We start from the raw sequence: 143,544 nt of genomic DNA, 5'->3' as shown, positions 1-143,544 counted from the left end.
TCCTGAGGAAGCGGTGAATACCGCGAAACCGGTCGAGAATCCAAGTCATTGTTACAATCTCTGTTACCACTGGATGCAATTCATGCGGTTGTATATATTGCCTTGTCCTGTATTGCAACTGTATATGTCATTGCATTATTGTGTTATATACATTCTTTTAAAATGGATTTCTATTAAAAATATAGTTTTTATCCTATTATCTCCTCTTCACCCTTTTGTACTAATACCCTACTACCTTCAGTACCGAAATAGTCCCCTGTGTTTTTCCCTGTGTGTGGGGGGTTGGGACACCTGCCGACAGAAGCAGCGAACTGCGGCACTCCCTACTCCCTGCCTTCTTTTGTATGTCTTGCTGGAAGCCAGACAATAGCATGGAGGAGTTCTTTTGTTTTGAGATGAAAAGAATATGCAAGCACTGTGGGTGGGATGGCCTAGCTTTCTAGGATGGCTGTTTGTATTTCTGTGAAAGCTGATGCCCGAAGAAGTATTGAACTTTGTTTGAGAAAAGAGGGTATGTTTGAGCTGTTATATTGTGGTTTATGTGGCGTTGTTGTTTTCATTGGATAGCATGTGTTGCTAAGTGTGCATTCTCAATTGTGCGGCGAGATTACATACTTTTCAGTGGAACTGTTCCTGAACTGTGTGCCTATGGTTAAGCGTGCATTTTCAAATGTGTAGTCAGTCTTTGTGGAGAAGGATTCTAGTGAAGAAGTCTGATTTAGCAAGATCAACAATTGCATTTCATGTGTTGGTGTTTTAGTGTGCCCTTTTTCTCATCGGCCATTTTGTGGTTGCCGTGAGACTGTGGCTCGATGTTCATATGTTGCAACTACCATTTTATGTTTTATGTAACTTTTGGCTTTTTCGGATGTGTTGTTTGGTTGGAGAGCCTGTGTTTGAGGCCTGCCAAGGTCCCTAGTGGTATGCAGAATGAAATGTTTGTAAGTGTTCACTTAGTATCTCAAATGTGTGATTTTGTGGGGAGAAATTTTGGTTTTGGCCGGAAAATGCGCCATTTTGTCATGGCCTGGCTTTCGCCTGCCATTCCCTTTTGTTGTTACCATGTGACTGTGCTGTGGTTTTCGTCGGCCATCTTGCTGTAGTCTACCATGTGGTTGTGGCCTAGCTTTCGTTTGTGCTGTTTGGCCTGTGGGTCATCCTATAGGGGAAGTATAGAACATTGGATAATGACAAGGACTTTACAATAGAAAATTTTCCTCTTAAATGGGATTTTAAAGGGCGGAGGTCTCAAAGAATATATCAAAAGGTATGCAAAAATATATTAGTTTTATTTTGTCAAAAAGTTAAAAACATGACACATAATAATGAAAGCAAAAAATGAAAACAAAATGGATGCCAAAGTTACAAATGATGGTGATACAACAAAGGTATAAAGGACAAATCAACAAAACTACACTTAACCCCACAAGAGCTGTTTCAGCAAACAAAGCAAGTATACAGTGCAAGCCTGACGCGTTTCGAGGTTTTATAATGGTTACGACCTCTTCTTCAGGGGCTGGTGGTGAGGTATATGTCTGTCTAGAGAACATTATATAGAAAAAGACAAAAAGGGACACACAGTAAAACATATTGTATATCGTATATCAAAAATGATGCAGTATATAAATCTATTTGCATAGTGTAGGTATCATGGTATATTTACGAAAAGTATTCTAACCATGAATGTTGCAAGATCAGCATCAAATGACATCCAGTTTAAGAGGGAGGAGGGGAAGAAATGATCAGCCACCGGGGTCCAGACCTGAATATCAATGCTGCCGCCACAAGACCGAACCCGTCCAGCAGATCAGGACCGGACACAAAGGGCGTCACGTCCGTCAGCTGGTGACACCTCAGGTGTTTGTAGTTATAAATTGTCTTGTCAGCTAAGGGCCAAAGAAGGCATATAGTGAAAAGCTGTCCCAAAAAAGTAATCTTATAATTTGGTCTTATTGAACAAACACCTACTAGTGGTTAAAAAAGGGGGGCTCTAATGGGTGCTTTATATATGTACCTATTGGCGCATGAAGAATAGAATTATCTCTATGCTGGCTCCAGGAGCGGATATCACCAAGCACGTTCGTGGCCAAGGTCAAGAACACAAAAAGTGTCTCATCCGTGGTAGCGCCCCAGGTGTTTGAGATTATAAAGGGTATTATCAACTACAAACAAAGAAAAAGAGAAGGCAACGTGGTAAAGAGTGTTGCTAAAGTGAATACTTATCTCTTATAAGCAAGCACCTGCTGAGGTCAAGTGAACATACCTAATAACACATAGGGGGTAATCGAGATCATATAGAGATGCTGTCTATGACGGCTGTTTGATCTCAAATGCCGTGATACAAGAGGAAGTGGCAATGGGACACCTATGGTCAGTAGCTACAATGACAGAGAAAACATAGATAATCAATAATAAATAAGGGCTCTTGAGTGCATTAAAAAGCACAAAGAGTAGTAATGTCATTGACTGCAATTGTGACAGAATACCATATGAAATGTCTTCCACACGTATCAATCACAGTACTGGTGCTCAGTATGTATGTGCATACTGAAGCTCCAAAAGACATTCTGAACGCACCTTAAGTGTAAAGAAGGGGCTACAAAGTTTACCTTGAAAGATCACAGCAGCTGCATATTCAGTCCAGGACCCATACCAGCATGGGAATTGACAGTCTTGCGTGTGGCTTAAATAGTACTGCTCACTAAGAGCACGTACTGAACAGCTGACTCCACTCAGAGCAGCGTCTTCGCTGGCAGGCCAGCCCCCCCGCCCCACACACGGGTCCAATCCAGGAGCGGGTGACGTCACATCCTGGAGAGAGTAAAGGACCCGTGCTGGGAGGGAACTGACGTCCGCGTCAGGCACCCGCGGCGCGCTGATCGCTATGGCGACGGGATAAACACATTCCGGCCATCGGCGATCATGTGAAGGGAGGCCAAACATTGCCAAACTGAAAGTGGCATCTTTGGCCCCCGTGCGCCGAGTGTCAAATATGACCGCCGACAGGGACAGTCCCACAGGGCCGCACCGCTCCCGGATCCAAAACCCCGATGGCACAACCATTCAATGCCAGGAATGGATAGGAACGATGCACGATATTTATACATAAAAAGCCATATGGGAGGGAAAAGAAGAGAGAAAGGCAGACAATCAATTAACTGGAACCAGATACTGCAGAAAAAAGGGGGAGGAAAATGTATGAAAATGGATGAACACGTATGCATGTTAATGAAAACAATCTATATGAAAAAAAAAAAAAGGAAAACGCCTATAATAGCATAAAGGGAAATTTTTATCACTTCTAATATCAACATCCCTGTCTCACTACAGATGGCTAATGACAATCCGGATCCATCCGAATCCTAATGGTTCTACAGGAAATGGGGCGTATTCACACCGGGGGGGTCCCACTCGGACCCCCCTGAAGTAAAGCCCTCTAGGAAAGGTCTAAAGGACGTGGTGTCATTTAGGCCAGGTGCCCTGGTGGCCTGGAGACGATAAATCCACTTCTGTTCCTTTTGTAGCAAGATTTTGTTCCAGTCCCCCCCCACGTAACCCTGGATGAACACAGTCCAGAATAAGGAAGGACAACTTAGGAAATATACCAGCGTGGAAGGTGGAAACATGTCTGCCCAATGGTCAACTAGGGTTGCACATTTTCATTGAAATTATGTGGCGGTAAGCTCTCCGCCAGAATTCCTGATTTGTCTTACCGACATAATAACATGCGCAGTCACACATGAGTAAGTATACCACACCAATTGTTTTGCAGTTAGCAAAATGTTTTGGTGTGTATTTATGACCATCAGGTAGTTTAATGTTTGATTTAGTGTTCATAAACTGGCAGTATGGGCACCCGCCACACCGAAAGGTTCCCGAACGTTTACATGGGTCCCGTTTCCCTGCACCTCCCCCTACGTATTCACTGGATACCAAGTCGTCCCTAATGGATCTGGCCCGCTTGAAAGTAAAGGACGGTTTGTCCTGTACAAATGGACCAATAGTGGGGTCTAATTTTAAGACGTGCCAATAACGTTCAATAATGTTTTTAACAGTTGTGTGTTGGTTTGAAAACTTATTGATTACTATACGAATGGGATTCGTTTTCTTCTTATTTGATTCCGTGCTGAAAATAAGTTCATGTCTGGTCTTCAAACATGCACGTTTAAAAGCCCTCTTCAAGCACCTTCTGGAGTACCCACGTGTCAGGAATCTCTCCATCAGCAAATCTGCCTCTCGTTTGAAGACTTCATCACTGGTGCAGTTGCGCCTGATGCGCAGGTACTGGCTATAAGGATTCGACTGAATCAGGGGTTGAGGATGGAAACTGGTGGCATGCAAAATGGAGTTGCCAGAAGTTGGTTTGCGGTATAGTGAACTAAAGAGTGAGCCATCTTGTTGTTTATGGATTGTTACATCCAAAAAGGTAATATTCCATTCGTGGAACGTCATGGTAAAAGTAAGGTTAAAGGGGTTGTTATTGAGTTCATGCAAGAATCTCTGAAGGTTGTCAGGGGTACCATCCCAAACAATCAGCACGTCGTCGATGTATCGACGCCAAATAACTACATTGTCCATGTACGGGCGTGTAGAATCGGATTGCTTCAACATACTCTCCCATTCCCCCAGGTACAGGTTGGCATACGATGGGGCACAAGAAGTCCCCATCGCAACCCCCTGTACCTGGAGGAAAAAACTGCCGTTGAATGCAAAGTAGTTATGATTTAGGACAAAGTCCAGAGCATCAATCAAAAAATACTTTTTCCTTGCATCAAGGCGGCTATCACGTGACAGCACAGGCCGGATGCAGGCGAGCCCCTTGTCGTGGGGTATCGAACTATAAAGAGCTTCCACATCCAATTCTACCAATAGCGACTCGGGTGGAACTTTAATGTTATCTATGGTTTGCAAAAGATGCAGGGTATCCTTAACATAACTAGGTATGTTGAGTACATATGGTCGCAAATGGCCATCTATAAACTGGCTTAGATTCTCAGTTAGAGAGCCGTTGCCAGAAATGATTGGTCGTCCCGTTGGTTTACATAAGTCTTTATGCAATTTTGGGAGAGCATAAAATGTTGGAATGCGGGGCAGATTGGTCCTAACATAGTCATGTTCTGATTTGGTAAGTATGCCAACAGCATATGCTTCATCTACCAATTTATAGAATTTATTAAACTTATCAATTTTGTTAGATGAGATTTTGGAGTACCATTGTTGATTGGATAGTATTTTGTTGCAAATTGCAACATATTGATCGTTATCCAAAATGACTGTGTTGCCCCCCTTGTCCGAAGGTTTTATAGTAATGTTTGAATTAGAGGCTAGTGATTTAAGGGCTTTGCGTTCATTTAGGCTAAGATTAGGTTGTTTTTTGGAGCCAATATTGATCTTCCGAATTTCGTCGCATGTTAATTTAACGAATTCCAGTACATTAGAGTTAGTGCTGAGAGCAGGGAATTTGTCCGATTTTTTCTTAAATGGCTGAATGGGGGGTTGGGAGGTGCTCTAGGTCGATCTGGTCAATCAGATCCGGTGGCTCATTTTCGTCCAACAGTGATATCAGATTGTCCAGTGCAGTCAACTCCTGTGACTTGAAATTAGGTTCCTTAGGTGCTTCCTTTGAGTATAATTGTTTTAGGATAAGTTTACGTGCAAATAACTGGATATCTTTTGTCACCTCAAATTTGTCCAGGTCCTGGTCGGGGCAAAAGCTCAGACCACGGGCCAGAACAGACAATTCAACCTCATTAAATGTGTATGAAGAAAGATTCACCACGTTGAGGTCATGACTCTCAGTCGGTGAGAGTACCCCCGTCTGAGAGGTAGAGGTGTTCACATTGCTGTGTTGTATGTTGGATTGACTAAAAAACTATCCTGTAATGTACGGGACTGTTGAATTCCCCTGACTGATCGATCAGTCTGGAGAGTGTCTGTCTCTGTAGGTACTGGTGCAGAAGACCCATCACCACTTGTTTTACCTGGCACCACGTGCGAAATGGGGATACCGGTGCTTGTGTGTGAATCGGTGATGCGTTTTTGTTGGTTTCTTTTCGTGTGAACCATTGCCTTGGGAGTTCCTCTTAGTTTTTCGTGATGACTTCCGTCTGAAAGAACCCTTGGAGGAAAAGGAAGACATAGAAGAGGTCTCAGAAAGCATATCAATATTGTTAATACGATGATTTATATTTCTATTGGTTGTTGCAGTTTTCCAGTTATATGCCTTGGACTTGGCCATCCTATCTCTAAGAAACTTTTTGTCCTTCTTAATTAGGATCTCTTTGTTATAGTGTTCAAGATGCTCATTCAGGTTTTTATCATATTGTTCAAACAAAGCATGATCTTTAAAACGTAATAATTGTTTGTTCAAAAGTTCCAGTTCTTTCTCTATGTCAATCAGTTTACGTTGGTATTCGTCCATTAATAAGGACATCATACCTGTTGAGCATTTTGAGAGATTTTTTTCCCATTCTTGTTTAAAGTTGACACTCATATCTTCAAGAGTGGGAAAAATTTGAATACGTAGCCCAAGAGGGTTCATCTCATTCCTAATGTATTGTTTGAAAGAGTGAATATGCCAATGATAAGAGGATTTTTTCTCTAAAACCTTTCTGAGATTCGAGAACACTGATGACAATTCAGTGTCTCTCTGCTCCTTTTGTACAAAATTCCTATACAGTCCTGACATCATAGAGTCCCAGTTAGAACTAGCGTAATTTGTCATGATTGAAAAAGAATAAAGATAAACAAATCTATCTACAGCGTTCCAAAAATATTAAATATTATGGTTATTTTTTCCGGAAAGTACCTGTCACATGGGGCGAGGAAAAGGGTATCTACTACCCATGAGTTACATAGAACATTGGATAGTGACAAGGACTTTATGGAAAGAGACAACTAGCCCGCATCCCTATATCCATATACAATAAAAAATTTTCCTCTTAAATGGGATTTTAAAGGGGCGGAGGTCTCAAAGAATATATCAAAAGGTATACAAAAATATATTAGTTTTATTTTGTCAAAAAGTTAAAAGCATGACACAATAGTGAAAGCAAAAAATGAAAACAAAATGGATGCCAAAGTTACAAATGATGGTGATACAACAAAGGTATAAAGGACAAATTAAAAAAACTACACTTAACCCCACAAGAGCTGTTTCAGCAAACAAAGCTGGTATACAGTGCAAGACCGACGCGTTTCAAGGTTTTTTTTTTAACCACTAGTAGGTGTTTGTTCAATAAGACCAAATTATAAGATTACTTTTTATGGACAGCTTTTTACTATATGCCTTCTTTGGCCCTTAACTGACAAGACAATTTATAACTACAAACACCTGAGGTGTCACCAGCTGACGGACGTGACGCCCTTTGTGTCCGGTCCTGATCTGCTGGACGGGTTCGGTCTCGTGGCGGCAGCATTGATATTCGGGTCTGGACCTCGGTGGCTGAAAATTTCTTCCCCTCCTCCCTCTTAAACTGGATGTCATTTGATGCTGATCTGGCAACATTCATGGTTAGAATACTTTTCGTAAATATACCATGATACCTACACTATGCAAATAGATTTATATACTGCATCATTTTTGATATACGATATGCAATATGTTTTACTGTGTGTCCCTTTTTGTCTTTTTCTATATAATGTTCTCTAGACAGACATATACCTCACCACCAGCCCCTGAAGAAGAGGTCATAACCATTTTAAAACCTTGAAATGCGTCGGACTTGCACTGTATACCAGCTTTGTTTGCTGAAACAGCTCTTGTGGGTTAAGTGTAGTTTTGTTGATTTGTCCTTTATACCTTTGTTGTATCACCATCATTTGTAACTTTGGCATCCATTTTGTTTTCATTTTTGGCTTTCACTATTATGTGTCATGTTTTTAACTTTTTGACAAAATAAAACTAATATATTTTTGTATACCTTTTGATCTATTCTTTGAGACCTCCACCCTTTAAAATCCCATTTAAGAGGAAAATTTCTATTGTATATCCTATAGGGGAAGGTGCAGCCACCATTCCTTTGTGTGTGAAACCATGTGACATGAGCCACCATCTTGTTTCTAGGCATCATTTCTGTTTTCCTTTAAGTGAATGTAAGCTATTGTAGGTTAGCTGTGTTTGTACTCTTTGTCAACGTTTCAGTAGAACAGTGGCAATTTTTGTATTGGATTTGGGTTTTGGGGGGAAAATGCGCCATTTTGTTGTGGCCTGGCTTTTGTTGTAGTCACCATGAGGCCATGGTCGGCGGCCATTTTGAGAGGTGCAGTTTATGGATTTTGTGTTTAGCCTGTAAATCATCCCAGAGGGGAAGCTTCTCCAATTCCAATGTGTGTAGCCATGCGGTCTACTTTGCATTGAATTTGATAGCTTTAACTGAGTTTTTTGTACTTTTAGCAGTGCGTGTTTTTAAATATTTTTGGAGTTCTTCAGAGGGCAATTCATTGTTTTGAGGCTTGTATTGTGTATCCTGCAAGAGGAGGAGGGGGGCTTTGGTTGGCCTCCTTGAACCATCTCTCTTTTTACAGGAGTTTCAGTTTTGGCTTTTGTTGCACTGTTGTTTGGCATTTCGGTCTCAAAACTTGTGGTTTGATTTCCCAGGGGATACGGGAGTCAAGGGGGATTCCCTCCTATTTGCAATATGGGGGTGTATTCCACCCTCTCTTGGTCAAAAGGTTTCTGTTAATTGTTGAAATATATGATGTTTAGCCACAAATTTTTTGTATACTGTATAGACAACAGAAGGCTATCTCCATTTTATTTTTATTTATTTTTTTGTGATTATGGTAAACCAGCAGGGTATACAGAAAGTGGTTTCAGTCCGGAAGAACCGCATTATATACACCTGGCCTGAGGGGATAGCAGTGACTGGTGATCCAATGCTGGAAGCGAAAGAGGCTCTTTTTGGGCTAACTCTGCTGAGGCAGGCTGGGTCCACCAACACTGGATCTGTTGTAGTTTCCTCTGATGCTTCTGCCATCACCAATGTAACCAACTCTCTCTACCAACACATTATTTTGGCGGGATCAACAACTGCATTAAATTTAATTCCAGTTGTTTTGTGAAATTTTTATACTGTAATACAGTTTTGGGTAGAGAGCAAACAGGAGGCATCCAAGTAATTGTTGTAATATCTAGGTACAGATAGAAGCCATAATATTGTTGGGTGCCAGTACTGTAAAAATAGTCACTAGGCAGCACTGCTCTGAAAGTTAGTGCAAGGGTGACACCAGTCAGACAGCTGCACTGCACATGAAATCTGGGTATGGGGCTAAGGCCATGAGACCCCTTAACCCTTAAAGTTTGGCATATACGGTCAGAGGGTACAGTAAGGTGTATTCCTCTGGAAGGTACTTTTGATGTCTGGTGGTACGAGACCCCAGAATAAAAATACCTTGGAAGTAGTTCAGCTGTGGCTTCAGAAATCTGTAATGAGTGAGTTGATGGATGTGTAGTACACGTTTGTGTGTTTGATGGAATTTGAATCAGCGGTCTGTCTGCTCTAATCATTCTTGAGATAACAGGAGTAATAGTCTTTTGTTAAGCATTTCTTCTAGAATACTTCAGAAAAGTCCATGGGGGGGATTGAACTATTATTTAGTTTGGGAAATCTCCAGGATAATTTTTTGAAGGACTATAGTCAGGACAGGGAAAATATTGTTCTGGCAAGTAGTGAAAAAAAAGCAGCAACGTTGACAGGGGCGGGGCCTGTCACCCCAATTCTTGGCTAGAGAGTAGCTACCTCTGGAGTAAAGGCAACCTGTAAAAAGGTTGGCGAATCAGTTCAAGGTCCATTGTAAATATGGGCCTTGGGTGGTATCTTCAAGATTGGGATCGCTGGACTGGAAAGAGGTATTCTAAGAGAGGTACTTTTAAGCCAAAAGCTTGGGAACAAATGAAAGAAATACTTGGAGGACATGGATGGTAGAATAATAAAAAAAAACACCCCAAATGATGCTAAGGAATAGGGACAAGCAGGGACAGCCACTAGACCAACATCCCCAGAGTAGTGACAGTGATGAACAGGGGGACGATGAGGAATTGTCAGGATTGGGGCCTTATACAATTGCCCAGTTCTTGTTGGCAAGATACCCAGAAGCTGATAGGAATTGTCATCTATCAGCAGATGACAAAAAGGGGAAGTCACAACTTACTGCCAAATTTAACACCTCATTTAAAACCCTAAATGAATCATGCATATATTCTCTTTTGGTATCCAAGTCTGCTGTAATCATTCTTTAGATAGCAAAAATAATAAGCCCTACTTTAAGCCATTTTTTTTAGAATGCTTCTGAAAAGTTTACGGGGGGAGATTGAACAAAATCTCCAGGCTGACTTGAAGGACTATCGTCACGAACAGGGAAAATATTGTTCTGACAAGTAATGAAAAGCAGCAACGGTGACAGGGGCGGTACCCGTCAACCCAATCGCGGTCCAGAGGGTCGCTACCTCTGGAGGATGCAGGGTCCAAATATGGGCCCTAGGCATGATTGGAATTGTTGGACTGGGAAAAGTTTTCTAGGAAAGGTTAAAGTATAGGAAGATCTGTACCATGCTCATCACACTAAGATGAAGAAAATATTACAGCGCACACATGCAAAAAAGACATTTACCTCCAGCAAGGCTAGTTTAAAACACCTAAACATTTTCAAAAAAACATTATCAAAAAATATGGGGATTTGGTCACACCATATTGCTATATGGTGCTAAGCCCACTTACTGCGACAAAGTACCCCATGATTAGTGGGTCCTACACTATCCATAGATTGGGAGATCCTGCTTCTCTAAACCATGAGATCAATACACTCTTCTAAAATGGGAGAATCTTGAGGTCTCCACCTATGACACAAGTGGACACTAATGAAAGGTACTTAATGAGGGAGTGGGTGCTCCTCACCCAAAGGGATTTGGTCAGAATCCATACAATAGACAAACAAAATATTTGGGGGGCACACCCTAAAAGATGCATTAAAGATGGTGCAGCCATAAGACCGTACAGTAGAAGAAAATATTACAGCGCACACATGCAAAAAAGACATTTACCTCCAGCAAGGCTAGTTTAAAACACCTAAACATTTTCAAAAAAAACATTATCAAAAAATATGGGGATTTGGTCACACCATGTTGAGCCCATTGAATATTTATTTTTTTTTGTCCCAAGTGATTGAATAATGACAAAAAAAAAAAAATTACAAAAAGTTGTCACTAAATGATATATTGCTCACACAGGCCATGGGCATATATGGAATTGCACCTCAAAATACATTCAGCTGCTTCTCCTGAGTATGGGGGTACCACATGTGTGGGACTTTTTGGGAGCCTAGCCGCGTACAGGGCCCCGAAAACCAATCACTGCCTTCAGATTTCTAAGGGCGTAAATTTTTGATTTCACTCCTCACTACCTATCACAGTTTTGAAGGCCATAATATGCCCAGATGGCACAAACCCCCCCCCAAATGACCCCATTTTGGAAAGTAAACACCCCAAGCTATTTGCTGAGAGGCATGTTGAGTCCATGGAATATTTTATTTTTTGACACAAGTTGCGGGAAAGTGACAAATTTTTTTTTGCACAAAGTTGTCACTAAATGATATATTGCTCAAACATGCCATGGGCATATGTGGAATTACACCCCAAAATACATTCTGCTGCTTCTCCTGAGTACGGGGATACCACATGTGTGGGACTTTTTGGGAGCCTAGCCACGTACGGGGCCCCGAAATCCAACCACTGCCTTCAGGATTTCTAAGGGCGTAAAGTTTTGATTTCACTCCTCACTACCTATCACAGTTTTGAAGGCCATAAAATGCCCAGATGGCACAAAACCCCCCCAAATGACCCCATTTTGGAAAGTAGACACCCCAAGCTATTTGCTGAGAGGCATGTTGAGTCCATGGAATATTTTATATTTTGACACGGTTGCAAGGTTGCGGGAATGTGACAATTTTTTTTTTTTTTTGCACAAAGTTGTCACTAAATGATATATTGCTCAAACATGCCATGGGCATATGTGGAATTACACCCCAAAATACATTCTGCTGCTTCTCCTGAGTACGGGGATACCACATGTGTGGGACTTTTTGGGAGCCTAGCTTCATACGGGACCCCGAAATCCAACCACTGCCTTCAGGATTTCTAAGGGCGTAAATTTTTGATTTTACTCCTCACTACCAATCACAGTTTCGAAGGCCATAATATGCCAAGATAGCACAAAACCCCCCAAAATGACCCCATTTTGGAAAGTAGACACCCCAAGCTATTTGCTGAGAGGCATGGTGAGTATTTTGCAGGTCTCATTTGTTTTTGAAAATGAAGAAAGACAAGAAAAATGTATTTTTTTTTCTTTTTTCAATTTTCAAAAGTTTGTGACAAAAAGTGAGGTCTGCAAAATACTCACTATACCTCTCAGCAAATAGCTTGGGGTGTCTATTTTCCAAAATGGGGTCATTTGGGGGGTGTTTGTGCCTTCTGGGCATTCCATGGCCTCCGAAACTGTGATAGGCAGTGAAGAGTGAAATCAAAAATTTACGCCCTTAGAAAGCATGAAGGCGGTGCTTGGTTTTCGGGGTCCCATACGCGGCTAGGCTCCCAAAAAGTCCTAAACATGTGGTATCTCCGTACTCAGGAGAAGCAACAGAATGTATTTTGGGGTGTAATTTCACATATTCCCATGGCATGTTTGAGCAATATATCATTTAGTGACAACTTTGTGCAAAAAAAAAAAAAATTGTCTTTTTCTTGTGTCACAATATAAAATATTCCATGGACTCGACATGCCTCTCAGCAAATAGCTTGGGGTGTCTACTTTCCAAAATGGGGTCATTTGGGGAGGGTTTGAACTGTCCTGGCATTTTATGCACAACATTTAGAAGCTTATGTCACACATCACCCACTCTTCTAACCACTTGAAGACAGAGCCCTTTCTGACACTTTTTGTTTACATGAAAAAATTATTTTTTTTTGCAAGAAAATTACTTTGAACCCCCAAACATATATTTTTTTAAAGCAAATGCCCTACAGATTAAAATGGTGGGTGTTTCATTTTTTTTTCACACAGTATTTGCGCAGCGATTTTTCAAACGCATTTTTTTGGGAAAAAACACACTTTTTTAAATTTTAATGCACTAAAACACACTATATTGCCCAAATGTTTGATGAAATAAAAAAGATGATCTTAGGCCGAGTACATGGATACCAAACATGACATGCTTTAAAATTGCACACAAACGTGCAGTGGTGACAAACTAAATACATTTTTAAAAGCCTTTATAGGTTACCACTTTAGATTTACAGAGGAGGTCTACTGCTAAAATTACTGCCCTCGATCTGACCTTCGTGGTGATACCTCACATGCATGGTGCAATTGCTGTTTACATTTGACGCCAGACCAACGCTTGCGTTCGCCTTTGCGCGAGAGCAGGGGGGGACAGGGGTACTTTTTTTTTTTTTTTTTTTTCTTTATTTTTTTTTGCTTTTTTATCTTATTTTTAAACTGTTCCTTTCATTTTTATTTTTTGTAATCATTTTTATTGTTATCTCAGGGAATGTAAATATCCCCTATGATAGCAATAGGTAGTGACAGGTACTTTTTTGAAAAAATTGGGGTCTATTAGACCCTAGATCTCTCCTCTGCCCTCAAAGCATCTGAGCACACCAAGATCAGTGTGGTAAAATGCTTTCCCAATTTCCCAATGGCGCTGTTTACATCCGGCAAAATCTATGTCATGAAATGCTCGTAGCTTCCGGTTTCTTAGACCATAGAGATGTTTGGAGCCATTCTGGTCTCTGATCAGCTCTATGGTCAGCTGGCTGAATCACCGGCTGCATTCTCAGGTTCCCTGTTGGGACAGGAGAGCCAGAGAAAAACATGGAAGACGGTGGGGGGGGGCATTCCCTCCCACTGTTTGTAAAAGCAGTCTAGAGGCTAATTAGCTGCTAGGATTGCTTTTACATGAAAGCCGACCGCTGGCTGAAAAGAATGATACCAAGATGATACCTAAACCTGCAGGCATCATTCTGGTATAACCACTCAAAGTCCAGCAACATACCAGTACGTTGCTGGTCCTTGTTGGGCATATATTGTAAACTTTTTTTTCATGCAATCGGTGGGTATGCCCACCATTAGAATACCTCCCTTCATCCACCCACTTCTAATGATGGGCATACATGCACCGTTTATATATGCCGAAGCATGGGGGCATCCTCCCGCAAAAGGCAGGAGCAAATCACTCCTCCACCCACTGCTGCCCCCACGCTTCGGCATATATGCTAAAGTATGTAACTGTGGTGGTGAAATCACCTCTGACAGCGCTGGAGTCACGGCTTTATGTATCGTGGGAGCAAACGCTGTTGCTGTCAAGATAAATAAATCCGCGCTGCAACTGAATGGCGTACCTACTAAGCAAATGATGGTTAACAAAAAACAAAGTAACATTACAGTATAACAGTAATACTTACCATACCTGCAAAGCAAATGCAAAAAAAAACATAGTAAAAAATAAAACATTTAACGCAATCTGTGCCTACCTAAAATATATATATGCCGAAGCATGGGGGCATCCTCCCACAAAAGGCAGGAGCAAATCGCTCCTCCACCCACTGCTGCCCCCACGCTTCGGCATATATGCTGAAGTATGTAACTGTGATGGTGAAATCACCTCCGACAGCGCTGGAGTCACGGCTTTATGTATCGTGGGAGCAAACGCTGTTGCTGTCAAGATAAATAAATCCACGCTGCAACTGAATGGCGTACCTGCTAAGCAAATGATGGTTAACAAAAAACAAAGTAACATTACAGTATAACAGTAATACTTACCATACCTGCAAAGCAAATGCAAAAAAAAACATAGTTAAAAAATAAAACATTTAACGCAACCTGTGCCTACCTAAAATATATATATGCCGAAGCATGAGGGCATCCTCCCACAAAAGGCAGGAGCAAATCGCTCCTCCACCCACTGCTGCCCCTACGCTTCGGCATATATGCTGAAGTATGTAACTGTGGTGGTGAAATCACCTCCGACAGCGCTGGAGTCACGGCTTTATGTATCGTGGGAGCAAACGCTGTTGCTGTCAAGATAAATAAATCCGCGCTGCAGCTGAATGGCGTACCTGAAAACAAAAAAATGGTTAAAACACAGTAAACTATAAAAAAATTACATACCTGAAAAGCAAACATGATAAAACATAACAATAAAACATTGCAGAATAGAATACAGTAAAAAAGAGCAGAACAATAGAGAGAAAATAGAGAGAGAGAGAGAACAATAAAACGACAACTATTTTTGTTTTTTTTTATATTTTTTTTGTGTATTTTTTTTTTTTTTTTTACTTTTTTTTTACATTTTTTTTTTATAACTGTAACTTTTAAGACTGTAACGGTTCCAGGTTTGGGTCCATCAAAATGCGATGGCATCTTGGGAGACCCTGTGAAAGTGTGTCCTAGTCTGTGCAATGCTGTACCCTACACAAAACTCAACTAGTGTATGGTAGCGCTCAAAACATTCACCAATGCAAAGACCAGGATTGCCAGGACAGGAGGGACAATAATTCCGGGTGTCACACCTAAATCCGCGCTTTCTGCAGACACAACATTTTCTTTGGGGGGGCTCGTTGGGTAGGGGTACTCTGGAGGACATAAGGAAAATGCCTCTCATGCAGCCGGGTTACTGCATTTGGTTGGGGAAGGTGAGGTGGAGCACCGTCTGGATACAGAAGGGCTCTGACGATCTCTTCCTGGAATTTAAGGAAGGATCCAGTCTGTCCTGAAGCTCTGTATAGCACATGAGCGTTCAGCAAAGCCAAAAGAAATAAATAAACAGACACTTTTTTGTACCAGCGTCTGGCCTTACGGGCAATTAGGTACGGCGCCAACAACTGGTCGTTGAGGTCCACCCCTCCCATATTTTGGTTATATTCGTGGACACAGAGGGGTTTCTCCACAACACCAGTCGCCATAGTAATTTGGACCGTCGTGTCTGCATGAAGGGAGGTAAGAACGAAAATATTCTTATTGTCCCTCCACTTCATAGCGAGCAAATTATTGCACTGCAAGCAGGCTCTCTCCCCCAGCCTAAGACGGGAATCTACAAGCAGCTGGGGAAAGCCCCAGCGATTAGGTCGCATGGTGCCACATGCTCCAATTTGATGATCAAAAAGGTGACTAAAAAGTGGCACGCTCGTGTAATAATTGTCTACATATAAATGGTACCCCTTTCCGAATAAGGGTGACACCAAGTCCCACACTATCTTGCCAGCGCTTCCTATGTAGTCAGGGCAGTTTGTCGGCTCTACGTGACTATCTTTGCCCTCGTAAACCATAAAACTACATGTATAGCCTGTGGCCCTGTCACAGAGCTTATACATCTTGACCCCATATCTGGCACGCTTGCTGGGAAGGTACTGTTTGAATGACAAGCGGCCAGAAAATTTAATCAGGGACTCATCAACGCAGACAACTTGATGGGGAGTAAACAAGTCTGCAAAACGTTGGTTGAAGTGGTTTACGAGGGGCCGAATTTTGTATAGCCAATCGTATTCAGGGTCTCCACGAGGACGACAGAGTTCATTGTCGTTGAAGTGCATGAACCGCAAAATCTGCTCGTATTGTGCCCTGGCCATGGAAGCAGAGAACACGGGCATATGGTAAATTGGGTCAGTGGACCAATATGACCGCAACTCACTCTTTTTATTTATGCCCATGTTGAGGGAAAGGCCCAGAAAGAGCTTAAATTCGGAAACCGTAATTGGTTTCCAATCTCTGGCAAGGGAGGACTGGGGATTAGCGGCGATGTGTTGACCATCGTATAAATTGCTTTGGTCCACAATAGATCTATAGAGATCTTCGGTGAAAAACAGTGAATAAAAATCCAGTGGCATAAAATCAACTGTTCCCACCTGAGTTCCGGGTTGGCCAGTGAATGGGGGCAGTACGGGTGCTGCAGAAGTGGTGGGTACCCTATTCGGATTGGCGAATGCAGCAGGAAGGGCACGACGGGCCTGTGTTCGTCTTCTTGGTGGCAGCGGGACACTACTAGTGCTTGCCACCTCACTAGCTTGAACTGCACTTATGGGACTCGCCACGTCACCACGTGATACTGCAGTGCTGGATGTACGACCAGGGTGTACTAGGCCGCTGGTGCTTGCCAGTTCACCAGAAGGAATAGCGGCGCTAGTACTTCTCTGCTCCATATGAGGGACCTGCGGTTCTTGCACGGTCTTGGGGTCTTGGGGTCTGGTACGCCTGACCTTAGCAGGGACCACAACTCAGTCGTCAGAGCTATCTGTCATGGAGCCGCTGTCCTCTACAGGATCGTATTCTGAGCCTGAATCTGACAGATGAGTGACTTCCTCTTCACTATCTGTCATGCTCAGAAACGTGTAGGCCTCTTCACTAGTGTACCTTCGATTTGCCATTTTGGGCTCTAAATTTAGGGGTACACTAGTGAGACTCACAGGCAAAAAAGCTCCTAACTTTCAGTGACTGATTCAAAACACTACCAAAAAACTGTTAGCGATCGCAGGGATTGGGCCTGACTCTGCGAACGCTGCAGTTATGTGTGCTTAGTGTTTTGTAAGTGACAGTTATCGATCGATACTGCACTTGGGTGGGCTGGGCTGGGCCGAGGGGCAAAACGCAGGTGCTAGCAGGTATCTTGGCTGATCCCGCTAACACTGCGTTTTTTTGGGGGACCCTAAACTGCTGGGGAGTATAGATCTGATCGGATCAGATATCGATCCGTTCAGATACTATAGCACTAAGGGAGGTGTATGCTGCGTGCGTGGGTGTTAGCGGTACTGGCGTTAACCTGACACTGCCTGGGGCGACGCAGACCTTATCTGACCCTAAAAACGTAACTTATATCACCGCCGAGCGATCAGGGGGTTAAACCTTTATAACGTAATAAACGGCGGGTGCCCTAAAACTATAATAAACTATAATAAACAAACCAACTAACCAGCGTCACCCGTAGCAATTATATGTTGATCACTGGTGAAAGGGTTAACTAGGGGGCAATCAAGGGGTTAAAACCTTTAGTAGGTAGTATATAGGGGTCCCTGTCGCTATAAAACACTGACGGCGAACCTATATACTTACCTCCCTAACTAGCGTCACCTGTGTCACTAATACAGTGATCAGAAAAACGATCGCTTAGTGACACTGGCGACGGGGGGTGATCACGAGGTTAAAACTTTATTAGGGGGGGTTAGGGGGGTACCCTCGACCTAAAGGGGGGTACCCCAGACCCTAACTGCCCTAACACATATAACTGTCACAAACTGACACCAATGCAATAATCAGAAAAAAAAAAAAAAACTGCTTTTGGTGTCAGTGTGACAGGGGGTACAGGGGGGTGATCAGGGGGTGACTGGGGGGTGATAAGTGTGCCTGCGTGTTCTACTGTTAGTGTAGTGTTGGTGCAAACTTACTTGGATGTCTTCTCTCCTCGGCGCCGGAACGAAAAGACCGGCTCGAGGAGAGTGACATCACTTCCTCCGCTTCTGTTTACATTCACAGAAGCCGAGGAAGCCCGTCATTGGCCAGGAGCGATCGCGAGGGGGGAGCCACGAATGAGTGGCCTCCCCTCACCTTTGATCGCCCCTGACCTGAATCTGACCTCCGCAGGCACCGATTGGACCCCCCACCCGCGGGCAGGCAAGGACGTACCTGTAAGTCCTTTTGCCTGCCCGTGGCATTCTCCTGATGTACATAATCGTGCGGCGGTCGGCAACTGGTTAAACACGTAAACATCTAAAATCCAAAACGAGGCTGGTCCTTAAGTGGTTAATCCCCTCTGCTGTTATTGTAATTAGTTACACGCCCAGCCATGCCTGGCTGTTCCAGCTCTGCTCTTTGCCTTAGGCTAAGGTATGTTAATGTCCCTAGCAATCTGTGTGTCCCCAAGTGTATTTGAAACCTGCTTCCTGCCCAGTGTCACTGTTTTTACATGGCTATTTGTTACCAATTGTCTAATGTATCTGTGGTGTATCTGTAACTAATATCTGGGGGTTTCAAGGCACACTGGTCGGCTCGTGTACCAGCTACTGTTCAGTGATCCCGGCGCCTCAGTGCTGCAAGGGATTTTTCTTTGCTCTTTGGCCAGTTGTGTTTGGTAGCAGCAGTTCCTCGAGCTGGATACACATTATGCAATTTTTGTTGTTTGGTTTCCTTTAGATTTACCTTCAGATCTGTAGTATGAGGGCCTGCCTGATGGAATACAAGTTGAGAGTGTATAGGTCTGGCCTCGTATTGTATTGTTTTGAGTGAGTCTGGAGAAGAGTTGTGCAGGAAGATGGTGTGGGGTGTTACCAGCTCGTGGCTATTCCAAGGGCCCTCACTTTGGTTATATGTGTGGGCATGCTGTATTCTCCTCAGTTAATACCCATAGGTGTCCTTCCTGTCCTAGACTCCTTGCATACCTTAACTAGTGGTCTGTGTCCTGCATGCCAGGAAGACCAGTGCCCCAGTGTTGCACTATGCCCCTGTCATTCATGTGAGTCCTATCTGAATAGTGTAGACAGTTTATTTTGTAGAGGTGAAGGATAAAATGGTCTGACTATTTCCCATCCTTAGGAAAGAGAGGCTTAATGGAGACTGTCTTTGGAGCTGGAAGTGGGGCACTGGGTACCTTAAAACACTATGGAGCTAGAGATACTCAGGATCAGATTAGTGGGGTCTTGTGCTACATATCAGGGAAGGGGTTAGGAAAGCTAACTTGCTCTGTCCAGCATCACTTTGCAAGGACAGGCAGGTGGGGGTAGTATCCAGGTTGCCTATGAGTCATAATAGATTGGTGGATGACTCAGTTCCAGGATCGTCAAAAATCTAACTTGCACTATTCTCATCCCTAATGGCAGGGATGGAACATTGTGCAGATATCATGGTCAATCTGGGTAGTATCCTATCAGACTCTACTGTGTTACACCCTGGAGTCCATCTTGTTCTGATGGTTTGAGTCTGGACAGCCTCAGATGACTGGTACTGATGAGTGCTGGAGAAAGGAAGGTGTTGTGCTATGGGAAAAGGCAGCAATGCTGGCACAGAGGGGGTCATGTCTAGTGGATGCCGGGGTAGTGTCCCAACTGGTCCTAAATAAAGTTAAAAATACTTGAGACCTGAGACCAGGGTACTGGTGCTGGTATCAAACATCCAGTGATGCCCTATATTCTGTATACGGGTTGAACTGTACTCAGCGTGGTACACTACCTCAGGGAGTCTACTGCACATCTTCCCCTGTCCTTGGAATAGATATAGCAGGGACAATAGATATAACAGGGACCCCTATTACCCCAGAGAAAAGGCTTGATATCAAACTTGATACCCCCATACATTTACAGAAACTTCCTCTGGGATTTGGGGCTGAGTTAAAAGATTAGCTGATGGATTTCAGACAACAGGATGAAATATTAAATGTGCTAAGAGATGATGAGAAACAAGCCACCATACGACTAACCTATGATCAAAATAGATTGATCCAAGTATCCCACGATTTAGACGCAGACGCTAAGGTTTCCTGGTGGGAAAGTTTATTTGGGTACAGTCCTAACGCTACAGCTTTCCTAAACATTTTGCTCCACCCTGTTGCCCTAATCTGTGCAGCCTTACTGCTTTTCCTGATGCAAGTAATAAGGTGCATTACTATCAGGAGAATGAACGCCAAATCTTGAGAATATGTACCTCAACGAGGTATCTTCTCTCAAGGAACAGAAAGGCCACTAACTCAGAAACAAAGCTCTGAAGAAGCCTGATCCAATCCAGACCAGTACAAAGAAGTTGCGCATTTAAGAGAGGACCCTAGAACTATATTTTTCTTGTTTTTTTGTTGTTCTAGGGATAAGTCTCTTCAATTTGTAGTAATAAAGTGCAGTCAGAGGGGGGCATGGCCGGATGGTGAAGAGAACAGTCGCATAGACACACGGCTCCGGCTCTCAACAACCATCCTACACTTATCCTTGGTCCTAACTCCTCATGGAAGGTATCGTTTTGCTCCCCACGGCTGTGGGCACCTACCAGGCTGGCAGACATGGTGAAATACGGGCCGCCGCGGCCCTCACACACGGCGGAACAGTTGGCGCGGTTCCGGAGGCAAAATGGCGCTGGGACACATGCAGAGTGCACAGACGCGCTGCAGGCATCCTCCTCTGCTATCCAGGACTCTGTAACAGGGGTGAGTGCATCAGTTCCTGCTATATTCCTCTCACATACAGAACCCCTGAAGACACAGGAATCGCAGCAATCTGCATACGAGATACTACTAGCGAGATGGCGGCACTGCGCGCCAAAATCGATGATTTGGAAAATCGCTCTTGCAGGAACAATCTCAGATTTGTGGGATTTCCGGAACGTGCGGAAGGCTCCCATCCTGAAAAGTTTCTTTATTCATGGCTGTGGGACATTTTTGGTAAAGACGCACCCTCATTCTCACATGTTATAGAGCGTGCACACCGCACTCCTCCTCGTCCTCCTCCAGTGGGTGCCCCACCACGTTCCATCATTGCACGCATCCTCAATTTTCAGGATAAAGTGGCTATCTTACGCCTTGCACGAGAAAAAGGCCCGCTTACATTTAATGGCAATAATATTTCTGTTTATCCGGACTTTTCTGCTGAAGTTCAACGCCAACGGATCTCCTTCTCGGCAGTGAAATCTCGATTGCGCACGGAAGGCCTCTCCTACGCTATGCTCTTCCCTGCCATTTCTATACCAACCCCAGGGAGGCCATGAAGTGGCTTGACAGGAAAGAGGCAAATACCAATCTTGCCAATATCGCTGCCTTCCTTCACACATGCGCGGTAGAGCGGCACTCCGGCGCATCCCTGGGCACAATACAGCTAAACGGCTAATGCGCGTGCGCAATTTGGCTAAACGGCTAATGTTTGTGTGCAATTCGGCGAAACGGCTAATGCGTGTGCGCGATTCAGCGCAACGGCAAACGCGCGTACGCAATAGCGTGCACAACATGAGCATCCCACTGGCCTATAAAAGCCACTCTGTGCCATGACCAGATTGCTGGTTTGTCTTTCAGCTCCCCGTGTGTTTCCTGCTTTGTATCCTGATTCTTGATTACCTGTTGTGACCCGGATTGACCTTGACCTGCTCTGATCTCTACCTGCATCTGACCCTTGGCTTGCCTAACGGACTTCACCACTTGCTGACTGTGTTTGACCCTCGGCCTGTCTATGGATATTGCTTCCTGTCTCCAGTGATTGACCCTCAGCCTGCTCTTGGACTTTGCTATTGTCTTCAGTGCTCGGCCCTTGGCTTGCTCACAGACTTTGCTTCCAGTCACCTGTGTTTGACCCTCGGCCTGCCTACGGACTTTTACTATCAATCTTCAGTACTAGTCATCAGCTGCTGACAGACCTGCTAACAGTCTTTGCACTAGACTGTTTTTGCCTATCCAGAGACTTTTACTAGTCAACGGTGTTTAACCCCCGGCCTGTTGTTGGATCAGCTGTTCATCCTCCTTCCTGAGCTTCAGCATCTTCCAGTCCTGCACAGCTCTATCCCTGCCGGTGACCTTCACGCAAGACCTGCCCAGCCTGCTGGTGACTCGTGCCTCTTTGTGCCCTTCACCCCCTGTACCATCTCCAGGAGTGGAGTGCGCTTAGTCGCAAGAGGTTACCGCTCTCAGCAGCTCGGCCTCGGTGAGTACCCTTATCTGACATGGCTGAATGATCATTATGGAGCAGCACACAGAAGCAGAGGAGATTGAAGTCGCCATCAACCTGCAATGAGAGATTTACACCCTGCTATGCAAGATACAGTGTCAATACTCTGCATGCTTCTTCATTTTCCCTTGACCTTCATCTCTACGTTCTCTCCTGCACTGGTACTGTTTACAACCCATGGTAACTTGCATACCAGAGTAATCACCGGGACAATCTCTTCCACACGAACAAACAGCTCATGCATCCTTCATCAGGACACGATCACTGGGGAATTTTTGTTTTTTTTTCTCTGTCATTAGTTGGGAGCCTCACCAGACCCCACGTTACCCCCTTACCAGCTTGTGGCGAGGCCACGGTATAGTTTTTGACTTCCGCAGTTTTCTAGTTAGGAAGGACTTTCAGTTTAGGGGTCCAAAGCTTGCTATGTTTGGGATGGCTGAGCAGGGTGGGGGGGCAAAAAGGTTTAAAGGGAGCTGTTGATGGTTTTTTTTTTTTCATGTTTTTTTCTTTTTTTCTTTTTTTACTTTTCATCTCTTTTTCAACACATCTCTACCATTTGTCAATAGAGAGTCATATAGTGGTTTGTTAATGCCTCTGTTTTTATCTATATTTTTTATTTTTTTTTGGTCCATATCACCATACAAGCAGATCCACGCACTTTTTTGTCATGTGCTTGTATGTGCTTAAGGTGGCACGGCCTATCCGCTTATATTGGTACTAATTCAAAGGTTTACCCATGCTTCTTTATTACTACATGTTCTAATATGGCACAGTCCCTTAGGATAGTCTCCTGGAACACTAGAGGCCTGAATGCACCTCAGAAGAGATCCTTGGTTTTTTCTGTATTAAAAAAATGTCACCCTCACATTATTTGCTTCCAGGAGACTCACCTCACGGGCTCTAAGACAAGGACTCTAAAGCGCCCACGGTTATCTAAGCTATTCCATGCTACTCACACTAACTACTAACTACTAACAAGGGGAGTATCTATCCTTCTGGCTAAATCTCTCCCAGCTGAGATGATCAGCGTTAAAACAGACCCAGAAGGGAGGTTTATTGTTCTTACTTTACAAATTTCCACCATAACCTTCACGCTGGTGAATATTTATATTCCCCCCCCCCATTTTCAGTTGAAGTACTCTCTAAATTATCCCTCCAACTACTGAATAGGCCCCCCCGGCCCTTTGCTTTATGTAGGGGATTTTAACGCGGTCCTGGATCCAACAATGGACCGCCTGTCTTTCCCCTCTTTTGTAGATTGGGCCCAGGTCCATGGTCTGACAGAGGTGTGGCGCTGGAAGCATCCGGATGAACGCCAATTTTCCTGTCATTCGGATTCTTTCCATACTATGTCTAGACTGGACATGGCATTTGCGCCGGCGGAGACCCTTCCTGTTGTCTCCGCCGTTTCATACCTGCCCAAGGGAGTTTCAGATCATGCCCCTCGGTCTGTGTCCCTCCTCCTCCTCCCAGGCTCGGGACCTGCTCTATGGCGCCTAAACTCGTACTGGCTGGAGGACGAGGTGGTACAGGGAGAGTGTAGGATGAGCATTTCTAACTACTGGAAACATAATTTAGATAAAGTGGACCCCTCCACGGAGTGGGACGCATTCAAGTCTACATTGAGAGGTACCTTTATGTCTATTACGGGGATTTTACGAAAAAATAATCAGATGCTCACTGAGGAATTAGAAATTGCTATGGTACGCGCAGAGTCTGATTATTCCTCTAACCCTGCCTCTGACACTAGGGAGACATGGTTACAGAGCCGTAGGGAATATGAACTCCGTCTGCTAGATCTCACACAAAAACGCATGTTGCATGTATCCCAAAAGTCGTTTGAATATGGTAATAAAGCAGGACGTCTCTTGGCATACCTGACTAGACCTGACCATTCCCCCATCTCTATACCACGTATCATTACTGCTCAAGGTACTATTAGTGATAACCCGGGAGATATCCTAGATTCTTTTCTGTGCTTTTACAGAAAGCTGTATACTTCCAAGGTTGATTATGATGACTCCCAGCTGTCTGACTATTTGGCTGACATATCTCTTCCCTCCTTGTCGGATGAGGGACGAGACATATTGGAGGCGCCTATTTCAGTTGAGGAGATTGCTGCAGCAATCTCCCAAATGCCCGCACATAAGACCCCTGGACCTGATGGTTTCCCGACTGAATGATATGTTAAGTTTAAAGACCTTCTATCCCCTTTCCTTCTGCGGACTTATAACAAAGCCCTAGAGACTGGGATCCTCCCCCCAATGATGCGGGAGGCTTTGATAGTACTCCTATTAAAGCCCCGAAAGGACCCACTTACCTGTGAATCTTATCGTCCAATTTCTCTCATAAATGTGGACGTTAAGATTCTGGCCAAAATATTAGCAAATCGAATGAATACTGTGGTCACATCCTTGGTTAATAGTGACCAGGGTGGTTTTATCCCTGGTAGGTCTACTAGAATGAACATTCGCAGATTGTTTCACAACCTGCAATATCCACATGACTGCCCTCCTACACGCGTCATTGTGTCCTTAGACACCTGTAAAGCATTTGACAGTGTGGAATGGCCGTACCTTTTTCAGGTGTTACAGAAATATGGCTTTGGCCCCTGTGTGGTAGCATGAATAAAACTTCTGTACACTTCCCCAATAGCTCGGATACGGGTTAACTCATCTATCACTGATCCCTTCCCAATCACCAGGGGCACTCGACAGGGGTGCCCACTGTCGCCCCTGTTGTTTGCCCTGGCAATGGAGCCGCTTGCAGTTCGCATTCGCTCCTCTCCCACAATTAAAGGACTCCCAATTGCAAATATAGAGGAGCGCATTTCCCTTTATGCAGATGACACATTGGTGTACCTGGCAGATGCAAATGAGTCTTTGTAGGCTTTGCTGGAGGAGATCAATACCTTTGGGGACAACTCTGGATTCCAGGTTAATTGGGACAAATCCAGCCTTTTCCCCTTAGATGTGAATGACCCTCCTCAGATACACCTGGCCTCCAAGCTCCAGGTGGTGTCCTCCTTTAGATACCTTGGAGTATTGGTTCAGGCTCCCTTATCTCTATATGCCACTAATAATCTCAACCCTTTGCTGGTCCGCCTTCAGGAACAAACTAAACAGTGGATGGATTTACCTTTAGACCTCATGGGGAGGGCCAATATTCTTAAAATGATTTATTTATCTAGATTGCTTTATATCCTTACTAATTCCCCATGTAAAATACCAAAAGCTACCTTTAAACGCATAGATATGATATGTACTACTTTCCTGTGGAAGGGTGGATCCCCCAAAGTGGCACTTGAGATACTGAGACTGCCAGCTCATCTGGTGGGTCTAGCATTCCCTAACTTCTTCCTTTACTATATGGCATCCCAACTGGTGCACATACATGACTGGATGAATCCAGATCCAGCCAATGCCTGTACAACCACGGAGGGGGCTATTGCATCTTTCCTTGAAACTCTGCATAACATAATATATAGAGGCCGGGTCTCTGACCGCCCTGGAACCTCTCTACTCTCCACCTCCCTTTCACTGTTTAAATATATTACCATGAAAATATCAAAACATTCTTGGCTGAAATCCCCTAATAACCCCTTGTGGTTTAATCCCAATCTGCAAGAATTGTACTCTCTTCCAGATGCCAACCGATGGTATTCCAAGGGGGTTAAATATCTATGTCATTTATATACTACACAGGGCTTTAAAACTTTCTCTCAGTTACGCAGGGACTTTGACTTACCAAGATAACACTTATTTTATTATTATCAACTCAGGCATGCCATACATGCCCAATTTGGTACCTTAGATGATATCACTGATCTACCCCCACTGGAAAGACTACTCAGGCAACCAGAACCCTCTAAATTAGTATCCACCTTCTATGCAGCCTTAATGACTGAATTTAACCCTAGGTTTCACAAAGCGCAAGAGAAGTGGGATTCAATGGATATCTCTATGGTAAATGAGGATTGGTCAGAATTTAGTGACACATATAAAACTTCTGTCATTTCCTCCCGAGACCGCATCATACAAGTTAAAATCTTTCATCAGACCCACCTCACCCCGGCCAGACTGCATAAAATGGGTCTTTTACCATCAGCTGTCTGTTTCCGAGGCTGCGGCCAAGAGGCAGACTTCTTACATTGCTTTTGGTCATGCCCGATAGTGACTTCTGGGAGGAAGTGGGTGCCTTTATATCGGCAGTGCTGGGCCTTCCTAACATAGTACACCCTAAGAATTGCCTGTTGGGAGTATTTGGTGACTTACACATATCATCACATGCCAAGAGATTGCTCCGTATACTTTATTTTTATGTTAAAAAATCTATTCTACTGTCCTGGAAAGGTGCACAGACCTCTTTGAAATCCCTCTGGTTAAAACTTATCAATGACTCTATTCTATTATATAAATTAACCTTTGAAATTCGAAAAAAGAATAAAACCTTTCATAAAATTTGGGGTAAATGGTTGGCTAGTCCGTTAACTCTCTCTCAACATTGAACACAATTGATCATTGATGGTCCGTGCCACAGAGACCTTCAATACAAGGTCCTTTAATATGGTTATGTCACACAAATGTGCCTATATCTGATATTCTTATTATTACCAATATCTCAGACCTTTTGCAATGATTTTTGTCTACAATGACTTGTGTGATCTAATTGCATGTTGGATACTACTTCTATATGATTAGTGGATCAGATACTCGTGTGTGTTTTTTTTTCTTTTCTTCTCTTTATTTGTGATTGTTTTGTGTTTGTTGGTTTGTGTTGAACCTATAACCAATAAAAATATCTTTAAAAAAATAAAAAAATAAAGTGCAGTCAGGTTTACCTAAATTCTAAAAGTTTTAATCATTTGTTATTATTTTTTTTATTTTTTATTTTCTCCCTCTCGTTGTTAATATCTGTGTACCTGACCTGCAAAAATACTGCTAATTACTAGTATGGGAGAGGAGTTTTTTTTTTTTTAAGGAACTACATTTGTTTTTTTATTTATCTACTTTACTTTTTTTTTTTAATCTTTTTTTTTTTTTTTCAACCGATGTATTCGTTTTTTTAATACAGATTCAAGGCTCTTTAACAGTCCTGGTTGGAGCAGCATTAAATCTGTAGTTTTTCTTGTTTTTTGTTTCTTATTATTTTTTCATTATTATTTCCACTATTTTTCCTGTTCATTTTCATTACTCACCTCTCTTCCGTTCCTTTTCCTTCTTTAATATTATGTTCTCTAGGTTTTTTCTTTGGTTTCTATCATCTATCTTCTCAAGATAATGTAACTGAGACATCAGTCATATGATTTTTGTTTAAAAAAGACTTTTCCTGTCCACCAGTACCATATTTTAACCAAAGTATCCCTGGACATCCAGTTTGTATGTCTTAATGTAATTCTACCTCCCCTAGTCTACCCACTGCCTTAACCTGAGCCCCGTGAGCAGGTGTGGTGAACCCAGGAACCTGGCAATAGCAGGCAGTGTTGACTATCCCTATCATCAAGGGCCATGGATGATACTGGCTGTTGCTCGGACTCTGTACCCTGTGGGGATCCCACTCTACTTGTCCACATTACACCCCTTATAAGTATTTAGCCTTAATGGCCACACCGCTGCTCCTGTCTGGCATTCCTCCAATACCTGTACACTGACATTCCCCTTCTTCTTTTTCGTATTCATGCACGACTGTCCGGAGGCCCGCCCAACCACCACCGGAAGTGGACAACCAAGTCATCTCTTGAGACAAATGTGCAACAAATAAGACTCTCCTGAACTGTCCTTCACAATGCTGAAAAGTGCTGTCTCGTGGTCCAATCCAGTCGTTACAATCATTACATCATATTCCCAAGTTACAGGACTAGACATGCCAGGATCCCACCATCAATGTTGGAGTTCCGCTCTTCCAAGGCAGAGGGGCGATGAAGCATTGCAGTACAGACACTCATGTATTGGATGTGAAGTCTCAAAGGAACCAGGATTTCTTTGCTGTCTCAAGTCTACCTTGAAGAGTTCCGGTGTGTTCAAGAAAGGATGAGGAGGCCGCAGTGGTGGTGGTGGGGAAGGGTTGGGGCTTTTGGCGGTTGTGGGTGGGTACAAAATCATTGACGGAGGACATAAGTTCAAAAATGAACTTCAGGGGGGACTGTGGTGGAGATTTTGAATATTTATATTTATATCAAGGGAACCATCGTGAGGACTTTCTAATTAGATTACCATGCCACATTTTATATGTGTGTATATATAGGTGTGTATATATATATATCTATATCTATATATATAGATATAGATATATATATCTATATCTATATATATATAGATATAGATATATTTATTAAGGTATATGGGTATATATATATATATATATATATATATATATATATATATATATATATATATATATATATACACCCAATCTACAAGGTGGTGGTGGAATCACATAATGGTGGAATTTAGCTGCGCAATTAAGGAATAAAGCTGCAGGAGTTGGTTGAGCACTTACTGAGGCTATTCACTTGGAATTTATTTTCTATGGGAACTGTTTAACACAGGACTTTTTTTTTTTTTCATTGAACAAATCTATTAATAATTTTCACATTTTCTCATCTTTATAGTAGTAACTATTTATATTTGAAATTGTTTGTTTTCATTTTGTCATTTGATGTATGGTTTGAATTTTAGGCCCACCAGCACACTCATTTTTCATTTATATTATATATATTTTTGATTTTTTCTTTATTGGTCGGATTGGTGTACAAGCACACATATCCACACTATTTTTGGTTTGCAAGGCACAGACCACAGTAACTGTGGGTACACTAAATTGTTGCACATTAGTTGCATTAAATAATACACAGGTGAGGATACTTTATCACTAATAATATTTAGGCATATGATCATAAACATAAGTGGTGGTAAATATATTTATTCACTTTTATAATAGTTGGCGCAGTTCACACACACATATTTCTTCATTATAGTCTACTCACAGAGTGTTTTTTTCTGACTGCAGCAGACTTATAAGTATAGCATAATTTTATATTTTATTTTTATTTGTGCCGGTACCTTGTATACACCCTTAAGTCAATATTTACCCAAATTATATAGATCAAATTGTTCACGATTTTAAGTCAGAAATAAAAAATGTTTGTCTTGTAATTGTACTTGTGGCAATGTTACATCACTTTAAAACATACATAACAAAACACAAAACAAATCATCATGCAACCAATATTCAGTCTGTGTTATCAACTGTTTTGTTGATACAGCACTTTAGGCATATTAATGCAACTAACACGGCATGACATAATCCATGGATCTCACACACCTCTACACAACAAACATAACTCTCACACTTAGCCAACTACAACCTGTAGACAAAAATATGAGCACATTTCTCTAATAAAACTGCACTTTCCATGCCTACCTATACATAGACCATATCTATTTCAATATAGGTCTCATTTTGTTTTGTGTATGGTGGAGGGTTGAATGGGAGGGGAGGGGCAGTTGGGTCTGGTCTCTTCTTATCTGCCTCATCAATATGTTTCTTATCAGTATCCTCTCTATTTAGATATTTAGAGGGCTTCTTTTGTTTCTTACTATTTCTCTGAAACCAATAGGGGGCATATTTTAACCAGTTCTCCCCCTCTTTTCTCATGTATTCCATGTCCCACTGAGGGTCACCAGAATACCATGGGAAGGCTTTCTTGTCTCCCTGACATAAGCCCTTCACCATATCTATGTGAAATTCATTATTAACGCCTTCTCAAGGGAATGGGTCACTACTGTGCATACTTTCTGTCCACCCAGCTAAGTTATATACCCAGGGGTTAATGAACTCATAATCATTTCCACATACTCTGGCTACATAATTTTTACAATTTTCCCTGGGGTTTAGAGGAGGTGGGAGATCCTTCCCCTGCAATTGACACATTATCAGAATCACAGTGAAAGACTGCCTTACTTGCAGCTTCAGTTCACACATCAAATTATCTTATACTTCTATGCTATAGATAAGAAAAGCAAGACAGAGATGTGTGCCCCGGTGGTAATTGCTTTATTAACACCAACACATTTCCTCCTTCCCAAAAGGACTGTAGTACTACTGACATCCGACCCACTGCTTTGGTTTGGCCTGTCCCTTCTCCCCACTCTGGATGGCCGTCCCACCCCGGATGTGTCACCAGAATTGTTCCCCACTCAGTGCAGGGGGGCCGCCTGGTGCAATTATGCTGCCACAGGCGGCGTTCCCGTAACTGGAGGATCCCGGATCGTACGCGCGGTCCGGTTTCTTCCGACTCCTGCGCTGTGGGCCTTCGGCGCGGGTCTCGGTCCCGCCCCGTGCGGCACACGTCATCACGCCGGGGATTACGTCACCGTGCCCGGAGGCTCAGACACACTCCAGCAGTGGAACAATCGCGAGCACGGCCTTATTATTTCAATGGGCAGTGCTCACCCTACCTTTTCATGGCGTCCCCCACCACGGCACGCCGAACTCAATCCTTGAACCTAGACTGCACCAGGTAAGATAGCCACATGCATGGCCCTGAATCGCCCTATGGCTGACACTTAGTTTTCCTGCTTCACCCACCATCTACTGTCTTTCAGACCGAACCCCCCAAGCCTCCCCTGGCCTGGACCCTTGGTTGGGTACTTATCGTCTAGTGCCCTGGATAATCCCCCTGCCAGCACCACACTATCTCCCTGCTTGCTGCACCAGGGACCTCCCGACCTGGGGGGTCACCCGGCTGGGGTGCCACATCCTACCACACAGGACCGTGCTTAGGCTCATCCATGCAACTCTCCCTGCACACCTCTCAGATACCCGCCAGCACTACACTGACGGGCTCACCCAGGTACTTTTATTTTTATTTTTTTATTATTACTCTCATTCTGATGGGTTGCATTACTTATGGGGTTCCACTACTAACCCTCCCTTTTTTGAGGTACACCCACTGCCTCTCCCTAACAGCCTCCCCCTTTACCTCCTTTGCTCCTCTACAGATTGGAGCCCCCCCAGGACCATCTCTTTCATTGGTGGCTTTTTGACGCCCTCTGTTGGGGAATATCTCCCTGGTGGCCCCGCCAGGATTGGACACACAAGCCTTGCTGGATGTGGACTGAGAGCAGGCCATACCTTCATGTTCAGTGATGTCATGTCCCCCCAACACTTCTCTCTCTTTGAGAGTTTTTAATGGATGCAGTACCAGACACATGCCCCCCCCAAGCAATATTATATGGTCAGTACCTCATTATATGCATACTACATACCTGTATTACAAAGTAATTTTCTTTATATGTCTATGCATATACTTGATTACATGATGTTTTTCACAATTGGTTTATAATTGTATTTTTAATTTCTAGACATATCTTTTGTTTGCTGATTCCAATCAGATACCCCTGAGGAAGAGTATATCTCGAAACGCGTTGGGTACTCCCCGCATATGTGTTCCATGTGCACTGGAGTTTTATGATTGTGGATTTCTGCATATTGTATTGCTATTTTTTGTATATGTCATGCATACTGTATCCTGTATATATTTACCCTATGTACTATAGACCTATTCAGATCTATACCATAATAAACACCTAAATTCATTCCAACAAATCCCATATTTCTTATACTCTTATACTCTTTCACTACTCGTGAGTGGGTGTCCCCTTTAAAGTCCCGCAAGAGGATCTAATTTCCATTCAGCTAGTACTACTTTTTTAAACTTTCAAAGTCCTTCCTGAAGACAGGTCTACCAAAGACCTCTTTAATTTACAAAGTCCTTCCAGAGGACAGATCTACCAAAGACCTTTTTAATTTAAAGAAGTCCTTCCAGAGGACAGGTCTACCAAAGACCGTTTTACAAAGTCCTTCCTAAGGACAGGTCTACCTAAGACCGTTTTAACACTTATAAGGCATGGTCCGTCTCCTTTCTAATAAATTTAAGGGACTAAAGTTTTATCAGAGCCGAGGCAAGAAAACAATTAGTCAAAATAAGACAAAATATACTTACCACGGATGATTACTTTATCCCGGAATGAGCCCTCATTTGAAAAGAATTCTGGTTCTGGACGACCACCCTTTGGTTAAATTCAGCAAGCCACCTGTGGACCCTCGGTACCATGAGACACTCAATGAAAACACATGAAGCAGGAAGTGAATTCATAAGATGTCTGTTTTTAATGAGAAGGGATACAGCTTATATGGAATACAGATCAAAGGACGGGGGGTGGTTAGAGGAGTGCATAGTGACAAGAAGGAGAAACCAGTTTGTTACTTTGATGTGTATCTATAAACAGTTAGATGGACACCTGTTCATTCAGTCATAAATCAAAGCTGATTGCCTAAGGATAAACAGGATATACATACTTGAATAGGCTTGACCACAATTAAACACAATAGGGGGTCTGTTGCTGTACAAACATTCCAACACACTCAAAAAACCTACACACAGCAACTTCACATAAGATGGCAGGGGAAAGACAAAATTGAGTCCTGATGGTTCATTCATATTGTTACACAAGCTAGCTCACTAACACAGTTTCCTGCAGCTACCAGGGTAATCTGATGCTTTGACATCAGTCCTTCTTACATACGTCGCTGCCTTGCAGGATACAGGTGCAGTGAAAGACAGAGGGTGGGTCGCAACCAACGTGGCAGCCGCCAACTAAGTTAGTGACATGCTGAATTTGTTATACACAGTGAGAATTGATGTGAATAACTTGGCTGGCTGGCCTGTGGTGGAATTACCTGGGCCAACAGGTAAGAGTGACATTACCAGGAATGACTGATAGAAATGAAAGACCCAGGACCAGTTACATTTTTTTTAACGTATTAAAGTGTTACTAAACCCAGGACCCTACATTCACTATATCTGGTCTCCCACAGTACACAGAGCATATAAATGAAATAATTTTAGTAAATATAAACTGCTAAATACCTGTTCTCATTAGCAGTATATAGTAGTCTTGTGACTTCTATCAGTGCCTGGTTAAAGCTTGTAGGAGGAGTTTTCATACTGCAGTGGCTGTCCTATCAGGATGCAGGACACCTGACCCTCTTTCTGGACAGTGCTGATTGGCCCTGTGCTGATCACATGCACTCTCCCAAGAAAAAAAAAACTCTATAGCAATACACACCAAACTGAGCATGTGCAGACTGATTCCACTAACGCTGTCTTATCCAGACATGTTTTGGGGACAATGCAAGAAGTGAAGGATCTGTGCATACAGGATCAAACCACCTTTTTACACAATGCAGAGGATTAACCCCTTAGGTTTTACAGTGAGTATAACAAGCATACTCTACTGCATTAAAGTTTACTGTTGCTGAAAGGGGAAGAAAGCCACAGAAAAGAAAAACTACGTAAAGGAAACACAGATTAGGGAGGGAGAAAAGAAAAGCAGGAAAGGTGAGAGGACAAACTATGCTGCCAGGGAGACACAAAAGAGTTAAACTTACAAGGATAGTGTCTTATCTCCTTGACATTCTCTCCTTTCTCCCTCATTTGCAGCCTGTGAACTTCAGCACTGTAAAGTTTCTGTCAGCCTTGGCCAAGACATACAATCAAGGCTAGAGATGTAACTGAGGAAAGTGAAGAAAATGACATATACTGTTGTTTTTGAGACCAAGGTGAGGGGGAGTGTTTCCGATAAGGAAGTGACTGCTCTGGACTTCATGAAAATGGTGGCCTCCAGCAAGAAGAAACAGGAGCAAATCTGAAGGCAATTTACAGCACACACTAATTTTGGTATCATAATTATTGTGGAATGTATGTTCTTTCATTAACCACTAGAAGACCAGGCCTTTTTTTGACACTTTTTGTTTACAAGTAAAAATCAGTGGGGGGTGTGGCTAGTGGTGGAGATGTGAGCAGCGCAGCTCCAAAGCTTCGTTAGCACTGAGAGATCCTGCAACCAATCCGCCAGTGATCCTGCCTATTTAAAACACCAGATAGCTCGGGCACACCTCCAGTACCACTTAGGTACCTGGCACGATGGTAAAGATTGGCCCCACCAGCCCCAAATCTTCAGGAGATCGCTCCTGAAGCTCCAAAGATGGCACCGGCTCTCCTCCCTGGTGTCCCCTGCCGCCCAGGAACAAGTTGAAGCAGCCTGCAATGGGTGAGTCCTGGATCCCGGCTCCTTAACAGCAGCCCGGAACTGCTAAATATAGATACCCTGCCACAATTAGGGAACATTTTGCTGAATCCATGATAGGATGGGAGGGGAGATCATCAAAAAACTGGCACAATCCCCTACAACAAATAGAATATATTGATAAAAAGTCCCCACATCTCCCCTAATGTCGAGATTGTGGAAAGTTGTGCCGTGCTATTGCTTCTTAATCTTAATAAATTTGAAGTGTATGTTGATATTCAGAAATATACAAGGAGATTAAATATAAAAAAATACATGCTAAACAAGACCCCAAATATTCAAAATGGAAGATCAGATATATCAGAAAAAATTGTGCATAGCCAACTGAGAAATAAATTGCTATTCAACCCGCCGGTTCATAATAATCAGCATATAGAAGTTTTTAACAGGATGGTCATACAAGACCTCGAGAAACTGAAAATTAAAAAAATACATGAGCCTCAAGCTATCAAAAGAGGAATTAGGGAATTGGAGCAAAACAAACAAGTCGTGATTAGACCCGCTGATAAAGGGGGAGCAATTGTTGTTTTGTCAAAAGATTATTATAATAAGGAGTTAATAGACCAATTAAGTGATACTAGTACCTACATAAAATTGAAGTGTAATCCAACAAGGCAATATAAAGAAGAGTTATGTGAACTTATATTAAAAGGAAGTATGAAGAATATTCTAACAAAGAAGGAAGAGAAATATTTGGTACCTAAGGTGTGCAGGGTGCCCATTATATATACAGTACCAAAGATCCACAAGAATCCACTAAATCCTCCAGGAAGGCCTATAATTAATGGAATACAATCTATAAACTCTAGACTGGGAGAATATGTAGATAAATTTATACAGCCTTCAGTGCCACAAACATGTGTGTACTTGAGAGATACAAAACACCTTATTCAGATACTAAATGAAACAGATTTGGTACCCCAACATAAGTATTTAATAGCCACAGCAGATGTATCATCGCTGTATACGATAATAGATCATGATGAAGCCATTCAATCTACTAAATGGGCTCTAGATAAGTTTACTAATTTAATCTCGAAACAAAAGAGATTTATTCTGAGGTGTTTGGCTTTTGGCTTGCAACACAATTATTTTTGGAATAATAATGAATATTATAGGCAATTGCATGGCATTGGGATGGGTGCTAAGTATGCACCAAGTGTTGCAAATATATTTATGGCGAAGTGGGTGGAACAGGCCATATACGCTGACCTTCCTGAAGATTTGATCCTTTACAGAAGGTTTATAGATGACTGTATAGTCATATGGAAGGGGGATGAAAATAGTTTGGTACAATTTTTTGAAAAATTAAATAATAATCAGAAAAATATTAAACTTACTTATGAAATTAGTAATGAAAAGGTTCACTTCCTTGATCTGGAAATATGTCAAGAAGAGGGAATACTAACTACAAAAACTTTCTTAAAACCTGTGGAAAGGAACAGTTATATACCGGTAGACAGTTGCCACCATGAACCCTGGCTTATTAACATACCTAAAGACCAGCTGATACGTCTGAGAAGGAACTGTTCCAGCCAAAATGATTATTTGGAACAAGCAAAAATTATAGGAAATAAATTTACAAGTAAAGGATATAATGAAAACTTTATAGAAGATAAAATACAGGAAGTATATTCCACGGGAGAAACTTATACAGGATAAAGTAAAGGAGTCTAAACAATATCAAAAAATTCCCTTAATTATGAATTTTAATACACAACATAAACAAATTGAACAGATTATCAAAAGGCATTGGTCACTTCTTTTAGCTGACAGACAATTGCAATCGATTTTACCGGAGAAACCACGTATTACTTACCGGAGGGCTCCAACTCTGAGGGACTTAGTTGCAAAAAATGTCCCAGATCCACCTAAGAGGTCTAATGACCTAACTTTTTTTCAAGGAAAAGGTTTTTATCCCTGCAGAAGGTGTTACGCATGCAGGAATACAAACCTTAATGGCCAAAAATGCACAAATTTTATTTCCACAAGTACCAACAAAGAGTATGTAGTCAAGGATTTTATTTCTTACAGGACGGAAGGGGTGGTGTATGTGTTGCAGTGTACATGTTTACTGCAGTATATAGGACGAATTAAACATCCCTTATGGAAACGCATACGGGAACATATACAAAATATTAGAAGTGGCTACCCCAAACATAGTGTATCCCGCCATTTTGCACTACATCATAATAAAGATCCTGCTCACATAAAATTCTGGGCTATTGATAAGTACAAACCCCACTGGAGGGGTAGTAATAAGATCAGTGAGTTAAGTAAAAGTGAATCCAGATGGATCTTTGAAATGTGCACTTTATCGCCGAGGGGCTTGAATATTGATTTTGACTTGAATTGTTTTATTTCAGATTTTTAGTTTTTAAATTTTATCTCTTTTGGTTTTTAAATATATTTATTTTAAGTGTTTTTTCCCATGGCTCATTACAGGAGGGAATGGTATTAAGGGTCCTATATTATAAAGATTATATAACCATAATATGGAGGCTGTAATGTGTGTATTTTAATCATTTTAAATTCATTTGTGGTTGAATTATACTTATCTACGAATGCTTCTCGCTCGTGATGTTATACTTAATACTCACCACTGGAGGGCATAGCACTATGGATTAATGTCATCTATAATTTACTTTGAATATAGATACCAAGTTTGACCATGGGGGGAGCCTGAAGTCTGTGTTCAATAGATCTTTTTAGTGAATAATGTTTCTTTTAGTGAATAATGTTTCTTAATTCCAAATTTGATTTTAACTTGTGTCTTTTAAAAGTTGTACTATTAAAAGTTATATTGTGTAATCTATTACTAAAAATAAGTATTGCTGTAATGCAGACTTAATGGAATGATGACTTGCTTATTTACCAATATCACTATGGCAACTAATATGCCATCCATAGCTTAAATAGGAAGCTTTGCCGGTCACATGACTACCCTTGAGAAAGTCACGTGACATGTGATGATACGCGTGGGGAGAAGGAGTCAGTGTTGTTTTCGCATAGTGTTCGGCAAACACAGCGATAGCTGTATGAGCGGTGAAGCTGTCTGACCATTATAACAAAAGCGATTCAGCTACTGCAAATGTGTGAGTGGATTACATTGTTTGCCCAGTCTTGTAGCATTTAAAAACACTGCGCAATGATGGTTTTTCTTTTATCTTTATGTGAATCATCACCTTGCAAATGTAATTCTTCATGCAACTGTGATCTGTGAGAATTGAAATACAAGCAAGTTCATCAGAGGCAATTGTTTGGACATTTAGACCTCAGCTGGATTAACACAGACACTATTTATTGTTTTTTTTTCTTTTTCATCTACATATATCTAGGGATGTGTGTTCCCTTATATGTTTTTTGATGCATCTATTTGCATTCATTCATTTTATTGATTGATATATTTATTTGCACCTATTCACTTTACTGATTGTGATAGAAGGGTATATGTTTTTTGATGCTTTTTTGCATTTATTCACTTTATTGATTGATTATTTATTTGCACTTATTCACTTTACTGATTATGATATCAGGGTATTTTTTATGGTTTAGGATTTTATATATAAGCACCACTCCAACAGACGGGGATAGGTTGATAAGCGCACAAACATATTTTAAATAGGTTTTTATCAGAGCCTCTGATGGTGAGAAAGCCAAACTTCGTCTCCCGGCTGTAGAGAAGGCAGCTTACGCCTGCAATGGTCGGCCAAAACCTTTGAATTTGTCAGCAGCTGCCTGGAGGGAATCATTAACGTCAGACCAAATAGAATTAAAAGATTACTGAACCATAGCCAAAGCTGGAATGTCCGGAGAACAGGTCATAGCAAGAGGGAGCTGAGGGTGTCTTCCATAAACTGTGAGAAAGGGTGTCTTCTAAGAACTGATGTTAACATGATTATTGTGAGAGAATTCTGCCCACGGGAGTAGAGAGAACCAATCATCACGATGAGCTGAGACTAAAGTGCGGAGAAAGACTTCTTACTCCCGATTAACCCTCTCAGTCTGTCCATTGGATTGAGGGTGGTAAGAAGAGGAAAAATCCAAGATAATATTGAGGGATTTGCAAAAGGCTCTACAAAAGCGAGATGTAAATTGAATACCCCTGTCAGAAACAATATGGGAATGAACCCCATGGAGGCGGAAGATTTCTCTAACAAAAATGGGAACGAAAGCAGGAGCAAAAGGGAGGCCAGGAAGAGGAACAAAATAAGCCATCTTGGAGAACCGATCGATTACCACCCAAATGACCGTATTGTTCTCAGACAGTGGAAGATCAGTGATAAAGTCCATGGCAATGTGAGACCAGGGCTCCTTAGGAATGAGCAAGGGCATGAGTAGATCTGCAGGAGCTTGCGTGGAGGATTAGACTGGTCACAGACATGACAAGCCTTAACGTAGTCTTTTGTATAAACTCTATTTTATAATTTTTTCCATTTTAAACAACATACATAAAAGAAATTTCATAAAGGAAAAAAAAAAATGTACAGTATATTCTATACCGGTGTTTCTCAACTCCAGTCCTCAAGGCGCCCCAACAGGTCATGTTTTCAGGATTACCCTCGGATGAAACGGCTGTGGTAATTACTAAGGCAGTGAAACTGATCAAATCACCTGTGCCAAAAAGTGGAATGCCTGAAAACATGGCCTGTTGGGGCGCCTTGAGGATTGGAGTTGAGAAACACTGTTCTATACAATAAACATCTTATATTAGAGGTATCCCTTTCCATTCCCCATTTTACATTACCATGTTGAAATGTTATAACAGATCAATTTCTCCAAGTTCAGTAGGTTTCAAAATAGTACTATAACTTCATAAAAATTCAGTATAAAAAAATTCAAACTTTCAAGTTTGTTTAAATGTAAACCATAAAGCTTACATCTCTTTTTACACCTCCTACCTAAATAGGGTATATCTAGCACTTTTCAATATCAATAGTTGACACCTATATTCCGAATACTAACTATTAGAATTGTCTTTTCCCTAACCTCCATTATTATTATTATCCATTTCTAAAAAAAAAAAAATACCAAGATGGCCGCCGCACCGTCCTGCAGTGTCCCCGCTCCACATGGTGAGTCAGCTGCAGCTATCCCATCTGCTGGTCTCTCCCCCCTGGAGTGCATCCCTAGTCTCTTACAGCCGACCCCACAACCCGGGACTGAGTCACCAGGCAGGGAGTCCCTTTCGTCAGGATCCTCTATGGACCAGGCTATGGGAGAAATTATATCCAGCCAAGGGAACCTGTTTGCTAGCTCACAACTCCCTGATATACCCTCCCAGCCTCCCCGACCTGAGTATTCTGGGGACCTTATCCTTTTGGCCCATTTTTCTACTCTCTTGGAACAGGGTCTAGTGAAAGCTAGCAGGCAGATCACCTCTGATCTTAAACAAGAATTTAAAGAGCTGGGCACCCAAATTAACACCATTGAGACTAAGCTTGATGACACAGTCATTAGAACCAATCAGAATTCAGACCAGATAAACCTGCTCTATCAACAGCTAGAGGGCGCTCTGTCCAAGATTGAAGATCTGGAAAATCGATCCAGGCAATACAGTTTTAGGATTCGGGGCCTGCCAGAATCTTATACCGAAACCCAGACGGCGGTTACAGATTTGATGCAAACTCTTTTACCTGATGATCCAGATCATAAATTGGAAGTGGATCAGGTGCACAGGGCTCTGATGGCTCCCCGTCCTAATGGTCCCCCAAGAGACATTATTGTGAAGCCTCATTACTATGGAACAAAAAAAAGACTATGCAAAAAGCCCGTCCTGCTACTGACATCCAAATCGCAGGCCACAGTGTTCAATTTTTTGTGGTCCCCTGCTACAAGCCAGAAGCGGAGAACCTTTAAACCATTACTGCAACCCTACAGCTCAAGGGCATCAGATATCGTTGGCAGTTTCCCTTCCGCTTGGAATTTACCTATCGCAGCAAAACACATTCCTTCTCTACTTTTTCTGATGGGGAATCACTTCTGCATTGCCTGGGCCTGATCTCCCATGCTCCTAACTCGTCACCACCTCAATGATCCAGCAACCAGGGAGGGAAGGGTCCCTTGAGGAAGCTCCTTTGTCCCCGCTCTGGCGGACCACCAGAAGCAGCTCTCGTCAACAGACCAGACCTCCATGATGACCTCAGATGTGTCTTCCTTTGTCTGCTTTACTAAACAGCCATGCTATTGGGTTCCCGACTATTAGCATCCTGGGACTTTCCTCAGGCATGAATGACTTAGTGCCATTTGTGCTCTTAGATTATTCTGCAAGGTTATATTGTTTCTAATGTTTAGTGCCTTGTTCTGGACTCTTCCAGTTAAAAATGTTGCAGTTACTTTATGTCTTTTGTGCTTAGCGCAGGCCGCGTGCGTGTGGCTTGCGCCCCATTCTGACTCCACTCTGGCCAGTGTATTATTTGACTGGTATGGACTCAGAACCACCTCTGCATCTTGCAAGAGGTGATTTTCTTGCGACACTGTTGTGCTTCGGCACGCCATTGTTTTTTCACATTTCTGTGTTATTGTTTCTATACCTAAAGTGCTAGTCTTGATTCAATCTGCTGATTTACAACGTATGTTTTCTCCTGTTTTAGATTGTTGCCCTTCTACACCATTTCAGGGTAGCATGTCTGTCTTCTTTCATCTTCCTTTTTCCCTTCTGTCTTGTCCGGATGTACACTCCTGCCAGCAACTCCTCTCCTACACCCATTAAAGGTAACACCACTGATGGTTGGGGTAAGTCAGCTCCCTCTCCGCTCCGAATATTACAGCTTAAGCCCATTGCTTTAGTGTCTCACAATGTTCAGGGCCTGAACTCACCTGTTAAGCGCCGGAAGACATTTAATTATTACCATTCAGGGGGGGCTGATGTGGTATTCTTACAGAAGACCCACTTCCCTTCCTCAAAACAATATCCCCAGTTTTTTTTTGGCCAAAGCCCAGGATAAGACACGGGGAGTGGCTATTTGTATATCTAGGAGGCTCTCCTTTTCCCCGTTTCCACTCTTCAAAAATTTTAGAAGTGCTGTAGTCAGACCACTCCCCAGTCTTAGCGAAGATTTCAAGCCTCCATACATCTGGTATGCCCTTCTCCTGGCGACTCAGTGAAGCTCTACTCAGTAACCCTGCAGTCTGCTTTGATGTAGAGTTGTAGTTGAAGGAGTTTTTTGCCAATAATGACCCCCACCAGACTTCCCCTCAAATAAATTGGGCAGCTCACAAGGCCTCTGTGAGAAGTATCCTCATCCAGTTGGCGTTTCATTACAAAAAACATTCTGAAGCCCTTATCCGCCAGAAAGAGTCTGAATTGACGGCTCTTCTTAAAGACCACAAACAGAACCCCTCCCTAGATCTCAGAGGAAAAATTGACACAGCGAGATTAGAACTTAATATTTGCTTGACTACAAAAGCGGAGAAGCAGTTGCGCTGGACTAAGGCAAAATTTTATCACCAGACAGATCGCCCAGGCAATCTGTTAGCTAGAAAGTTGACCCCTAGGAGCTTGGTGATGTCGGTTCCTAAAATCAGGAAATCTGTTGGCATGCTTACTCAGAATCCACTGGCGGTCCTCGTGAGTTCCAGGAGTTTTATCAAAAACTATCAGGGACCTCAGCTTTCTGGCTCACAGGATTTTGATAGCTTTGTATCCAACCTACCTCTTCCATCTCTTTCGGATGCTCATCGGGAGTTATTGGATGGGGAGATAACTCTTTCAGAGGTACTCCAGGCAATCAAACAGGCCAAGCCAGCTAAGGCTCCGGGCCCGGATTGGTTTTCTGCCCTCTATTTTAAAAAATTTGCTCATATTTTAGCTCCCCATTTAGTTACTTACTATAATGCCTTGCAAGAGGGCGGCTCCATAGATGCAGATTCTTCATTTGTTTGGTCCCTAAACCTCATAAAGACCTCAGTGAGGTGGACAATTATAGGCCTATCTCACTAATTAATTGTGACCTCAAATTAATGGCAAAAATGTATGCTACTCGATTGAACCAGTTTATAGCTAACTATATTCATGTAGATCAGGCTGGTTTTTTACCAGTCCGTCAAGGCTCAGATCAAATGCGGCGTGTCATAGACTTGATCTCGGTACTTCATAGCTCCTGGGATAGGAGGGATGCGAGAAAGGGTATGCTGCTTTCCCTTGATATACGGAAGGCATTCGATAGTATTTCATGGGACTATCTATGTAGGATCCTACATAGGTGGAACTTTGGCTCTCAATTCTTGTTATTTTTGTAGACACTTTATAGCAACCCCTCGGCCTGAATACGCCTACAGGGTTACCTCTCAGATCCAATCTCTATCCGGTCAGGTACTAGGCAGGGATGCCCTCTCTCCCGTATTCTTTTTGTAATTGCCATTGAGACACAGGCTATTGCAATTCATGCTCACCCAGATATATTAGGCATTAACAGTGGGGGGTAGACAACAAAAATGTGCACTGTTTGCAGATGATCTACTCCTGTTTCTGTCTCCCCCCGTACTTCCCTGCCGTCAGTTCTGGATCTGCTTTGGCGCTTTGGAAATATCTCTGACTTAGCTGTCAATTGGGAGAAGTCAGTAGCCCTGAATGTAAACCTGGATGAGGATGTAATACGGAGTCTCCGGGGGCATTATAATTTTGCGTGGCAATCTAATTCTATTCCCTACCTTGGCATTAAATTGACCCCTTCTTTGGCAACACTCTACCGCTCTATTCATGTCTTTTTACTCAGTTGCTTCAGGAGTTGGAGCAATGGTCTTCTGGTGGTCTTTTCTGGATGGGTAGAGTAGCCTCGATCAAGATGGTAGTGCTCCCCGGGATCCTTTATTATTTTCGTGTTCTACCTATTGCAGTTCCAGCCCAGGAGTTACAGAAATTCCAAGCCCAGTTATTGAAGTTTATTTAGGGTCCTAGAGGTTGGAGATTGGCCCGGGCACACTGTGGGAACTTGGGGGGCTGGGGGCCCCAGACCTTGAACAATACTATAGAGCAGCACAGGTGACCCAGTTGGTTAAGATATATTCCTCTCCATGCAGACCGGAGTGGGTGGCACTGGAGGAGCAGGCTTGCAGGCCTCTTCCCATTGACCTTTTGATGTGGATCCCATTTTGGCAGCGTTGAATCCTGTGTTCTCCTCTGTGTCCTTCTCTCTCTCATTCTATGCAAGTCTGGGATTCATCCTGTAGGGCTGTGCCTCTTCGGTCCCCACACACTCCGGTGGCCCCTCTGTTCAACAACCCAGCATTTCCGCCTGGCCTATGCTGACAGGAATTCCAGTGGTGGATTGATAAGGGCCTGTATAGAATAGGTGATTTCTTCAACCATAAAGGAATTTGTCCAGTGTCCTACTTTGTGCAGCGGTTGAAGGTGCCTCCATCTGAGCATTTCTGTCTCCAGCAGATCTTGCACTTTCTGCGTTCATTGCAAAGATCTACATCTGATATTACTACGCGCTCTGCTTTTGAGTCCAGATGTTTCCATGGGATGCTCGGAGGGGAGCATCTCAATGTTGTACAAATTGTTTGTTTACCCATCTGCGAAATTGCCGTATATGTTGGCGTGAGAGCGAGACTTAGGGAAGGAGATTAATTTGAGTGATTGGTGGAAGTGGTCTCTTCGTACATGTAAGGGTACCATGAACATAGCCCTGGCGGAGGGAAGATATAAGGTGCTTTCTAGATGGTACCTGGTGCCTGACCGCCTCTCCAAAATGTACCAGGGAGCTTCCGCTCTGTGTTTTTGGGGATGTGGTCAACCGGGTACAATGTTTCCCGTATGGTGGACCTGTGCCAAAGTTCGCCGGTTTTGGATTAGAGTTTATTCCCTGATCTATTCTGTGACCATGGTGAATATAGTTAAAAATCCTAAGGTGGCTCTTCTTAACCACTTGCCGACCGCCGCATGTACATATACGTCGGCAGAATGGCACGGACAGGCAAATGGGCGTACAGGTATGTCCCTTTAAATTTGCCACCGTGTGGTCGCGTGCGTGCAACCCTGCCATGAGCTCCATGAGTGTGATTGCGGGTCCCGCGGACTCGATGTCCAAGGGGATACCCGCGATCGTCTCATGGAAAGGAAGAACGGGGAAATGCTGATGTAAACAAGCATTTACCCGTTCTGCCTAGTGACACTGTAATTGGGAGCGGTGATCAGTGTCGTGTCACACGTAGCCCCCCCCCCCACAGTTAGAATCACTCCCTAGGACACACTTAACCCCTGCAGCGCCCCCTCCTGGTTAACCCCTTCACTGCCAGTCACATTTACACAGTAATCAATGCATTTTAAATGGCACTGATCGCTGTATAAATGTGAATCCCAAAATGTCGCCAAAGGTGTCCGATGTTTCCGCCATAATGTCGCAGTCACGATAAAAATCGCTGATCGCCCACCATTACTAGTAAAAAAAAATTATTAATAAAAATGCCATAAAACTATCCCCTATTTTGTAGACGCTATAACTTTTGCGCAAACCAATCAATAAACGCTTTTTGAGATTTTTTTTACCAAAAATATGTAGAATACGTATCGGCCTAAACTGAGGAAAAAAAAAAAAAAATTTATACATTTTAGGGGGATATTTAATATAGCAAAAAGTAAAAAATAATGCATTTTTTTCAAAATTGTCACTCTTTTTTTGTTTATAGTGCAAAAAATAAAAACCGCAGAGGTGATCAAATACCACCAAAAGAAAGCTCTATTTATGGGGAAAGAAGGACGTCAATTTTGTTTGGGAGCCACGTAGCACGACCGCGCAATTGTCAGTTAAAGCGACACAGTGCGGAATCGCAAAAAGTGCTCTGGTCTTTGGCCAGCCAAATAGTCCAGGGCTTAAATGGTTAACTAACCTGTTGTTGATACTCCCAGAAACATTCAGACTTTAATCTATTTTCTGTTTCTCGCAGCGAAAATCGCTATAGCGACCGCTGGGAAGAAACCAGTGGTAGATTTAGCTGTTATGAAAAATAAACTGACATGGATCATGCCCAACGAAAAGCTGGTCAGTATTTTGCAGGATAAAACTGCTGAGTTTGACCGTGTTTGGGATCCTTGGGTTAAGTATCTCCAACTTCCAGCTGACTGAAAGGTGTGGGCGGTGGAGCGGGCGTTCGAACAGTACTTTTCCTTCTGCTGTGTCTCATCCTTCTTCTCCTCTCTTCCTTCCCTTCATTCTTTTCCTTGTCTTTCTTCCTTTTATTTCCTCTTCTCCCCCTTTTCTTTCTTGGATCTGCATTTCCTCTATTATCTAGTTGAGTTGCTATCACTTGTGGTTGCGTATTATCGTTACCCACGGCCCATTCTGGCGTGCTGGTAGGTGAATCTGGTTCTAATGTTTTCCTTGGGGGGAGGCTTTCTGAATGGGATGGCTGTTTGCTTCGTATGACCCTATTCTTTATGTTGAATTCCTACTTTACCAGGCATCCTTTTGGGTTGGGAGTAGCTGGTGGCATAATATTTGATTCCCAATTTATACTTGTTCTTACTGTTTTAATATGCACAACCTGCGTTGTGGATTTCCCCTTATTTTTGGAAAAAAAAATTTCAATAAACGTATTGAAACAGAAAAGAGATGACATTCTGTAGGCTCTGTCTACTTTTAATCTAGACCCATGTATTATAAAGAGGCACCGTAATACACATTTTAACGTTTCACATTGCAAGGGGAGGGGAAGTTGTGTCCATTTCATGATCTGTCACAAAATCACCAATTGCCTGATAAATTTCTGACATACAGACCTCATCTTTAAGTAAATGATTATTTAATCTCCAGGACCAGCGCACTGCTCTATAACCTGGTAGAGACAATTTCAGAAACACTGGGGCATGGTCCGACCAGATAAAACTTCCAATCTCAGATGTCCAAAACCGAGCTTATAATATTTCCTCCCCCACGTGCCTATTCCCCTGACTTGTCTGTCAAGAGCAATGGCACAACCATCCACCCGTCCCCACATGTCAGGGTGCTAGGTGTTATCCTGGATTCTGAACTCTCCTTTCGGCCCCACATCAAATCAATTTCCAAAGCTTGCCACCTCAACCTCCGCAACATCTCTAAACTACGTCCCTTTCTAACCAATGAAACCACAAAGCTCCTGATTCACTCCCTGGTTATCTCTCGCCTCGACTACTGCAACTCCCTCCTCATTGGCTTACCTTTAAATAGACTATCCCCTCTTCAGTCCATCATGAATGCTGCTGCCAGACTCAACCACCTTACAAACCGCTCAGTGTCTGCTACCCCTCTCTGCTAATCCCTCCATTGACTGCCACTTGCCCAACAAATTAAATTCAAAATACTAACAATAGGTTACAAAGCCATCCACAACTCTGCCCCCAGCTACATCACTAGCCTAGTCTCAAAATACCAACCTAATCGCCCTCTCCGTTCCTCCCAAGACCCCCTGCTCTCTAGCTCCCTCATCACCTCCTCCCATATCCGCCTCCAGGACTTCTCCCGAGCCTCGCCCATGGAATTCCCTACCCCAATCTGTCAGACTGTCTCCAAATGTATCCACTTTTAGGCGATCCCTGAAAACTTTCCTCTTCAGAGAAGCCTATCCTGCCTCCATCTAACAACTGCACTATTTTCTCCATTAGCTCACCCCCCACAGCTATTACCCTTTTGTATAACTTGACTCTCCCTCCTAGATTGTAAGCTCTAACGATCAGGGCCCTCTGATTCCTCCTGTATTGAATTGTATTGTACTTGTACTGTCTGCTCTAATGTTGTAAAGCGCTGCGTAAACTATATAAATCCTGTATTATAATAATAATAATAATAGTGTAGCGCTGGTAGATTTTCATCTACCGCTTATAGGTAAATTTAGTGGGTTATCTGTTTCATGCATAGTCAGATTTAGCCTCTGTTCCAGTTTGGCTGTGTTGCATGTAGTTTCACACTGTGCCTGCGGGTGTCGTTGTCGCCATGGGTCAGTGTTGGAAAGGCAACGCGCTGAAGCGTATGGGTGCTCTTCTGTCCCGGAGATAACTCGGTGGAGGTGGTCATTCTGGGAGAGAGTATTTATGGGACAGACGCCATGTTTTGGGGTTTTTTTGTTCCACCTGCTGGCCCTCCTGGCCGACAGGTATGTGCTAGGAGTACTACCGCGTGGTCCTCCGACCGGGAGGACCACGTTGCTGCAGCGTGTGGGTGGGCCCAGAAGCCTGTCTGGGGCCTACCACAGCCGCAAGAATGATCCTGTGCTGTCTGTCCTGCGGGAAGAAGCTGGACAACTGGGAAGAACCCAGGGGAGGACCCGTTATGGAAGGATCATGCAGAGTGCTGGTCTGGAGAGGGGCCTGGAGGACGCAACCCAAAGTTAACCTACCGCATAGTACTGCCGGGTCGGCTTAAAGGTTCTAGTGCTGTGTGTGCTGTTCATCGTAAACCATTACATTCTGTGGCAGAGGATCGTACGGGTTTCTATTCCATTCAAGTCTGTAGCAGAGACTTTTGTTCGTGACGCGTGCCGGTTGCTAGGTTAGTGAGAGAAACCTATACGGGCGGGCAAAGATTTAACTCTAAAAAGAGAGTACATTCATCTACAAGATTCCAATTCATAATACTACATCAAGAAAAGGTATTTGAACTTTCCTGCAACTCTTCTTCTACCTCTTTCCTGCTGCTTCCTTTTGAAAAAAACATAATATTTTGTACATTTTGCTGTAATAAATAGCCCCAATTTTTTTTAAAAAAGGCGAATTTTTTCCTCAGTTTAGGCCGATATGTATTCTTCTACATATTTTTGCTAATAAAAATCAAAAAAAGCATATATTGATTGGTTTGCGCAAAAGTTATAGCGTCTACAAAATAGGGGATAGATTTATGACATTTTTATTATTATAATTGTTTTTACTAGTAATGGCGGCGATGTGCGATTTTAATCGAGACTGCGACATTATGGCGGACACATTTGGTTTGTGGTCCCCCCAAAGCACCTTGTCCCCATGTTGATGGGGACAAGGTCCTCATCCCCACTACCCTTGTCCAGTGGTTGCAGGGGCCTGTGGGTGGGGGGCTTATCGGAATCTGGAAGCCCCCTTTAACAAGGGGGCCCCCACATCCCGCCCCCCTATGTGAATAGGTATTACCCATTCACCAAAAAAAAAGTTTCAAAGAGTAAAAGACACAAAAGACAGTTTTTGACAATTCCTTTAATAAAAAGAAAAAAAAGTGTCCCGCAATGGCCATCCTTGTTCAATCACGGCGCCGACGGACCCGAAAAATTAAAAAAAAAAAAAAAGCTCCGCCTCGATGGGAGGCGTCCCACCGACTAATGTCTTTTTGCGTCGACTGCTGTTATAAGGGCAAGGGCGGGGCCACCCGCTGACGTAACCAGATGATCCTGCCCCCTCTGACGGCACATGACATCAGAAGGGGCGGTGTCAGGTCACCTGAGTCCAGGAGACAGATGCACTCCGTAGGAGTCAGGAGTGCACCGCTAAGGTAGTGGACCCTAGGACTGACTGCTGCGGATTGGTTCAGGAGACAGGTCTACTGGAGCACCCACACAGATCCCACTGGGAGCTATATATAATATATATATATATATATATTAAATACACTGCCTGCACGCCACTAACTAACCTGCCTGCCTAATCTAGCTCAATCTATCTCCGTCCACACACTATACACGGCCGCTATGTAAGCAGCCTTATATAGTGTGGGGTGTGGACTTAGTCCCCCTGAACCATGATTGGCCAAAGGCATCCTGCCTTTGGGCAATTATGTCTCTCGCAGCAGAGCGCGCTGTTGTTGGCCAAAGCACGCAGGTCAGGTGCATGCTTTGGCCAATCATCAGACATCAATGCACTGCAATCTTGCAGTGCATTATGGGGCGTTCCGCTGAGCTCAAATTTCTCACGAACGACCCATGTTTGGTTTGTTTGCGAGCAAAGGAACACACTTACGTTCGACTGGAACTGCGGGCTCATCCCTAATTGTACATACAAATACAGAAAAACGTCAGTGAATTATTTACACCAACATCAATAACAATCAAATTCATCACATTATCCCATACGATTCAATCTTCCCCTTATTATCCCTTTATCTACCCTCAATTTCTAGAGGGGATTCTCCTCCCCCTTTAAGAAGGGGAGGGATTTACCCCCAGAAATATCGTGCCAATATAAAACAAAACAAAAAAAACCCTCCATCCAAATATTATCCATATTTACCTAGTAAAAATGTTTAATCTATAGTGCATTAATTCCAATTGACATCTATGAGACCACCCATACCCTAGTGTCCCCAAGATATACTCCTTGCCTTCCTATTACTTTCTCTCTCCCTCCTTCCTCTACTAAGATAGATTTTTAAAAAAAACAGGGAGATCTTCCATGTCACGAAATATAACTTTTTGTCCTCTATGATGCACTTGAATTTGAAATGGAAACCTCTTTTTATAAAAGATATTTCTTTCTCTAAGGACATCCAGAAGGGGTTTCACTGCTTTCCTTAAAGCCAGAGAATATCTGGAAAGATCATGCATCGGGATTATTTGTGCTCCATCAAAATCTATATTCATCTGTTGATGTGCAGCTAATATGAAAATAATGTACTCTGCCAATTACATCTCTTGGTTTCATAGGGTCTGGATTTTTAGGGCCCAATGATTTATGTGCTCAATCCAATATAAGTTCCACCTCTGGTGGGCATTGTAATAGCGTATTAAAGATGCCCCGTAGAGTTGGCATTAATTCCTCAGGTCCAGTTGCTTCAGGCAGACCTCTGACTCTAATATTATTCCTCCTATTTCTATTTTCAAAATCGTCTATGGTGGTAATAACATACTTTAAACGCTGAACTTATACTTGTTTTCTTTCTTCAGACTGTAATAATTTCTGTTCAATGGCAGATATTCAAGATTCTACAGTGTCCACCCCGTCCTGAGTATTCTGCAGAAATGTTTTCATTTGCCGCAATTCTGTTTTATAAGAGGTTTCTAGTCTATACACATATCTGTCCATGTCTTCTCTTGTTGGCAGGGATTCAGGGATTGTATATACGCCTGCCCTGTCCCATGGCTCTTTCCATTCTCACTGCTTCAATTATTTCAAGTTGTGTACTTAATAGAGGGCTATTGCCAGATCAATACTGACAGGGAACAATACTGAGATCTGCTGTTCCCGACCAGCTCATGCCGATATACAGCGGCAGAATGGCACCACTACACGAATTGCCGTGCCCGCGATGATCAGATTCGTTACAGAACCAATCAGTCTTCAGGTCCAGGCCAATGATTTCTGGCCTGGACCTGCTGATCGGTTCTGACGAGTTAAATACTTCCCCTGCCTGTAAGTGTAAACACAGGCAGGGGAAGTGATGTCATATCCCCTCGTGGAATTTTCTTCGGTTCCAGAGAGAGGACATCTAAATGTGAGTTGCACCAACACTACACTAACACCAGTATACATAGGCACACTTTTCACTCCCGTATCACCCCCCTAGCGTCACCAAGTGCAGTTTTCAGATTTTTTACTGATCACTGTACTGGTGCGTCAGGGTACCCCCATATGCTACCTAATAAAGGTTTTAACCCCCTGATTGCCCCCTAGTTAACCCTTTCTTCCACTGTCACCAGTGATCACCGTATTAGTGTCACTATACTGATGCTGTTTAGTTAGTTATTTTTTTATAGTGTCAGGGTACCCACCGTATATTTCCCAATAAAGGTTTAACCCCCTGATCACCCGGCGGGTGACATTAGCTAGGTTTTAGCATCAGATAGGGTCAGAGTCAATCCCAGGCAGCGTCAGATTAGTGCCAGTAGCGCTAACACCCATGCACCATGCACCTCCCTTAGTAGTATAATTTTTGAACGGATCAATATTTTTGATCTGATTAGATCTATACTAGCGTCCCCAGTAGTTTAGGGTTTCCCAAAAATGCAGCGTTAGCAGGGTCAGCCCAGATACCTGCAGGCACCTACGTTTAGCCCCTCCGCCCAGCGGAGCCCATCCAAGTGCAGTATCACTGTCACTTACAAAACACAACACACATAACTGCAGCATTCTCAGAGTCAGGCCTGATCCCTGCGAACACTAACAGTTTTTTTGGTAGCGATTTAAGCAGGCTCTGACAATCAGGTGCTCTTTTTGCCTGTGAGTTGCACTAGTTGTACCTATAAATTTAGAGGCCACAATGTCCAATCGGAGGTACACTAGTGAAGAGGCCTACATGTATCTGAGCATGACAGATGAGAGTAAAATGGAAGTCACCCATCTGTCAGGTTCAGGCTCAGAATACGAACCCGTAGACAGCAGCGGCACCCTGACAGATAGCTCTGGCAACGGAGTAGCGGTCCCTGCTAAGGTCAGGTGTACCTGACACCGTTCTTCTTCTGTTGTTGAGGTGCAAGAACCGCAGGGCTCTTGTATGGAGCAGAGAGCCAGTGCTCATGCTGCTCATCCTTCTGGTGAACTGGCAAGCACCAGCAGCCTAGTCCATCCTGGTAGTACATCCAGCACTGCAGTATCACGTGGTGACGTGGCAAGTCCCATAAGTGCAGTTCAAGCTGGTGCGGTGGCTAGCAGTAGTGTCCCGCAGCCACCAAGAAGACAAACACAGGCCCATAGTGCCCTTCCTGCAGAATATGCCAATCCTAATTGGGAGCCCACCACATCTGCAGCACCCGTACTTCCCCCCATTCACTGGCCAACCCGGAATTCAGGTGAAAACAGTTGATTTTACGCCACTTGATTTTTATTCGCTCTTTTTCACGGAAGATCTCTATAGATCTATTGTGGACCAAAGCAATTTGTATGCTGGTCAATTAATTTCCACTAATCCCCATTTGACCCTTGCCAGAGAATGGAAACCTATTACGGTTTCTGATTTTAAGACCTTTCTGGGCCTATCCCTCCTCATGGGCATAACTAAAAAAAGTGAGTTGCGGTCAGATTGGTCCACTGACCCAATTCACCATATGCCCGTGTTCTCTCCTTGCATTACTAGAACACGATACGAGCAGATCTTGTGGTTCATGCATTTTAATGACAATGAACTCTGTTGGCCCCGGGGTGACCTGGATATGATCGGCTCCACAAAATTCGTCCCCTTATAAACCACTTCAAGCACCAGTTTGCAGGCTTGTTTACTCCCGATCAAGTTGTCTGTGTTGATGAGTCCCTGATTAAGCTTTCTGGCTGCTTGTCTTTCAAACAGTATGTTCCCAGCAAGCATGCCGGATATGGGATCAAGATGTATAAGGTCTGTGACAGGGCAACAAGCTATACATATAGTTTTATGGTTTACGAGGGAAAAGATCACATGGAGCCCGAGAACTGCCCAGAATACATAGGGAGCGCTGGTAAGATTGTTTGGGACTTGGTGTCACCCTTATTCGGAAAGGGGTACCACTTGTACGTAGACAATTATTACACAAGCGTGCCACTTTCTAGTCACTTGTTTGATCATGGAATTGGCACATGTGGCATCATGCAATCTAATCGCCGGGCTTACCCCAGCGGCTTGTAGAGTCCCGACTTAGACTGGGGGAGAGAGCCTGCTTGAGAAGTAATAATTTGCTCGCAGTGAAGTGGAGGGATAATTGGAATGTTTTCGTTCTGTCCTCCCTTCACGCAGATACAACAGTCCAAATTCCAATGGCGACTGGTGTTGTGGAGAAACAGCTCTGTGTCCACGAATACAACCTAAATATGGGAGGGTGGAGCTCAACGACCAGTTGATGGCGCTATACTTAATCGCCCGTAGGGCCAGACGCTGGTACAAAAAATTGGCTGTATACTCATTCCAATTGGCTTTGCTGAATGTTTATGTGCTATACAAAGCATCAGGATGAACTGGATCCTTCCTTAAATTCCAGGAAGAGATCATCACAGCCCTTCTGTTTCCAGACGGTGCTGTGGCCCAACTCCCCAATGCAAATGCAGTGATCCCGCTGCATGAGAGGCATTTTCCGTATGTCCTCCCTTGTAAGATGTTGTGTCTGTAGAAAACGCGGATATAGGCGTGACACCCGCTATTATTGTCCCTCCTGTCCTGCCCAACTGGTCTTTGCATCGGTGAATGTTTTGAACGCTACCACACACTAGTGGAGTTTTAGCGTAGGGTACAGCACTGCACAGTCATAGGACACACTTTCACAGGGTCTCCAAAGAATTTTGAGAGACCCAAACCTTGAACCATTACAGTTACAGTTACAAATAAAAGTGTAAAAAATAAATAAAGTAAAAAAAAAAATTTATATATATATATATATATATATATATATATAAAATAAAAAAGCCAAAAATAGTTGTCGTTTTATTGTTCTTCTTTCTCTATTCTCTCTCTATTTTTCTCTCTCTATTGTTCTGCTTTGTTTTACTGTATTTTATAACTGCAATGTTTTATTGTTACTATGTTTTATCATGTTTGCTTTTCAGGTATGTAATTTTTTTATACTTTACTGTTTACTGTGTTTTATTGTTAACCATTATTTTCTTTTCAGGTACGCCATTCAGCTGCAGCACTGATTTATTTATCTTGACAGCAACAGCGTTTGCTCTCAAGATACATAAATCAGCTACTCCAGCGCTGTAGGAGGTGATTCCACCACCACAGTTAAAAAAAAAAATGGTGCATATATGCCCATCATTAGAAGTGGGTGGATGCAGGGTGGGATATCCACTGATCAATATCTTTTGAAAAAAAAGAACATTACAATATATGCCCAACAAGGACCAGCAATGTACTGGTATGTTGCTGGACTTTGAGTGGTTATACCAGAATGATGCTTGCAGGTTTAGGTATCATCTTGGTATCGTTCTTTTCAGCTAGCGATCAGCTTTCATGTAAAAGCAATCCTAGTGGCTAATTAGCCACTAGACTGCTTTTACAAGCAGTGGGAGGGAACATCTCCCCCTTCCGCCATCTTCCATGGTTTTCTCGGGCTCTCCTGTCCCACCGGGGGAACTTGAGAATGCAGCCGGTGGTTCCACCAGCTGACCATAGAGCTGATCGAAGACCAGAATGGCTCCAGTCATCTCTATGGCCTAAGAAACCGGAAGCTACGAGCATTTCATGACTTTGGTTTCCCCGGATATAAACAGCGCCATTGGGAAATTGGGAAAGCATTTTATCACACCGATCTTGGTGTGGTCAGATGCTTTGAGGGCAGAGGAGAGATCTAGAGTCTAATAGACCCCAATTTTTTTAAACCACTTCAGCCCTGGAAGATTAGGCTGCTCAATGACCAGAGCACTTTTTACAATTTGGCACTGCGCTGCTTTAACTGGTAATTGCGCGGTCATGCAATGTTGCACACAACAAAATTTGCATCCTTTTTTTCCCACAAATAGAGCTTTCTTTTGATGGCATTTGATTGCCTCTGCGATTTTTATTTTTTGCGATATAAATGGGAAAAGACCGAAAATTTTGAAAAAAATTGATATTTTCTACTTTTTGTTACCAGAAAAATCCAATAAACTCACTTTTTTGCCATACATTTAGGCCAAAATGTATTCAGCCACATGTCTTTGGTAAAAAAATGTCAATAAGCTTATATTTATTGGTTTCCGCAAAAGTTGTAGCGTCTACAAACTATGGTACATTTTTGGGAATTTACGCAGCTTTCAGTTTATGACTGCCACATTTCTTGAGGTGCTAAAATGGCAGGGCAATACAAACCCCCCCAAATGACCCCATTTTGGAAAGTGGACACCCCAAGCTATTTGCTGAGAGGCATGTTGAGTCCATGGAATATTTAATATTTTGCCACAAGTTGCGGGAAAATGACAAACTTTTTTTTTTTTTGCACAAAGTTGTCACTAAATGATATATTGCTCAAACATGCCATGGGCATATGTGGAATTACACCCCAAAATACATTCTGCTGCTTCTCCTGAGTATGGGGATACCACATGTGTGAGACTTTTTGGGAGCCTATCCGTGTACAGGACCCCGAAAACCAATCACCGCCTTCAGGCTTTCTAAGGGCGTAAAATGGTGGTTTTACTCTTCACTACCTATTACAGTTACGGAGGTCCTGAAATGTCCACATAGCACAAAACCCCCCCAAATGACCCCATTTTGGAAAGTAGACACCCCAAGGTATTTGCTAAGAGGCATGGTGAGTATTTTGCAGCTCTCTTTTTTTTTTTGAAAATGAAGAAAGAAAAGAAAAATTTTTTTTTTTTTTTTTTTCAATTTTCAAAACTTTGTGACAAAAAGAAAAATCTGCAAAATACTCAACATGCCTCTCAGCAAATAGCTTGGGGTGTCTATGTTCCAAAATGGGGTCATTTGGGGGGGGGGGTTGTGCTATCTGGGCATTTCATGGCCTCCAAAACTGTTATAGGCAGTGAAATCAAAAATTTATGCCCTTAGAAAGCCTGAAGGCAGTGGTTGGTTTTCGGGGTCCTGTACGCGGTTAGGCTCCCAAAAAGTCTCACACATGTGGTATCCCCGTACTCAGGAGAAGCAACAAAATGTATTTTGGGGTGCAATTTCACATATGCTCATGGCATGTTTGAGCAATATATCATTTAGTGACAACTTTCTGTAAAAAAAAGAAAATTTAATTTTCCTGAAACTTGTGGCAAAAAAATAAAATATTTCATGGGCTGTTGCTGTAAAGATAAATAAACCCGTGCTGCAGCTGAATGGCGTACCTGCTAAGCAAATGATGGTTAACAATAAAACAAAGTAACATTAAATTATAAGGGGGCGTAGCCTGGACATGGTGGTGTAAGGACGTGTTTCCTAAGAGCTCCGGGTCTCCCCTGTCTAACCCGACATAAAGCCAACTTCCATCATCTGTAACAATGGCATGATAACAGCGAGAGGACACAGGACCAGATCCTCAGCCCGCACAGCCCGAGCCTGCAACTCCAAGGTGATATTCAGCAATATTTCCAGCAACCCCCACTGCGTCTCCCCGGGCGCCATAGTAGCGGCGCCACGAGGCCAAGGCCGCAGCGCTCGGACCATGCCAGACCCAGCTATATCCCCTGCCTTCCCTTCCATCTCGGACTCCCTATCACACCGGCACTCTTCCACCCGGAACCACTGGAGACGGTAAACTCCCTACCGAGGGAAGATATGAACCGACTGAGCGGTGATATCCGGGCGCTCTTAAAGGCCCTACCTAGGAAGCAGGACATCGTGGCTTTGATCCTCCGCATGGAGGAGGCGCTCCGCAGGGGCGTCCAAGCAGTGAGAGCGGACTTTCCCTGCTTTCAGAAAGGGTGGACACGAGCTAGGCATCTATATCCTCCTTGGAGCACTGTGTGGCGGCCCTTGAGCGATCCCGTATTTCCCAGGCAGACACAGCGGCTGACCTCCAGCTCCACCTGGAGGACAGAAGCCGCAGGAACAACCTGGGACTGATGGGCCTGCCAGAAGCAACAGGCACCGAAGACCTCCAGGTGACAGTGAGTGCCATCTTCCGGATGGTCCTGAAATCCCCCCAGCTTACGGTAGAGATGGACAGGGTACACAGGGCTCTGGGCCCCAGATCTAATGACCCAGAGAGGCCCCGAGATGTCATATGCTGCCTCCACTGTTACCCACAGAAGCAGCTGATGGGGAGCGGGCGAAATTGAATTTGACGGGGCACCCGTCAAAATCCTCCCAAGCGACACTTCAATGCAGGGCCCATTTACGTCCTGTCCTGGACCTAGCTAAAAACCGGGGCTGCACGTACAGATGGGGATACCGGCTCGCGGTGACCTCCTGGAGGACAATGTCATCGTTCACCCTCCATACTCCGGCTTATCTCCCGGATTTGTTTGCCTTTCTAGAAGTGGAGCCAATTCCAGTCTCAAACTGGCTGCAAATCATCCCACTCTCGGGGGGATGGGTCTTCGGAGTCAATCCCAGGCACGTCAACAGAGGCCGCGGAGAAGATTACGCGCCCCCCCTCCGGTGATCAGGCTTGAGAAATATAATTGGGATACACTTTACTCCAACCATTCTGAGGTATGTTATCACAGGACTCATGGCGGACGTTCGGAGTAGTCCCCGCCACTCACACACAGTTGGGGTAACTGTTCTTCTATGCCTGTACTCTTGGGGAACCTAACTTTTATGGGGGCTAGATAAATATGTACCCACGTAATACCTAAAGGGTTGGCACCTTAACCAGGCTACCAGTAAGGACTTTGGGCCTCATTTTTGTTACCTCTGGTAAAATATCTCCTGTTTTTTGCAGAACATCTCAAGACTGCCTAGTACACCCATCAAGAAGGTCTTAGAGCCTTAATATTTTTCTCTGCTGAGAGACTATACCGATATTGCCACCCTCTCCCCCCCCCCCCCCCCCGGTGCCACCCCTTTACATGGAAGTACCGCAGCTAGACGCTCCTCTCCCCCCTTCCTCCAGTTAATGTGTTGTTTTTTTTGCAGTATGGATGAGGTGATTCACACAAACTTGATAGTCGTTAGTTGCAACCTGCTGTAAGGACTAATAACCACTACAAGTTTACAGATTTATATGTTTAAGGTCCCCTGCTTAATTGTTTAGCAATTGTTTATATGATATAATGATATAATTGTTTATATGCTATAGTAAAAGTATAGTAAAAGTATTCTTACAGAATTGCTAATCAAAAGTTAACTCCCATCTATTACAGGGGATTAGCAGACACAGCAGCACCGGTGGGGAGATGAGGAGGGACCTCCCCTGTAGGGGTGGGCTATGTGATGGACTTCAGTATTCTCTGAGGGAACACCGGGGCAGGGTGTCCCTGTGGCCCAACACAGTTCCCCACTGTTTAATCCAACAACTGGGGATTGGCGGGCACCCCCTTCCTAAGGTGGGGGATACGTGCCCTGCCGGCCATGACATTACCTTTATCCTTTATCTGAGCCTCCCCCCTCCTTCCCCGCTCCCCCCCTTCCCTCTCCTACCATCACCCCTCCAACCCCCCCATCCCTCCCAGCATTCCCCTCTCCCCCCACTTTTTCCCTACTCTCCTTCCCCCTTCCTTATAGAGGCCTCAAGAATCAGGAAAACTACCATGCACGCCCCAGGAAAATGGTATTATCTCTGCTATAACTAGGGGAATAACACACAAATACATGACTAGCGATAAACGGGAATCGAGTGATCCCCTTTTCCACTTTGAGAAGAGGGAGTCCCTTACATGTAAATGGTCGCTGGATTTTTCCCTGTCTCATTTACATGCACGGAGACACTAACTAAAGATGATAATATTGTTGAGGGTATTTTAAAAATGTTCAACTACGGTTTCTTAGCCATTTTACTTGTATCTATTTCCTACCATAGTACTATTATATATTAGTTATACATGTTGTTCTTTATGTTTTAGAATCTCGGCTCAAATGTTTACATTTATTTTCACAGTCGGGGAGGACGGGGACAACCCAGGCTCTGCTTCCAGTTATGTCTATCCACTCTCCCACGTAGCCCATCGCTCAATAGCCAGTCTTCTTGAACTGAAGAGTGTTAAAGCTTTCACTCTTAGTGATCGACTATATACTATTACTTGAATATTTCTATCTTCTACTACTAACTTTCTCTACTCATCCTACAATACGCCTCATCCCCCCCCCCAAGGGGGGTTTCCATACTCCTCTCATGTAGAGTACCATGGTCTCACATAGAATCAATCATGGATCCTGCAGGTCGCTTTCTATTTCTAATAGGCATAATTGGCGGTGTCAAAGTTAGTAGTTACTCTGGCAAATTTATACGCCCCTAATGACCACCAAGATGTCTTCATAACTAAGACACTTGTACGATTGACAGAATTTACTGAAGGGCAATTAAATGTAGGGGGAGACTTAAATGTGCCCTTAATCCCAGCTGAGGACACTTCCTCCGGTAGGTCCTCCGTACCTCCTGGCTCCCGCATCCATCACCCAGTCCTTTCACAAGAGCCAACTAATTGACGTATCGTGCCTACTATATCCAACAGAAAAAGGCTTCACCTTTTACTTCCTACCCCACAAAACATACTTGCGCATCGACTACTTCCTCCTACCCCATGCTCAATTGCACGCGATACGCACTACTACCATAGGGTCCATTACTTGGTCCGACAACTCCCCGGTGTTATTTACATATGCTCTCAACGACTCCTTGACATCCAGATCTAAAAGCTGGAGACTGAATGAAAGCCTCCTACAACAAAATACTTACAGACGTCACTAGAGAAATTGACTTCTACTTCAGAACCAATGACACACCAGACTGGAACCCGGGTATTGTTTGGGAGGCACATAAAGCGGTTGTTCGTGGTGTGCTTATCAAACATGGAGCGAGGCTCAAACGGAAACGTACTGAACTACTAACAAAGTTGCTAGATGACCTGAAATCCCTGGAGACTCGCCATAAACGTACATTGTCTCCCTCTTTGGGGAAAGACCTCCTCACCAAACGCACGCAAACAACGGACCTATTGCAATTTAAGGCCAAGGCGGCAATACAGATCTCCCGGAAAATCTTGTATGTATCTGGTAATAAATGTGGCAAAAATGCTAGCTAAAACCCTTACAGAACAGAAATTAGTGACATATGTACCCTATCTAATACCATCACGCAAACCCAAGGTCACAAAACCGCATGACATAGCGAGAGAATTTAAGGATTTCTATGACTCTCTATATAATTTGACAACCAACTCACTACCTCAAGAACGTATAGATTCTTACTTGTCCTCACAAATGCCCCATCTAACGACTGCAGACAGGGACACCTTAGAAGAACCCATTACCATAGAGGAACTCCAGTGGGTGCCACCAAACCGGGGAAAGCACCTGGCCCGGATGGTTTTACTATTCAGTATTATAAAACCTTACTGTCCTCACTTGCCCCATATATGATCAAATTGTTTAATGCACTAAGTTCTACCGCAAGTTTTGCGGCAGACACCTTACAAGCCCACAACTCGGTAATCCCGAAAGAGGGGAAAGATCCGTCCTCCTGTGGAAGCTATTGGCCGATTTCGCTGCTCAATCTGGATCTCAAACTTTTTACCAAAATTTTGGCGAGCAAGATTCAATACCTCATACTGAGCCTAGTCCACTTAGACCAAGTGAGCTTCGTTCCCACCCAAGAGGCCAGAGACAACACTACGAAAGTTCTAAACTTACTTCAGGTAGTCAACTAATCCTGGACCCAATGTGTATTCCTTAATACCGACGCGAGAAGGCCTTTGACAGGATGAACTGTAAATTCATGCTCTCAGTTCTAAGGTACACGGGTTTAGGTACCAACATGCTTCAATGGATTTCCACAATCTACTCCCTCCCATCGGCTCGAGTTTGCACCAATGGAGTATTGTCAGAACCTTTTAAGATTACTAACAAGACGCGACAGGGATGTCCATTGTCGCCCCTCCTTTTCGCCCTGTCACTGGAACCTTTTCTATGCTTGGTCCGGTTAAATCTGGACGTCACGGGAATAGAGGTTGGTGGGACCCAACATAAAATCTCGGCATTCGCCGACGTCATGTTGTTTTCCTTTACGAATCCCCTGATCTCACTTCCAAACTTGATGTAAGAGTTTGAGAGATATTGAGCCCTTTTCAATCTCCAGATGAATTTTTCCAAATCTGAATCAATGGGTATTAATCTCCCGCAATCGACTCTCTCGCAACTCCAGAATAATTTCAAATTAAAATGGAATAAAACAGCACTGACGTACCTAGGTACCCTCATCCCCCCTAACATAGCCAACATTTTCGAACTGAACTTTCCCCCCTACTGAAAAAATTCAGACCACTTCTAGACAAATGGAATACTGGACTTCATTTGTGGTTCGGCTGCTGCAACATCCTTAAAATGAGCATCCTCCCCAAATTTCTATATCTCCTTCAGGTCCTACCAATCCATATCCTATCTAGCTACTTTAAACAGATCCAGGAAGTATTTTTTTGCTTTAGTCTGGGCTCACAAATGTCCACGATTGAAACGCAGCCAACTTATGCCACCTAAACGATACGGGGGTTAGCCGTTCCAGACATACGTAAATACTACCAAGCCATACATTTGAATAGATTCATCGATTGGAACAGACATGGAGACCTTAAATTGTGGGTTCGTATTGAACAAGCCCAATCTGCTATACCCCTTGGCAGGGCACCGTGGTGCTATGCCTCTCTGCCAAGAGAGGTGAAGGGCCATCCCCTGACAGGCCAAACAGCGAATCTCTGCAAAACCCTGCTCACACTCACCCCCCTTTCTTCCCCAACTTCACCACTATTCCCTATATTAGGGAACCCTCTCTTCTTCCCGGGACTCCAGGATACAAACTTTCGGAACTTAATGAGACCAGGCTATTTACAAGCCTCCCAGTTCCTTACCGCGGGGACCTGGCTGACAATCTCGGCGTTTACCAACCCAACTGGTGTTTTCGGTCTGGGATTTTGGAGAGCTCTCCAACTCACTCATTTCCTCCGTTCCCTCCCAACTCCGGACAAATTAAATAGACCCCTCACAACTTTTGAGGAATATTGTTGGGACACAGGTGCAATGCCCCATACGCTTTCAGCCACCTACAATTTATTAATCACACCCCCGGAACCTCACTCTTTAAGCTGCATCAGTGAATGGGAATGAGACTTAGGTAAATCATTCAGTACACAACAAAGACAACACATCATTAGGTTTACATACAAATCCTCTATCTGCACGAAAGTGCAAGAAACCAATTTTAAAATACTCACTAGATGGTATAGAACGCCGGAAATATTGCATAAAATGTTCCCTACAACTTCTGAACAATGTTGGAGATGCCAGGAGGAACGGGTTACCATCCTCCATATTTTCTGGACGTGTCCAAAATTGGAACATTTCTGGAAGGAGATAAAATCCATAGCCCAAAGTTCGACCAATACCTGATGATCCGGCCTTTTTCCTTCTCAATGCCTCCAATGCCCCTGGGAAAGTATACAAAAAAATCTATCATACGCCACCTCTTGGATGCCGCCAAATCATGCATCCCGCTTATATGGAAATCCCCACAACCCCCGACAATAGGAATGTGGCTTTGGAAAGTAGGGGAAATAAACAAGCTTGAGGACTTGATTCTTTCAGCACGTCATCAACAAGAATGGTATTCCAAGACTTGGTCACTATGGAACATTTTTATTTTCTCTGACGAGGGTAGGGCCCTCCTTGACCATGATTCCGCTGATTAAGGCAACCCTACCAGGCACTGACCCTGTTCAAAAACTTTAGAAGATACAACGTAGAATATCTCCCTCTGTGTTGATTGACCTCACATATGGGTTATCTCCACTCCCCCCCACCCCCTCCAATCCTTTCCTCTCCCCACTTCTTACCTATTCTCCCACTCTTTTGCTCTCTCTCATGTTTTCCTACCTTTCTCTCTACATGGTCCAGTGTTTGATGGTTCTGTTTTCTCCACTACCTTAAATAAGAAAATTGATTTGGGCTGGTTCTGAGACTCTGACCCACTGGTATATCCTGGAAGTATGGTAACGACCCAACTTGAGCAGACCGGGTTTCGAGGTACTACTTATCACATCACTAACTTAAAATATGCGCATCACCTTAGGACACTGTTAGACATAATGTCATCCTAGTTTTGAAATGTGATACTTTCTGCAATGCATATGTGAAAAGATATATATATATAATGTACCATACTGTATATATATATATATATATGTATATGATTGTCTCTGAGCCATGTCCATATGATTGTCACTGAGCCATGCCATTTAAAAAATTAAATTATAACAATAAGACTTTCCATACCTGCAAAACAAATACAATAAAACATAGTAAAAATAAAACATTGCAATCTTTGCCTAAAAAATATATGCCGAAGCACGGGGGCAATACGCCCCTAATGTTAGGAGCAAATCGCTCCTCCACCTCTGCCCCCATGCTTCGGCATATATGCTTTTTTTTTTAACTGTGGTGGTGAAATCACCTCCGACAGTGCTGGTGGAGTCATGGCTTTAAGTATCGTGGGAACAAACGCTGTTGCTGTCAGAATAAATAAACCTGTGCTGCAGCTGAATGGCGTACCTGCTAAGCAAATGATGGTTAACAATAAAACAAACATTACAGTATAACATACCATACCTGCAAAGCAAATACAATAAAACATAGTAAAAATAAAACAGAGAGAGAACAATATATATAGAACAATAGTGAGCGAACAGTAGAGCGGACAGTAGGGAGCGAACATAAGAGAGAGAACAATAGAGAGAGAGAAGAAAAACGAAACCACAACTATTTTTGGATTTTTTATTTAATATTTCTTTGTGTTTTTGTGTGTTTTTTTTCTCACTTTTATAAAAACTGTAAACTGAACATTGCAGATTAGGGTCTCTCAAAATGTTATGGCCATCACATCTTTCGAGACCCTGTGTATGTGTGCCTAGGACTGTGTAGTGCTGTACCCTACAATAAAACTCAACTAGTGTGTGGTAGCGTTTGAAACAGTCACTGATGCAGAGACCAGGTTGGTTAGGACATTAGAGACAATAAAAGCGGTAGGGGTACCAGGGAGGACATACGGAAAATGCCTCTCCGGCAGCCGGTTCACTGCATTGCGTTGGGAAAGTGGGTCATAGCACCATCTGGAAACAGAAGGGCTGTGACGATTTCTTCCTGCAATTTAAGGAAGGATCCAGTCCATCCTGAAGCTTTGTATAGCACAAAAGCGTTCAGCAGAGCCAATTGAAATAAATATATAGACACTTTTTTGTACTAGCGTCTGGCCTTATGGGCAATTAGATACGGCACCAACAACTGGTCATTGAGGTCCACCCCTCCCATATTAAGGTTGTATTTGTGGACACAAAGGGATTTCTCCACAACACCAGTTGCCGTAGAAATTTGGACTGTCGTATCTGCATAAAGGGAGGACAGAACGAAAACATTACGTGAATCCCTCCACTTCACTGCTAACAAATTATTACACTTCAAGCAGGCTCTCTCCACTCGTCTAAGTCGGGATTCTACAAGCCGTTGGGGGAAGCCCCACCAATTAAATCGCACAGTGCAACATGCACCAGTTCCATAATCAAAAAGGTGACTAAAAAGTGGCACGCTCGTGTAATAATTGTCCACGTACAAGTGGTACCCCTTTCTGAATAAGGATGACACCAAGTCCCACACAATCTTACCAGCATTCCCTATGTAGTCTGGGCAGTTCTCCGGCTCTACGTGACTATCTTTTCCCTCGTAAACCATAAAACTACATGTATAGCCTGTTGCCCTGTCACAGAGCTTATACATCTTGACCCCATATCTGGCACGCTTGCTGGGAAGATACTGTTTGATAGACAAGCGGCCAGAAAACTTAATCAGGGACTTAATCAGTGGTTTACGAGGGGCCGAATTTTGTAGAGCCGATCAAATCCAGGGTCACCCCGAGAACGACAGAGTTCATTGTCGTTGAAGTGCATGAACCGCAAGATCTGCTTGTATGGTGTCCTGGTCATGGAGGTAGAGAACACGGGCATATAGTGAACTGGGTCAGTGGACCAATATGACCACAACTCACTCTTTTTAGTTATGACCATGAGGAGGGATAGGCCCAGGAAGGTCTTAAATTCGGAGACCTTAAAAGGTCTTCAATCTCTGGCCAAAAAAGAACCTTACGGCACCTGGTATTACCAGTTGGTCTCCCATGCAGATACTAACCAGGCCCGACCCTGTTTAGCTTCCGAGATCAGCCAAGATTGAGTGCTTTCAGGTTGATGTGGCCATAGGCATTCTCCTTTGGCACCCTCAAGCCTCTTGAGAAATGCCAAGATGGTCACCATGGGAAACAAGAAAAAAAAAATAGGTCAACTCCTAAAAAAAAAAAAAAAAGACTACGGCACCTGGTATTGCAAGGCTGTCTCCATCTAGGAACTAGCCAGGACCAATGCTGCTTAGCCTCTGAGATCAGACGAGATCGGGTGCTTTCAGGGTGATGTGGCCACAGGTAATCTCTGTTGGCACCCTCAAGCCTCTTGAGAAACGCCAATATGGTCACCATGGGAAACAAGAAAAAAAATAGGTCAACTCCAAAAAAAAAAAAAAAAGAAGCCTATGGCACCTGATATTCCCAGGCGGTCTCCCACCCAGGTTCTAACGAGGCCTGATCCTGCTTAGTCTCCGAAATCGGGTGCTTTCATGGTGATGTGGACGTAGGCAATCTTTTATGGCGCCCTCAAGCCTCTTGAGAAAAAAAAAGATGGTCACCTTGGGAAACAAGAGAAAAATAGGTAAACTCCAAAAAAAAAAAAGAAGCATATGGCAGCTGGTATTCCCAGGTGGTCTCCCATCCAGGTACTAACGAGGCCAGACTCTACTTAGCCTCCAAGGTCACACAAGATCAGGAGCTTTCAGGGTGATGTGGCTGTAGACAATCTCTTTTGGCACCCTCAAGCCTCTTGAGAAACGCCAAGATGGTCTCCTTGAGAAACAAGAAAAAATTAGGTCAACTCCTAATAAAAAAAGAAGCCTACGTCACCTAGGTATTCCCAGGCAGTCTGCCATCCATGTACTAACCAGGTCCGATGCTGCTTAGCATCCGAGATCAGAGGAGATCGGGTGATTTCAGGGTGATGTGGCCGTAGGCAATCTCTTTTGGCACCCTCAAGCCTCTTGAGAAACGCCAAGATGGTCTCCTTGAGAAACAAGAAAAAATTAGGTCAACTCCAAATAAAAAAAAAGAAGCCTACGACACCTAGGTATTCCCAGGCAGTCTCCCCAGATATTAACCAGGCCCAACCCTGCTTATCCTGCGATAATCAAACGATATTGGGCGCTTTCAGGGTGATGTGGTTGTCGGCAATCTGCTTTGGCTCCCTCAAGCCTCTTGAGAAAAGCCAAGATGGTCACCTTGGGAAAAAAGAAAAGAAATAAGTCAACTCCAAAAAATATAAAAGAAGCTTACGGGCAACTGGTATTCCCAGGAAGACTCCCATACCAGGTACTAACCAGGCCTAACCCTGCTTATCCTCCAAGATCAGAAGATATCAGGTGCTTTCAGGGCGATGTGGCCGCAGGCAAACTCTTTTTTTTTTTTTTTTTTTTTCCACAAAAGTTTTATTTTATTATTAACAGTTTTTATAGACAATACAGATACAGATGATACAGACAATATAAATACAATATTGATACAGATAAGGCAAACTCTTTTGGCACCGTCAAGCCTCTTGAGAAATGCCAAGATGGTCTCCTTGGCAAACAAGAAAAAAAATAGGTCAACTCCAAAAAAAAAAAAAGAAGCCTACAGCACATGGTATTCCCAGGCATTCTACAGTCTAGGTACCAACCAGGCCCAACCCTGCTTATCCTCTGAGATCAGACGATATCGGGCGCTTTCAGTGTGATGTGGTTGTAGGCAATCTCCTTTGGCTGCCTCAAGCCTCTTAAGAAACTCCAAGATGGTCACCTTGGGAAACAAGAAAAATAAATAGGTCAACTCCAAACAAAAAAAAGAAGCCTACAGCACCTGGTATTCCCAGGTGGTCTCCCATCCAGATACTTACCAGGCCTGACCCTGCTTAGCCACCAAGATCAGAGGCGATCAGGCGCTTTCATGGTGATGTGTCTCCCATTCAGGTACTAACCATGCCAGACCACGCTTAGTCTCCGAGATCAGGTGAGATTAGGCGCTTTGAGGGTGATGTGGCTCCAGGGAATCTCATTTGGCACCCTCAAGCCTCTTGAGAAACGCCAAGATGGTCACCTTGGGAAACAAGAAAATAAATAGGTCAACTCCAAAAAAAAAAACACCTTCGGCACCTGGTAATCCCAGGCGGTCTATCATCTAGGTACTAACCAGGCCCAACTCTGCTTAACCTTGGAGATCAGACAAGATCATGTGCTATCAGGGTGATATGGCCATAGCCAGCCCCCTGTGGCACCCTCAAGCATCTTTAGAAACGCCAAGATGGTCACCATGGGAAACAAGAAAAAAAGTAGGCCAACTCCAAAAAAAAAAGAAAAATAAAGCTTTTAGCACCTGGTATTCCCAGGTGGTCTCCCATCCAGGTACCAACAAGGCCCGATCCCACTTAGCCTCCGAAAGCAAGCGAGATCGGGCACTTTAAGCGTGATGTGGCCATAGGCAATCTCTTTTGGCACCCTCAAGCCTCTTGAGAAACGCTAAGATAGTCTCCTTGGTAAACAAGAAAAAAATAGGTCAACTCCAAATAAAAAAAATAACCCTACGGCACCTGGTATTCCCAGGCAGTCTCCTATTCAGGCACTAACCAAGCCCGAGGCTGCTTAGCCTCCGAGATCAGACGCTTTCAGGGTGATGGGGCCATAAGCATTCTCTTTTGGCACCCTCAAGCCTCTTGAGAAACATTTATTGTTGTAACACTGGTTTTTATAATCTCTGGCTACACTATCTGATGGTAGATTAATTATTAGGTTGCATCATTCGTTTGGAATTTTGTTTTTTGAATCTCCAATAGATTTTGTCTCTGTACATTTATTATATTTTTTGAGTAAGCGTCACGTAAATAATATTTTACCTTATGGTAATCCCAGGCGGTCTCCCATCCAGTTACTAAGTAGGCCCGTCCCTGCTTAGCCTTCGAGATCAGACAATATCGCACACTTACAGGGTGACGTGGCCATAGGCAATCTCTTTCGGCACCTTCAAGCCTCTTGAGAAACGCCAAGATGGTCACTTTGAGAAAAAGGAAAACGAATAGGTCAACTCCAAATAAAAAAAAGAAGCCTACGGCACCTAGTATCGCCAGGCTGTCTCTCATCCAGGTATCAACCAAGCCCAATCCTGCTTAGCCTCCAAGATCAGACAAGATCGGTTGCTTTCAGGGTGATATGGCTGTAAGCAATGTCTGTTGGCACCCTCAAGCATTGTTAGAAACGTCAAGATGGTCACCATAGTAAACAAGAAAAAAAAATAGGTCAACTACAAAAAAAAAAAAAAAAAAAAGAAGTCTATGGCACCTGGTATTCCCAGGCGGTCAGCCATCCCAGTACTAACCAGACCCGACCCTGCTTAGCCTCCAAGATCAGATGCTTTCAGGGTGATGTGCCTGTAGGCAATCTCTTCAGCCACCTTCAAGCCTCTTGAGAAACGCCAAGATGGTCTCCTTGGGAAACAAGAAAAAAAAATAGGTCAACTTGTAATACAAAAAAGAAGCCTACGGCACCTGTTATTCCCAGGCGGTCTTCCATTCAGGTACTAACCAGGCCCGAGCCTGGTTAGCCTCTGAGATCAGATGCTTTCAGGGTGATGTGGCCGTAGGCAATCTCCTTTGGCACCCTCAAGCCTCTTGGGAAATGCCAAAATGGTCACCCTGGTAAACAAGACAAAAAAATAGGTCAACTCCAAAAAAAAAAAAAAAAAAAGGACAGAAGCGTACGGTACATGGTATTGCCAGGCAGTCTCACATCTAGGTGCTAACCAGGCTCAACACTGCTTAGCCTCTGAGATCGGGCGCTTTCAGGGTGATATGGCCATAGGCAATCTCTTTTAGCATTCTCCTTTGGTATCCTCAAGCACCTTTAGAAATGTCAAGATGGTCATCATGGGAAACAAGAAAAAAAAAAAGGTCAACTCCAAAAAAAAAAAAAAAAAAAAAAAAGAAGCCTATGGCACCTGGTATTCACAGGTGGTCTCCCATCCATGTACTTACCAGATCCGACCCTGCTTAACATCTGAGATCAGAGAAGATCGGGCGCTTTCAGGGTGATGCGGCCAGAGGCAATCTCTTATGGCACCCTCAAGCCTCTTGAGAAACGCCAAGATGGTAACCTTGGGAAACAAGAAAAAAAATAGGTCAACTCCAAAGTAAAAACAAAAAAAAAACATACGGCACCTGGTATTCCCAGGCCGTCTCCCATCCAGGTACCAACAATGCCCGACGCTGCTTAGCCTCCGAGATCAGACGCTTTCAGGATGATGTTGCCGTAGCTAATCTCATTTGTCACAATCAAGCCCCTTGAGAAACGACAAGATGGTCACCTTGGGAGACAAGAAAACAAATAGGTCAAAAAAAAAAAGAAGCCTACAGCACCTGGTATTCCCAGGCGGTCTCCCATCCAATTACAAACCAGGCCCGACCCTGCTTAGCCTCCGTGATCAGACAAGCTCATGCGCTTTCAGGGTGTTGTGGCCACAGGCAATCTCTTATGGCACCCTCAAGCCTCTTGAAAAACGCCAATATGGTCTCCTTGAGAAACAAGAAAAAATTAGGTCAACTCCAAATAAAAAATAGAAGCCTACGACAACTAGGTATTCCCAGGCGGTCTCCCATCCAGGTACTAACAAGGCCCAACGGTGCGAGTCTCCGAGATCAGACGAGATCAGGTGATTTCAGGGTGATGTTGCTGTAGGTAATCTCATTTGTCAGCCTCAAGCCTCTTGAGAAACGCCAAGATGTTCACCCTGGGAAAAAAGAAAAAAAAATAGGTCAACTACAAAAACAAAAGAAGCCTACAGCACCTTGTATTCCAAGGCGGTTTCCCATCCAGGTAATAAGCAGACCCGACTCTGCTTATCCTCCAGGGTTAAGATGAGATGAGGCACTTTAAGGGTGATGTGGCTATAGCCAATCTCCTTTCGCACCCTCTAGCCTCTTGAGAAATGCCAAGATGGTCACCTTGGGAAACAAGAAAACAAATAGGTCAACTCAAAAAAAAAAAAGAAGCCTACGGTACCTGGTATTCCAAGGTGGTCTCCCATCCAGGTAAGCCTCTTGAGAAACGCCAAGATGGTCACCTTGGGAAACAAGAAAAAAAAATAGGTCAACTCCAAAAAAAAAAAAAGGCCTACGGCACCTGGTATTCCCAGGCCGTCTCCCATCCAGGTAACAAAGGGGCCCGACGCTGCTTAGCCTCCGAGATCAGATGAGAACAGGTGCTTTCAGCATGATGTTGCCGTAGCTAATCTCATTTGTCACCCTCAAGACTCTTGAGAAACGCCAAGATGGTCACCTTGGGAGACAAGAAAACAAATAGGTCAACTCCAAAAAAAAAAATAGAAGCCTACGTCACATGGTAATCCCAGTCTCCCATCCAGTTACTAAGCAGGCCCAGCCCTGCTTATCCTCCAAGATCAGAAGATATCGGGCGCTTTCAGGGTGGCTGTAGGCAATCTCTTTTGGCACCGTCAAGCCTCTTGAGAAACGCCAAGATGGTCTACTTGGCAAACAAGAAAAAAATATAGGTCAACTCTGAAAAAAAAAAAAGCCTACGGCACATGGTATTCCCAGGCATTCTACCATGCAGGTACTACCCAGGCCCAACCCTGCTTATCGTCCGATATCAGGCGATATCGGGCGCTTTCAGTGTGATGTGGTTGTAGGCAATCTCCTTTGGCTGCCTCAAGCCTCTTGAGAAATGCCAAGATGGTCTCCTTGGCAAACAAGAAAAAAAAAATAGGTCAACTCCGAAAAAAAGAAGCCTACGGCACATGGTATTCCCAGGCATTCTACCATCCAGGTACTAACCAGGACCAACCCTGCCTATCATCCCAGATCAGACGATATCAGGTGCTTTCAGGGTGATGTGGCTATAGGCAATCTCTTTAGGCACCCTCAAGCCTCTTGAGAAATGCCAAGATGTTCTCCTTGGGAAAAACGAAAATAAATAGGTCAACTCCAAATTAAAAAAAGAAGCCTACGGCACCCGGTATTCCATTCAAGTACTAACCAGGCCCGAGTCTGCTTAGCCTCCGAGATCAGATGCTTTCAGAGTGATGTGGCTGTAGTCAATCTCCTTTGGCACCCTCAAGCCTCTTGAGAAATGTCAAGATGGTCACCCTGGGAAACAAGAAATAAAAATAGGTCAACCCCCCCAAAAAAAAAAAGAAGCCTACGGCACATGGTATGCCGATGCGGTCTCTCATCCAGGTACAAATCAGGCCTGACCCTGCTTACCCTCGGATATCAGATGAGATTGGGCGCTTTCAGGGTGATGTGGTTGTAGGCAAACCCCTTTGGCTCCCTCAAGCCTCTTGAGAAATGCCAAGATGGTCACCTTGGGATAAAAAAAAAAAAAAGTCAACTCCAAAAAATATTAAAGAAGCCTACGCCAACTGGTATTCCCAGGAAGTCTCCCATACCATGTACTAACCAGGCCCAACCCTGCTTATCCTCCAAGATCAGAAGAAAGTGGGCGCTTTCAGGGTGATGTGGCTGTAGGCAATCTCTTTTGGCACCGTCAAGCCTCTTGAGAAACGCCAAGATGGTCTCCTTGGCAAACAAGAAAAAAATATAGGTCAACTCCGAAAAAAAAAAAGAAGCCTACGGCACATGGTATTCCCAGGCATTCTACCATCCAGGTACTAAACAGGCCCAACCCTGCTTATCCTCCGAGATCAGACGATATTGGGCGCTTTCAGTGTGATGTGGTTGTAGGCAATCTCCTTTGGCTGCCTCAAGGCTCTTGAGAAACGCCAAGATGGCCACCTTGGGAAATAAGAAAAAAAATAGGTCAACTCCAAATAAAAAAAAGAAGCTTACGGCACCTGGTATTCCCAGGCGCTCTGCCATTCAGGTACTAACCAGGCCCAGCCCTGCTTAGCCTCCGAGATCAGGTGCTTTCAGGGTGATGTGGCAGTAGGGAATCTCCTTTGACACCCTCAAGCCTCTTGAGAAACGCCAAGATGGTCACCATGGGAAACAAGAAAAAAAAATAGGTCAACTCCATGAAAAAAAAAAGAAGCCTATGGTATCTGGTATGCCGATGCGGTCTCCCATCCAGGTACAAACCAGGGCTGACCCTTCTTACCCGCTATCAGACAAGATCGGGCGCTTTCAGGGTGATGTAGTTGTAGGCAATCCCCTGTGGCTCCCTCAAGCCTCTTGAGAAATGCCAAGATGGTCACCTTGGGAAACAAGAAAAAAAATAGGTCAACTCCAAAAAAAAAAAAGAATAAGAAGCCTACTGCACATGGTATTGCCAGGTAGTCTCCTATCTAGGTAATAACCAGGCCCGACGCTGCTTAGCCTCGAGATTGGACGCTTTCAGGGTGATGTGGCCGTAGCCAATCACCTTTTGCACCCTCAAGCCTCTTGAGAAATGCCAACATGGTCACCTGGGAAAGAAGAAAACAAATACGTCAACTCCAAAAAAAAAAATGAAGTCTACGGCACCTGGTATTCACAGGCGATCTCCCATCCAGGCACTAATCAGAAGTGCCTGATTAGAAGCCTACGGCACATGGTATTCCCAGGGATTCTACCATCCAGGTACTAACCAGGCCCAACCCTGCTTATCCTCTGAGATCAGACGATATCGGGCGCTTTCAGTGTCATGTGGTTGTAGGCAATCTCCTTTGGCTGCCTCAAGGCTCTTGAGAAACGCCAAGATGGTCTCCTTGGGAAACAAGAGAAAAAATAGGTCAACGCCAAATAAAAAAAGAAGCCTATGGCACCTGCTATTCCCAGGCGGTCTTCCATTTAGGTACTAACCAGGCCCGAGCCTGTTTAGCCTCCGTGATCAGATGCTTTCAGGGTGATGTTGCCGTAGGCAATCTCCATTGGCACCCTCAAGCCTCTTGTGAAACGCCAAGATGGTCACCCTGGGAAACAAGAAATAAAAATAGGTCAACTCCAAGAACAAAAATGAAGCCTGTGGCACCTGGCGCGGTCTCCCATCCAGGCCCAAACCTGCTTATCCTCCAATATCAGACATGATAGGCAATCTCGTTTGGCAACCTCCAGTACCTTTAGACACGCCAAGATGGTCATCATGGGAAACAAGACAAAAAAATAGGTCAACTCTAAAAAAAAAAAAAAAAAAGAGAAGCCTACGGCTCCTGGTACTCCCAGGTGGTCTCCCAACCATGTACTTACCAGGTCCGACCTTGCTTAGCATCTGAGATCAGAGAAGATCAGGCGCTTTTAGGGTGATTTGGCCATAGTCAAATCTCTTTTGGCACCCCCAAGATGGTCACCCTGGGAAACAAGAAAAAAAAATAGGTCAACTCCAAAAAAAAAAAAAATGAAGCCTACGGCACCTGGTATTGCAAGGCGTTCTGCCATCCAGGTACTAACCAGGCACAACCCTGCTTAGTCTCCGAGGTCAGATAAGATCAGGCACCTCCTTTAGCAATCTCCTTTGGCACCCTCAAGCATTTAGAGACGCCAAGATGGCCATTATGGCAAACAAGAAAAAAAAGAGGTCAACTCCAAAAAAAAAAAGAAGCCAACGGCACCTGGTATTCCCAGGCGGTCTGCCATCCCTTTCAGGTACTAACCAGGCCCGACCCTGCTTAGACTCCAAGATCATACGAGATTTGGAACTTTCAGGGTGATGTTGCCGCAGGTAATCTCACTCGACACCCTAAAGCCTCTTGAGAAACTCTAAGATGGTCACCTTGGGAAACAAGAAAAATAAATAGGTCAACTCCAAAAAAAATAGAAGCCTACGGCACCTGGTATTCTCCGGCGGTCTACCATCCAGGTACTAACCAGGCACAACCCTGCTTATACCTCCGATATCAGACGAGAGTGGGCGCTTTCAGGGTGCTGTGGCTGTAGGCAATCTCGTTAAGCACCCTCAAGCCTCTTGAGAAACGCCAAGATGGTCCCCTTTGGCAATCTCCTTTGGCAATCACCTTTGGCACCCTCGAACATCTAGAGATGCCAAGATGGCCATTATGGGAAACAAGAAAAAATTAGGTCAACTCCAAATAAAAAAATAGAAGCCTACGACACCTGGTATTCCCAGGCTGTCTCCCATTCAGGTACTAACCAGGCCACACCCTGCTTAGCCTCCAAGATCATACGAGATCCGGCTCTTTCAGGGTGATATTGCCACAGGTATTCTCACTCACCACCCTCAAGCCTCTTGAGAAACTCTAAGATGGTCGCCTTGGGAAACAAGAAAAATAAATAGGTCAACTCCAAAAAAAAAAAGAAGCCTACGGCACCTGGTATTCTCCGGCGGTCTACCATCCAGGTACTAACCAGGCACAACCCTGCTTATCCTCCGATATCAGACGAGGGTGGGCGCTTTCAGGGTTCTGTGGCTGTAGGAAATCTCTTTAGGCACCCTCAAGCCTCTTGAGAAACGCCAAGATGGTCATTAAGGGAAACAAGAAAATAAATACGTCAACTCCAAATAAAAAAAAGAAGCCTATGGCACCTGGTATTCCAAAGCGGTCTTCTATACAGGTACTAACCAGGACCGAGTCTGCTTAGCCTCCAAGGTCAGGCAAGATCAGGCGCTTTAAGGTTGATGTGGCCGTAGGCGGTTTGTACTGGCACCCTCAAGCCTCTTGAGAAATGCCAAGATGGTCACCTTGGGAAACAAGAAAAAAAATAAGTCAACTCCAAAAAAATAAAAAAAAGAAACCTATGGCAGATGGTATTGCCAGGCAGGCTCCCATCCAGGGAATAACCAGGCCCAACCCTGCTTAGTCTCTGAGATGAAACAAGATCGGGCGCTTTCAGGGTGATATGGCTATAGGCAATCTCTTCTGGCACCCTCAAGCCTCCTGAGAAACGCCAAGATGGTCACCATGGTAAACAAAAAAAAAATAGGTAAACTCCAAAAAAAAAAAAAGAAGTCTACGGCACCTGGTATTTGCAGGCGGACTCCCATCCAGGGACTAATCAGACCCGATCCTGCTTAGCCTCCAAGATTGGGCACTTTCAGGGTGATATGGCTGTAGGTAATCTCTTTTGCACCCTCCAGCCTCCTGAGAAACGCCAAGATGATCACCATAGGAAACAAGAAAAAAAATATGTCAACTCCAAAGAATAAAAGAAGTCTACAGCACCTGGTATTCTCAGGCCATCTCCCATCCAGGTACTAATAAAGCCCGACGCTGCTTAGGCTCCGAGATCAGGTGCTTTCAGGATGTTGTTGCCGTAGGTAATCTCATTTGTCACCTTCAAGCCTCTTGAGAAACGCCAAGATGGTCACCCTGGGAAACAAGAAAAAAAAATAGGTCAACTCCAGAAAAAAAAAAGAAGCCTACGGCACCTGGTATTGCCAGGCAGTCTCCCATCCAGGTACTAACCAGGCCCAGACGCTGCATAGCCTCCCGATCAGATGAGATTTGGTGCTTTCAGGGTGATGTGGCCAAAGCCAAACTCCATTCGCACCCTCTAGCCTCTTGAGAAATGGCAAGATGGTCACCTTGGGAAACAAAAAAACAAATAGGTCAACTCCAAAAAAAAAAGAAGCCAGGTACCTGGTATTTCAAGGCGGCTCCCATCCAGGTACTAACTCTGTTTAGTCTCCGAGATCAGACAAGATCAGGCGCTTTCAGGGTGATATGGCCGTAGGCAAACTCCTTTGGCAATCTCCTTTGGCGCCCTCAAGCATCTTTAGAAACGCCAAGATGGTCATTATGGGAAACAAGAAAAAAAATAGGTCAACTCCAAAAAAAAAAAAAAAAAAAAAGAAGCCTACTGAACCTGGTATTCCCAGGTGGTCTGCTATTCATGTACTAACCAGGTCTGACCCTGCTTAGCATTTGAGATCAGAGAAGATCAGAGGAGATCAGGCACTTTCAGGGTGATGTGGCCGTAGGCAACCTCTTTTGGCACCCTCAAGCCTCTTCAGAAATGCCAAGATGGTCTCCTTGAGAAACAAGAAAAAATTAGGTCAACTCCAAATAAAAAAAAGAAGCCCACGACACCTAGGTATTCCCAGGCGGTCTCCCATACAGGTACTAACAAAACCCAACGGTGCTTAGCCTCAGAAATCAGACAAGATCAGGTGCTTTCAGGGTGATGTTGCCGAAGGAAATCTCAATAGTCAGCCTTAAGCCTCTTGAGAAACGCCAAGATGGTCACCTTGGGAAACAAGAAAAATAAATAGGTCAACTCCAAAAAGAAAAGAAGCCTACGGCACCTGGTATTCCCCAGCGGTCTACCATCCAGGTACTAACCAGGCCCAACCCTGCTTATCCTCCGATAAACAAATGAGATCAGACGCTTTCAGGGTGATGCGGTTCTCAGCAATCTGCTTTGGCTCCCTCAAGCCTCTTGAGAAACGCCAAGATGGTCACCTTGGGAAAAAAGAAAAAAAATAAGTCAACTCCAAAAAATATGAAAGAAGCCTATGGCAACTGGTATTCCCAGGATGTCTCCCATACCAGGTACTGACCAGGCCCAAACCTGCTTATCCTCCAAGATCAGAAGATATCGGGCACTTTCAGGGTGATGTGGCCCTAGGCATCCTCTTTTGGCACCATCAAGCCTCTTGAGAAACGCCAAGATTTGAAACAAGAAAAAAAGTAGGTCAACTCCAAAAAGAAAGAAGCCTACGGCACATGGTATTCCCAGGCATTCTACCATCCAGGTACTAACAAGGCCCAACCCTGCTTATCCTCCGAGATCCGACGATATTGGGCGCTTTCAATGTGATGTGGTTGTAGGCAATCTCCTTTGGCTGCCTCAAGCCTCTTGAGAAATGCCAAGATGGTCACCTTGGGAAACAAGAAAAAAAATAGGTCAACTCCAAATGAAAAAATGAAACTTAGGGCACCTGTTATTCCCAGGCATTCTCCTATTCAGGTACTAACCAGGCCCAACTCTGCTTAGCCTCTGAGATCAGGTGCTTTCAGGGTGATGTGGCCGTAGGGAATCTCCTTTGGCACCCTCAAACCTCTTGAGAAATGCCAAGATGCTCACCTTGGGAAACAAAACAAAAATAGATCAACTCTCAAGCCTCTTGAGAAACTCCAAGATGGTCACCTTGGGAAACAAGAAAAATAAATAGGTAAACTCCAAAAAAAAAAAAAAGAACCCTACGGCACCTGGCATTCCCTGGCGGTCTACCATCCAGGCCCAAACCTGCTTATCCTTCGAGAACAGACAAGATCAGACAAGATCAGGGTGATATGGCCGTAAGCAATCTCCTTTGGCGCCTTCAAGCATCTTAGAAACGCCAATATGGTCATTATGGGAAATAAAAATAGGTCAACTCCAAAAAAAAAAAAAAAAGGAAGCCCAGGCGTTCTGCCATTCGTGTACCAACAAGGTCCAACCCTGCTTAGTATCCGAGATCAGATGAGATTGGGCGCTTTCAGGGTGATGTGACAGTAGGCAATGCCTTTTGGCACCCTCAAGCCTTTTGAGAAACGCCAAGATGGTCTCCTTGAGAAACAAGAAAAAATTAGGTCAAATCCAAATAAAAAAAAGAAGCCTACGACACCTAGCTATTCCCAGGCGATCTCCCATCCAGGTACTAACAAGTCCAAACGGGGCTTAGCCTCAGAGATCACATGAAATCAGGTGCTTTCAGGGTTATGTTGCCGTAGGTAATCTCATTTGTCAGCCTCAAGCCTCTTGAGAAACGCCAAGATGGTCACCCTGGGAAACAAGAAAAAATATTAGGTCAACTCCAAATAAAAAAAAGAAGCCTTCTATTCCCAGGCAGTCTCCCATCCATGCATTAACCAGGCTCGACCCTGCTTAGCCTCCAAGATCTGACACTTTCAGGGTGATGTTGCCGCAGATAATCTCACTTGGCACTCTCAAGCTTCTTGAGAAACTCCAAGATGGTCACCTTGGGAAATAAGAAAAATAAATAGCTAAACTCCAAAAAAAAAGAAAAAAGAAGCCTACGGCACCTGGTATTCCCTGGCGGTCTACCATCCAGGTACTTACCAGGCTCAACCCTGCTTATCCTTCGAGATCAGAGGATATCGGGCGCTTTCAGTGTGATGTGGTTGTAACCAATCTCATTTGGCTGCCTCAAGCCTCTTGAGAAACGCCAAGATGGTCACCTTGGGAAACAAGAAAAAAAATAGGTCAACTCCAAATAAAAAAAAGAAGCTTACGGCACCTGGTATTCCCAGGCGCTTTCCCATTCAAGTACTCACCAGGCCCAACCCTGATTAGCCTCTGAGATCAGACGCTTTCAGGGTGATGTGGCTGTAAGGAATCTCCTTTGGCACCCTCAAGCTTCTTGAGAAACGTCAAGATGGTCACCCTGGAAAACAAGAAAGAAAATAGGTCAACTCCAAAAAAAAAAAAAAAAAAAGGCTACAGCTACTGTTATTCCCAGGCGGTCTCCCATCCAGGATCTAACCAGGCCCGACCCTGCTTAGCCTCCAAGATGAGACAAGATCTGGCATTTTCAGGGTGATGTTGCCGCAGATAATCTCACTTGGCACTCTCAAGCCTCTTGAGAAACTCCAAAATGGTCACCTTGGTAAACAAGAAAAATAAATAGGTCATCTCCTAAAAAAAAAGAAGCCTACGGCACCTGGTATTCCCCGACGGTCTGGCATCGAGGATCTAACCAGGCCCAACCCTGCTTAGCCTCCGAGATCAGTCGCTTTCAGGGTGATATGGCTGTAGGCAATCTCTTTTGCATCTTTAGAAACGCCAAGATGGTCACTATGGGAAAAAAGAAAAAAAATAGGTCAACTCCAAAAAAATAAAAAAGAAGTCTACGGCACCTGGTATTCCCTGGCAGTCAGCCATCCAAGTACTAACCAGGCGCGACCCTGCTGGGCCTCCGAGATCAGGCGCTTTTAGGGTGATGTGGCCGTAGGCAATCACTTTAGGCACCCTCAAGCCTCTTGAGAAACACCAAGATGGTCTCCTTGGGAAACAAGAAAATAAATAGGTCAACTCCAAATAAAAAAAAGAAGCCTATGGCACCTGGTATTCCCAGGCAGGATTCCATTCAGGTACTAACCAGGCCCGAGCCTGCTTAGCCGCCTAGATCAGACACTTTCAGGGTAATGTTGCTGTAGGGCATCTCCTTTGGCACCTTCAAGCCTCTTGAGAAACGCCAAGATGGTCACCCTAGGAAACAAGAAATAAAAATAGGTCAACTCCAAGAAAAAAAAAGAAGCCTACGGCACCTGGTAAGCCGATGCGGTCTCCCATCCAGGTACAAACCAGGCCTGACGCTGCTAATCCTCTAATATCAGACGAGATCGGTGCTTTCAGGGTGACGTGGTTGTAGACAAGCCCCTGTGGCTCCCTCAAGCCTCTTGAGAAACGCCAAGATGGTCACCTTGGGAAAAAAGAAAAAAAATAAGTCAACTCCAAAAAATAAAAAAGAAGCCTACGGCAACTGGTATTCCCAGGACCAGGTAATAACCAGGCCCAACCCTGCTTAGCATTCGAGAGCAGGCACGATCGGGCGCTTTCAGGGTGATGTGGCCATAGACAATCTCTTTTGGCACCCTCAAGCCTCTTGAGAAACGCGAAGATGGTCACCTTGGGAAACGAAAAAAAAAATAGGTCAACTCCAAAAAAAAAAAAAAAAAAAGCCTATGGCACCTCTTAATCCCACGTGGTCTCCCATCCAGGTACTTACCAGGCCCGACCCTGCTTAACCTCTTAAATCAGGTGCTTTCATGGTGATGTGGCTTTAGGGAATCTAACAAACAAGATAAAAAATAGGTCAAGTCCAAAAATAAAAAAAAAAAAAACGACAAAAAGAAACGACAAGATGGTCTCCTTGGCAAACAAGATAAAAAACTAGATCAACTCCAAAAAAAAAAAAAGGCTTACCGCACCTGGTATTCCCAGGCGATTTACCATTCAGGTACTAACAAGGCCCGACCCTGCTTAGCCTCCGTGATCAGGTGCTTTCAGGGTGATGTGGCTGTAGAAAATCTCCTTTGGCACCCTCAAGCCTCTTGAGAAACGCCAGGATGGTCACCATGGGAAACAAGAAATATATAAGTCAACTCCAAAAAAAAAAAAAAGAAGCCTAAGGCGCCTGGTATTTCCAGACGGTCTACCATCCAGGTACTAACCATACCCAAGCCTGCTTAGCCTCCGAGGTCATGCAATATCAGGCGCTTTCAGGGTGATGTGGCCCTAGGTAGACTCCTTTTGCACCCTCAAGCCTCTTGAGAAACGCCAAGAAGGTCACCCTGGGAAACAAGAAAAAAAATAGGTCAATTCCAAAAAAAAAAAAAAAAAAAAGAAGAAGCCTAAGGCACCTGGTATTCCCAGGCGGTGTCCCATCCAGATACTAACCAGGCCCAACCCTGCTTAGTCACTGAGATTAGGTGAGATCAGGGACTTTCAGGGTGATTTTGCCACAGAAATCTCACTTGGGACCCTCAAGCCTCTTGAGAAACACCAAGATGGTCTCCTCGGCAAACAAGAAAAAAAATAGGTAAACTCCAAAAAAAAATAAAGAAGCCTATGGCACCTCTTAATCCCACGCGGTCTCAAATCCAGGTATTAACCAGGCCCGACCCTGCTTAGCCTCTGAAATCAGGCGCTTTCATGGTGATGTGGCTGTAGGCAATCTCTTCTAGCACCCTCAAGCCTCTTGAGAAACGCCAAGATGGTCTCCTTGGCAAAAAAGATAAAAAAATAGGTCAACTCCAAATAAAAAAAAGAAGCTTCCGGCACCTGGTATTCGCAGGAAGTCTCCCATACCAGGTACTCACCAGGCCCAACCCTGCTTATCCTCCAAGATCAGACAAGATCGGGCGCTTTCAGTGTGATGTGGTTGTAACCACTTTCCTTTGGCTGCCTCAAGCCTCTTGAGAAACGCCAAGATGGTCACCTTGGGAAACAAGAAAAAAAATAGGTCAACTCCAAATAAAAAAAAGAAGCTTACGGCACCTGGTATTCCCAGGTGCTTTCCCATTCAAGTACTCACCAGGCCCAACCCTGATTAGCCTCCGAGATCAGACACTTTCAGGGTGATGTGGCTGTAAGGAATCTCCTTTGGCACCCTCAAGCTTCTTGAGAAATGCCAAGATGGTCACCTTGGGAAACAAGAAAGAAAATAGGTCAACTCCAAAAAAAAAAAAGAAGCTACTGCTATTCCCAGGCGGTCTCCCATCCAGGTACTAACCATGTCCGACCCCGCTTAGCCTCCTAGAACAGACAAGATAAGGCACTTTCAGGGTGATGTTGCCACAGGTAATCTCACTCAGCGCCCTCAAGCCTCTTGAGAAACTCCAGGGTGGTCACCTTGGTAAACAAGAAAAATAAATAGGTCAACTCCAAAAAAAAAAGATGCCTACGGCACCTGGTATTCCCCGACGGTCTGGCATCGAGGATCTAACCAGGCCCAACCCTGCTTAGCCTCTGAGATCAGACAAGATCGGTCGCTTTCAGGGTGATATGGCCGTAGGAAATGTCTGTTGGCACCCTCAAGCATCTTTAGAAACGCCAAGATGGTCACCATGGGAAACAAGAAAAAAAAATAGGTCAACTCCAAAAAAATAAAAAAGAAGTCTACGGCACCTGGTATTCCCTGGCGGTCAGCCATCAAGGTACTAACCAGGCCCGACCCTGTTTGGCCTCCGAGACCAAGCGCTTTTAGGGTGATGTGGTCGTAGGCAATGACCTTAGGCACCCTCAAGCCTCTTGAGAAACGCCAAGATGGTCTCCTTGGAAAACAAGAAAATAAATAGGTCAACTCCAAATAAAAAAAGAAGCCTATGGCACCTGGTTTTCCAGGCAGTCTTCCATTCAGGTACTAACCAGGCCCGAGCCTGCTTAGCCGCCGAGATTAGACACTTTCAGGGTAATGTTGCTGTAGGAAATGGAAATCTCCTTTGGCACCTTCAAGCCTCTTTAGAAACGCCAAGAGGTCACCCTGGGAAACAAGAAATAAAAATAGGTCAACTCCAAGAAAAAAAAAGAATCCTACGGCATCTGGTAAGCCGATGCGGTCTCCCATCCAGGTACAAACCAGGCCTGACCCTGCTTATCCTCCAAGATCAAATGAGATTGGGTGCTTTCAGGGTGACGTGGTTGTAGACAACCCCCTGTGGCGCCCTCAAGCCTCTTGAAAAACGCCAAGATGGTCACCTTGGGAAAAAAGAAAAAAAATAAGTCAACTCCAAAAAATAAAAAAGAAGCCTACGGCAACTGGTATTCCCAGGACCAGGTAATAACCAGGCCCAACCCTGCTCAGTGTTCAAGTGTTCAAGCAGGCGAGATTTCAGGGTGATGTGGCCATAGACAATCTCTTTTGGCACCCTCAAGCCTCTTGAGAAATGCCAAGATGGTCACCTTGGGAAACAAGAAAAAAAAAATAGGTCAACTCCAAAAAAAAAAAAAAGCCTATGGCACCTCTTAATCCCACGCGGTCTCCCATCCAGGTACTAACCAGGCACGACCCTCGTTAGCCTCTTAAATCAGGTGCTTTCATGGTGATGTGGCTGTAGGGAATCTTTTCTGGCACCCTCAAGTTTCTTGAGAAACGTCAAGATGGTCTCCTCGGCAAACAAGATAAAAAACTAGGTCAACTCCAAAAAAAAAAGGCTTACCACACCTGGTATTCCCAGGCGATCTACCATTCAGGTACTAACAAGGCCCGACCCTGCTTAGCCTCCATGATCAGGTGCTTTCAGGGTGATGTGGCTGTAGGCAATCTCCTTTGGCATCTTCAAGCCTCTTGAGAAATGCCAGGATGGTCACCATGGGAAACAAGAAATATATAAGTCAACTCCAAAAAAAAAAAAAGCCTAAGGTGCCTGGTATTTCCAGACGGTCTCCCATCCAGATACTAACCATACCCAAACCTGCTTAGCCTCCGAGGTCATGCAAGATCAGGCACTTTCAGGGTGATGTGGCCCTAGGTCAACTCCTTTTGCACCCTCAAGCCTCTTGAGAAACGCCAAGATGGTCACCCTGGAAAACAAGAAAAAAAATAGGTCAATTCCAAAAAAAAAAAAGAAGAAGCCTAAGGCACCTGGTATTTCCAGGCGGTCTCCCAACCAGGTACTTACCAGGCCCGACCCTGCTTAGTCACCGAGATTAGGTGAGATCAGGCACTTTCAGGGTGATGTTGCCACAGTAATCTCACTCAGCACCCTCAAGCCTCTTGAGAAACGCCAAGATGGTCTCCTTGGCGAACAAGAAAAAAAATAGGTCAACTCCAAAAAAAAAAAAATAAGCCTATGGCACCTCTTAATCCCACGCGGTCTCCCATCCAGGTATTAACCAGGCCCGACCCTGCTTAGCCTCTGAAATCAGGCGCTTTCATGGTGATGTGACTGTAGGCAATCTCTTCTGGCACCCTCAAGCCTCTTGAGAAACGCCAAGATGGTCTCCTTGGCAAAAAGATAAAAAAATAGGTCAACTCCAAATAAAAAAAAGAAGCTTCCGGCACCTGGTATTGTCAGGCGGTCTCCCATCCAGGTACTAACCAGGCCCGACCCTGCTTAGCCTCCAAGGTCAGACAGGAACGGGCGCTTTCAGGGTGATGTGGCTGTATGCAAGCTCATTTGGCACCCTCAAGCCTCTTGAGAAATGCCAATATGGTCACCTTGGGAAACAAGAAGAAAAATAGTTCAACTCCAAAAAAAAACAAAAGAAACCTACGGCACCTGGTATTCCCAGGCAGTCTCCCATCCAGGTACTAACCAGACCCAACCCAGCTTAGCCTGCGAGATCAGACAAGATCGGATGCTTTCAGAGTGATAAGGTTGCATGCAAGCGCCTTTGGCAATCTCCTTTGGCACCCTCAAACATCTTTGGAAACACCAAGATGGTCATCATGGGAAACAAGAAAAAAAAATAGGTCAACTCCAAAAAAAAAAAAAAAGAAGCCTACTGCAACTGGTATTCCCAGGAAGTCTCCCATACCAGGTACTAACCAGGCCCAACCCTGCTTATCCTCCAAGATCAGACAAGATTGGACGCTTTCAGTGTAATGTGGTTGTAACCAATTTCCTTTGGCTGCCTCAAACCTCTTGAGAAACGCCAAGATGGTCACCTTGGGAAACAAGAAAAAAAAATAGGTCAACTCCAAATGAAAAAAAGAAGCTTACGGCACCTGGTGATCCCAGGCACTTTCCCATTCAAGTACTCACCAGGCCCAACCCTGATTAGCCTCCGAGATCAGACGCTTTCAGGGTGATGTGGCCGTAAGGAATCTCCTTCGGCACCCTGAAGCTTCTTGAGAAATGCCAAGATGGTCACCTTGGGAAACAAGAAAGAAAATAGGTCAACTCCAAAAAAAAAAAAGAAGCCTTCAGCTACTGGTATTCCCAGGCAGTCTCCCATCCAGGTACTAACCAGGAGCTTAGCCTCCTAGAACAGACAAGATCAGGCACTTTCAGGTTGATGTTGCCACAGGTAATCTCACTCAGCACCCTCAAGCCTCTTGAGAAACTCCAGGATGCTCACCTTGGTAAACAAGAAAAATAAATAGGTCAACTCCAAAAAAAAAGAAGCCTACGGCACCTGGTATTCCCCGACGGTCTGGCATCGAGGATCTAACCAGGCCCAACCCTGCTTAGCCTCTGAGATCAGACAAGATCGGTCGCTTTCAGGGTGATATGGCTGTAGGTAATGTCTGTTGGCACCCTCAAGCATCTTTAGAAATGCCAAGATGGTCACCATGGGAAACAAGGAAAAAAAAATAGGTCAACTCCAAAAAAATAAAAAAGAAGTCTACGCCACCTGGTATTCCCTGGCGGTCAGCCATCAAGGTACTAACCAGGCCCGACCCTGCTTGGCCTCCGAGACCAGGCGCTTTTAGGGTGATGTGGTCGTAGGCAATGACTTTAGGCACCCTCAAGCCTCTTGATAAATGCCAAGATGGTCTTCTTGGAAAACAAGAAAATATATAGGTCAACTCCAAATAAAAAAAAAGAAGCCTATGGCACATGGTATTCCATATCTTCCATTCAGGTACTAACCAGGCCCGAGCCTGCTTAGCTGCCGAGATCAGACGCTTTCAGGGTAATGTTGCTGTAGGAAATTTCCTTTGGCACCCTCAAGCCTCTTTAGAAACGCCAAGATGGTCACCCTGGGAAACAAGAAATAAAAATGGGTCAACTCCAAGAAAAAAAAAGAATCCTATGGCACCTGATAAGCCGATGCAGTCTCCCATCCAGCTACAAACCAGGCCTGACCCTGCTTATCTTCCAATATCAGACGAGATCAGGTGCTTTCAGGGTGACGTGGTTGTAGACAATCCCCTGTTGCTCCCTCAAGCCTCTTGAGAAACACCAAGATGGTCACCTTGAGAAAAAAGAAAAAAAATAAGTCAACTCCAAAAAATAAAAAAGAAGCCTACAGCAACTGGTATTCCCAGGACCAGGTAATAACCAGGCCCAACCCTGCTTAGCATTCGAGAGCAGGCAAGATCGGAAGCTTTCAGGGTGATGTGGCCATAGACAATCTCTTTTGGCACCCTTAAGCCTCTTGAGAAACGCCAAGATGGTCACCTTGGGAAACAAGAAAAAAAAATCAGTCAACTCCAAAAAAAAAAAATGAAGCCTATGGCACCTCTTAATCCCACGCGGTCTCCCAATAATAAAAAAAAAAAAAAAAGCTTACGGCACCTGGTATTCCCAGGCGGTCTACCATCCAGTTACTAACCAGGCCCAACCCTGCTTATCCTCCAATACCAGGCGCTTACAGGATGATGTGGTTCTCCCTTGGCTCTCTCAAGCCTCTTGAGAAATGCCAAGATGGTCACCTTGGGAAAAAAGTAAAAAAACAAGTCATCTCCAAAAAATAAAAAAAGAAGTCTATGGCACCTGGTAAACCCAGGAAGTCTCCCATACCAGGTAATAAACAGGCCCAACCCTGCTTAGCGTCCGAGAGCAGGCAAGATCGGAAGCTTTCAGGGTGATGTGGCCATAGACAATCTCTTTTGGCACCCTCAAGCCTCTTGAGAAACGCCAAGATGGTCACCTTGGGAAACAAGAAAAAAAAATCGGTTAACTCCAAAAAAAAAAAATGAAGCCTATGGCACCTCTTAATCCCACGCGGTCTCCCATCGAGGTACTAACCAGGCCCGACCCTGCTTAGCCTTTTAAATCAGGTGCTTGCATGGTGATGTGGCTGTAAGGAATCTTTCCTGGCACCCTCAAGCCTCTTGAGAAATGACAAGATGGTCTCCTTGGCAAAAAAGATAAAAATAGGTTAACTCCAAAAAGAAAAAAAATTAAAAAAGCTTATGGCACCTGGTATTCCCAGGCGATCTACCATTCAGATACTAACCAGGTCCAACCCTGCTTAGCCTCCGAGATCAGGCGCTTTCAGGGTGATGTGGCTGTAAGGAATCTTTCCTGGCACCCTCAAGCCTCTTGAGAAATGACAAGATGGTCTCCTTGGCAAAAAAGATAAAAAATAGGTCAACTCCAAAAAGAAAAAAAATTAAAAAAGCTTAGGGCACCTGGTATTCCCAGGCGATCTACCATTCAGATACTAACCAGGTCCAACCCTGCTTAGCCTCCGAGATCAGGCGCTTTCAGGGTGATGTGGCTGTAGGCAATCTCCTTTGGCACTCTCAAGCCACTTGAGAAATGCCAAGATGGTCTCTTAGGGAAACAAGAAAAAAAATAGGTCAACTCCAAAAAAATAAATAAAAAAGATCCCTTCGGCAACTGGTATTCCCAGGAAGTCTCCCATATGAGGTACTAACCAGGCCCAACCCTGCTTATCCTCCAAGATCAGACGAGAATCGGGCGCTTTCAGGGTGATGTGGCCGTAGGAAATTTCTTTTGACACCCTCAAGCCTCTTGAGAAACGCCAAGATGGTCTCCTTGGCAATGAAGAAAAAAAATAGGTCAACTCCAAATAAAAAAAAAAAAAAAAGCTTACGGCACCTGGTATTCCCAGGCGGTCTACCATCCAGTTACTAACCAGGCCCAACCCTGCTTATCCTCCAATACCAGGCGCGCTTACAGGATGATGTGGTTCTCCCTTGGCTCTCTCAAGCCTCTTGAGAAATGCCAAGATGGTCACCTTGGGAAAAAAGAAAAAAAATAAGTCATCTCCAAAAAATAAAAAAAGAAGTCTATGGCACCTGGTAAACCCAGGAAGTCTCCCATACCAGGTAATAAACAGGCCCAACCCTGCTTAGCGTCCGAGAGCAGGCGCTTTCAGGGTGATGTGGCCATAGACGATATCTTTTGGCACCCTCAAGCCTCTTGAGAAATGCCAAGATTGTCACCTTGGGAAACAAGAAAAAAAAAATAGGTCAACTCAAAAAAAAAAAAGCCTACGGCACCTCTTAATCCCAGGTGGTCTCCCATCCAGGTACTTACCAGGCCCGACCTTGCTCAGCCTCTGAAATCAGGTGCTTTCATGGTGATGTGGCCATAGGCAATCTCTTCTGGCACTGTCAAGCCACTTGAGAAACGTCAAGATGGTCTCCTTGGAAAACAAGAAAAAAAAAGTATTCCCAGACGGTCTCCCATCCAGGTACTAACCATACCCGATCCTGCTTAGCCTCTGAGGTCACGCAAGATTGGGAGCTTTAAAAGTATGGTCTTATGGCTGCACCAGCTTCAATGCATCTTTTAGGGTGTGCCCCCCAAATGTCTTATTTGTCTATTGTATGGATTCTGACCCAATCCCTTTGGGTGAGGAGGACCCCACTCTCTCATTAAGTACCTCTCCTCATTAGTGTCCACTTGTGTCATAGGTGGAGACCTCAAAGTTCTCCCGTATAGAAGAGTGTATGCTCTCATGGTTCAGAGAAGTAGAATCTCCCAATCTATGGATAGTGTAGGACCCACAAATCAAGGGGTACTTTGTCGCAGTAAGTGGGCTTAGCACCATATAGCAATATGGTGTGACCAAATCCCCATATATTTTGATAATATTTTGGCAATATTTTGCTCTGCTGTATGGTCTTATGGCTGCACCAGCTTCAATGCATCTTTTAGGGTGTGCCCCCCAAATATCTTGTTTGTCTACGGCACCTGGTATTCGTAGGCGATCTCCCATCCAGGCACTAATCAGACCCGAACCTTTCAGGGTTATGTGGCCATAGGCAAACTCCTTTAGCACCCTCAAGCCTCTTGAGAAACGCCGAGATGGTCACCATGGGAAACAAGAAAAAAAATAGGTCAATTCCAAAAAGTCTACGGCACCTGGCTTTCCCAGGCGGTCTCCCATCCATGTACTAACCAGGCCTGACCCTGCTTTGCCTCTAAGATCAGACGAGATCGGGCGCTTTCAGGATGATGTGACCGAATGGAATTTGCTTCAGCACCCTCAAGCCTCTTGAGAAAAGCCAAGATGGTCACCTTGGGAAACAAGAAAAAAAAAATAGGTTGACTCCAAAATAAAAAGAAGCCTACGGCGCCTGGTATTCCCAGGCGTTCTCCCATCTAGGTACTAACCAGACCAGACACTGCTTAGCCTCAGAGATCAGATGAGATGAGATCAGGTGCTTTTAGGGTGATGTGACCATATGCAATCTGCTTTGGCACCCTCAAGACTCTTCAGAAAGCCAAGATGGTCACCTTGGGAAACAAGCTAAAATAATAGGTCAACTCCAAAAAAAAATAAAAAAGAAGCCTACAGCACCTGGTATTAACAGGCGGCCTCACCATCCAGCTACTAACCAGGCCCGACCCTGCTTAGCCTCTGAGATCAGACGAGATCGGGCGCTTTTAGGGTGATGTGGCCATAGGAAATCACTTTTGGGACCCTTAAGCCTCCTGAGAAACGCCAAGATGCTCACCGGGAAACAAGAAAAAAAATAGGTCAACTCCAAAAAAAAAAAAGATGCCTATGGCACCTGGTATTCCCAGGTGGTCTCCCATTCAGGTACTCAGCAGGCCTGACTCTGCTTAGCCTCCGAGATCAGTTGCTTTCAGGGTGATGTGGCCATAGCCAAACTCCTTTGGCATCCTCAAGCCTCTTGAGAAACGCCAAGATGGTCACCTTGGGAAACAAGAAAAAAAATAGGTCAACTCCAAAAAAAAAAAAAAAAAAAAGAAGCCTACGGCACCTGGTATTCCCAGGCGGTCTGCCATCCATGTACTTACTAGGAACGACCCTGCTTGGCATCCGAGATCAGAGGAGATCAGAGGATGTGGCCATAGGCAATCTCTTTTGGCGCCCTCAAGTCTCTTGAGAAACGCCAAGATGGTCTCCTTGAGAAACAAAAAAAAAAAAAAAAATTAGGTCAACTACAAAAAAAAAAAAGGAAGCTTATGACACCTGGTATTCCCAGGTGGTCTCCCATTCAGGTAATAACCAGGCCTGACCCTGCTTAGCGTCCGAGATCATACGAGATCTGGCACTTTCAGGGTGATGTTGCCACAGGTAATCTCACTCAACACCCTCAAGCCTCTTGAGAAACTCCAAGATGGTCACCTTGGGAAACAAGAAAAATAACTAGGTCAACTCCAAAAAAAAAAGAAGCACCTGGTATTCCCTGGCGGGATACCATCCAGGTACTAACCATACCCAACCCTACTTATCCTCCTATAATCAAACGAGATCGGGTGCTTTCAGGGTGATGTGGTTGCAGGCAATCTGCTTTGGCTCCCTCAAGCCTCTTGAGAAACGCCAAGATGGTCACCTTGGGAAAAAAGAAAAAAATAAGTCAACTCCAAAAAATATAAAAGAAGCCTACGGCAACTGGTATTCCCAGGAAGTCTCCCATACTATGTACTAACCAGGCCCAACCCTGCTTATCCTCCAAGATCAGAAGAGATCAGGCGCGTTCAGGGTGATGTGGCTGTAGTCAATCTTCTCTGGGACCGTCAAGCCTCTTGAGAAACACCAAGATGGTCTCCTTGGCAAACAAGAAAAAAAATAGGTCAACTCCAAAAAAAAAGAAGAAGCCAATGGCACATGGTATTCCCAGGGATTCTACCATCCAGGTACTAACCAGGCCCAACCCTGCTTATCCTCCGAGATCAGACGATATCGGGAGCTTTTAGTGTGATGTGGTTGTAGGCAATCTCCTTTGGCTGCCTCAAGGCTCTTGAGAAACGCCAAGATGGCCACCTTGGAAAACGCCAAGATGGCCACCTTGGGAAACAAGAAAAAAAATAGGTCAACTCCAAATAAAAAAAGAAGCTTATGGCACCTGGTATTCCCAGGCGCTCTGCCATTCAGGTACTAACCAGGCCCAACCCTGCTTAGCCTCCGAGATCTGGCGCTTTCAGGGTGATCTGGCAGTAGGGAATCTCCTTTGGCACCCTCAAGCCTCTTGAGAAAAGCCAAGATGGCTTTTCTCAAGATAGATCAACTCCAAAAAAAAAAGAAGCATACAGCAATTGGCATTCCCAGGCGGTCTCCCATCTAGGCGCTAACCATGCGCGACCCTGCTTAGCCTTTAAGACCAGACAAAATCATGCGCTTTCAGGGTGATGTTGCCATAGGCAAGCTGCTTTGGTACCCTCAAGCCTCTTGAAAAACGCAAACATGGTCACCATGGGAAACAGAAAAAAAATAGGTCACTTCAAAAAAAAAAAGTCTACGGCACCTGGTATTCCCAAGTAGTCAGCCATTGAGGTACTAAGCAGCCCCGATCCTGCTTAGCCTCCGAGATCAGATGCTTTCAAGGTGATGTGGCCGTAGGCAATCTCCTTTGGCACCCTCAAGCCTCTAGAGAAACACCAAGATGGTCACCCTGGGAAATAAGAAATAAAAATAGGTCAACTCCAAGAAATGAAAGAAGCCTACGGCACTTGGTATCCCGAGGCGTTCTCCCATCCAGGTACTAACCAGGCCTGACCATGTTTAGCCTCCGAGATCTGATGAGATCAGGAACTTTCAGGGTGATGTTGTCACAGGTAATTGCACTTGGCACCCTCAAGCCTCTTGAGAAACTCCAAGATGGTCACCTTGGGAAACAAGAAAACTAAATAGGTCAACTCCAAAAAAAAAAAAGCAGCCTACGGCACCTGGTATTACCCGGTGGTCTACCTTCCAGGTACTAACCAGGCCCAACCCTGCTTATTCTCCGATATCAGACGAGAGTGGGCGCTTTTAGGGTGATGTGGTTGTTGGCAATGTCCAATGGCACCCTCAAGCTTCTTTAGAAACACCAAGATGGTCACTATGGGAAACAAGAAAATAAATACGTCAACTCCAAATAAAAAAAAGAAGCCTACGGCACCTGGTATTCCCAGGCGGTCTTCCATTCAGGTACTAACCAGGCCCGAGTCTGCTTTGCCTCCGAGATCAGATGCTGTCAGTGTGATGTGGCCCTAGGCAGTCTCCTTTTGCACCCTCAAGCCTCTTGAGAAACGCCAAGATGATCACCCTGGGAAATAAGAAATAAAAATAGGTCAACTCCAAAAAAAACTAGCCTACGGCACCTGGTATGCCAATGCGGTCTCCCATCCAGATACAAACCAGGGCTGACCCTACTTACCCACTGATATCAGATGAGATCGGGTGCTTTCAGGGTAATGTGGTTGTAGGCAATCCCCTGTGGCTCCCTCAAGTCTTTTGAGAAACGCCAAGATGGTCACCTTGGGAAAAAAGAAAAAAAATAAGTCAACTCCAAAAAAAAAAAAAGAAGCCTATAGCACCTGGTATTCCCAGACGGTCTCCCATCCATGTACTAACCATACCCGACCCTGCCTAACCTGCGAGGTAAGGCAAGATTGGGCGCTTTCAGGGTGATGTGGCCGTATGCTATTTGTGCTGGCACCCTCAAGCATCTTGAGAAATGCCAAGATGTTCACCTTGGGAAACAAGAAAAAAAATAAGTCAACTCCCAAAAAAAAAAAAAAAAAAAAAAAGAAGCCTATAGCACATGGTATTCCCAGGCGGTCAGCCATCCAGGTAATAACCAGGCTCAGCCCTGCTTAGTCTCCGAGATGAAACAAGAGCAGGTGCTTTCAGGGTGATATGGCTGTAGGGCAAGCTCTTTTGGCACCCTCAAGCCTCCTGAGAAACGCCAAGATGGTCACCATGGGAAACAAGAAAAAAAAAATAGGTAAACTCCAAAAAAAAAAAAAAGTCTACGGCACCTGGTATTCGCAGGCGGTCCCCCAGTCAGGCACTAATCAGACCCGACCCTGCTTAGCCTCAGAGATTGGGCGCTTTCAGGGTGATGTGGCCATAGGCAATCTCTTTTGGCATCCTCAAGCCTCTAGAGAAACGCCAAGATGGTCACCATAGGAAACAAGAAAAAAAATAGGTCAACTCCAAAGAATAAAAGAAGTCTACAGCACCTGGCATTCCCAGGCAGTCTCCCATCCATGTATTAACCAGGCCCAACCCTGCTTAGCCAAAGAGATCAGACAAGATTGGTTACTTTCAGGGTGATGTTGTCACAGGTAATCTCACTCGACACCCTCAAGCCTCTTGAGAATCTCCAAGATGGTCACCATGGGAAACAAGAAAAATAAATAGGTCAACTCCAAAAAAAAAAAAAAAGAAGCCTACGGCACCTGGTATTCCCAGGTGGTCAGCCATCCAGGTACTAACCAGGCCCGACCCTGCTTGGCCTTCGAGATCAGCCGCTTTCAGGGTGATGTGGCCGTAGGCAATCTCTTTAGGCACTCTCAAGCCTCTTGAGAAACGTCAAGATGGTCACCATGGGAAACAAGAAAAAAAAATCGGTAAACTCCAAAAAAAAAAAAGAAGTCTACGGCACCTTGTATTCGCAGGCAATCTCCCGTCCAGGCACTAATCAGACCTGAACCTGCTTAGACTCCGAGAGCAGGCGACATTGGGCGCTTTCAGGGTGATGTGGCCATAGGCAATCTCTTTTGGCACCCTCAAGCCTTTATAGAAACGCCAAGATGGTCACCATAGGAAACAAGAAAAAAAAATAGGTCAACTCCAAAGAATAAAAGAAGTATACAGCACCTGCCATTCCCAGGTGGTCTCCCATCCATGTATTAACCAGGCCCGACCCTGCTTAGACCAAAGAGATGAGACGAGTTCGGGCAGGGTGATGTGACCATAGGCATTCTATTTCTGCACGCTCAAGTCTCTTGAGAAACGCCAAGATGGTCTCCTTGGGAAACAAGAAAAAAAAATAGGTCAACTTATAGGTAAAAAAAAAAGAAGCCTACGGCACCTAGTTATCCCAGGCGGTTTCCCATCCAGTTACGTAACCAAGCCCAACCTCCGTGATCAGACGAGATTGGGTGCTTTCAGGGTGATGTGGCCATAGGCAAACTCCTTTAGCACCCTCAAGCCTCTTGAGAAACGCCGAGATGGGGGCGTGGTATGGAGGGAGGACGCGCTGCGGAGGTTCCCGGGCTCTGAGAGACACGAGGAACGGTGAGCTCCAGCAGTAGCCCCCCTTCTCCTCCCCCAGCTTCTCTCACACAGCCGGGAGATAGTAATTGGAGACGTCGGCACGGAGACACGAGGAGCAGTGAGCTCCAGCAATAGCCTCCCCCTCTTTTCCCCCAGCTTTTCTCACACAGCCGGGAGATAGTAATCGGAGACATCGGCACGGAGACACGAGGAGCGGTGAGCGCCAGCAATAGCCTCCCCCTCTCCTCCCCAGCTTTTTTCACACAGCCGGGAGACAGCAATCGGAGATGTCGGCACGGAGATGCAACACCCCACACCCCTCTGGTAAGGAGAAAGCACAGACTGGCGGCATGAAAGCTTACTTGTCCCCGCAGAGCACAGACCGAGGCAAGGTGGAACGGAGGATGTCAGGGTGTGGAGGGGTGAGGCCCGTGTTATCCGATACCCGAAGCAGACAGAGGCAAGGTGAGGAGACGCCAGTGAAAGGTCAGCGGAGCCCAATGATGACAGGAGACTTGGCGGAGGGGGGAGTGGAGAGGGCTGATAGTGAGGTCTGCTCTGAGCGAGGTAACCATGATATGGCAGGATCGAACTATAAAGAAAGCCATAGAACAGACCAGGTGCCGGACGGAGGACTGGGGGGACAAGACACAGATGGAAGTCTAGGGACGGAACCCAGAAGTGCCCTAGGGGAGAGGGTTTTGGGGGATGAATATGGGAGTGAATCGCATGGAGGAGAATTGGTGGCAGCTAATTACAGAGCGACACAGAAGCAACAATGGACCCCCATGACCCAAACCCCTAATACAGAGCAAGTAATACACCAGACAGAAATATTACAGATAGACCTGGATAAGGAATTTAGAGAGCACTTGAGATCTCTCCCTACTAAAAATGACATACAATCACTTATCTCTGCAGTGGAATTGTCCTGTAAGTACATGGTTGAAGGGATCAGAGAGGACACAATAGCCTTGGGATGTAGAGTGGAGGAAATAGAGATAAATCAGGATAATATTAGGCAAGCCGTGGTGGACACTCAAGAAGTAGTAAAGGAGCATGAAGAAAAGTTAAACTCCCTATTAGATCAAATCGACGATCAAGAAAATAGAACACGCAGGCAGAATATTCGTATAAGGGATTTAAGCAAGGTAAAAGGGGCTACAGATCTAGCACAAACGGTGACAGACTTGTTTCGCCAAATACTGGGGTCACAAACTCCAGAGGTTATTGAGATAGACAGAGTGCATCGATGTCTTTCACCAATCAGAATATAGATAGACCCCGAGATATTGTCTGTAAATTGCACAAATTCACATTGAAGGAGGCAATTATGACTGCAGCACGCAAAAACCCTAGGATAGAATATGAAGGACATCAGATCTCTCTGTTTTCGGATTTATCATATCGAACATTAATGCAACGTCGTACTGTCAGACCTCTATTAGAAGCGATGCGGGCGGCGGAAGTGAGATATAGTTGAGGATTCCCCTTTTGCTTAAAGGCTACCCGACAGGGAAAATCAGCAGTTCTCAGATCTAAGGATGATCTACAAAAATTTACAGAAGTATTAGGTTTGCCGTTGATCGACTTTCCAGACTGGAGACTGAACAGTTCTAGAGCCCCTTTGCCACGTCCAGAACAGTGGAATCAAGTCCCAAGTAGAAGCAGAGGGAGGAAGATAAATAAAGATGGACAAATATAATTATGGGTAGACATAGAGAAAAAATGATGGGAGTTTAATTGGAGGAGGGGAGCGATAGGGGGAGAAGTGTTATCTGGGGATGGGGGGAAAAGAGGAGGGAAATGGGGGTTCCCCCCCTTTTTTTTTCCCTTCTCTCCTAATCCTCGTATCTGGATCTACCTACCAGCTTGCCTTCCTGCTCCCCGCTACCTACCCGCTCCTTCTTTTATATGTAGAATCGTTGTCAATTATTTGTAAAATGCCCCTCTTGCTCTTGGAGCCCAGGGAGAAACCGGGTACCTTACCCATACCATGAAACATCTTTGCCTCAATAGGAAAGTCCCAAAAGGAGGACTTTTTATTCTGCATTTTGGCAGAAAGGAGGACAATCTCAGGGATAGGAAGTATGCCTATAGGGAGATTGGTCCACCAGTTAGGGGAGATAATAGGAAGTATAGTGATGTGTGCATCTGTTGGGGGGGAGTTTTTTTTTTTTTTTTCCCTCTCTCTCGACCCTTGGAGCGACACGGCGGCAGATACAGGAAAGTACATACAAACAGATAGTATCATATAATGTAAGGGGTCGAAGAGCGCCTAGTAAGAGGGGGCGTCTCTGGTGTGAACTGCGCACCCTGGGGGCAGATATTATATTTCTCCAGGAGACGCACTTCACGGTAGGGTCGACCCCCAAATTGCCATGCTTTCCAATTAATCAATGGTTTCATTCGACCTCGCCTATTCGTAGAGCTAGAGGTGTTACAATAGCATTTAATAGATCAAGTCCCTTTCTGCTTATTTAAGTTGAGACGGATCCGGAGGGTCGTTTTTTGTTTGTAAAGGGGAGAATACAGGGTCAATGTTATACGTTTGCTTCAATTTACGCCCCTAATAACTGTACGGTAGAATTTATATCAAAAACACTGAAAAAATTAGAAAAGATGAGGGAGGGTGTATTAGTACTGGGAGGGGATTTTAATCTCACTCTAGATCCCGAAATGAACACTTCATCAGATAAGACAGTATTATCCTTTAGGGCTCAGAGACACTTGAGAAAGAGCCTGAGATCGCTTCATCTGGTGGATAGCTGGAGGGTGTTGCATAGCCGAGAAAAGGATTATAGTTATTATTCAAGAACACATAACACCTACTCACGGATTGACCTATTTTTGGTCGATCAATTTGATCTACACCTTGTGAAATCATCAGTAATTGGCTCAATTACGATATCGGATCATGCGCCAGTGGCTTTGAGCTTACGAATGAGTGATGTAGGCAAGAAGGAAAGGACCTGGCGATTAAATAAGTCCATTTTGGATGATAAAAGGGCCTTTAAAACCCTGAAGGATGGACTGATGTCGTATTTTGAGACCAATAAGCCAGGGGAGGTGTCCAACCAATCAGTGTGGGAAGCACATAAAGCGGTTATTAGGGGGGAAATGATTGCACAAGGCTCGCGCCTTAAGAAAGAAAAACAAAAGGAAATTACGGATATTTTAGAAGAGATACATAAAATTGAGATCAAACATAAAAATAATCGGGATCCGGAAGATGATAATAGGCTGGTAGAGTTGAGGCATAACTTAACCAAGTGTTTGGATTTGAAAGTTAAAAATAAGCAAAGGTATTATGCTCTTGTGCGATTATTTCAATTCCATAACAACATCTAGCCCATTGCCCCCGGAAGCATTGATGGCGCATGTGACGGTTCTCCCGAAGGAGGGGAAGGACCCTCGGATGTGTGTTAACTATAGACCCATCTCCCTCTTGAACCCGGACACGAAGATCCTATCAAAATCTTGGCCCTTAGGATGCAAGATCACATAGCAAAAATAATATATTTAGATCAAATGGGATTTATAAAAGGCCAGGAAACCAGAGACAATACAATTCGTGCCTTACAGTTATTACATTGGGCCCAAAATGGGCCACAGCAAATTCCAAGGGTATTGCTGTCTATGGATGCTGAGAAAGCATTTGATAGGGTTAACTGGGTCTTCTTGTCCGAGGTTTTGAGGGAGGTGGGCCTGGGAGAGCGCATGATGGGATGGGTTATGGCATTATATAACAACCCTAAAGCCCTAAAGCAAGGGTCAAGGTAAATGGAGGGCTGTTGGATTATTTCGATATCCGCAATGGGACTAGACAGGGGTGTCCATATCCTTTATTTGGAACACAGACTCACTAAGATACTTGGGGATTTATATCACAGCAGATTTAAAGAAGCTATACGAGCTCAACTATGGCACACTGCTAGTAAACATACAGAGAGACCTGAAAAGCTGGAGGGGCCATCTGCTGACTTGGTTTGGAAGAGTGAATGCACTAAAAATGAATGTACTGCAGAGAATTATCAATATTTTATATACGGTCCCTATGACACTCCCACAAGCCTTTTTCAGGCAAATGAGAAGGGCCTTCTCGAACTTTGTGTGGGGAGACAAGCACCCAAGAATATCATATGATATACTGAGGGACATAAAGAGGAGAGAGGGTTAGGATTACCAGAAATTAATCTGTACTATAAGGCTATGGCCCTGGTACGAATAATGAATTGGCGCCATGACTCTGTAAACCATCTATGGGTAAATCTGGAAAAAAAAAATCGCAGGCAGGGACCTAGAAGGGGCGCCCTGGATTCCAACTGCGGATAGGGGATTATCAGAATGGACATCGCCGATAACTAAAACTACATTATTAGTTTGGGATAGGTTAAATGCCCAGGGTAAGATCGCACCTATGATATCCCCATTAGCCCCATTGGAGGGATTTTCATGGTTTCAACCAGGGGAGGACAAAAGAAGTCTAGAAGGATGGGAAAGAGATGGAGGGGTAACATGTGCAAGGATAGCTCCAATGGGCAAACTGGTCCCTTTAAAGGATTTAGTGGCGGATTGGGGGGACATTCCGATGTCTACATGGAGATATTTCCAAAATACAGATTTTTATAATAAAAGGAAATCTCTGTTTAGACCTTTGAATACCCTCACTACGTTTGAATCTTGGTATATGGAGATCCCAGAAGCTAAGCACCTACTATCCAGGATGTATAAATTAATACTTAAAATTCATAGTACATCAATACCCTATTATATTAAGGAATGGGAGAGAGAGAAATAGGAAAGAGGTTCTCAACTTTACAAATAAAAAGGCTGATTAAAACAACTCATAGCTCCTCAATAGGCTCATATATTCAGGAGATGGCATATAAATTTCTGACCAGATGGTACCTTACCCCTGCCGCTTAGCACAAATGTTCCCAAAGGGAGATGCACGTTGCTGGAGAGGATATGAGGGGAAGGGTACATAACTCCACCTTTGGTGGACGTGTCCGAAGATCAAAACATTTTGGGAGGCAGTGGTCCCTTGGATCAAGAAGATGACGGTAAAACCCATAGAATTCTCGTGAAATGCACTTCTTGATCCCCAGGATGCCATCCTCGAACAAAATATATAAAAAAAGTATTACTCCCCATTTGCTGAATGCGGCAAAGGTATTGGTGCCAAGGTACTGGAAAAATCCTAGATGCCAACATTGCTTGATTGGAAAAAGGAAGTAGATAAAATAATGGATGCGGAAGAATGGGTATATAGGATTAAGGACAGACAGGAGGAATTTAAGGATATATGGAAAATTTGAAAACAGCACTCAGCTGAGATATCATAGTTTGGAAGAGAGATGCTGGATAGGGCCGTGCCGCATTGTTTAAAAATAAGATAAGGAAACATGTTTATTTCCGGAAGGTGCCTGGGGGGAGAGTGGGGTGGGTGGACTGAGGTGAGGCTCTGACCCGCCCACCTATTTTTGAGGATTGAGGGAGGGGAGGACTAAGTGTGGTTTTTTTTTTTTTTTTTTTTCCTTCCTCTTTTTACTTCTCGGGATTTGTCCTCTTCCAGCCTCACCACAGCCCCATAAAAGAGGGGAGGGGGGAGGAGGAAGAAGGGTACAAGCAATTAAGGGGCACAAAGGGGGAAGGAGAATATTAACACAGGTATAAGTTGGGGCACGTGGGTGGAGGTAGGGAGGAGAAGGACACATCGAGAAGGGGGAAAACTGTTGAATGCTGAAATAATGTGAACTCAATGAAATGGATTGAATATAGAAACATGGGGGTAACTAAAGGAGAAGGTTTAAGAATGTAGAAGATAAATGAAGAAGAGTGGGTGGGATAAGGGAATACACTTATAGAAGAGGGGGAATGTTACGGGTGGAGGTGATGGGGAATGTAATTTTTGGTGTTGCTGGTTTATTTTGGTGTGGGGTTTTTTTCTGTTTTTTTTTGGTGGTTTCTCTGGTCTCACTTGAAGGACACGTTAGGAAGAGTTGATTAAAAATTTAATAATAAAGGTGAAAGGAGGAAGGAGAGAATTAACACAGGTATAAGTGGGGGGCACGGAGGTGGAGGGAGGAAGGTTGAAGGTTGAAATAATGTGAACACAGTGAAATGGATTGAATATAGAATCACGGGGGTAATTAATGGAATGTTACGGGTGGAAGTGACGTGCAATGGAATTTGTTTTTTTCGTTTTTTTTTGGTGTTGCTGGTTTACTTGGTGTGGGGGCTTTTTTTTTTTTGTTTGTTTGGAAGGGCAAGAAGGAGTGGTGGAGGGAAGGAAAGGGTAAAAGGAAATAAAGTGTTTAGGAGTAATAAATAGGGTTTGTTTTGTTTGGTGTTTGTTCGTAGTCCCTAACAGATTGATTGTTTGTGATATTGTATAAGTATGATGAAATATCAAAAAGAGTTGTAATATATGATATTTAATTAAGATTTGAACAAGATATAAATAAATAAAAATTTGTTATTATAAAAAAAGAAACGCCGAGATGGTCACCATAGGAAACAAGAAAAAAAATCAGTCAATTCCAAAAAATAAGTCTACGGCACCTGGCATTCCCAGGCGGTCTCCCATCCATGTACTAACCAGGCCCAACCCTGCTTTGCCTCTGAAATCAGACAAGATCAGGATGATGTGACCGTATGGAATCTACTTCAGCACCCTCAAGCCTCTTGAGAAACGCCAAGATGGTGACCTTGGGAAACAAGAAAAAAAAAATAGGTCAACTCCAAAATAAAAAGAAGCCTACAGCGCCTGGTATTCCCAGGCGTTCTCCCACCTAGGTACTAACCAGACCAGACACTGCTTAGCCTCGGAGATCAGATGAGATCAGGTACTTTCAGGGTGATGTGACCGTATGCGATCTGCATGGGCACCCTCAAGACTCTTCAGAAACGCCAAGATGGTCACCTTGGGAAACAAGCTAAAATAATAGGTCAACTTAAAAAATAAAATAAAAAAAGAAGCCTACAGCACCTGGTATTAACAGGCGTCTCACCATCCAGCTACTAACCAGGCCCGACCCTGCTTAGCCTCTGAGATCGGGCGCTTTTAGGGTGATGTGGCCGTAGGAAATCACTTTTGGGCAAGATGCTCACCGGGAAATACGAAAAAAAATAGGTCAACTCCAAAAAAAAAAGATACCTATAGCACCTGGTATGCCCAGGTGGTCTCCCATCCAGGTACTCAGCAGGCCTGACTCTGCTTAACCTCCGAGATCAGGCGCTTTCAGGGTGATGTGGCCATAGCCAAACTCCTTCGGCTTCCTCAAGCCTCTTAAGAAACGCCAAGATGGTCACCAAGATGGAAAAATAGGTCAACTCAAAAAAAAAAAAAAAAAGCCTACGGCACCTGGTATTCTCAGGCCTTCTCCCATCCAGGTACTAACAAGGCCCGACGCTGCTTAGCCTCCGAAGTCGGACAAGAACAGGTGCTTTCAGGGTGATGTTGCCGTAGGTAATATCATTTGTCACCTTCAAGCCTCTTCAGAAACGCCAAGATGGTCACCCTGGGAAACGAGAAAAAAAAATAGGTCAACTCAAAAAAAAAAAAAAAGAAGCCTACAGCACCTGGTATTCCCAGGCGGTCTGCCATCCATGTACTTACCAGGAGCGACCCTGCTTGGCATCCGAGATCAGAGGAGATCAGAGGAGATCGGGCGCTTTCAGGGTGATGTGGCCATAGGCAATCTCTTTTGGCACCCTCAAGCCTCTTGAGAAACGCCAAGATGGTCTCCTTGAGAAACAAGAAAAAATTAGGTCAACTCCAAATAAAAAAAAAGAAGCCTACGACACCTGGTATTCCCCAGGCGTTCTCCCATTCAGGTAATAACCAGGCCTGACCCTGCTTGGCCTCCGAGATCTGGCACTTTCAGGGTGATGTTGCCGCAGGTAATCTCACTTGACACCCTCAAGCCTCTTGAGAAACTCCAAGATGGTCACCTTGGGAAACAAGAAAAATAACTAGGTCAACTCCAAAAAAAAAAGAAGCACCTGGTATTTCCCAACGGGCTACCATCCAGATACTAACCAGACCCAACCCTGCTTATCCTCCGATAATCAGACGAAATCGGGTGCTTTCAGGGTGATGTGATTGCAGGCAACCTGCTTTGGCTCCCACAAGCCTCTTGAGAAACGCCAAGGTGGTCACCTTGGGAAAAAAGAAAAAAGTAAGTCAACTCCAAAAATTATAAAGCCTACGGCAACTGGTATTTCCAGGAAGTCTCCCATACTATGTACTAAACAGGCCCAACCCTGCTTATCCTCCAGGATCAGAATAGATTGGGCGCTTTCAGGGTGATGTGGCTGTAGTCAATCTCTTCGGGCACCGTCAAGCCTCTTGAGAAACGCCAAGATGGTCTCCTTGGCAAACAAGAAAATAAATAGGTCAACTCCAAATAAAAAAAAGAAGCCTACGGCACCTAGTATTCCCAGGCGGTCTTGCAATCAGGTACTAACCAGGCCCGAGTCTGCTTAGCCTCCGAGATCAGATGCTTTCAGGGTGATGTGGCCGTAGGCAATCTCCTTTGACACCCTCAAGCCTCTTGAGAAATGCCAAGATGGTCACCCTGGGAAACAAGAAATAAAAATAGGTCAACTCCAAGAAAAAATAAGAAGTCTACGGCACCTGGTATGCCAATGCGGTCTCCAATCCAGGTACAAACCAGGCCTGACCCTGCTTATCCTCCGATATCAGACAAGATTGGGCGCTTTCAGGGTGATGTGGTTGTAAGCAATCTCCTTTGGCTCCCTCAAGCCTCTTGAGAAATGGTGACCTGGTATTCCCAGACAGTCTCCCATCCAGATACTAACCATACCCAATACTGCTTAGCCTCCGAGGTCAGGCAAAATTAGGTGCTTTCAGGGTGATGTGGCCGTAGGCAGTCTCATTTCGCACCCTCAAGCCTCTTGAGAAATGCCAAGATGGTCACCTTGGGAAACAAGAAAAAAAATAGGTCAACTCCAAAAAAAAAAAAAAGATGCCTACGGCACCTGTTAATCCCAGGCAGTCTCCCATCCAGGTACTAACCCGGCCCGGCTCTACTTAGCCTCTGAAATCAGGCACTTTCATGGTAATGTGGCCATAGGCAATCTGTTCTCACACCTTCAAGCCTCTTGAGAAATGCCAAGATGGTCAACTTGGGAAACAAGAAAAAAAATAGGCCAACGCAAAAAAAAAAAAAAAAAAAAAAGAAGAAGCCTACGGCTTTTGTGTTATTGCCAGGCAGTCTCCCATTCAGGTAATAACCAGACGCGACACTACTTAGCCTCCCAATCAGACGCTTTCAGGGTGATGTAGCCTTTCGCACCCTCAAGCCTCTTGAGAAATGCCAAGATGGTCACCTTGGGAAACAAGAAAAAAAATAAGTCAACTCCAAAAAAAAAAAAAATAAAGAAGCCTATGGCACATGGTATTGCCAGGCAGTCTCCCATCCAGGTAATAACCAGGCCCAACCCTGCTTAGTCTCCGAGATGAAACAAGATCGGGTGATATGGCTTTTGGGCAATCTCTTTTGGCACCCTCAAGCCTCCTGAGAAACGCCAAAATGGTCACCATGGGAAACAGGAAAAAAAAATAGGTAAGCTCCAAAGAAAAAGCCTACAGCACCTGGTATTCACAGGCAGCCTCCCATCCAGGCACTAATCAGACCCAACCCTGCTTAGCCTCCAAGAATGGGTGCTTTCAGGGTGATGTGGCCATAGGCAATCTCTTTTGGCACCCTCAAGCCTCTAGAGAAACACCAAGATGGTCACCATAGGAAACAAGAAAAAAAATGGGTCAACTCCAAAGAAGTCTACAGCACCTGGCATTCCCAGGCGGTCCCCCTTCCATGTATTAACCAGGCCCGACCCTGCTTAGCCAAAGAGATCAGACAAGATCGGGTACTTTCAGAGTGATGTTGTCACAGGTAATCTCACTTGACACCCTCAAGCCTCTTGAGAAACTCCAAGATGGTCACCTTGGGAAACAAGAAAAATAACTAGGTCAACTCCAAAAAAAAAAGAAGCACCTGGTATTGTCCGGCGGGCTACCATCCAGGTACTAACCAGACCCAACCCTGCTTATCCTCCAATATCAGACGAGATCGGGTGCTTTCAGGGTGATGTGGTTGTAGGCAATCTGCTTTGGCTCCCTCAAGCCTCTTGAGAAACACCAAGATGGTCACCTTGGGAAAAAAGAAAAAAAATAAGTCAACTCCAAAAAATATAAAAGAAGCCTACGGCAACTGGTATTCCCAGGAAATCTCCCATACCATGTACTAACCAGGCCCAACCCTGCTTATCCTCCAAGATCAGAAGAGATCGGGCGCTTTCAGGGTGATGTGGCTGTAGTCAATCTCTTCTGGCACCGTCAAGCCTCTTGAGAAATGCCAAGATGGTCTCCTTGGCAAACAAGAAAAAAAATAGATCAACTCTGAAAAAAAAAAAGAAGCCTACGGCACATGGTATTCCCAGGGATTCTACCATCCAGGTACTAACCAGGCCCAACCCTGCTTATTCTCCGTGATCAGACGATATCGGGCGCTCTCAGTATGATATGGTTGTAGACAAACTCCTTTGGCTGCCTCAAGGCTCTTCAGAAACACCAAGATGGCCACCTTGGGAAACAAGAAAAAAAATAGATCAATCCAAAAAAAAAAATAAGCATACAGCAATTGGTATTCCCAGGTGGTCTCCCATCCAGGTGCTAAGCATGCACGACCCTGCTTAGCCATTAAGACCAGACAAGATCATGCGCTTTCAGGGTGATGTTGCCGTAGGCAAGTTCCTTAGGCACCCTCACCCTCATCTTCACCATGGGAAACAAAAAAAAAAGGTCAACTCCAAGAAATGAAAGAAGCCTACGGCACCTGGTAAGCCGAGGCGTTCTCCCATCCAGGTACTAACCAGGCCTGACCATGTTTAGCCTCCAAGATCAGATGAGATTTGGAACTTTCAGGGTGATGTTGTCACAGGTAATTGCATTTGGCACCCTCAAGCCTCTTGAGAAACTCCAAGATGGTCACCTTGGGAAACAAGAAAAATAAATAGGTCAACTCCAAAAAAAAAAAAGAAGCCTACGGCACCTGGTATTCCCCGGCAGTCTACCTTCCAGGTACTAACCAGGCCCAACGCTGCTTATCCTCCTATATCAGATGATATCGGGCGCTTTCAGGGTGATGTGGTTGTAGGCAATGTCCAATGGCACCCTCAAGCATCTTTAGAAACGCCAAGATGGTCACCATGGGAAACAAGAAAAAAAAATAGGTCAACTCCAAAAAAAAAGGAAGCCTACGGCACCTGGTATTCTCTGGCGGTCTACCATCCAGGTACAACCCTGCTTATCCTCCAATATCAGATGAGAGTGGGCGCTTTCAGGGTGCTGTGGCTGTAGGCAATCTCTTAAGGCAACCTCAAGACTCTTGAGAAACGCCAAGATGGTCACTATGGGAAACAAGAAAATAAATACATCAACTCCAAATAAAAAAAAGAAGCCTACGGCACCTGGTATTCCCAGGCGGTCTTCCATTCAGGTACTAACCAGGCCCCAGTCTGCTTAGCCTCTGAGATCAGATGCTGTCAGGGTGATGTGGCCATAGGCAATCTCCTTTTGCACTCTCAAGCCTCTTGATAAACGCCAAGATGATCACCCTGGGAAACTAGAAATAATAATAGGTCAACTCCAAGAAAAAAGAAGTAGCCTAAGGCACCTGGTATGCCGATGCGGTCTCCAATCCAGATACAAACCAGGGCTGACCCTGCTTACCCACCGATATCAGACAAGATTGGGCGCTTTCTGGGTGATGTGGTTTTAGGCAATCCCCTGTGGCTCCCTCAAGTCTCTTGAGAAAAGCCAAGATGGTCACCTTGGAAAAAAAGAAAAAAAATAAGGCAACTCCAAAAAAAAAAAAAAAAAGAAGCCTACGGCACCTGGTATTCCCAGATGGTGTCCCATTCAGGTACTAACCATACCCGACCCTGCCTAGCCTCTGAGGTCAGGGAAGATTGGGCGCTTTCAGGGTGATGTGGCCATAGGCAATTTGTTCTGGCACCCTCAAGCCTCTTGAGAAAAGCCAAGATGGTCACCTTGGGAAACAAGAAAAAAAATAAGTCAACTCCAAAAAAAAAAAAAAAGAAGCCTATGGCACATGGTATTGCCAGGCAGTCTCCCATCCAGGTAATAACCAGGTCCAACCCTGCTTAGTCTCCGAGATGAAACAAAATTGGGTGCTTTCAGGGTGATATGGCTGTAGGGCAATCTCTTTTGGCACCCTCAAGCCTCCTGAGAAACGCCAAGATGGTCACCATGGGAAACAGGAAAAAAAAAATAGGTAAGCTCCAAACAAGAAGTCTACAGCACCTGGTATTCACAGGCAGCCTCCCATCCAGGCACTAATCAGACCCAACCTTGCTTAGCCTCCGAGAATGGGTGCTTTCAGGGTGATGTGGCCATAGGCAATCTCTTTTGGCACCCTCAAGCCTCTAGAGAAACGCCAAGATGGTCACCATAGGAAACAAGAAAAAAAATAGGTCAACTCCAAAGAAGTCTACAGCACCTGGCATTCCCAGGCGGTCCCCCTTCCATGTATTAACCAGGCTCGACCCTGCTTAGCCAAAGAGATCAGACAAGATCGGGTACTTTCAGAGTGATGTTGTCACAAGTAATCTCACTTGACACCCTCAAGCCTCTTGAGAAACTCCAAGATGGTCACCTTGGGAAACAAGAAAAATAAATAGGTCAACTCCAAAAAAAAAAGAAGCCTACGGCACCTGGTATTCCCAGGCGGTCAGCCATCCAGGTACTAACCAGGCCTGACCCTGCTTGGCATTCGAGATCAGACGAGATCAGGCACTTTCAGGGTGATGTGGTTGTAGGCAATGTCCATTGGCACCCTCAAGCATCTTTAGAAACGCCAAGATGGTCACCTTGGGAAACAAGAAAAATAAATAGGTCAACTCCAAAAAAAAAAGAAGCCTACGGTACCTGGTATTCCCAGGCGGTCAGCCATCCAGGTACTAACCTGGCCCGACCCTGCTTGGCCTTCGAGATCAGACGAGATCAGTCACTTTTAGGGTGATGTGGCCGTAGGCAATCTCTTTAGGCGCCCTCAAGCCTCTTGAGAAATGCCAAGATGGTCTCCTTGGGAAACAAGAAAAAAAATAGGTCAACTCCAAAAAAAAAAGAAGCCTACAGCACCTGGTATTCCCAAGTGGTCTCCCATCCAGGTACTAACCAGGCCGGACCCTGCTTAGCCTCTGAGATAAGATGAGATTGGGCGCTTTTAGGGTGATGTGGGCATAAGCAATTTCTTCTGGCACCCTCAAGCCTCTTGAGAAACGCCACGATGGTCACCATGGGAAACAAGAAAAAAAAATAGGTCAACTCCAAAAAAAAAAAGTAGCCTACGGCATCTGGTATTCCCAGGCGGTCTTCCATCCAGGTACTAACCAGGCCCTGCTTAGCCTTTAAGATCAGATGAGATCTGGCACTTTCGGGGTGATGTGACCATATGCAATTTCCTTTGGCACCCTCAAGCCTCTTGAGAAACGCCAAGATGGTCACCTTGGAAAACAAGAAAAAACTCCAAAATTCTGGTATTCTCGGGCCGTCTCCCATCCAGGTACTAACAAAGCCCGACGCTGCTTAGCCTCAGAGATCAGGCTCTTTCAGGGTGATGTTGCCGTACGTAATCTCATTTGTCACTTTCAAGCCTCTTGAGAAACGCCAAGATGGTCACCCTGGGAAACAAGAAAAAAAAAATAGGTCAACTCCAAAAAAAAAAGAAGCCTACGGCACCTGGTATCGCCAGGAATTCTACCATCCAGGTACTAACCAGGCCCGAGGCTGCTTAGCCTCCTGATCAGATGAGATTGGGCACTTTCAAGGTGATGTGGCTATAGGCAACCTCTTGTGGCACCGTCAAGCCTCTTGAGAAACGCCAAGATGGGAAACAAGAAAAAAAGTAGGTCAACTCCAAACAAAAAAAAGAAGCCTACGGCACATGGTTTTCCCCGGCATTCTACCATCCAGGTACTAACAAGGCCCAACCCTGCTTATCCTCCAAGGTCAGACGATATTGGGCGCTTTCAATGTGATGTGGTTGTAGGCAGTCTTCTTTGGCTGCCTCAAGCCTCTTGAGGAACGCCAAGATGGTCACCTTGGGAAACAAGAAAAAAAATAGGTCAACTCCAAATGAAAAAAAGAAGCTTACGGCACCTGTTATTCCCAGGCGCTCTCCCATTCAGGTACTAATGAGGCCCAACTCTGCTTATTCTCCGAGATCAGGTGCTTTCAGGGTGATGTGGCCGTAGGGAATCTCCTTTGGCACCCTCAAGCCTCTTGAGAAACGCCAAGATGCTCACCTTGGGAAACAAGAACAAAAATAGATCAACTCTCAAGCCTCTTGAGAAACTCCAAGATGGTCACCTTGGGAAACAAGAAAAATAAATAGGTAAACTCCAAAAAAAAAAAAGAAGCCTACGGCACCTGGTATTCCCTGGCAGTCTACCATCCAGGTACTAACCAGGCCCAACGCTGCTTATCCTCCGAGGTCAGACAAGATTAGTCGCTTTCAGGGTGATATAACCGTAGGTAATGTCTGTTGGCACCCTCAAGCATCTTTAGAAACGCCAAGATGGTCACCATGGGAAACAAGAAAAAAAAATAGGTCAACTCCAAAAAAAAAAAAAAAAAGAAGCCTGCGGCACCAGGTATGGCGATACCGTCTCCCATCCAGGTACAAATCAGCCCTGACCCTGCTTATCCTCTGACATCAGAGGAGATTGGGCGCTTTCAGGGTGATGTGGTTGTAGGCAAACCCCTTTGGCTCCCTTAAGCCTCTTGAGAAACGCCAAGATGGTCACCTTGGGAAAAAAGAAAAAAAATAAGTCAACTCCAAAAAAAAAAAAAGAAGCCTACGGCACCTGGTATTCCCAGGCGGTCTGCCATCCATGTACTAACCAGGTCCGACCTTGCTTAGCAGCTGGTATTTCCAGACAGTCTCCCATCCAGGTACTAACCATATGCGACACTGCTTAGCCTCCGAGGTCAGGCAAAATCAGACGCTTTCAGGGTGATTCAGCTGTAGGCACTCTCCTTTCGCACCCTCAAGCCTCTTGAGAAATGCCAAGATGGTCACCTTGGGGAAAAAAGAAAAAAAATAGGTCAACTCCACAAAAAAAAAAATGCCTACAGCACCTGGTAACCCCAGGGAGTCTCCCATCCAGGTACTAACCAGTTCCGACCTTGCTTAGCCTCTGAAATCAGGGGCTTTCATTGTGATGTGGCCGTAGGCAATCTGTTCTGGCACCCTCTAGCCTCTTGAGAAATGCCAAGATGGTCAACTTGGGAAACAAGAAAGAAAAATAGGTCAACTCCAAAAAAAAAAAAGAAGAAGCCTATGGCACGGGGTATTGCCAGGCAGTCTCCCATCCAGGTAATAACCAGGCCCGATGCTGTTTAGCCTCCCGATCAGACGAGATTGGGCGCTTCCAGGGTGATGTAGCCTTTCACATCCTCAAGCCTCTTGAGAAATGCCAACATGGTCACCTGGGGAACAAGAAAACAAATAGGTCAACTCAAAAACAAAAAAGCCTACAGTACCTGGTATTCCAAGGCGGCCTCCCATCCAGGTACTAACCAGGCCCAATCCTGCTTAGTCTCCGAGATCAGACAAGATTGGGTGCTTTCAGGGTGACACGACTGTAGGCAATCTATTTTAGCACCCTCAAGCATCTTTATAAATGCCAAGATGGTCATCATGGGAAACAAGAAAAAAAAATAGGTCAACTCCAAAAAAAAAAAATAAAGAAGCCTACGGCACCTGGTGTTCCCAGGCGGTCTCCCATCCAAGTACTAACCTGGTCCGACCCTGTTTAGCATCCAAGAGCAGAGTAGATCAGGCGCTTTCAAAGATATGTGGCCATAGGCAATCTTTTTTGGCACCCTCAAGCCTCTTGAGAAACGCCAAGATGGTCACCATGGGAAACAAGAAAAAGAAATAGGTAAACTCCAAAAAAAATGAAGTCTATGGTACCTGGTATTTGCAGGCGGTCTCCAATCTAGGCACTAATCAGACCCGACCCTGCTTAGCCTCCGTGATTGGGTGCTTTCAGAGTGATGTGGCCATAGGCAATCTCTTTTGCACCCTCAAGCATCTTTAGAAACGCCAAGATGGTCATCATGGGAAACAAGAAAAAAAAATAGGTCAACTCCAAAAAAAAACAAAAAGAAGCCTACGGTACCTGGTATTCCAAGGCGGTCTCCCACCCATCCAGGTACTAACCAGGTCCAACACTGCTTAGTCTCTGACATCAGACAAGATCAGGTGCTTTCAGGGTGATATGGCCTTAAGCAAATTCCTTTGGCAATCTCCTTTGGCGCCCTCAAGCATCTTTAGAAACGCCAAGATGGTCATTATGGGAAACAAGAAAATAAAAATAGGTCAACTCCATAAAAAAAAAAAAAAAAGAAGCCTACGGCACCTGGTATTCCCAGGCGGTCTGTCATTCATGTACTAACAAGGTACGACCCTGCTTAGTATCCGAGATCAGAGAAGATCAGATGAGATCGGGCGATTTCAGGGTGATGTGACATTAGGCAATCTCTTTTGGCACCCTCAAGCCTCTTGAGAAACGCCAAGATGGTCTCCTTGAGAAACAAGAAAAAATTAGGTCAACTCCAAATTAAAAAAAAGAAGCCTACAACACCTAGGTATTCCCAGGCGGTCTCTCATCCAGGTACTAACAAGTCCCAACGGGGCTTAGCCTCCGAGATCAGATGAGATCAGGTGCTTTCAGGGTTATGTTGCCATAGGTAATCTCATTTGTCAGCCTCTTGAGAAACGCCAAGATGGTCACACTGGGAAACAAGAAAAAATATTAGGTCAACTCCAAATAAAAAAAAAGAAGCCTACAACACCTGGTATTCCCAGGCGGTCTCCCATCCAGGTATTAACCAGGCCCAACCCTGCTTAGCCTCTGAGATCTGGCACTTTCAGTGTGATGTTGCCACAGATAATCTCACTTGGCCCTCTCAAGCCTCTTGAAAAACTTCAAGATGGTCACCTTGGGAAACAAGAAAAATAAATAGCTAAACTCCAAAAAAAAAAAAAAAAAAGAAGCCTACGGCACCTGGTATTCCAAGGCAGTCTCGCATCCAGGTACTAACCAGGCCCAACCCTGCTTAGTCTCCAAGATCACACAAGATCGGGTGCTTTCAGGGTGATATGGCTGTAGGCAATTTTTTTTGGCACCCTCAAGCATCTTTAGAAACGACAAAATGGTCATCATGGGAAACAAGAAAAAAAAAAATAGGTCAACTCCAAAAAAAAAAAAAAGATGCCTATGGCACCTGGTATACCCTGGTGGTCTCCCATCCAGGCACTCAGCAGGCCCGACCCTGCTTAGCTTCTGAGAATCAGGCATTTTCAGGGTGATTTGGCCATATGAAAACCCCTTTGACACCTCCAAGCCTCTTGAGAAATGCCAAGATGGTCACCTTGGGAAACAAGAAAAAAAATAGGTCAACTCCAAAAAAAAAAAGAAGCCTACAGCACCTTGTATTCCCAAGTGGTCTCCCATCCAGGTACTAACCAGGCCCGACCCTGCTTAGCCTCCGAGATAAGATGAGATTGGGTGCTTTTAGGGTGATGTGGCCATAAATAATTTCTTTTGGCACCCTCAAGCCTCTTGAGAAACGCCAAGATGGTCACCATGGGAAACAAGAAAAAAAAATAGGTCAACTCCAAGAAAAAAAAGTAGCCTACGGCACCCGGTATTCCCAGGCGGTCTTCCATCCAGGTACTAACCAGCCCCGGCCCTGCTTAACCTTCGAGCTCAGACACTTTCAGGGTGATGTGACCATATGCAATTTCCTTTGGCACCCTCAAGCATCTTTAGAAACGACAAAATGGTCATCATGGGAAACAAGAAAAAAAATAGGTCAACTCCAAAAAAAAAAAAAAAAAGATGCCTACACCACCTGGTATTCTCAGGCCGTCTCACATCCAGGTACTAACAAAGCCCGACGCTGCTTAGCCTCCGAGATCAGGTGCTTTCAGGGTGATGTTGCGGTAGGTAATCTCATTTGTCACCTTTAAGCCTCTTCAGAAACGCCAAGATGGTCACCCTGGGAAACAAGAAAAAAAAAAATAGGTCAACTCGAAGAAAAAAAAAAAAAAAAGAAGCCTACGGCACCTGGTATTGCCAGGCAGTCTCCCATCTAGGTACTAACCAGGCCCGATGCTGCTTAGCCTCGCGATCAGAGATTGGGCACTTTCAAGGTGATGTGACCGTAGGCAACCTCTTTTGGCACCGTCAAGCCTCTTGAGAAACGCCAAGATGGGAAATAAGAAAAAAAGCAGGTCAACTCCAAAAAAAAAAAGAAGCCTACGGCACATGGTTTTCCCAGGCATTCTACCATCCAGGTACTAACAAGGCCCAACCCTGCTTATCCTCTGAGATCAGACGATATTGGGCGCTTTCAGTGTGATGTGGTTGTAGGCAATCTCCTTTGACTGCCTCAAGCCTCTTGAGAAACGCCAAGATGATCACCTTGGGAAACAAGAAAAAAAATAGATCAACTCTCAAGCCTCTTGAGAAACTCCAAGATGGTCACCTTGGGAAACAAGAAAAATAAATAGGTAAACTCCAAAAAAAAAAAAAAAGAGGCCTACGGCACCCGGTATTCTCTGGCGGTCTACCATCCAGGTACTAATCAGGCCCAACGCTGCTTATCCCCAGAGATCAGACAAGATCAGTCGCTTTCAGGGTGATACGGCCGTATATGTCTGTTAGCACCCTCAAGTATCGTTAGAAATGCCAAGATGGTCACTATGGGAAACAAGAAAAAAAAATAGGTCAACTCCAAAAAAAAAAAAAAAAAAAGAAGAAGCCTACGGCACCTGGTATGCCGATACCATCTCCCATCCAGGTACAAATCAGGCCTGACACTGCTTATCCTCCGACCTCGAAGGAGATTGGGCGCTTTCAGGGTGATGTGGGTGTAGGCAAACCCCTTTGGCTCCCTCAAGCCTCTTGAGAAACGCCAAGATGGTCACCTTGGGAAACAAGAAAAAAAATAAGTCAACTCCAAAAAAAAAAAAAGAAGCTTACGGCACCTGGTATTCCCAGGCGCTCTCCCATTCAAGTACTCACCAGGCCCAACCCTGATTAGCCTTTGAGATCAGACGCCTTTAGGGTGATGTGGCCGTAAGGAATCTCCTTTGGCACCCTCAAGCTTCTTGAGAAACGCCAAGATGGTCACCTTGGGAAACAAGAAAGAAAATAGGTCAACTCTAAAAAAAAAAAAAAAAGAAACCTACAGCAACTGGTATTCCCAGGCGGTCTGCCATCCATTCGCGATGCTGCTTAGCCTTCAAGACCAGACAAGATCAGGTGCTTTCAGGGTGATGTGGCCATAAACAATCTCCTTTGGCACCCTGAAGCCTCTTGAGAAAAAGCAAGATGGTCACCCTGGGAAACAAAGAAATAAAACTCCAAAAAAATAAAAAAGAAGTCTACGGCACCTGGTATTCCCTGGCGGTCAGCCATCCAGGTACTAATCAGGCCTGACCCTGCTTGGCCTCCGAGATCAGACGCTTTTAGGGTGATGTGGCCGTAGACAATCGCTTTAGGCACCCTCAAGCCTCTTGAGAAACGCCAAGATGGTCACCCTGGGAACCAAGAAATAAAAATAGGTCAACTCCAAGAAAAAAAAAGAAGCCTACGGCACCCGGTATTCTCTGGCGGTCTACCATCCAGGTACTAATCAGGCCCAACGCTGCTTATCCCCAGAGATCAGACAAGATCAGTCGCTTTCAGGGTGATACGGCCGTATATGTCTGTTGGCACCCTCAAGTATCGTTAGAAATGCCAAGATGGTCACTATGGGAAACAAGAAAAAAAAATAGGTCAACTCCAAAAAAAAAAAAAAAAAAAAGAAGCCTACGGCACCTGGTATGCCGATACCATCTCCCATCCAGGTACAAATCAGGCCTGACACTGCTTATCCTCCGACCTCGAAGGAGATTGGGCGCTTTCAGGGTGATGTGGGTGTAGGCAAACCCCTTTGGCTCCCTCAAGCCTCTTGAGAAACGCCAAGATGGTCACCTTGGGAAAAAAGAAAAAAAATAAGTCAACTCCAAAAAAAAGAAGCCTACGGCACCTGGTATTCCCATGTACTAACGAGATCTGACCCTGCTTAGCACCTGGTATTCCCAGACAGTCTCCCATCCAGGTACTAACCATAAGCGACGCTGCTTAGCCTCCGAGGTCAGGCAAAATCAGGTGCTTTCAGGGTAATTTAGCCATAGGCACTCTCCTTTCGCACCCTCAAGCCTCTTGAGAAATGCCAAGATGGTCACCTTGGGAAACAAGAAAAAAAAATAGGTCAACTCCAAAAAAAAAAAAAAAAAGCAGCCTATAGCACCTGGTATTCCCAGGCAGTCTACCATCCAGGTACTAACCAGGCTCAACCCTGCTTATCCTCGAAGATCAGAGGATATCTGGCGCTTTCAGTGTGATTTGGTTGTAACCAACCTCCTTTGGCTGACTCAAGCCTCTTGAGAAACGCCAAGATGGTCACCTTGGGAAACAAGAAAAAAAATAGCTCAACTGCAAATAAAAAAAAAGAAGCTTACGGCACCTGGCATTCCCAGGCGCTCTCCCATTCAAGTACTCACCAGGCCCAACCCTGATTAGCCTTTGAGATCAGACGCCTTTAGGGTGATGTGGCCGTAAGGAATCTCCTTTGGCACCCTCAAGCTTCTTGAGAAACGCCAAGATGGTCACCTTGGGAAACAAGAAAGAAAATAGGTCAACTCCAAAAAAAAAAAAAAAAAGCAGCCTATAGCACCTGGTATTCCCAGGCAGTCTATCATCCAAGTACTAACCAGGCTCAACCCTGCTTATCCTCGAAGATCAGAGGATATCTGGCGCTTTCAGTGTGATTTGGTTGTAACCAACCTCCTTTGGCTGACTCAAGCCTCTTGAGAAACGCCAAGATGGTCACCTTGGGAAACAAGAAAAAAAATAGCTCAACTGCAAATAAAAAAAAAGAAGCTTACGGCACCTGGTATTCCCAGGTGCTCTCCCATTCAAGTACTCACCAGGCCCAACCCTGATTAGCCTTTGAGATCAGACGCCTTTAGGGTGATGTGGCCGTAAGGAATCTCCTTTGGCACCCTCAAGCTTCTTGAGAAACGCCAAGATGGTCACCTTGGGAAACAAGAAAGAAAATAGGTCAACTCTAAAAAAAAAAAAAAAAGAAACCTACAGCAACTGGTATTCCCAGGCGGTCTGCCATCCATTCGCGATGCTGCTTAGCCTTCAAGACCAGACAAGATCAGGTGCTTTCAGGGTGATGTGGCCATAAACAATCTCCTTTGGCACCCTGAAGCCTCTTGAGAAAAAGCAAGATGGTCACCCTGGGAAACAAAGAAATAAAACTCCAAAAAAATAAAAAAGAAGTCTACGGCACCTGGTATTCCCTGGCGGTCAGCCATCCAGGTACTAATCAGGCCTGACCCTGCTTGGCCTCCGAGATCAGGCGCTTTTAGGGTGATGTGGCCGTAGACAATCGCTTTAGGCACCCTCAAGCCTCTTGAGAAACGCCAAGATGGTCACCCTGGGAACCAAGAAATAAAAATAGGTCAACTCCAAGAAAAAAAAAGAAGCCTACGGCACCTGGTATGCCCATGCGGTCTCCCATCCAGGTACTAACCAGGCCTGACCCTGCTTATTCTCCAAGATCAGATGAGAACGGGCGCTTTCAGGTGGACGTGGTTGTAGGCAATCCCCTGTGGCTCCCTCAAGCCTCTTGAGAAACGCCAAGATGGTCACCTTGTTAAAAAAGAAAAAAATAAGTCAACTCCAAAAAATAAAAAAGAAGCCTACGGCAACTGGTATTCCTAGGAAGTCTCTCATACCAGGTAATAACCAGGCCCAACCCTGCTTAGCGTCCGAGATCAGGTGCTTTCAGGGTGATGTGGCTATAGACATTCTCTTTTGCTACCCTCAAGCCTCTTGAGAAACGCCAAGAAGTCACCTTAGGAAAGAAGAAAAAAAAAATAGGCCAACTCCAAAAAAAAAAGAAGCCTATGGCATCTCTTAATCCCAGGCGGTCTCCCATTCAGGTTCTAACCAGGCCCGACCCTGCTTAGCCTCTGAAATCAGGCGCTTTCATGGTGGCTGTAGGCAACTTCTTCTGGCAGCCTCAAGCTTCCTGAGAAACGCCAAGATGGTCTCTTAGGGAAACAAGAAAAAAAATAGGTCAACTCCAAAAAAAGTAAATAAAAAAGAAGCCTACGGCAACTGGTATTCCCAGGAAGTCTCCCATACGAGGTACTAACCAGGCCCAACCCTGCTTATCCTCCAAGATCAGATGAGATCAGGCGCTTTCAGGGTGATGTGGCCGTAGGCAATCTCTTTTGGAACCCTCAAGCCACTTGAGAAACGCCAAGATGGTCTCTTAGGGAAACAAGAAAAAAAATAGGTAAACTCCAAAAAAAATAAATAAAAAAGAAGCCTACGGCAACTGGTATTCCCAGGAAGTCTCCCATACGAGGTACTAACCAGGCCCAACCCTGCTTATCCTCCAATATCAGATGAAATTGGGCGCTTTCAGGGTGATGTGGCCGTAGGCAATTTTTTTTGGCATCCTCAAGCCTCTTGAGAAACGCCAAGATGGTCTCCTTGGCTTACGGCACCTGGTATTCCCAGGCGACCTACCATTTAGGTACTAACCAGGCCCGACCCTGCTTATCCTCCGAGATCAGGCGCTTTCAGGGTGATGTGGCTGTAGGCAATCTCCTTTGGCACCCTCAAGCCTCTTGAGAAACGCCAGGATGGTCACCATGGGAAACAAGAAAAAAAATAAGTCAACTCCAAAAAAAAAAAAAAAAAAAAAGAAGCCTACAGCACCTTGTATTTCCAGACAGTCTCCCATCCAGGTACAAATCATACCCAACCCTGCTTAGCCTCTGAGGTCAAGCAAGATTAGGAGCTTTCAGGGTGATGTGGCCGTAGGCAATCTCTTTTGGAACCCTCAAGCCACTTGAGAAACGCCAAGATGGTCTCTTAGGGAAACAAGAAAAAAAATAGGTAAACTCCAAAAAAAATAAATAAAAAAGAAGCCTACGGCAACTGGTATTCCCAGGAAGTCTCCCATACGAGGTACTAACCAGGCCCAACCCTGCTTATCCTCCAATATCAGATGAAATTGGGCGCTTTCAGGGTGATGTGGCCGTAGGCAATTTTTTTTGGCATCCTCAAGCCTCTTGAGAAACGCCAAGATGGTCTCCTTGGCTTACGGCACCTGGTATTCCCAGGCGACCTACCATTTAGGTACTAACCAGGCCCGACCCTGCTTATCCTCCGAGATCAGGCGCTTTCAGGGTGATGTGGCTGTAGGCAATCTCCTTTGGCACCCTCAAGCCTCTTGAGAAACGCCAGGATGGTCACCATGGGAAACAAGAAAAAAAATAAGTCAACTCCAAAAAAAAAAAAAAAAAAAAAAGAAGCCTACAGCACCTTGTATTTCCAGACAGTCTCCCATCCAGGTACAAATCATACCCAACCCTGCTTAGCCTCTGAGGTCAAGCAAGATTAGGAGCTTTCAGGGTGATGTGGCCATAGGTAAGCTCCTTTGGCACCCTCAAGCTTCTTGAGGAACGCCAAGATGGTCACCCTGGGAAACACAAAAAAAAAAATAGGTCAATTCCAAAAAAAATAAAAATAAAAAAAAGAAGCCTAAGGCACCTGGTATTCCCAGGCGGTCTCCCATCCAGTTACTAACCAGGCCAAACTCCGCTTAGCCTCCGAGAATCAGGCACTTTTAGGGAGATGTTGCCACAGGTAATTACTCACGCCACTCTCAAGCCTCTTGAGAAACTCCAAGATGGTCACCTTGGGAGACAAGAAAAATAAATAGGTCAACGCCAAAAAAAAAAAAAAAAGAAGTCTACAGCACCTGGTATTCCCAGGCGTTCTCCCATCCAGATACTAACCAGGCCAGACGCTTCTAAGCTTCAAAGATCAGTCGTTTTCAGGGTGATGTGACCGTATGCATTCTGCTTTGGCACCTTCATGCCTCTTGAGAAACGCCAAGATGGTCACCGGGAAACAAGAAAAAAAATAGGTCAACGCCAAAAAAAAAAAAAAAGAAGCCTACAACAACTGGTACTCCCAGGTGGTCTCCCATCCATGTTCTGAAGCAGGCCCGACCCTGATTAGCCTCTGAGATCAGACAAGATTGGACGCTTTCAGAGTGATATGGCCATAGCCAATCTCCTCTGGCACCCTCAAGCCTCTTGAGAAATGCCAAGATGGTCACCATGGGAAACAAGAAAAAAAAAAGGTCATCTCCATAAAAAAAAGAAGCCAACGGCACCTGGTATTCCCAGGCGATCACCCATCCAGGTACTCTCCAGACCTGACCTTGCTTAGCCTCTGAGAAGTGATAAGATTGGGTGCTTTCCGGGTGATGTGGCCATAGGCAACCTCTTTTGGCAACTCCTTTGGCACCCTTAAACGTCTTGAGAACTGCCAAGATGGTCACCTTGGGAAACAAAAAAAAACAAAATAGGTCAACTCCAAAAAAAAGAAGCCTACAGCACCTGGTATGCCCAGGCGGGATCCCATCCAAGTACTAACCAGGCCCTACCCTGCTTAAGTCTCCAAGATCACATGAGATTGGGAACTTTCAAGGTAATGTGGCCATAGGCAGTCTCCTTTGGCACTTGAGGAACGCCAAGATGGTCACCTTGGGAAACAAGAAAAAAAATAGGTCAACTCCAAAAAAAAAGAACTCTACTGCGCCTGGTATTCCCAGGCGTTCTACCATCCAGGACAGACCCTGTTTAGCCTCGAAGATGCTTTCAGGTGGATGTGGTCTCAGGCAATCTGATCTGGCACCTTCAGGCCTCTTGAGAAACGCCAATATGGTCACCTTGGGAAACAAGAAAAAAAAAATATGTCAACTCCAAAAAAAGAAAAAAAAAGAACCCTACAGCACCTTGCACTCTCAGACGGTCTCCCATCCAGGTACTAACTAGGCCCGACCCTTCTTAGCTTCTGAAGTCAGACAAGATTGGGAACTTTCAAGGTAAGGTGGCCGTAGGCAGTCTCCTCTGGCACCCGCAAGCCTCATGAGAAATGCCAAGATGGTCACCTTGGGAAACAAGAAAAAAAAATAGGTCAACTCCAAAAAAAAAAAAAGAAGCCTATGGCACCTGGTATTCCCATGCGGTCTCCCATCTATGTACTAACCAGGCCTGACCCTGCTTAGCCTCCAAGAATCAGATGAGTTTTTGCACTTTCAAGGTGACATGGCCATCAGCAACCTCCTTTGGCACCCTCAAGCCTCTTGAGAAACGCCCAGATGGTCAGCTTGGGAAACAAGAAATAAAAATAGGTCAACTCCAAAAAAAAAGAAGCCTACGGCGCCTGGTGTTCCCAGGCGTTCTCCCATACAGGTACTAACCAGGCCCAACCCTGCTTAGCCTCCGAGATCAGAAGCAATTGGGCGCTTTCAGAGCGATGTTGCCGTAAGCAATTTCTTTTCACACCCTCAAGCCTCTTGAGAAACACCAAGATGGTCACCATGGGAAACACAAAAAAAATAAGTCAACTCCAAAAAAAAAAAAAAAAAAGGCCTACGGCACCTGGTATTCCTAGGTGGTCTCCAATCCAGGTACAAACCAGGCCCCACCCTGCTTAGCTTCAAGATCAGACGAGATTGGGCGCATTCAGGGTGATGTGGCTGTAGGTAATCTACTTTGGCACCCTCAAGCCTCTCGAGGAAAGCCAAGATGGTCAACAGGAAACAAGAAAAAAAATAGGTCAACTCCAAAAAAAAAAAAAAAAAGAAGCCTACGTCACCTGGTGTTCCCAGGAGGTCTCACATCCAGGTACTAACCAGGCCTGAACCTACTTAGCCTCTGAGATCATACGAGATTGGCGTTTTTAGGGTTATGTGGCTGTAGGAAATCTTATTTGGCACCCTCAAGCCTCTTGAGAAACGCTAAGATGGTCACCATGGGAAACATGAAAAAAAAATAGGTCAACTCCAAAAAAAAAAGGATGCCTATGGCACCTGGAATTCCCAGGTGGTCTCCCATCCGGGTACTGACCAGGCCCGACCCTGCTTAGCCTCCGCGATCAGATGAGATTGGGTGCTTTTAGGGTGAGGTGGCCATAGGCATTCTCCTCTGGCACCCTCCTTGGGAACCCTCAAGCCTCTTGAGAAACACCAAGATGGTCACCTTGGGAAATAAGAAAAAAAATAGGTCAACTCCAAAAAAAAAAAAAGAAAACTACGGCACCTGGTATTCCCAAGTGGTCTCCCATCCAGGTACTACTCAGGCCTGATGCTGCTTAATCTCCAAGATCAGATGAGACCGGGCGCTTTTAGGGTGATGTGACCGTAAGCAATCTCCTTTGGCCCCCTCAAGTCTCTTGAGAAACGCCAAGATGGTCACCATGGGAGACAAGAAAAAAAAATAGGTCAACTCCAAAAAAAGAAAGAATCTACAGCACCTGGGATTCCCAGGCGGTCTCCCATCCAGGCCCGCCCCGGCTTATCCTCTGGGATCAGACGAGACTGGGTGCTTTCAGGCTGATGTGACCGTATGCAATCACCTTTGGCACCCTCAAGCCTCTTGAGAAACACAAAATGGTCACCATGGGAAACAAGAAAAAAAAATAAGTCAACTCCAAAAAAAAAAGAAGCCTACGGCACCTGGTATTCCCAGGCAGTCTCCCATGCAGGTAGTAAGCAGGTCCGACCCTGCTTAGCCTCGAGATCAGAGGAGATTGGGCGATTTCAGGGCGATGTGGCTGTAGGCAATCTCCTTTGGTATCCTCAAGCTTTTTGAGAAATGCCAAGATGGTCACTGGGAAACAAGGAAAAAAAACAGGTCAACACCCAAAAAAAAGCAGCCTACGGCACCTGGTAATTCCAGACGGTATTCCATCCAGGTACTAACCAGGCCTGAACATGCTTAGGCCTTCGATATTAGGTGCTTTCAGGGTGATTTGGCCATAGGAATTTTCCTTTGGCACCCTCAAGCCTCTTGAGAAATGCCAAGATGGTCAGCAGGAAACAAGAAAAAAAAAGGTCAACTCCAAAAAAAAATAGAAGCATACGCACCTGATACTCTCAGGCGGTTTCCCCTCTAGATACCAACCAGGCCCGACCCTGCTTAGCCTCCGAAATCAGATGAGATCAGGTGTTTGCAGGGTGAGGTGGCCATAGGCAATTTCCTTTGGCACCCTCAAGCCTCTTGAGAAACACCAAGATGGTCAACTTGGGAAACAAGAAAAAAATAGGTCAACTCCAAAAATAAAAGAAGCATACGGCCCCTTGTGTTCCCAAGTGATCTCCCATCCAGGTACTAGACAAGATCAGGTACTTTTAGGGTGATGTGACCGCAAGCAATCTCCTTTGGCACCCTCAAGTCTATTGAGAAATGCCAAGATGGTCACCATGGGAGACAAGAAAGAAAATGAGGTCAACTCCAAGAAAAGAAAGAAGCCTACGGCACCTGGTATTCCCAGGCAGTCTACCATCCAGGTTTTAAGCAGGCCTGACCCTGCTAAGCTTCGGAGGGTCAGATGAGATTGTGCGCTTTCAGGGTGATGTGGCCGAAGGCATTTTTATTTTGCACCCTCAAGCCTCTTGAGAAACGGCAAGATGGTCACCATGGGAAAGAAGAAAAAAAAATGCCAACTCCAAAAAAAAAAGAACCCTACGGCACCCGGTAATCCCAGGCGGTCTCCCATCCAGGTACTGACCAGGCCCGGCCCTGCTTAGTCTCCGAGATTGGGTGCTTTCAGGGTGATGTGGACTTGGGAATTATCCTTTTGCACCCTCAAGCCTCTTGAGAAACTCCAAAATGGTCACCGGGAAACAAGAAAAAAAAATAGATCAACTCCAAAAAAAAAAAAAAAAAGCCTACGGCACCTGGTATACCCAGGCAGGATCCCATCCAGGTACTAACCAGGTCCGACCTTGCTTAGCCTCCAAGCATCAGATGAGATCGGGAACTTTCAAGGTAATGTGGCCGTAGGCGGTCTCCTTTGGCAGCCGCAAGCCTCATGAGAAATGCCAAGATGGTCACCTTGGGAAACAAGAAAAAAAAATAGGTCAACTCCAAAAAAAAAAAAAAAAGAAGCCTATGGCACCAGGTATTCCCATGCGGTCTCCCATCCATGTACTAATCAGGCCCGACCCTGCTTAGCCTCCAAGCATCAGACAAGATCGGGTGCTTTCAGGGTGATGTGGCCGTAGGCATACCCCTTTGGCACCCTCAAGCCTCTTGAGAAACGCCAAGATGGTCACCGGGAAACAAGAAAAAAATAGGTCAACTCCAAAAAAAAAAAAAAATAGAAGTCGACAGCACATGGTATCGGTCTCCCATCCAGGTACAAACCAGGCCCGACCCTGCTTAACCTCTAAGATCAGACAAGATCGGGCGCTTTTAGGGTGATGTGGCCATAGGCAATCTCCTTTGGCACCCTCAAGGCTCTTGAGAAACAACAAGATGGTCGCCTTGGAAAACAGGAAAAAATAGGTCAAAAAAAGGAAGCTTACGGCACCTGATACTCCCAGGCGGTCTCCCATCCAGGTACTAACCAGGCCCAACCCTGCTTAGTCTCTGAGATCAGGTGCTTTCTGGGTGATGTGGCCTTAGGTAATCTCCTTTGGTGCCCTCAAGCCTCTTGAGAGCTGCCAAGATGGTCACCTTGGGAAACAAGAAAAAAAAATAGGTCAACGCCAAAAAAAAAAAAAAGAAATAAAAAAGAAGCCTACGGCACCTGGTATTCCCAAGCGGGATCCCATCCAGGTACTAACCAGGCCCGACCCTGCTTAGCCTCCGAGATCAGATGAGATTGGGCGCTTTCAGGGTGATGTGGCCATTGGCACCCTTAAAGCGGGGTTCTGGCTGGGAAAAAAAAAATGTTAAAATCAGCAGCTACAAACACTGTAGCTGCTGACTTTAAATAAGCACACTTACCTGTCCTGGGTGCCCACGATGTTGGCCCCCGAGGCTGACCCGTCCCTCGGCTTTCGGGTCCCGGCACCGCCATCCTAACTAAGGGAAACATGCAGTGGAGCCTTACGGCTTCAATGCCCGTTTCCTACTGCGCATTCGCGAGTCGCGCAGCGCTTTGTGAATGGGACGCGATGTGTTGTGGGACAAACACAGTTCCCATAACACACACCCCATTCCCCAGAAGACAACACGGGGACGAGAAGACAGAACATCACTGCGGCGTAGGAAGAAGCAGATTAAGAAGAGTGCCTAGCAACAGCCATTTCAGGTGAGTTAAATTTTTTTTTTGTTTTACCTCCAATTATTTTTTAGATATTTTTTGGTGCAATTTTTTTTTGTGGTGGACCTCCACTTTAAGCCTCTTGAGAAATGCCAAGATGGTCACCATAGGAAACAAGAAAAAAAAAATAGGTCAACTTCAATAAAAAAAGAAGCCTACGGCACCTGGTATTCATAGGTGGTCCCCATCCAGGTACTAACCAGGCCTGACCCTACTTAGCCTCTGAGAGCAAACGAGATCCAGCGCTTTCAGAGTGATGTGGCTGTAGGCAATCTCCTTTGGCACCCTCAAGCCTCTCGAGAAATGCCAAGATGGTCACCTCAAGAAACAAGAAAAAAAATAGGCCAACTCCAAAAAAAAAAAGAAGCCTACAGCGATGAATTGACCAGCATCCAAATTGCTTTGCTTCACAATAGATCTTATAGAGATCTTCGGTGAAAAATAGCGAATAAAAATCAAGTGACGTAAAATCAACTGTTCCCACCTGAATTCCGGGTTGGCTACGGCACCTGGTTTTCCAAGGCGGTCTCCCTTCCAGGTACTAACCAGGCCCGACCCTGGGGGAAGTACAGGTGCTGCAGAAGTGGTGGGCTCTCAATTAGGATTGGCGAATGCAGCAGGAAGGGCACTATGGGCTCGATGGGCCTGTGTTCACCACGTCACCAAGTGTTACTGCAATGCTGGATGTATGACCAGGATGTACTAGGCCGCTGGTGTTTGCCGGTTCACTCGAAGGATGAGCAGCACTAGTACTGGCTCTCTGCTCCATACGAGAGCCCTGCTTTTTTTGCACCTCAATGACAGCAGAAGAACGGGGTCGGGCTCCGTGAGTTTGATCGTGGGTCCCGCGGACTCGATGTCTGCGGGATACCCGCGATCGTCTCACGGAGAGGAAGAATGGGGAAATGGTGATGTAAACAAACATTTCCCCGTTCTGCCTAGTGACACTGACACTAATCACAGCTCCCTGTAATCAAAAGCGGTGATCAGTGTCGTGTCACACATAGCCTGTCCCCCCCACAGTTAGAATCACTCCCTAGGACACACTTAACTTCTACAATGTCCCCTAGTGGTTAACCCCTCCACTGCCAGTCACAATTACACAGTAATCAATGCATTTTTAATCGCACTGATCGCTGTATAAATGTGAATGGTCCCAAAATAGCGCCAAAAGTGTCCGATCTGTATAATGTTGCAGTCATAAATCGCTGATCGCCGTCATTACTAGTAAAAAAAATGATTAATAAAAATGCCATAAAACTATCCCCTATTTTGTAGACGCTATAACTTTTGCGCAAACCAATCAATAAACGTTTATTACGATTTTTTTTACCAAAAATATGCAGAAGAATACGTATCGGCCTAAAATGAGGAAAAAAAATGTTTTTTAATATATTTTTTGGGGATATTTATTATAGCAAAAAGTAAAAAAAATGCGTTTTTTTCAAAATTGTCACTATTTTTTTGTTTATAGCGCAAAAAATAAAAACCACAGAGGTGATCAAATACCACCAAAAGAAAGCTCTATTTGTGGGGAAAAAAGGACGACAATTTTGTTTGGGAGCCACGTTGCGCGTCATCGCAATTGTCAGTTAAAGCGACGCAGTGCCGAATCGCAAAAAGTGCTCTGGTCTTTTGCCAGCCAAATGGTCTGGGGCTGAAGTGGTTAACCACTTAAGGACCAGCCACCACAGTTGCACTGCGGCAGGTTGGCTCCCCTGTGTGAATCGCCATCATTGTACATCAGCTCGTGCAGTTACAGGTGGACGCGAGGGAGCGTGCCCGCGTTTCGGGCGGACTCAAAGTCCGCCGGCGACCCGCGATCGCCTAGTACAGAGGCAGAATGGAGATCTGCCTTTGTAAACAAATCGGATCCCCATTCTGACAGATGAAATGACAGAGATCTACTGTTTCCAGTCATCGGGAACAGTGATCTCTGTCATATCCCAGGCAGCCCAACCCCCATACAGTTAGAACACACCCAGGGAACATAGTTAACCCCTTGATTGCCCCCTAGTGTTAACCCCTTCCTTTCCAGTGTAATGTTTACATTGATCAGTGCATTTTTATAGCACTGATCAATGTAATAATGTCATTGGTCCCCAAAAAGTGTCATTTGGGGTCAGATTTGTCGGCCGCAATGTTGCAGTCCTAAATCTATCCCATAGTTTGTAGACAAGATAACTTTTCCGCAAACCAATCAATATTACGCCTATATGCCTAAACTGATGAATATATATATATATATATATATATATAGCTAGATAGATAGATAGATAGATAGATAGATAGATAGATAGATAGATAGATAGATAGATAGATAGATAGATAGATAGATAGATAGATAGATATAGATATATCTATCTATATATATATAAATATTATTATTATTATTATACAGGATTTATATAACACCGACAGTTTACGCAGTGCTTTACAACATTAGGGCAGACAGTACAAGTACAATACAATTCAATACAGGAGGAATCAGAGGCCCTGCTAGTTAGAGCTTACAATCTAGGAGGGAGGGTCAAGTTATACAAAAGGGTAATGGCTGTGGGGGATGAGCTAATGGAGAAAATAGTGCAGTTGTTAGATGGAGGCAGGATAGGCTTCTCTGAAGAGGAAAGTTTTCAGGGATCGCCTAAAGGTGGTGAGGGAGTTAGAGAGCAGGAGGTCTTGGGAGGAACGGAGATGGCGATTAGGTTGGTATTTTGAGACTAGGTTAGTGATGTAGCTGGGGGGCAGAGTTGTGGATGGCTTTGTACTCATTGTTAGTATTTTGAATTTAATTCGTTGGGTGAGTGGTAGCCAATGGAGGGATTGGCAGAGAGGGGTAGCAGACACTGAGCGGTTCGTAAGGTGGATGAGTCTGGCACCAGCATTCATGATGGACTCAGGGGCGGATCCAGGGGGGGGGGGCAACAGGGCAATTGCCACCCCCGAAATAGTAGCACTGCCACTGACATGTTGATTGATTTGTCACAGGTGCCGCTGCGGCGCTGCCTCTGACCGAGTCTCTCTCACATCAGCTGATCAGCGGCACCAAGAGAGACTCCCACTGACTGCGGCTGAGCAGGATACCAGGAGGAGGAGGAGGAGGCGGGTGGAGCCTCTTCCCTGCACTCGTTGCTAACGCCAGGGCCGCCTGGCGTCTAGCAACGAGTGACGTCAGCAGGGCTGCTACAGGCAGTACTCCTGTAAGGGGCCCGAGCGTCCCAAGGGGCCCGCCTGGCCGCCCCCCCCTTCCCCCCTCTGGGGCCTGCTATAGAGAGGGAGAGGGGAGCATACACATTCTGTTGCTGGTATAACATCCAGCACAGCCAGGGAATGGGATGGACGAGCAAGCCATCTGGATGTCCACTGTGCAGAGTGGACTAGAGACTTCACCTGTCAGATGAGAGCTGTGATGTCGGGTATGGGCGGGACTACTACTCATACCCGCCCCTTTGTCAAGCAACCAGTGTATACGGGAAGAGGCATTCCTACATTGCTGGCTAGGGAAAAGGTACCAAGGCATGTTTTTTCAGCTTTCAGTTTCTGCATTAATTGAAAGTGGGGGTAGAGCAGCTCTCCCACGGCTCCTTCAACAGCCTCCTTGCTCTGTACCACATCCTTATCTCCTATCTGGTCAGGCCATTCAGAAGCTGAAAAGGAGTTTACAGAAAAGTTCTTTTACAAAGGTAATCATGTGGAGGATGATGGAGCTTTGGGGGATGGGAAGATGAGGGGAGAGGAGAGGTGTGTGGATTGCAGAAGTTATTAGCAGTGGAGGAGAGGTGCAGTATTGGGATGTACATGGATGAATGGACTCTGTACCTAGTGTTCTCTTGAACCCTGTACATAACATACACCAGAACCCACCTTCCTGTACATAACATACACCAGAACCCACCTTCCTGTACATAACATACACCAGAACCCACCTTCCTGTACACAACGCACGCCAGAACCCACCTTCCTGTACATAACATACACCAGAACCCACCTTCCTGTACATAACATACACCAGAACCCACCTTCCTGTAAATAACATACACCAGAACCCACCTTCCTGTAAATAACATACACCAGAACCCACCTTCCTGTACATAACATACACCAGAACCCACCTTCCTGTACACACCGCATGCCAGAACCCACCTTCCTGTACACACCGCACGCCAGAACCCACCTTCCTGTACATAAAGCACGCCAGAACCCACCTTCCTGTACACACCGCACACCAGAACCCACCTTCCTGTACACACCGCACGCCAGAACCCACCTTCCTGTACATAAAGCACGCCAGAACCCACCTTCCTGTACATAACGCACGCCAGAACCCACCTTCCTGTACACACCGCACGCCAGATCCCACCTTCCTGTACACACCGCACGCCAGATCCCACATTCCTGTACACACCGCACGCCAGAACCCACCTTCCTGTACACACCGCACGCCAGAACCCACCTTCCTGTACACACCGCACGCCAGAACCCACCTTCCTGTACACACCGCACGCCAGAACCCATCTTCCTGTACATAAAGCACGCCAGAACCCACCTTCCTGTACATAACACACGCCAGAACCCACCTTCCTGTACATAAAGCACGCCAGAACCCACCTTCCTGTACACAACACACGCCAGAACCCACCTTCCTGTACACAACGCACGCCAGAACCCACCTTCCTGTACACAACGCACGCCAGAACCCACCATGTCATGTGCTGCACCATGCAATGCCTACCATCTAATGTGCTGTACTCACCATGTAATGTGCGGTAGATTGTCCACCATGGCATGTGCCGCGCAGTACCCACAATGGAATGTACTGTGCAGGGCTCACCATGTCATGTGCGGTGTCCACCATTTAATGTGCTGTGCTCACAATGTAATGTGCTGTGTCGTGCAGTGCCCACCGTGTCATGTGGTGTCATGCAGTGCCCCCCTTGTCATGTGCTGTGCAGTGCCCACCATGCCATGTGCAGTACCCACCATATAATATGCTGTGCCCACCATATAATGTGCAGTGCCCACTTGTAATGTGCAGTGCCCACCATGTCATGTGCTGTGCCCATCATATAAGGTCCTGTGCCCACCGTGTGCATGTGCTGTTGTGCCCACCATGCAATGTGCTGTGTTGTGTAGGACCAACCATGTCATGTGCTCTGCCCACCATATAATGAACTGTGCCTACCTAGTAATGTGCTGTATTGGGCAGTGCCAACCGTGTAATGTGCTGTGCCCACCATGTAATGTACTGTGCTTTGCCCACCATTAAATGTGCTGTATCCATGTATCCACCATGTAATGTGTTGTGCCAACCATGTAATGTACTGTGCTATCCCCCCCCCCCCCCCCCCCCCGTGTTATGTACTATGCTGTGCCTCCCACAGACTCACTCTCGTCCCCTCTCTCTCACCCCCTCTCTCTCTCTTATTCACCCCCTTTCTCTCTCTTTCCCCCTCCCACTCATCCCCTCTCTTTCAACCCCCCCATCTCGCTTTCACCCCCCCCCTCTCTCAACCACCATCTCACACCCCTCTCTCTCTTTATTTTAAATTTAACAAAAAATTGTTTGTGTTTTCATTGTATTTATTTCCATAAAAAGGCCCACCAAAATCCTTAGCACCAGGCCCATGTTGCTCTTAATCTGGCCCTGTAAGCAACACCTTTTTTTCTGCCAGTGCCCCTCCCGAGACTAGACTCTGGATCCGCCCCTGGATGGACTGAAGGGGGGATAGTCTATTTAAAGGTAAGCCAATGAGGAGGGAGTTGCAGTAGTCGAGGTGAGAGATAACCAGGGAGTGAATCAGGAGCTTTGTGGTTTGGATATTTTGGATATGTATCAGCAAAAAGTAAAACAAATTCGTTTTTTTTCAAAATTGTAGCTCTTTGTTGGTTTATAGCGCAAAAAAAAAAAAAAAAAAACAACGCAGAGGTGTTCAAATACCACCAAAAGAGGGAAAAATTTGTGGGAAAAAAAAGGATGTCAGTTTTGTTTAGGTACAACGTTGCATGACCGCACAATTGTCAGTTAAAGCTACGCAGTGCCGTATCGCAAAAAGGGGGCAAATCCTTACGGTCCTTAAGTGGTTAAGGACCCTCGGGTGTAAGCCATCTGGTTCTGGTGACTTATTTATGTTAGGTTTTTCAAGTCTATTTCTGATACTGTCTTCTGTTAGCCATGATGGTGCATTCTGTGACGTTTTATTAACACAGCCTTGGCTAATTACAGCCTTGGCTACTATATCCCCCTGTTTCCTTTTTGAAAACGGAGGAGACAAATTCATTTTAAACCTTTGCCTTTTGTAACCAAATTCCCTTCATCCTGCTTTATGGGATCAATATGCTCTGGCTTCACTTTCTTACTGTTAATGTATTTAAAAAACTTCTTGTGATTTTTTTTTTAGTCCGCTATGTAACTTTCGTTTTCTATTTTAGCTGCCCTGATTGCGCTCTTACATTTCTTATTGTATTCTTTGTATTGTTGGAATGCTGACAATGACCCATCAGCCTTGTATTTTTGAAGGTCTTTTCGTTTGTTTTTATATGCATTTTTACTTTGGAGTTTAGCCACCCATGATTTATCTTAGCTCTTTTAAACTCATTTCCTGTTGGAATGTACTGGCCAATTCCTTTATTCAGTATCCTCTTAAAGCACTCCCATTTTTCCTACGTGTTCTTTGTTCCTAGGATTCTATCCCATTCAATACCGTCTAGCAAGGAGCGCAATTTAGGGAAGTTGGCTCTTTTGAAATTCAGTGTCCTTGTATTACCCTTGTGCGTTTTTATTTTGTGATTTATATTGAATCAGATTGATCTGTGGTCGCTGTTTCCTAAGTTTCCCCGTATTTCTACATCCGCAATCAGGTCTGTATTGTTAGTAATCAGTAGGTCTAGTAATGCGTTCTTTTGTTGGTGCATTTATCAACTGGCCCATGGAAGCTGGCAGGAAGGAGAGGGGAGAAATCAGCTTTCAGTTGCTGCAAAGAGCTGCATGGAGTATAGTTACTGTAAATGCCACGTTACCAATCCTCCTCCCTGTCCTGCCCACATCCAAATCCTCCTGCTACCTTGGCCCTCCTGTGTGCCTGGGCTCTGTACAGGGGGACAGGTGGTACCCCCCTATGGGTGGACCTGCTTCTGTCCCGTTGGGCCCTGAATGCGAAGTCACCAAGGGAAAATCCGCTTCTGGAGTATAGGGGAGCACTGATTGCCAGGGGAGTGGAAGATCAGGTATGTAAGGCTATGTTTACACTTACCATTGGGGAGCAGTAAAAGCACATATCTGAGCCACATTTTTCCCCACCTGCTTCCCCTTAAAGCGGTTGTAGACCCTTACATATACCCAGTGAAGTGACTGGCCACAGGTGACACACAGAGATTAAACAAATCCTCCTACATAAGTTGTACCTGTCTATCTGCAGTCTTCTCTTCTCTAAAGCTGTTCAAAGTGCTGAATATGTAATGCTTTTCTGAGAGTTCCTAAAAAAGGGGGTGCTGAAGTCACTCTCTGAAGAGCTCAATGAGGAGAGCTCTGAGAAATTATTGGAGGGAAGGGGGGTCCCTCCCCCCCCTTTACACAGCACACAGGAACAGAGCTGAGACTGTCAATCTGCTAGAGGTCCCTCCCCTGTCACCTTTTTTCTCTTGGTGTCATGCTGGTAGAAGAGGAACAAAGCAGCAGACAGAAATGACACTTAGTGCTCTTAATTGAGACAAGTAGACAGTATAGAGAGATATGCTTTGTTCATATCTCATGTGTGAGGTTTACAACCACTTTAAAGTGATATTAAAGTCCTGTTTCTGTTTTTTAAATAACAAACATGTTATTATATACTTGTGTACTCTGTGCATTGGTGCAGTCCAGTGGTTTTGCACAGAGCAGGCAGAATCCTCCTCTTCTCAGGTTCGTCTTCTTGGTGGCAGCGGGACACTACTTGTGCTTGCCACCTCGCCAGCTTGAACTGCACTTATGGGACTCACCACGTCACCAAGTGTTACTGCAGTGTTGGATGTACGACCAGGGTGTACTAGGCCGTTGGTGCTTGCTAGGGTGTAATTCCACATATGTCCATGGCCTGTATGAGCAATATATCATTTAGTGACAACTTTGTGCAAAAAAAAAAAAGTTTGTCATTTTCCCACAGCTTATGGCAAAATATAAAATATTCCATGGACTCAACATGCCTCTCAGCAAATAGCTTGGGGTGTCTACTTTCCAAAATGGGGTCATTTGGGGGGGGGGGGGGGGTTGTGCCATCTTAGCATTTTATGGCCTTCAAAACTGTGATAGGTAGTGAGGAGTGAAATAAAAAAATGTACGCCTTTAGAAATCCTAAAGGCGGTGATTGGTTTCCGGGGGCCCGGCTCCCAAAAAGTCCCACAAATGTGGTATCCCCGTACTCAGGAGAAGCAGCAAAATGTATTTTGGGGTGCAATTCCGCATATAACCATGGCATGTGTGAGCAATATATCATTTAGTGAAAACTTTTTGTAAAATAATTTTTTTTTTGTCATTATTCAATCACTTGGGACAAAAAAATAAAATATTCAATGGGCTCAACATGCCTCTCAGCAATTTCCTTGGGTTGTCTACTTTCCAAAACGTGGTCATTTGGGGGGGGGGGGTGTACTACCCTGCCATTTTAGCACCTCAAGAAATGAGATAGGCAGTCATAAACTAAAAGCTGTGTAAATTCCAGAAAATATACCCTAGTTTGTAGACGCTATAACTTTTGCGCAAACCAATAAATATACGCTTATTGACTTTTTTTTTACCAAAGACATGTGGCTGAATACATTTTGGCCTAAATGTATGACTAAAATTGAGTTTATTGGATTTTTTTATAACAAAAAGTTGAAAATATCATTTTTTTTCAAAATTTTCGGTCTTTTTCCGTTTATAACGCAAAAAATAAAAACCGCAGAGGTGATCAAATACCATCAAAAGAAAGCTCTATTTGTAGGAAGAAAAGGATGCAAATTTTGTTTGGGTACAACATTGCATGACTGCGCAATTAAGAGTTAAAACGACACCTTCATAAACATGGGAGGGTGGCAGCAAGAACAGAGGTGGGAGAGCCACCCTCCCATGTTTATGAAGGTGTCACATTGTTGCAGTCAGAACCCTCCTCTGCTCTCCTCTTCTCCTGGTATGTGAGCGGGCCTCACCTTGATGACCTCACCTTTATTGGAAGATGTATAAATGTTGAAGATAAAGGTGGTAAACGGTGGAGTAGCCTGGTCTATTTGGAACGCACAGCTCATCCTGGAACCACTGAAGGGATCACTCAGAATTGTGGAACAGCAGCAGGACAGGAGTGAATAACACCCATCCCAAGACACCCACTCTATCGCTCGGTACCCCTGTGGGGGTGTTTGTTTCTGGTGAGTGGGGGAGCACTGGGGGGCGAGCACTTCAAGTCACCGTTTGAGGAATACGCACAGAAGTCACTGGTTTATGTTCCTAAGACTAAATAAACAGCACATATACTGAACTTTGCTTTTTACATCATATGGCTATAATAACTCTCCGGTTTTAGATGGATAGTATATTTTAAGAAGTCCATTATTACTTGCCAAGAAAAGTAATAGACTGTAAACAAATTTCTATGTACGATTTCTATGGTATTTAATATTCATTATATTTATTGCAAATCTCATTAGAGATCCTACCACTGATACACTGATCAATATCTCTGGGAGCGATATAACATTTGCACCGACATTTATTTCACATATGTTTTTCATTTAAAGGGAGGTCCCCTCTAACGGGCCATACTGTCACAATAGTTTTGAACCCTGGGGTTAATTTTGACCTAATTTTATATTTTGTATAGAAACTGGGAACGTTAATAACTTCTGCACTGACACTCTAATTCACACATGTTTTTCACTCAATAAGAATTTTTTTCCTCTTGCAGGCACCATATTGTCACAATACTTTTGAATTTTGGGGTTATTTTTGACTATACCAATTAATTTTTTGTAGTATTAATTTTCTCACATTATTTACCTAATTCCAAACCTGAGAGGCACTTTTAATATTGGGGTGATAGAAGTTTAATTTTGGATGAGATAGTACTTATTTATTTACTAATTTATTTATTATTATTTTTTGTTCTTCACATATATGGTCATTATTCTGGTTTAGACCATATTACGTCATTTAGTGGTGGAGCCCCTATATATTACAGCTTATTGAACACAGATTGTAGCTTATGACATTTATACCCACTTTGAATTAATTTATAAGATAGGGCAGCGCCATTTGTACTCCCACACTATCTAGGAAGGGGGTAAAACCTTCCGGGGCTGAACTGGTTAACTACCCACTTTGGCTACCATACTCTGGCTATGTTTTGACTACGTTTACTATTTGTACCATTTTTACTAGGGATGCACCGATACCATATTTTTTTAAGAGTACCAATACTTTTTTTTTTAATACTCGCCGATACCAATTACCGATACCTACCGCAACTGTTTTGTTTTCACTTCAGCTGTCAGCAATGGTACAAAGCATTGAAAAGTTATTTACAAATTAAATACATATTTTTTTTAAATTTTGCGCTTTTTCAATGTGAAATGTGTAAATATATGTTAATATATATGTAAAAAAATTCACTAACAAAAGCAAACAAATGTTTTTTTTAAATTGTTTATCGTTTATAAAATAGGCCTGAACAAAAAAAAAAGCAGGAAAAAAAATCAATAAAAAGGGAGTTAATTAAGGCTGATTAGAGTAAAGACAGCCCCTGCTGTCTTCCGTTTCATGAATGACATTTTTCACAATTTCAGCAACAGTTTTGTGATCATATACTTGGACAACATTTTAATCTTTTCCAAGACTCATCTAGAGCAAATCTCACATGTAAAGCAGGTATTACAATGACTGAGAGAAAACCATCTTTACGCGAAGATTGAGAAATGCAGTTTCCATCAAAGCCGTATTTCTTTTCTTTGGATACATTATAAATGCTGCCGGTTTCCAAATGGACCCTCAAAAACTCCTAAGCTTTCTAGGGTTCGCAAATTACTACAGACTCTTCATCAAAGGTTTTGCCTCCATTGCGGCCCCCCTTACTGCTATGACTAAGAAAGGTACAAATTGCAAGGTGTGGCCCTCAGAAGCAGAATCGGCTTTCCAGCAATTAAAAGACATGTTCAGCAAGGCTCCAATTCTTCAGCATCCAAATCCCAATTACCAGTACATAGTTGAGGTTGATGCCTCCGAAGTAGGAGCAGGTGCCGTGCTGTCCTAGAAACAACCTAAGTCCGGTAGAATCCATCCAGTAGCCTTTTTTTCTAGAAAGTTTTCTCCAGCGGAGACAAATTACAACGTTGGGAATCGAGAACTACTGGCCATCAAATTGGCATTGTCTGAATGGCGACATCTTCTGGAAGGAGCTCCCAAGCCTTTTTCTATCCTCACTGACCATAAAAACCTGCTGTATCTTCAGACTGCAAAACGTTCGAACTCACGTCAGGCTCGATGGGCTCTGTTTTTCTCCAGTTTTAATTTTGTTCTTTCTTATGTTCCTGGGCATAAAAACAAGAAAACCGATGCTCTTTCCAGACAGTTCTCTACCTCTGAAGAAGATCAACCTACCGAGCAGTATATAATCCCATCTCACAAAATTATCGCACAGATCTCTACGGCTCTTTCCCAACGGTTACAACAAACCCAGAATCGTGTTCCTCAAGGCTTGAAGATACCACCAGGTCGCTTGTTTGTAGCCCCTAGCCTCAGAAAACCTGTACTCCTCTCGGCTCATGATGGTGTGTTATCCGGTCATCCTGGTGTCACCATCACTCTTATGACCTTGCAATGTCATGTCTGATGGCCTCATATGAAAAGGAATGTTACTGACTATATGGCTGCCTGTCCAACTTGTGCTAATAAAGTACCCCGCACATTGCCTACTGGACTATTACAACCACTTCCGGCACCTCGCCAGCCTTGGACCCATTTGATCATGGACTTCATTACAGACTTACCCAAGTCCAAAGGCATGACTGCTATATTGGTCATAGTGGATTGCTTTTCTAAAATGTCTCATTTTGTGCTCCCGGGATACCTACAGTGGAAGCAATGTCTACCCTCTTCTTTCCCATATTGTGAGATATCATGGCATACCTACCAATCTCGTCTCAGACCGCGGATCACAGTTTGTTTCCCGATTCTGGAGAGCGTTCTGCAAGAAACTGGGAGTAACGCTCTCACTCTCTACCTCACATCACCCTCAAACAGATGGTCAAACCGAATGCATGAACCAGACCCTGGAAACCTATCTTCGACATTATATGAATGCGTTACACTCCAGCTGGTCTCAGTATTTTCCTTTGGCTGAGTTCACCATTTATTCCCGTTGACACAGTGCTCTTCATACCACACCATTATACGCAGACCTAGGCCCTCAGACTTTTCCCCTACTTCAGCCTTCTTCTGGTGTACCAGCAGCAGATCTGCAGGTGAAAAATATTCTGCTGAATTGGAAAAAGATTTGCTTATTACTACGGAAGTCAGCAGGCAAGTATGCGCTTTTCTCCAACGAAGACGCCATATACTTCCATATGTGGTGGGGGACAGAGTTTGGCTATCAACCAAATACGTGAGACTGAAACAACCTTCTACCAAATTGGGCCCTCAGTTCATCGGTCCTTACAGAATTATTGCTCGAGTCAGGCCAGTCTCCTATAGGTTGAAATTGCCCTCCTCTCTCCGGATACACCCCGTATTCCACGTTTCCCTCCTCAAAAAAGGCAATTTTCAATCGCAACGCAACAGCTATCCCATCACAGACTGTTCCTGGGTTCCAGCCAAAGATTTGCATACTTCTGCTCTTATTCGAAACTTCCATGCCTCCTTTCCCACTAAGCCCTGCTAGGCCCCTGGGAGGGTCCACTGGGGAGGGGGCCCTGCCATGTATCTGGGTGTATTTGAACCGGGATGTTCCTGGTCCCACAGCTGCAGTCTTACTTGTTGTGCCACAGAGGAGCTCTGGAGTTATAGCTATGTTCTCTTAGTTTGATGCATTACCTTGCACTCACTAGCCCCACCTGCTGCCAGCTGTAGACAATCTACAATCAAAGCAGCCCATAAATAGCAGCACTTCCTATCTCTCAGTGCCCGTTTGTGTGGACTAGCTTCCTGGGTGTTTTGACTGCTTTGTGACTCTGAATACCGTATTTGAATTTCTGCCTGAATTCCTGACTACTCTCTAGCCTGCTGATTTTGTACTTCACCGCCGCTCATGTATGACCTTTGCCTGCCTGACCAATCTCTGGATTTCGATCGTGTACCGCTTTGCCTGATCTGTTGCCGTCCTGATCTGCCTGACTAGTTTTCGCCTGAATCCTCAGCACACAAGCTCCACTTTGGACACTACCTATCACAGGTACCTTACATTTTATGAATAAATTAAATAGGATTGGTCCCAGGACAGAACTTTGGGGGACCCCACTTTCCACCCAGGACCGTTCTGAGTACTACCATTTATGACTACCCTCTGAACCCATGTAGCCAGTTTTCAATCCATGTACTCACCCTATGGTCCATGCCAATGGACCTTACTGTCAGGAAGATCCTGCTAGCAACAGACGATCCAGACCTGCTGGTGCACGATTGCGGGTGCCAATGCGCACGCATGCCCATTAGTGCCATGCGGGCTATTTAAACCTGACTGACACATGTGAACTTTGCTGTCTGCTCTACAGCATTCCGTGTGTTCTTTGCTTATCTGAAATCTATTCCTGTGTTTATCCGGCTTGCCTGTGACCATCCCTGCTATCCGCCTGCACCTGACCCCCAGCCTGTCTGACTACTCTTCTGCCTGCTCCTCTGATCCTTCTGCTGCCCGCCTGATAACCAACCCAGCTTGCCTGAAGTCCCTCTCCAGCTTGTTCCTGGTTCCAGTCCACTGTTCCAGTTCCAGCCTGCTGTGCCTGTTTGCTGATCCAGCTTGTTCCTGGTTCCATGCATAAAAATTATTGCGGCGCTGAAAAGTTCAAAAATGAAATTGAAGAGTGGGAGGAATCCAATCACCAAATATATTGTGCAGATGTAGAAAGAGTCACTCGTCAACCCCTCATCAGACCACAACATCCGTGGGATTTCCTTCACATATAAACATCTCCCAATGGTCACTTCAGAATTAGGCATTCAGGCATGTAGTCATCATATATCCGAGAAAAGAAAATGAAGCACCCATAGTGAAGCCCGTAATGATAGATAAAAAAACTTTTATTGTAGTAACTTACAGTTGAAGCTTAAAACAGCATGCATCAATGATAGGAACAAACGGCTGCAGCAATCAGCGTACGGATGTCAGCCTGCCTGACATGTTTCATCGTAACAGATGTCTTCAGAGGCATGGCTACAGCTACAACCGCACGCTATATATATGGTATGGTTAGTGGGTGGATCAGAGGGGATATAATCAAACTCATCACTAACAGCTGGGTAGGATGTGTGTCTTGTGCAGAGCGCCCTGGTGCTAACAGGATAAACCTGGTTAGCAACTGATGACGCGACAGCGCACGGCCAATCAGAAAAAAGAGATCCTGGTTCCAGTCCGCTGTTCCAGTTCCAGCCTGCTGTGCCTATCTGCTGATCCAGCTTGTTCCTGGTTCCAGTCGGTTGCTCCAGTTCCAACCTGCTGTGCCTGTCTGCTGATCCAGCTGGTTCCAGGGTCCAATCTGCTGTTCTTGTTCCTGCACACTGCACCTGCCTGCCCATCCTGCCTGCTCCAGGTTCCAGCCTGCTGTTCCAGTTCCTGCTTTCTACCTTCTGCAAGGAATCTCTTGAACCTCTGGACTGACCTCCTAATGTTGATCCTGCCAGGCACTCGTACCACTCCTCACTCCTGTGCTTCCTGTTTATCCTATCAGGGGCCTCGAGTCGGAGGCGTAAGAGAGGCCATCCTCTGCAATTTGGGCTCACCTGCTAGGTACGTAACAGTAGCAGACAGCCATGTCTGAGCCCGAGCAGGGAGCCTCTCCAATGCAGGAACTTTGCTTACACCTGGCAGGCCTGACCCAAACTGTTAATAACCTTCATAGTTACATAGTTACATAGTGGGTGAGGCTGAAAAAAGACACAAGTTCATCAAGTCCAACCTATGTGTGATTATGTGTCAGTATTACATTGTATATCCCTGTATGTTGCGGTCATTCAGGTGCTTATTTAATAGTTTCTTGAAGCTATCGATGCTCCCCGCTGAGACCACCGCCTGTGGAAGGGAATTCCACATCCTTGCTGCTCTTACAGTAAAGAACCCTCTACGTAGTTAAGGTTAAACCTCTTTTCTTCTAATTTTAATGAGTGGCCACGAGTCTTGTTAAACTCTCTTCTGCAAAAAAGTTTTATTTCTATTGTGGGGTCACCAGTACGGTATTTGTATATTGAAATCAGATCCCCTCTCAAGCGTCTCTTCTCCAGAGAGAATAAGTTCAGTGCTCGCAACCTTTCCTCATAACTAAGATCCTCCAGACCCTTTATTAGCTTTGTTGCCCTTCTTTGTACTCGCTCCATTTCCAGTACATCCTTCCTGAGAACTGGTGCCCAGAACTGGACAGCATACTCTAGGTGCGGCAGGACCAGAGTCTTGTAGAGTGGGAGAATTATCGTTTTATCTCTGGAGTTGATCCCCTTTTTAATGCATGCCAATATTCTGTTTTCTTTGTTAGCAGCAGCTTGGCATTACATGCCATTGCTGAGCCTATCATTTACTAGGACCCCCAGGTCCTTTTCCATCCTAGATTCCCCCAGAGGTTCTCCCCCCAGTGTATAGATTGCATTCATATTTTTGCCACCCAAATGCATTATTTTACATTTTTCTACATTGAACCTCATTTGCCATGTAGTTGCCCACCCCATTCATTTGTTCAGATCTTTTTGCAAGGTTTCCACATCCTACGGAGAAGTTATTGCCCTGCTTAGCTTAGTATCTTCTGCAAATACAGAGATTGAACTGTTTATCCCATCCTCTAGGTCGTTTATGAACAAATTAAATAGGATTGGACCCAGCACAGAACCCTGGGGAACCCCACTACCCACCCCTGACCATTCCGAGTACTCCCCATTTATCACCACCCTCTGAACTCGCCCTTGTAGCCAGTTTTCAATCCATGTACTCACCCTATGCTCCATGCCAAAGGACCTTATTTTGTACAGTTAACGTTTATGGGGAACTGTGTCAAATGCTTTTGCAAAATCCAGATACACCACGTCTACGGGCCTTCCTTTATCTAGATGGCAACTCACCTCCTCATAGAAGGTTAGTAGATTGGTTTGGCAAGGACGATTCTTCATGAATACATGCTGATTACTGCTAATGATACCGTTCTCATTACTAAAATCTTGTATATAATCCCTTATCATCCCCTCCAAGAGTTTACATACTATTGATGTTAGGCTAACTGGTCTGTAATTCCCAGGGATGTATTTTGGGCCCTTTTTAAATATTGGTGCTACATTGTCTTTTCTCCAATCAGCTGGTACCATTCCAGTCAGTAGACTGTCTGTAAAAATTAGGAACAACGGTCTCGCAATCACTTGACTGAGTTCCCCAAGTACCCTCGGATACAAGCCATCTGGTCCCGGTGATTTATGTTAAGTTTGTCAAGTCTAATTTTAATTCTGTCCTCTGTTAACCATGGAGGTGCTTCCTGTGTTGTGTCATGAGGATAAACACTGCAGTTTTGGTTACTGAAGCCCCCCGATTCACTTGTGAAGACTGAGGAGAAGAATAAATTCAATACCTTCGCCATCTCCCCATCCTTTGTAACCAGATGTCCTTCTTCATTCTTTATGGGGCCAATATGGTCTGTCCTCCCTTTTTTACTGTTTACATACTTAAAGAATTTCTTGGGATTTTTTTTGTTCTCCTCCGCTATGTGTCTTTCATGTTCTATCTTAGCCATCCTAATTGCACCCTTACATTTCTTGTTGCATTCTTTATAAAGTCTGAATGCTGAGGATGATCCCTCAACCTTGTAGTTTTTGAAGGCCTTCTCCTTTGCTTTTTTATGCATTTTTACATTGGAGTTAAACCATCCAGGACTTTTGTTCGCTCTTTTAAATATATTACCCAATGGGATGTATTGGCTAATGCCCTTATTTAATATGCTCTTAAAGCAAACCCATCTCTCCTCCTTGGTTCTTTGTTCCTAATATTTTATCCCAATTTATGCCTTTTAGCAAGGTTTGTAGTTTAGGGAAGTTGGCTCTTTTGAAAAAAAAGTGTCTTTGTATTCCCTTTATGTTTCCTATTTGTGTGATTTATACTGAAACTAATTGACCTGTGATCACTGTTACCTAAATTTCCCCGTATTTCCACATCCGTGATCAGGTCTGTATTGTTGGTAATCAGTAGATCCAGTAATGCTTTATTTCTAGTTGGTGCGTCTACCATCTGACCCATAAAATTGTCCTGCAAACATTAAGGAACTGGCGAGCCTTAAAGGGGTTGTAAAGGTAAATTTTTTTTTTTCTTAAAAATAACAAACATGTTATACTTACCTTCACTGTGCAGCTCGTTCTGCACAGAGTGGCCCCCGAACCTGGTCTTCTGGGGTCCCTCGGCGGCTGTTTCAGCTCCTCCCCGCAAGCATTAACCACCTTAATGCGAGCTCCCTCGCATGGTGGTTAGTGCTTGCGGGCGCGCTCCCGTGATACAGCCGGCGGCTATAGCCACTCACTGTATCACTCGGCCCCGCCCCCCAGCGCGCCGCGTCATTGGATGTGATTGACAGCAGCGCGAGCCAATGGCTGCGCTGCTTCCAATCCATCCACTGTAGCCAATCAGCGGCCAGGGTGAGCGGAGGAATAGATGTTGGGAACGCGAAGCTGACTTTCGAGGCGTCAGGTAAGTAAAATGGGGGGGCTGGGGGCTGGGGGCGGCGGTATTGTCAGAAGTTTTTTCACCTTAATGCATAGAATGCATTAAGGTGAAAACATTTTTACCTTTACAACCCCTTTAAATGAATGTGCTGTTCCCTCCGCCCAGTCTATGTCTGGATAATTAAAATCCCCCATTATGATAACACTTCCCATCCTTGCTGCTAATCCAAATTGTGATAGGAGATCTGTCTCCACTTCCTCCCTCAGATTAGGGGGGCTATAGCATACTCCCGGTATTATTTTCCCCTTAGCTTCATCCCTTTGGAGCTCTACCCATAAGGATTGCACCTCCTCCCTAGCTCCCTCAGTGATGTCATCTCTCACATTCACTTGTACATTATTCTTGATATATAGGCATACCCCTCCCCCTTTTTTACCCTCTCTATCCTTGCGGTAAAAGGTATACCCTTGAATGTTTGCCAGCCAATCATGAGAGCTGTTGAACCAGGTCTCTGAAATTCCCACAAAATCCAAATCTTCCTCGTACAACAGTATCTCTAGTTCACCCATCTTGTCTGCCATGCTCCTGGCATCGGTGAACATGCCACATAGGAAGGATACATCCGGTTGGAGGAACGTGTTCAAGTACTGTCATCTGCCACCGGAACCCAGGGAACCCCCAAGCCTCTACTTCAACTGGTGCAGCACCTTCTCCTACTGTTGTGATGCTTCCACCCGAACCAAGACTTCCCATTCCTGAAAGGTTCTCCGGGGAAAGAAGCAAATTAAGGGTGTTCTGCAATACTTGTGAACTGTACTTTGCCCTTCAGCCACGTACCTTTTCCATGGAAGCCACCAAGGTGGGCTTTGTTGTCTCCTTACTCCTGGGTGAGCCCCAAACCTGGGCCCACCGTCTCCTGGAACAGAAAGCTGAAGTATTAATCAATCTCACCACCTTCTTTGATGCAATGGCTCAAGTATATGAGGATCCTCAGATTTCCACAACCGCGGAAGCCTCACTGCATGCCCTCCAGCAGGGACGCAGGGTGGCGGAAGATTATGTGCTCTAATACAGGTGATGGAATGATGCTGCCCTCCGTTACCAGTTCCGCATGGGACTGTCTGACCCTTTGAAAGACGAACTGGCCCGAGTTGGCATACCCCAGACCTTGGATGCACTAATCAATCTAGCTATACAGATTGAACGGCGTCTGAGGGAATGAAGGGCGGAAAGGGCAACTGGACTTTCCTGGCCAACCTGGATGTTACCAAGAGTTCCCAGTCACTTGCATCCGGCTCCTTCTGCACAGCCAGCCTCCACACCTGACACATCTGAACCCATGCAGCTATGAGTACTTCACCCTTCCCTTACTATGGAGGAACGTCAACACTGCTGGGTGAATAACCTATGCCTATTTTGTGGAGAACCACGTCAGAAATTGCCCTGCCAAAATTCGTGTCTGTCAGTATCCTCTGATCATGCATACACTTGGATCCAGACTTTGTCTCATCTTGCCCTCTCTATCTTGTTACAGCTCCCAGAAAGGACTTTACAAGTGTCCACCATTATTGACTCCAGAGCCTGTAGCTGCTTCATGGACTCGTCCTTTGCAGCAAAACACCAGATTCCATTACTTTTTAAAGCCCAAGGACTTTCTTTTCACTTGACTGATGGGTCCACTATTAAATCTGGGCCAGTTACCCAAGAGACTTCCCACTTATCAGTCAACAGTCACCATTACCAATGCACACCAAGAACTGCTACGCTAGACATCATCTCCTCATCTCCTCACCTTTGCTTCCTGTTATCCTCGGTATGCCATGGCTACAAGCCCACAATCCTGATATCAACTGGGCCACAGGGAAAGTCACATTCCCTTCTTACTGCCAGCAATTCTGGGGTTCTAAAGACTCCTATGGACCTTCTACTCTGCTATGTCTGGACATCGAAACCGAAATACACCAATGATTTCATGGATGTATTGTCAGGAACCATGAAATCAGACCGAGACAGAAGTACACCTAAATCACACTTGTTTAATAATAAAAGTAAAAAGAACAAACGTAGTAAAAACATAAAAGTCAGGGATCAATGTAGCAGAACAGCAAGCAGGATCTGGAGCCAGAAGGGATGTCAGCAAAGCAAGTCTTTAAACAGGAACTCAGGAGACTGTCTCTGTAATGTTGACCAAGGTGAAGGCAGAGATCCACTGGGCTGAACGGCTTAAGTAGGCAGGACTGATGAGCAGGATATCATCAACATCTGAGTAACTGTGGAGAGATAGGAGCTGGCAATTAGCCGACAGTTGAGCGGCCAGCTCTGAGAAGGAAGGGCTGAGCCCAGCCCTGACACGTATTCAGTAAAAAGGGAGCAGAGACTCTTCCGCCCCATCGGGCTTACGACTGCCCCAACGAGCTCCTTCCTGGGGCAGAAATTCCCTTTGGCAGAATTTTTCCGTTAACCGAATTGAAGCAGGGGACACTAAGAGAATACATTGACGAAAACTTAAAAAAAAAGTTTCATCCGTCCATCCACAACCCCGGCAGGTGCAGGTATCTTTTTAGTTGAAAAAAGGATCACACCCTTCGGCCTTGCATAGACTATCCTGAGCTAAACAAGATCACTGTTAAAAACCAGTATCCCCTTCCCTTGTTACCCGAGCTATTCCAGAGACTGGGAGCCGCTACCATCTTTACCAAGCTTGATCTCCGAGGGGCTTATAACTTGGTACGTATCAGAGAAGGGGACGAGTGGAAAACAGCTTTTCGCAAACGATTCGGGCACTTTGAGTACCTG

At 44.7% G+C, this 143,544-nt stretch overlaps 38 pseudogenes; all 38 read right to left on the bottom strand.

Annotated features, from left to right (window-relative positions):
* Positions 1-65,356: 65,356 nt before the first annotated feature.
* Positions 65,357-65,475, bottom strand: LOC141125116 (5S ribosomal RNA; annotated as a pseudogene).
* Positions 65,476-66,210: 735 nt separating this feature from the next.
* LOC141125100 (5S ribosomal RNA) lies at positions 66,211-66,330 on the bottom strand (annotated as a pseudogene).
* Positions 66,331-68,875: 2,545 nt separating this feature from the next.
* LOC141125092 (5S ribosomal RNA) lies at positions 68,876-68,984 on the bottom strand (annotated as a pseudogene).
* A 340-nt stretch (positions 68,985-69,324) lies between these two features.
* Positions 69,325-69,443, bottom strand: LOC141124361 (5S ribosomal RNA; annotated as a pseudogene).
* A 299-nt stretch (positions 69,444-69,742) lies between these two features.
* On the bottom strand, positions 69,743-69,861 carry LOC141125107 (5S ribosomal RNA; annotated as a pseudogene).
* A 3,627-nt stretch (positions 69,862-73,488) lies between these two features.
* LOC141124776 (5S ribosomal RNA) lies at positions 73,489-73,607 on the bottom strand (annotated as a pseudogene).
* A 499-nt stretch (positions 73,608-74,106) lies between these two features.
* On the bottom strand, positions 74,107-74,226 carry LOC141125119 (5S ribosomal RNA; annotated as a pseudogene).
* A 4,035-nt stretch (positions 74,227-78,261) lies between these two features.
* Positions 78,262-78,380, bottom strand: LOC141125123 (5S ribosomal RNA; annotated as a pseudogene).
* Positions 78,381-80,601: 2,221 nt separating this feature from the next.
* LOC141124973 (5S ribosomal RNA) lies at positions 80,602-80,720 on the bottom strand (annotated as a pseudogene).
* A 2,604-nt stretch (positions 80,721-83,324) lies between these two features.
* Positions 83,325-83,443, bottom strand: LOC141125118 (5S ribosomal RNA; annotated as a pseudogene).
* Positions 83,444-83,744: 301 nt separating this feature from the next.
* LOC141125096 (5S ribosomal RNA) lies at positions 83,745-83,863 on the bottom strand (annotated as a pseudogene).
* Positions 83,864-88,909: 5,046 nt separating this feature from the next.
* LOC141124951 (5S ribosomal RNA) lies at positions 88,910-89,029 on the bottom strand (annotated as a pseudogene).
* Positions 89,030-89,548: 519 nt separating this feature from the next.
* On the bottom strand, positions 89,549-89,667 carry LOC141125081 (5S ribosomal RNA; annotated as a pseudogene).
* A 3,078-nt stretch (positions 89,668-92,745) lies between these two features.
* LOC141124939 (5S ribosomal RNA) lies at positions 92,746-92,854 on the bottom strand (annotated as a pseudogene).
* A 7,483-nt stretch (positions 92,855-100,337) lies between these two features.
* Positions 100,338-100,456, bottom strand: LOC141125072 (5S ribosomal RNA; annotated as a pseudogene).
* A 696-nt stretch (positions 100,457-101,152) lies between these two features.
* On the bottom strand, positions 101,153-101,281 carry LOC141124846 (5S ribosomal RNA; annotated as a pseudogene).
* Positions 101,282-103,809: 2,528 nt separating this feature from the next.
* LOC141125124 (5S ribosomal RNA) lies at positions 103,810-103,929 on the bottom strand (annotated as a pseudogene).
* A 1,138-nt stretch (positions 103,930-105,067) lies between these two features.
* On the bottom strand, positions 105,068-105,176 carry LOC141125126 (5S ribosomal RNA; annotated as a pseudogene).
* A 1,157-nt stretch (positions 105,177-106,333) lies between these two features.
* On the bottom strand, positions 106,334-106,452 carry LOC141124205 (5S ribosomal RNA; annotated as a pseudogene).
* Positions 106,453-106,547: 95 nt separating this feature from the next.
* LOC141125165 (5S ribosomal RNA) lies at positions 106,548-106,666 on the bottom strand (annotated as a pseudogene).
* A 94-nt stretch (positions 106,667-106,760) lies between these two features.
* Positions 106,761-106,879, bottom strand: LOC141125125 (5S ribosomal RNA; annotated as a pseudogene).
* A 1,171-nt stretch (positions 106,880-108,050) lies between these two features.
* Positions 108,051-108,169, bottom strand: LOC141125109 (5S ribosomal RNA; annotated as a pseudogene).
* Positions 108,170-109,166: 997 nt separating this feature from the next.
* LOC141124235 (5S ribosomal RNA) lies at positions 109,167-109,285 on the bottom strand (annotated as a pseudogene).
* A 101-nt stretch (positions 109,286-109,386) lies between these two features.
* LOC141125055 (5S ribosomal RNA) lies at positions 109,387-109,505 on the bottom strand (annotated as a pseudogene).
* Positions 109,506-110,695: 1,190 nt separating this feature from the next.
* On the bottom strand, positions 110,696-110,814 carry LOC141124350 (5S ribosomal RNA; annotated as a pseudogene).
* A 306-nt stretch (positions 110,815-111,120) lies between these two features.
* On the bottom strand, positions 111,121-111,239 carry LOC141124526 (5S ribosomal RNA; annotated as a pseudogene).
* A 3,804-nt stretch (positions 111,240-115,043) lies between these two features.
* LOC141125127 (5S ribosomal RNA) lies at positions 115,044-115,152 on the bottom strand (annotated as a pseudogene).
* Positions 115,153-115,876: 724 nt separating this feature from the next.
* On the bottom strand, positions 115,877-115,996 carry LOC141125160 (5S ribosomal RNA; annotated as a pseudogene).
* Positions 115,997-116,099: 103 nt separating this feature from the next.
* On the bottom strand, positions 116,100-116,219 carry LOC141124338 (5S ribosomal RNA; annotated as a pseudogene).
* A 488-nt stretch (positions 116,220-116,707) lies between these two features.
* Positions 116,708-116,827, bottom strand: LOC141124330 (5S ribosomal RNA; annotated as a pseudogene).
* Positions 116,828-118,179: 1,352 nt separating this feature from the next.
* Positions 118,180-118,299, bottom strand: LOC141124194 (5S ribosomal RNA; annotated as a pseudogene).
* A 709-nt stretch (positions 118,300-119,008) lies between these two features.
* Positions 119,009-119,127, bottom strand: LOC141124620 (5S ribosomal RNA; annotated as a pseudogene).
* A 99-nt stretch (positions 119,128-119,226) lies between these two features.
* On the bottom strand, positions 119,227-119,344 carry LOC141124467 (5S ribosomal RNA; annotated as a pseudogene).
* Positions 119,345-119,657: 313 nt separating this feature from the next.
* LOC141125145 (5S ribosomal RNA) lies at positions 119,658-119,776 on the bottom strand (annotated as a pseudogene).
* A 110-nt stretch (positions 119,777-119,886) lies between these two features.
* On the bottom strand, positions 119,887-120,005 carry LOC141125090 (5S ribosomal RNA; annotated as a pseudogene).
* Positions 120,006-121,526: 1,521 nt separating this feature from the next.
* On the bottom strand, positions 121,527-121,646 carry LOC141124728 (5S ribosomal RNA; annotated as a pseudogene).
* Positions 121,647-121,747: 101 nt separating this feature from the next.
* On the bottom strand, positions 121,748-121,867 carry LOC141125155 (5S ribosomal RNA; annotated as a pseudogene).
* A 513-nt stretch (positions 121,868-122,380) lies between these two features.
* On the bottom strand, positions 122,381-122,499 carry LOC141124627 (5S ribosomal RNA; annotated as a pseudogene).
* Between the last annotated feature and the right edge of the window lie 21,045 nt (positions 122,500-143,544).

The sequence above is a fragment of the Aquarana catesbeiana genome, linkage group LG01 (genome assembly GCF_042186555.1).
Source record: "Aquarana catesbeiana isolate 2022-GZ linkage group LG01, ASM4218655v1, whole genome shotgun sequence".
Taxonomy (NCBI): domain Eukaryota; kingdom Metazoa; phylum Chordata; class Amphibia; order Anura; family Ranidae; genus Aquarana; species Aquarana catesbeiana.
This window is presented reverse-complemented; position numbering and strand designations above follow the sequence as displayed.